The 144,179-nt window shown below is 39.5% G+C and overlaps 3 protein-coding genes across 4 annotated transcripts; 1 reads left to right on the forward strand and 2 right to left on the reverse strand.

The window, feature by feature from the left end:
• The first annotated feature begins 23,542 nt into the window (after nucleotides 1-23,542).
• TMEM252 (transmembrane protein 252) lies at nucleotides 23,543-25,272 on the forward strand. Its single transcript, XM_005155114.3, has 2 exons — nucleotides 23,543-23,820; nucleotides 24,870-25,272. The coding sequence occupies exons 1-2, from the start codon at nucleotides 23,543-23,545 to the stop codon at nucleotides 25,270-25,272; spliced, it is 681 nt and encodes a 226-aa protein (XP_005155171.3).
• Nucleotides 25,273-27,669: 2,397 nt separating this feature from the next.
• Nucleotides 27,670-92,408, reverse strand: PGM5 (phosphoglucomutase 5). The gene is made up of 11 exons (XM_031054368.2): nucleotides 92,121-92,408; nucleotides 84,927-85,089; nucleotides 82,532-82,678; nucleotides 79,925-80,050; nucleotides 78,363-78,553; nucleotides 77,315-77,469; nucleotides 54,285-54,400; nucleotides 46,399-46,534; nucleotides 45,290-45,473; nucleotides 38,585-38,719; nucleotides 27,670-30,060 (listed from the first exon to the last, which is right to left on the reverse strand). The coding sequence occupies exons 1-11, from the start codon at nucleotides 92,379-92,381 to the stop codon at nucleotides 29,971-29,973; spliced, it is 1,704 nt and encodes a 567-aa protein (XP_030910228.2). The 5' UTR covers nucleotides 92,382-92,408; the 3' UTR covers nucleotides 27,670-29,970.
• Nucleotides 92,409-106,840: 14,432 nt separating this feature from the next.
• On the reverse strand, nucleotides 106,841-131,701 carry ZNG1A (Zn regulated GTPase metalloprotein activator 1A). 2 transcript variants are annotated; one of them, XR_004081386.2, is made up of 15 exons: nucleotides 131,440-131,681; nucleotides 130,218-130,304; nucleotides 129,266-129,362; nucleotides 128,026-128,117; nucleotides 124,601-124,660; nucleotides 123,520-123,557; nucleotides 119,304-119,350; nucleotides 118,482-118,568; nucleotides 117,591-117,635; nucleotides 114,320-114,376; nucleotides 111,680-111,731; nucleotides 110,897-110,965; nucleotides 110,732-110,797; nucleotides 108,722-108,832; nucleotides 106,841-108,069 (listed from the first exon to the last, which is right to left on the reverse strand). XR_004081386.2 is itself a non-coding variant. In XM_031054451.2 (15 exons), exons 1-15 carry the CDS (start codon nucleotides 131,549-131,551, stop codon nucleotides 108,011-108,013), a joined length of 1,098 nt encoding a protein of 365 aa, XP_030910311.1. In that variant the 5' UTR covers nucleotides 131,552-131,701; the 3' UTR covers nucleotides 106,841-108,010. The 2 variants fall into 2 exon arrangements, 1 of the variants encoding a protein (XP_030910311.1); XM_031054451.2 differs by having other exon boundaries at nucleotides 108,722-108,851; nucleotides 131,440-131,701.
• Between the last annotated feature and the right edge of the window lie 12,478 nt (nucleotides 131,702-144,179).

Below are 144,179 nucleotides of genomic sequence, written 5' to 3' on the forward strand. Positions count from 1 at the left end.
CATGTGTGAGTTGGTCCACTTCCAGGGTTTCAGTGTCTGAATTAAAAAACAGAGCAGGAATGAGAAGAATAACAGCAAAATTAAATTTATACCATAAAATGAACTTCACAAAGTATCTGCATTTCATTGTTCTTTTAGACACTTGTCTTTTCTAAATCATGCTTTAGAAAGCAAGATCAACAAATCAACAAATATTGTCTCCTGAAACTGTACTTGTCTTACCAAAAGAAATACGCCATATTTGGCATGCAGAATATGCCAGTATGGCAATACAGAATACCTGTGATTTTCTCTTAAGCAGTATACTTTAAGCAAGGATCTCTAAGCACACGTTATGTCCCTGGTGTTTCTCACTTCTCTAACCAGCAGTGCAAGACTCCATCTTACCTGATGTCAGATGTACCATTAAGCCACTGAGGCAGCCCTTTTAAACATTCTGGTTTTCTGCCCTGTAGCCTTTTCTATCCAGACCCACGTGTTGTGCTCATTAGGGAGATTTCTAGTGGCATTCACCCCAAGCTTTTCTAAAGTCCTGCTACTTAGTGCCAAACACCTCTTCACTAGTTTGTTGGGTTTTTTTTTGTTATTCCTTTATTCTACTTACATTCACAACATCATTTTCTTTTTCACATTTGTCACACTTGCTGCAGCTGTAAGCCACCCTTCCCAGCAATCAGTCATAGGTGATTTATTTAATCTCCTCTGACAACTATTTCTTTTATTTTAATTAAAAATGTTAAAAAGTATTGCAAGCACTGATTTCAAATCATGATGCAGTTCTTGGAGCTGAGTTTCAAGCAGATTGGCTGCAGATTATGTACACACACTTACACTTGCATGGATAAAATCTGAGGAGTTCTGTGAAGGCTCGCTCTGTCCATCTCAGAAGTGAATAGGATATTTGGTATCAGAGAGCAATACATAAAACTTAGGGAAAAGCTAATGTGGATCAGACTTAGAAAGTTTAAAGCCATGGACTCTGGAATCTGCCCAGTAACAATACTGGCTGATGCTCAATAGAAAGGGAAAAGTCTTCTAAGTATCCAAGAAACTTTGGAGATATTAATTACATGTTGAAGTTAAGATACTAAGTCAATGCACCTATCCTGACCCCTTGTTTACATTGCTGCCTGTGCCTACCAAGTGACACAGATGTCTCTCATGCAGCAGCAATGGCTTTCCCAAGCCTCACCATTTCTCCATAAGGAGATGATACTCAATCACTTAGGCACGCATGGGTTGTCCCTGGATGTTAACAGGGGATGCCAACACCTTCACTTCTTTCACTTCTTACCTGCCTTGTCCTGGGGTGCTTGGTGCTGCTGTTACATAGCCTTGGGACAAGCCCTGCTCATCATAGAATCATAGAATAGTCAGGGTTAGAAAGGACCTTAAGATCATCTAGTTCCAACCCCCTGCCATGGGCAGGGACACCTCACACTAAACCATATCACCCAAGGCTTCATCCAACCTGGCCTTGAACACCACCAGGGATGGAGCACTCACAGCCTCCCTGGGCAACCCATTCCAGTACCTCACCACCCTTACAGGAAAGAATTTCTTCCTTATATCCAATCTAAACCTCTGCTGTTCAAATTTCAACTCGTTACCCGTTGTCCTATCACTACATGGACCTTTTCCTGTGTTCAGCTTAGAACAGATAAGCCTTCTTTGCATGAGCTCTGCACGCTGCTGCCTGTGTTGTAAATGCTGTGAGGATCAGATCCACCCGCTTTTTCATATTGCACCATCATGATTCCTTAAAGAAAGGTAAAAAAAAACCCCACCAGTATTGGGAGTGGCCACCATTTTCAAGAGATGAAAAGCTGACTAAACCACTTCTGGGACAGATCTGACCTGAAGACGTCCTGTTTGCATTCTCTGCGCCCTTTGCTGATCACACAAGTGGGTGAGCACTTTGAGAATCACCAGGTACAGGAGCCCTTGCCTCCTGCTCCCATTTGTGTGGAGCCTGGCTGGCTTCGTGGGCTAACACACTCATGGGAGACATGAGGAACAGCCACATTCCTACATCAGGGACTTCCTACCCTCACCTTCTGAATAATTAATTACATTTTCCTTTGTGAAGGACGTAGTGCCTTGGAATGATGGTAATACAAACCAATGCCCTCATTGGCACATGGTAGGAAATATTAAGTACCATCAAGCTTCTCAAAATGTAGCCCTTTCTTCTACTTTAGCTTCATCAAAAGCACAGGTGGGTATCAATAGTGCCCACTACACATCAGTGCAAGACAGACAATATAGTAGGTAACCTTTCACTTTCCAGTGTCACCACCTAATCATTGTAGTGCAAGTGTCCAGCTAAGTAACACACAGACATGCAGTGGGTCAGGGTTTTGTTTTGTTTTTTTCTTAAGGAATGCAGATATCTTGAGAAAGGTCAAACCAAGAATTAGTCAAAATTCAAAACACTGGTCTCAAAACCTGCAGAATTAAGTCATTTTGGGATTTGACCTCAGTTTGCACTTGAACTTTGTAACCTAAGCTCTGCAGGAGTTGAAATCTCTACTTCTTCTCTGGCTGTCTGTTATTACAGCAATTGGTCAAACACCAGAACAGGTTGCCTAAAGATGCTGTGAAATGTCCACCTGTGAGCAGGTCTGGAGCAATACACAAAGGTGCCTTGAGCAGGGGTTTGATCACAGACATCTGGTGTCCTCCATCCTGAACCTGCTGTGGCTGCAGCACCACCTTCTTGTTGCCCACATTGTTCCAGGGCATTTTTCTGACTTGATTCCAAAGCCACCTTCTGTAGTCTCCCCTGGCATGCATTACCTGTGCTTTGGTGTGATGTCCCATCAACATATGAGCAACCTCTTTGTGGTAAAGGGATGTCAGCAGCATCTGGAGATTGCAAGGCTTCTCTGTTGTCAGCTCCTTGGTCAACATCCATAGGACAAACTACAGGGCTGATGGGCAGGGGTAAGACCACACTCTATTTTGTTTGTTTGGTTGGTTGTTTTTTTTTTTTTAGTTTAGGAGTGGTTGTTTGTTTTTTAAGAAAAAAATGCTGTCTTTCTAACCAAATTTGTCAGCTACTAGATTCCAAGGAAGAAAAATACCATCTTCAAGCTGTAACAATGCAAGAGCTAAACTTGCTTCTTGCTGTCTTCGTAGTCATAGCTTCGTCTGCAGCTGAGGGCAGGGAGCTCCCCATCTCCATGGCTTTCTGGCTGTGTTTCTCCTTTTTTTACCCTTATTCAGTTTCAGGTGCTCCTGCATGCATATTGCTGAAACTGTTCAAGTTATGAAACATCACTTTCCTACCCAACCAATCTGACTTTTCCTCTTTCAAGACCTCCTTTAATAACATTCTCCACCATGACTCCCCCATTTTCACCCTAACCCTATTCCATGACCTATCTCAGCTCCTGTCTCCTAGAATACAGCTACATGCTGTGTTTTAACTCTGTAAAGCTCAAGGAACATTTCTTTTTAGCCTCACATGCCAGTATCTCTGGTTATTCCTATTGGTCTTTATTTTCCACAGCCTCCACTCCTTCCACAAAGCCACCATGGGAAGTGTAAATAGTGTTTGACCTGAAGTTGTGCCACCTAATCCTCTTCCAGAACTAATGTCTTCTGAACAGTGATCTTCAGGGGAAAAAAACATCACTTTACCATCTCCTGCATGCTTTGGACAGCTAAAACTCGTTGAGCAGATGTTTCAGTGAGCTGATGATGCTTAGGTCAGAAAACTGTAATTACATTCCAGCTTTATGAAACACGCATAGTAATTGACTGTGACAGCTCTTTGTGGATTAAAGTAATTGGGGCTTATCATGATGTTTGCTTAGTTTTTCTAACCATCAGTCAAGTCCTGGAAAAGAGGAAAAATCAGCTAGCTTTGAAATACCCAGTTCCTTTCCTCTGCAGGCTTTATTGAACTGTCATCATTGAAACTGCATTGCTTAGATCTGCTAAAATTTGACAAAAAGAAAAAAAAATGGACACCCAAACAATCAAATTTGCAAAGAAGCTTTAGCAGCTCCAGAACCATTTGTTGTTACTTAATTTAGTGGCAACAGAAATACCTGCAACCTCATTTTGTCCTAATGTGTATCAACTGCGTATCAGTAAGGCTTCTATGCATTATATGCTTCTTGCAATTATATAGTTTGCAATTGCTACTTCAGAAAACATATTCAGGTAGTCACAATATCGAGGCATTCTGAAGTGGCTTAAAAGGGCCAATACTTAAGTTACATTTTTATATACAATGAACTGTTAGGTTCAATAAGCCTGTGTGCTGCTCTAGCAATCCCTTCACCAACAACTAACTCTAACATGCAAGCCAGCTACTTATGAAATGGTAGCACTGATTATTTGGGCATATTCTTACAGTGATGAGCTGCAGTTTCAGTGTGATTCCAGACAAACCAGACTTAAGGTTTCCTTTTAATTTAGTTGTGTAACTTCAGTGACAATATTTGTCAGACACAAAATCAATTCCAGATTGGTTTATGACCCGAAATGTGTCATGGAGCCAAAATAAGGCTCCTGAGATGCTGAATGTGGCACCTCTGTTACAAAAAGGGCATAAAAGTGTATCTCATTACTGCAATCTGAGCAGTTATCTCAGTGGAAAGCTATCCAACCTCACAGTATTTTTCAAGCTAAATGAGAAAGTCATATGGTATAGAAAGGCACCAGTGATATCAGAGAGTATTGCTCAAAAATTCTTTAGTATAACCAGAAAAGGATGAATGAGGCTTTGAGAAACCTGGCCTAGTAGAAGGTGTCCCTGAGCACGGCAGGGGGGGTGGTAACCAGATGATCTTTAAGATCCCTTCCAACCCAAGCCATTCTATAACTCTGTGATAACCAGAGGTAGTAAACTCTGGCCTTTAATTTCTGTGGATCCCTTCCCATAAAGAAATGTTGGAAAGACAGAGGCATTTTTCCATATTGAGCACAATTGACCATAGGAGCACAAAATCTTAAATTTTGATTCAATCAGCCATATGTCCATACAGACCACAGAAAGGACTGGGGAATGCTTTCTTTTTAAGCTGTAAACCATCAACCCATATGTCTACTGACATTCTTTTGAATCCTTAGTCAAAGAGTATTACCACTGCATTTTCTGTGCCTCTCATTATGGATTACTCTTTGCACTCCAGAAGAACTGTAAGAAATGTGTATTAGGACTACACCATTCACCTACAAAGATCCTATATATAAATCACAGGTACTGAGGAAGATTTATTCCAGACTCCACAGTATAGCCTTGTGAACCCACAGGTAAGAGCCTTTATTTAGGGAGAAAGATGTCCCTTTTCACTCTGTCTGTGCCTTTAATTGTTGTTTCTAATATTTTCAGAAGTCAGAGTGATTACTGTCATTATGATAATAGGTTACTTCAATGTAACCACAGAAGTGTAAACACAGAATGTACTTATAAAGTACTGGGGAGGTGTCCAAATCAGTTCAAAGCAGGGCAACATTTGAATAACTTTATTCTGAACGCTTAGTACCTGACATTTTAAGTAGTCGTGGAAGAATTGTATGAGCAGGCTACTGCTGCCATTCAGTGGGAGTTGCTTATATAGCACTGAAATAGCATGTAGAAAAGGGTGCCAACACTGCCAGGTAGGAAGAATTCCTGTGAGAGAGATCTGTGTCTGTTTTAGAGCCTCAAAAAAGGTCTGAAAGAAAAAAACTTAACAACTAAGTAAGTGTATAATCAGAGTCTACTGCAAGCAAAGAGAGTCCTACCACCAAGAGATTTTCCATCTCCCAAGCTCTCCCTGACACAGGAAATGGGAGTTGTCTCACAAACCTGATTCTATTGAAAGCCGTGAGAGTGCATGGCTTTTTACTGATACAATAGTGAGGCTGCACCATTATGCAAACCTTTTTGTTTAAAATATTATGGTCCCAAGAAGATCCCACAGCAATGCAAAAGAACGGTGGATTTTTGTTCCTCTTATCCCTAGTAGGTCAGGCAATACTTATTTCCAAAAGACCACAGAAGTTGCTTGAACACTTAGAAAATGGTTTAGAAAAGTTTGTTTGTCCAGCCATGTAGCAGAACACCCATCATATGCCATAGGGATAGCAACCAGCTCATTCCAAACCCACTGCACTATGCAAATCTGCAGTAAAGAGACTACAAATCAAACCTTCAACAAAGCACACAGATCATTCTGCAAGAAGGACAGGAAGAACATACTTCTGAGACAGGGAAAGGTATTACTGCAGCTAACCAATTTGACCCCGCATTATTGCCAAATGACCCTCTTCCCAGGTTTGGCTTCAGTTGGAGCTAATGTTGGAGCAGATCGATGTATAAGGGGCAAAACCGATCTTAGAGCTGTTGTTTTATCAAGACAATCAAGATAACTGCAGATGACACAGGAAGGAAATGAGAAATGTTTCCTAATAAGCATATGCTCTATATTAAAACACAGTAAACCATTAAGTGGTGATACCTCACACTGGTGACTAATGTGCCTGCTCACTCATTCATTTGATTCAAGGAAGTCCATGGCCAGGAGCAGCCCTCTTTGATGGGAGAGACAGGATTTGACAGCTGGCTCTTTTCTTTCTCTTCTTTTAACTCATTTATGATTCTGTTATGCTACTGTGGAGTAATGGGAGAACCTGGAGACCACCACCAGCACGCCAAATCCTAACAGTTATGTTACAATATTAAAGAAGTTTTAGGGAAAAATGTAGCTGCTACTCCTGGGGTGGAATGCAGGTAACATGCACAGAATCTATGCTATGATAATTCCCCAGGCAACTCTGGGACCTTTGCATCTGCTGCGATAACCTGAATGGAGGGTGGAGTGAAGGCACTGCAGCCGGGCTCTGGGTTTCTCTCTGCAGGTGTGGGAACATGAAGACACCATCCATGTACTGATAAATCACCTTGCAACTGACAAACAAGGGAAGCAAGTGCTGTCTCCTCATCCCATCCCTCTGTCCTGCTCAGCAGTCAAAGCCACAGGTAGGCCAAAGACAGCTTGTTTATGGGCAGCAGTGTCTCATGCTTTTCTGATCCAACTAGAAGGCACACTGCTTTGTCCTGCTTTTGCTCTTGTAAAGCACACAGCTTGGTGTGCACCTTGAAATAGAAAAAAATCCCTAAATCACTTTGCACAAAGAATTCTCACCTTCTCAGTCTTCAGTGAAAGACAAACCTTAATCTTACAGATCAACATGTGCCGCATTGCCTTCATCACTGCAGTGTCATGAGCCTTGCATAGAATTGAGCCCTTCTCAGGCAAAAGTCTTTGAGAGGCAGGATGCTGTCATCCAGCCAGTTTGGGAGCTAAAATTCCTACTTTCCACACAAAGAACCTGCCTGCAATTCTGCCTTGTATCCACAGGTGTCAGTAAAAGACCGCCACTTCGGAGTTTTCTGCCCCCCCCCCCCCACCCCCCGCCCCCCACAAAAAATACCCCCAGACCATAGCGTTGGATCGAGACACGGAAGTTTAACACAGCTGAACTCCAGAGCTTCAGCCCATCACCTGGAAAGCACGAAATTGAAAAAAGGTTTTAAAAAAACCACAGTTTCTGGCAAGCTCAGGAAAGACAATTCCTGAAATGAGGGCAGATGAACAAACCAGCAGGGCAGGTCCCTTTCACAGCGATCTAAGCCTTTCCTTTGTGCAATGAAACCCTGCTTGACTTCTTTTTACTCCTCAGGCCAGACATCTCCAGCTTTCCCATCCTGTGAGTCCTGTCACAGGATAAATTCCCAGTGTATTGTCCCTTCCCTCCACTGGACGCTGCAAGCTCGACTTCCATCAGCACTAGATAACTTCTGCCTCATATTTGTTTTTCCACACCAAACCCATAAAGCTTCTACTCAATTAAAAAGATACAGAGTGCCTTCAGCAGCCCTTCTAATTAAGCCTGTCCAAACTGTTATTGCTACTCTGAGAGCTACTCAAAATGTGAGGGAGATGAGAGCTCCTGTATGAGGTGGGAAGCGCCTTAGATGTGGGTGTTTCACGCTTCCTGCTCGCAGCACACACTTGCCCCTTGGTGGCACCAAGACAAGACAGATCTTAAGGACGATTGTTTGCAGCAGAGAGTGGGTCATGCTTGCATCTGTCCTCAGGACATGCGGTTAGCTGGACTGCTGCTCTCTCCATGCGGTCTGCCTATGCATAATGTTGTGGCATTTGGATCTTTGTGATCTCCATCCAGGCAGGGCTCTCCTCTGGAAACAGATGCAGGATAAAGCATCCCCTCACAGGAATGACCTGGGGCCATTTGGAGATGCAGCTGTATCCTGATACACAACTCCTACACAGCAGCTACAGATGCAAAGCAACTCCCCCCTGCGAGGGATGAAAAGAGTCTTTCCCAAGGAGATCACTGCTCTTGTATCAGCCCAATTGTTTGAGCAAATGTCTACTGATTATTCATCTGTGCAAAAAAAAAAAAACCTCTTCTCAAACGGTGTGGATGCAGTTCTCATCACAGCTTCCCTGTGTAAAATCCTGTCTAACAGGGAACATGCTGTGGTGCTGAATCATCCTCCCTTGTCAGAACAGAGCCACAAATCAAGCTGGGAGGCAGCTCCGTGGCTGCTCCAGCCGTTTTACTGGTAAAGTTATGTGTCAGAGATGTTATGGCAGGAGATGTTACAGCTCCTCTTATGGTTTGGTTTGTCAGGTACAAGGAGACTCCACAGGCAACTGCACACAATGAAGAAGCACAAGGCAACAGTTTTATTGGCTGTCTGAGCCAAAACTATGCAGCTGTCGTATCAGAACTGGGACTTGAATCCTTGGCAGCCAAGCAACAAAACCTGGGGTGGGAGAAGCTTACAAGAGAGTGACAAGAAGACACTATTTGGGATCTCCTACCTCTGGGAGGAGTAAAAACCTTTACTAGTGTTGATGTGGGGCAGGGGGCATTGGAAAGTACAGTCAGTAACGCTTCTGCTGCAGATTGCCCTTGCAGCTGCTGTGCTTGCTGGTATCTGAGCAACTTATTACAAGCTTTAACTAAGTGATAAGTATTTAAGGAGTTATAACTGGATATTATTGTTGTTTTAGCAAGCTTTCTGTACAGCCAGTCTTGAAGCGAAAGCTACCCTGAGTTCTGCAGGAGCTGGTAAATACTGTGCAGCCTCACTTGTTGAAAGGATGACAGTGTTTTAATGTTTTACTTCAAGAGGTCTCTGAACTTAATCAGACAAGGTTTCTTTTGAAGTAAGGACTGCGTTAGAGTTTATGGGTTGTCTGTACACAGGAGAAAGAAATAGTGGAATAGCTGTCAGCTACTGCTTCCATTTGCAACCAGGAATATAAGCCACTCCCACAGCAGGCAAATGTCACCTCTGTGTAGACAGGAGGCATATGAGCAAAATAAATTAGTTTGTGAAAACATTGTATCATTTATTTTGCATTTATGTCTTGGAAAATTGTTAATACATGCATGTCAGCTGCATTCTACATATTATGTACATATGCTTTGGGTGCAAAAGAAACCAAGTTCAAGTAACCTTCTTCTGTGCTCAACTTCTGGTGCTTCTTTTTTTCCAAATGATATGTGTTTTTGAAGGCAATAGTTTTATTGATGTATGCCTGTGGATGGCTCTCAGAAGAGATCATACACAATGGGTTTGCACTGAGCTGCTGCACACCAGTGCTGATATGCATACTCAGAGATGAAAGCACAGAGATAAATTTGCTACAGTAGTACTGCTCAGATGCTTCCTTAAGCAGTCTTCTGTAAATGCAATAATGATTCTTACCCCCTCCTGGAAATATGCAAAGTGTCTGGCATTTGTGTAGCAGATGGAGGCTTTTTGTTATTTTTGAAAGCAATGGCAGTATATTTCAGAACTCTGAAAGCATAATACTTCATGGTACTGAAATAGGAAAGGGAACAATAAAAATTACTGTTGCCAGTTCATTAATGGAGATGTTTGTTCATAAGAACTCAAAAAAGTGTTGATCTCTTTTTTTCTGAAAGTGTTCTGTAGCTATACCAATGGACATAGGCTGAGATAGCTGATGGTTGGAGACTGGGGACACCTTATTGTGGCCTTTCAGTACTTAAAGGGGGCCTATGGGGACAAACTTTTTAGTGGGGCCTGTTGTAATAAGACAAGAGGTAATGGTTTTAAATTGAAGGAAGGTAGATTCAGACCAGATATAAAGATGAATTTTTTTACAGTGAGGGTGGTGAAAATCTGGAACAGATTGCCCAGATAGGTGGTGGATGCCCCATCTCTGGAGATATTTGAGGTCAGGCTGGACAGAGCTCTGAGAAACCTGATATAGTTAAAGATGTCCCTGGTTATTGCAGACAAATTGGACTTGATGGCCTTTAAATGTCCATTCCAACTCAAACTACTCTATGATTGACTGGTGCTGTGATTTCAAGATGTTGCAGCCTGCAGCACTCTATCCACTGCAGAAGGTTGTTGAGCAGTACAGTTTTGCTGGAGTTTGCTCCTCATCATGTGGCCAGCATACAGGGACACAAAATATGTATTGTGAAGTTAAAAGGGTTCTTAGTGTAATGATGGCTAAAACCGCTGTTATAGAAGCACATTTTCCTGGCTGCTGACACTACTGCTGATGCTGTGGTGAATAGTTTCATGCCCACACAGTCCACATCTTTCAGTCAATGGGCAAAGGCAGCTCCTGCACTACCACCTGGCCTCTCCATTTCACACTTCCCTTGAGATATAGTTTGTGATTCTTCACTGGCTGATTCTTCTGGTTCATGTAGTCCTTTTTTTTGGGAATACCTCAGAGTAATTTTCTTATTTAAAACAAATAGCTCACTATTGGGTACCCAGCCAAGCAGCATGGTTAAGTTGCATAACCCAGATCACAGGTTTCTCCAGAATCCTGTTTCAGAGTCAGTCTGTAAGAAGTAGGTGAGATACAAGCTGATGAGATTCAGCTGCAGCATTTGTTAGCTCAGGTCCCAAGGCTCTGCAGACACACAAGACAGAATAGAACTCTGCCATGCAGCCCAAAAGCTTGGACATGGACACACTTTGTAATAGTCATCTACTAAGATCTCTCAACCAACTATGTACAATTTACATGTTCCAGACATCATCTGCCTGATTATTATGAAATAAAGGGAAAACAAAATTCAGACCTTTTGTATCCTATACTTTTCCATTTTATTTTAATAGCACATAGAATTTCTCTTTTAGTCCTTTTCTTGGGACTTCTTTATTTCTTGCTCTATAAATTGTTCTTAAAGCTAACCATTTGTTTTCATCTTACTTCCTGCCTACCTGCTTGCTCTATGAGACTTAAGTATACATTCTCCTTCAAGCTAATGAACATGGATATATTTCTGGTGCAAATAACCCAGTACCATAGATTTAGTCTCAGGTTAAAGAAACTCTTCTTGGGCAGTAGAATATAACAGTGTCAGCTTTGCTTTCTGTGCATGGTATGTGCTTTTCTGCAATCACAATTAGAGGGTGGAAGAGAACTCCAATTTAGATAACCTGTATTTAGGACTATTGGTTATAAGCACAACTCTCACTGCTATCATTTTACTCTCAGTCATGTGGTAAATGCAGCTAAGTTCTTTTACCCTGTATTTGGTCTGTCATCTCTTCTGTTCAAGGATGTTTTTTCACCTCATGTTTGTACAGTGCCTCACATTGTTCATGTGAGGCCAGAGTTACCAGGTGGAAAATTGCATGGGGTGAAAAGGTGCCAGCACAGTATGGAAATAGGGGTTGAGAAATGAAGACTTCAGGTTAGTGGGAAAGATGTATAGATTGAAAATCTATTAGCAATTTTTTTTTTTGCTAAGAGTATTAACATCTTTTCAGGTTGCTAGCTAAAGGTGAGGACTAGGACTGTGAACTGAAACCCTTAAAACAGATATAAACTTCTGTTTATGGAACATTATGAAACAATTTAACTCTCAATTTATTTCACTCCCTGCAGGAGATAAAGCATTCCCATGTTGATGTTTTTGCAAAGCCATGGATTAAGGCACACTAAAACAATCTTTTTTTTTTTTTTTACCTGGAGCGTTCTATTTCTATCTTGGTAAGATTAATTAATTGAGAAATCTGTTAGGGGGGAGGGGCTTGTTTTACAAGACTGTATTCTCCATACAGATGGGTAATTAGACTACTAAATATGATGGTTTGCTTTTATGTCTTTACCAGTGCAAGATGACAGGGAAATATGCAGACGGAGCCTAACAGTTCAACATGTTTTGAGTTACACCAAAGGAAATAGTTCCCACAGTGAGATTATGAGTTGCTCAGTCCAAAGCTTGGCTTTGTTATTGCACAGTGGGCGAGGTGAGGGAAAATTATTAAAGTTGCATTACAGGCAAGTAACAACAAAAAATTTCATTATATCTCTTCTAGACTGAATCTCTCCCAGTGAAAAAGAACTGAATAGCAACAAATGTTCTTTAAACAGGGTATGTTTCATTCAGCAGTAATGTGTGAATGACAGGATATAGCAGAATTAAAACTGAGGTGTGAAAATGAAAACTTACTGGATCTGGGGACCCATGCTGAGTGTGTCTGTACTGGAACTGCTCCGTCCCTGTCACTTGGTTGATACATAACCAGCTTGGAGGAATACAGAAAAGTGAGAGGAAAGAGAACAAAGGAAGACCTACATGAGCACAAAGGAGAGGGAGGGAGGTAAGAGGCAAAATGAAGGGATGAGGGGCCTCAATCAGCAAAGCAGGTAAGGAGAAAAGCGTCTCATTCATGCCTCTGTCTCACAAAATATGTAGGAAACAGTCCCAACACATACAAGTAATACTTTTTTACAGAAGATCTTTACAGCCTTCAATGAAGCACACACTAACTGGCTTGCAATCTAGGGCCTTTTCCTTTGAGTTGGGGTGTCTGACATGCCTGCAGAGCAGTTTGAACTGGAGGTGTCAGAGAACCACTGGGTGGATGTACTTCGGTACAGACTGCATCAGTGAATTCCCGCAGGTTAGCTCAGGACACCTGGTATGTTTATCTTGCCAGCTCTGCACTTTTATTACTCACTAGAAATGTTGCCAAACCCAAGGCAATGTGCTGATACCACAGTTTTTCTTACTCTTAGTTAATATTGGACTTACAGGAACGAGTTATTATGATAATCATGAGCATTTTAAAGAGAGGGAGTTATTGGCAGCATGTAATACTGTATTTATGGTGAATTCCTTTCTCTTACTGATCTAGCTCACCTGCTCACTTCTGTGGCTTCTGGGATTTGCACTCGCAAAATTTTTTGAATACTTAGATTTCAAGGAGTTGCCTTACAAAGAGAAGCATCTAGAGAGACTCGTCTTAGTGCAAACATGAACTGTATTTCAAACCACGCTGAGTTCAAGGCTGGTTTTTAATAAAAGTAATATTGATGGATATCTCTGTGTGAAATACAAATTCACTTCTCTAAACAAGATAACAAGGTTTTATTGAGGGACAAAGTCAATAAAGCAAAAGCAAACAGCCCTGGGTGCATGACTGTAGCCAGAGGTGCAAATGATTAGTATTTGTTACAGGTTTATATACTTTCACAATTCCATTAGTCACATACATATTCATAATTCCTGCATATAGGCAGGGAACATTATAACTATGTCCAGTAATTTATTATCATAAGTCTCCTCCTCTTGGTGTCTGTGCACTGCTCTTCAATAATTGTGGGCAAGGGTCTTGAGGATGAAGTAATCAGTCTTCCTCATGTGAGTAGGGGTCTTCAAAATGAAGTAAGCAGTCTTCCTCGCAGTGTACTTTTCACCTTTGGCACAGTTGAACCCCCCAATAATCACACAACTCGCTAAAACCAGCTATATCTGTAATTATTCTGATAACTAGCAAAGATTAAAACAGTGTGACCTTCCTGCAAAGTTTATAGCAAGACGGGCAGACAAGGAGTATCCCAAGCTAGCAGATGTTTGGGAGGCTCTGTCTCTAAACTAACTGATAAGTAGATGGTGTGAAATAACTCATTCATGTTCAGTGTGGTCACTAAATCTTGTTATCTCACCACAGACTTACAACACAAACATTGTTCTTTAAAACTAAAGATACTTTAGAGGACCAGTGTGAAACAATTAACTCACATTTGGTGGGGTCCCTAAATACCACAGGCTGACAACATAAACATTTCTTCAAACTCTTTCTACAACCTAAGTTAAGCTAAAAAGTACTTTAACTATATTTTACAGGCACTAGCTTTTCTTCTATCAAGCATGCAAACCCCCCCTTCTTCTCTTTACAGATTCTTCTACTATGAGACTCCATTTTGCTCATCTTGTGTCTTTATTGAGCTTTGGTTTTGTTACTATAAACTTGTATAGTTATATCCACATAACCACACCTATGATATGCGAAAGCCAATACATTTATGTTTATCACACTCTGTGAGAATCAGAAGTTAATCTGTTTTCCTAACCAAATGAGCATGTAGCCTTTGTGAGATGACTTTGAGAATCCAAATCCAGCCCCTGTTCGGCAGATGTTCAAAAGTTACTCACTCATTAATCATCCCATATTTGAAGCACAACCCTCTCTGTAATTCTGTAGAGAGTAACAGAAACCAATGCGTTTTCTCCATGTTTAAAAAAGTAATTCAAAGATCTGTTTTTCAGCAAGTGGATTGTGATAATTTTGGAAGAACCACCTCTTAACTAGTCTTTCACAGATATTAGATGATCATTTTGAGAGACATACTACAATGTCTGAAGGCAAGGCAAATTGCAAAAGAAGGAGGTACTGAAAAATAAGTCAAGAACGGGATACTATATCAACTTTTGGCAATATTCAGGGTCAATGCTTAGTGATAAAAGGAAGCAGGATTTCCTTTTTCAGTAAAAAAGAAGAGGATCTGCAAGGTTCAGGAAAGTGGATTGCAAGGAGACAGGATGGAGTCAACTAGAAAAGCGGAAAAGAGTGAAAAATGTTGAAAAAAATACATGTATTGGATTCTCTCCCCTCTAAAATGTATCTATCTTTGTTAAGCAAATAACATAATATAAAGAAGAGATAGTCTGCAATGTTTCCAAAGCAAGGTGTCTTATAAATTAGCTGTTCAGCTTAAAAATAATAAACCTACTTGCACATACTGCTTAATAATAATGGAAAGGTTACACAATATATAGCAGCATGTTAAGGATTTGTTTAAATGATTCAGCTAATGAAGGTGGACAGCAGTGTTTTACATTATTTCATTTCAATGTTATGGAAAAATATTGCCAGCTACCTTTCTTCACCAATAATCATCAGTCCTCATTACAAAATTTTTATGCTAAAAAATAGTGTGCTGTTAAAGAAGAGCTTGCTGCTAGAAAGGAATATGAATTAATTACCTTTTTGTATCTCATGGTTGTCATGATAAATAATGGCAATTATGTTCAAAATATTAGCTATTAGGTTGCTGCTTTTTAGGTAATGCCAAGCGTAGGAAAAACTTAAATCAGAAAGCATCTATGGAAGTCACCTAATCCAGGCTTCTGCTCCAGGCAGGGCTAACTGTAAACCTAGGTCAAGTTGCCCAATTCTAAAAATCTGTAAAGTCTGGAACTGCACTGCTCCCAGCTTCCTTATTGCAGCTTTCACCTGTCTGCTTTTTTAACTGTTAGTGTTTTACTTCAGAGAAAATTCTGGCTTTCTCTTCCCAGTAAGCTCCCTCCCTGCTCCCCATGGAGCTGAGCAAGCACTTCTCCCCTAGCTTTTTCTCATACACCATGTGCTCCAGCTACAGCTATGTGAGTTCCTCTTACCTATGCTCATTCAACTTATTGACACCTGTTCTACAATGGAGAGCTAAAATTCAACACTTTATTGCTGTTAAACTTGAAACTTTGCTGGTTTCAAATGACAGTGCAGCAGCAATAAAGAAATTTGGCTTTTCGAAGGCCAACTGGAGCATAGGAGGTTCCACGTGAACATCAGGAAGAACTTCTTTACTGTGAGAGTGACAGAGCACTGGAACAGGTTGCCCAGGGAGGTTGTGGAGTCTCCTACATTGGAGATATTCAAGGCCCGCCTGGACAAGTTCCTGTGTGATGTACTCTAGGTTTCCCTGCTCTTGCAGGGGGGGTTGGACTAGATGATCTTTCAAGGTCCCTTCCAGCCCTTGGGATTCTGTGATTAGGGTAGTAAAGGATAATAAAGATAACTAGGATAATAAAGAAAACAGATGTCAGGACTGTGGAACATCCTGCTTACAAGATCTAGTGTGGATCAGGTGGATAGAAACAGGTATCAGTGATGGACATGCCTGCTTTCAGAGATTGTCTTCTGGGACAAGGGAGATGGGGAAGCAGCTTCTAACAAATTACAAATTACCTGGGAAAATGAAGCATTAGCCATCAAGCTAGTGTGAGGTGTTCTGCAGGTGCATGGCTGCAGGCTTACGTTTCTTCTTCCTCCAGAAAACAAATGATCAACAGCAGAAGTATATTAAATTGCTGACACAATGAATTGAAGACAAGGTTCACCTTAAACTTTGCAGGTAAAATATCTCTAATGCTTTCCTGCTTTGTAGGCAATATGCTAGGAAGGAAAGAGGAAGACAGACATTATTTCTCTCAAAGACAACAATGTTGTTTTAGTTAGAGTATGTTATATTGATTCACAAGACAATAAACTATCATTCAGGTGCATCTGTTAATAACAGTAAGTGAACTTTATAATTCTTACAGGGTTTATATCCTCCTTTTACTGAAGCCTGATTAAGTTAAGTGTCTCAGGAATACAAGACAAGGAAACTAGTCACTGTGGTGTGAACTCACTGGCATTTAGTTCGTTGCTATTAAGCTATTTTAATAGCTCTTATATTTTTTCCTACTGATTGTGAAGTGAACCAAGAATTCCCCTCTCCTAAGCCTGCTCCTTTCCAGGCTAAGTTTCTTCCTGGCTATTTTGAATATTTTTTTCATTGTGTTTCCATTAGTAATAATTTTATTAGTTCTTTTTCTTCTCCTCTTGGTGTTCACTTGTTGATGTGTTTGTAGACAATAACCATATTGCCTCTCAGCTTTCACTTTGCCAAGTACAACATGTCCAGCACTTTCAGTTGCTTCCTATACAAAAGGATCTTGTCTCACCTGTTTTCTTTATAATGCTTCTTTGCATCTGCTGCAGGCTCAATAGAACTTTGACCAGGGTAACATAAGTCATGCATGGTAGCATTGCTTTTGAGTAGGGATATCAATGCTTCTGCATTCCCGCAGAAGAGATCTTTCTTGATGCCTCCTACTGTCGTATCTGCCTCTATTACAATTGTGCTATCAAGCCATGAGTGTCATCAGCAGTACTGCAGATTTAATTTTTACCCCTCTTGTGAGGCCACCTGTCTGTGAAGTGTTTATCTTTTTCTGCATTGCTCTGTTGGTTCCTAGGAACTTGAGTCAGCCTGGTACAGCATACATTCCCTGCCTCTTATTCCCCCATTTTTTTTCCACTTTTCTGTTACCTTTATACTTTTTTTCATGTGCCTTCCCTTCCTTGGGTTTTCAATCAAAAGCAGTGGTTTTCTTAGCTTCTTTTTGAGTGTCATCATATCATTCACCAGCTCAGCAGCAAGTAACTTAAGGATCTATCCAAAACAAAAATCTATGTTACGCAGTATAGTCTCACTAATGTTGACTCTGCCTCCAGCATCACCACCAGCTCTATCTCTACTTAGGGTTTCTAGTTCCAACCCCATCAGCCGTACTGCTTAAAATCTTCCTAAACTTTATACCCCAAAGAATAAAGGTAGGTTTTCTACCTTTTCCCAGTGTGGCTATATATCCCAGCAAGAGGTAAGCAGAAGGGTGCTGGACCAGCAGCACAGCTTTTACCTCCTCTATAAAGCAGTTGGAGTTGTTGATGCATTTGGACCTCCATGATGTTGCATACCAGCTTGAATCTTAGGTATGTATAGATCAGTCTGTATAACTTCCTTGACTAGAAACAGTGTTCACTCTCCTCCACAGATGGAAGGGCTCAGCCAATGACTTCAAAAGAGGCCCACTCCTTTCCTGCAGATCATTGGTTACCATCCTAACCAATGTATCTTCTGAGGTGGCAAGTGCCCATTAGCCCTATGGGTAAGGCTGGTGAATACAAAGGAGGCAGAATTGGCATGTGCATTCTGTAGAGCATGACATGTTCCTATATCATATATGGGAGGGATCTTCAAATCATGACAAGCAATGCCAGTACAGCATTCTGTATCAGCGTGCAAGGAGAACAGAGATCCTCTCAGAGATGTGAAGTTAGTGAGCTTTTGCAACTGGATTGTCATCTGCTGGTGGTGCAATTCAGATTCTCAGTCCTACCATGTTTCTCTTTGAATCACCAGGGAGGTATCAGTATCCTGCACTCCATTTTCCCTAACAGCAGCCATGTAGACATAGGTCTCCTTGCTTCTTGCGTTAATGAGCAGTGTTGTATATATACTTCCTGCCAGTATCAGGTTTCTGAACTGAAAATTGAAGAGCACCAGGAGTCTGCTGGTGCTCTGCTGGTGTTCCTAGGTCTGCTCACCAAAATGCAGACCTTCATCTCTGACCTCCACCTTCTACTAGGAATTTCCGTATTATTCTGCCCTCTGGTTTTGTTTTTTTGAGTATGGCTGACCTCAGCCATAGCTGTTTGTTTGCACAAAACTGAAAAATTTACACAGTGAAACCTTTATACGCGCTAGTGACTATAGATTTCTTCCATGTGTTTCACCAGCTATTGCACAACTGTGCTAACTACTGCCTAGGCCACTGCACTGACCTATCTATTTTTTTATTTAATTTATTTTGATTTTGTATTTCCTTGTGACTTCCAAGCCCCTCATTTGCTTGGGCAAATCAGATATACTGTAAGAAGTGCTAAAAACCTGATTCTTCGGAAACCTGGCTGCATGAATGACAGACTGTTGAGGCTCCCTCGAGCCTTGCTTGGTCCAAATCAGAGGTGGGTAAACCATTGCAAACGAAAGCACATACCAAAGATTGCACTGCAGGTAATGGAAAAAAAAAATACAGATGTTTGTAATTTCTGACACCAGATTCACTCTTGAAAATAATTGCTAAAAGTTATGTCAAGGCTTTTTTACCTGGGACTATTTGTTGGTTTCATGTAAATCCGTGTTACAGGATATTTCCTTGAAACTATAGCAAAGCTTTAGCATCTTTCCTACTTAAAACTCTGAAAAGTTACACCTGTAACAATGAAACTCTATCATAGCAGCCTTCCAGTATCTGAAGGGGGCCTACAGGGATGCTGGTGAGGGACTGTTCATTAGGGACTATAGTGATAGGACAAGGGGTAATGGGTTGAAACATAAACAGCAGAGGTTTAGACTGGATATAAGGAAGAAATTCTTTAATGTTAGGGTGGTGAGGCACTGGAATAGGTTGCCCAGGGAGGTTGTGAATGCTCCATCCCTGGCAGTGTTCAAGACCAGGTTGGATGAAGCCTTGGGTGATATGGTTTAGTGTGAGGTGTCCCTGCCCATGGCAGGGGGGCTGGAACTAGATGATATTAAGGTCCTTTCCAACCCTAACTATTCTATGATTCTATGATCTGCTAGCATCCAATGTTTGATTGTAGAGCTTAGCCAACCTCCCTCCTGGAATGATGTAGGTCAAATAAGAAGAGTTTCAGGAAGTTAAATCTAGTTACATTATAATATTTAACCAAATTTGAAAGCAAATATGAACTCCTGCTTTAATATTAAACCTTCCAGTACCACCAAAGAACTAGCTGTAAGGTTTTTGTGCTTTGTTAGAACAAGAGCTATCAGCAGTTCCTTCAAAGTTCACTTTTAATTTGCTTTTGACAAAACTGATGAAGTCTTACAGCCATACCTGAAGACCTGACTTCTGCCAATGGTAAACAGGTATCAGTGCCAACAGGACTGCGCTTCAGTGCCTTCCTCAAAACTAAAGGTAGATCAAACAAGTGCCAAGCATAGTTCTCACCTTTGCTAGAGGGCAGCACAGTTCATATGGTGAATGCCATGTCATATGTTTGCATGCTTATCTGAGCCCTGTTTGGAAGTATGCATAGAAGCTATATGTCCTGCTTTGATTTCTTGCACAAAATAGTATTTTACCTGTAAGTTGATAGGAATGCATATGTTATTCATAACCCCTAGGTTCTTGGATATCATGTAAGATGTAATATTTTAAAAGGTGTGAGTTTAAGAGAAATATTGCATGCTTGTATTTTCACTGGTAGATGATTCCTGTATAAATTCTTGCAGACAGAATGATGTCTACTGGTATCTTTTTTGACACAGGAAGCTAGAATTCTCTTTTTGACAATAAGAAATTAGAACAGAAACCATCGCATCTGCTGAGAACCTGTCATCGTCATCTCAATATTATTTGTTAAAACTCACATTTCTCAGTGATTTTAAAGATGAGTATCTATATTTTCCTTATTGTAAGTATTAGTATTTATTGCTTATTTGTTCTACCCACTTCTGGGGTAGGCCATTCTCAACTAATTGGGGAAATTTCTCAGTAAAAATGCTATAGCTTGCTCTTTACAAACTATTTCAGCCCTCCTCCTTTTAAGTATTTATATAATAAACTGAACTGTTTTCTCTATACAGGTGAATCGTTCATTCACAAATAGCATCCAGACCTCATAACACTAAGGTGTCTCCAAAGACAAAGACTGTCCTTGGCTGTGCTCACACATCTAGATTTGCATAGATATCAGCCAATTCATAATCTGGGAACTAGCTTGTGAAATACAGTTTTGATGCTCACATTGCTTCTACTCTTATTCCCAAAGACTACAAAGCTCTCAAAACCATTGTGATTAATTCAGGTATGATACAGAGGAAAGACTATGTCCGCAGAGCTTAAAATCATTTTACATGCTCTCAAGTGCAAATTTTTAATGAGTGCTAGAATTGCTAAGGAGAGACCCATTGGTACAACTGCACTGAATTATTGAGAGGAATGTAAAATACCCTTTGAATCATTTAGGGTGCTAAATATAAGGAAGAGAAAATGAGGAGTGGTTTTCAGTTTATTAAAAAGAATACATTTCAGACTAGAGCAAAATATATGATCTTGACATTTCTGGTAAAATACGATCTTTTCGTGGCAGTGGCACAAGGGACGTGTAATATGATATCTTGTATCATGTGCTATAATATGATATGCAGCTGGTACTGCTATATCCCACATATTTCCATTAAAATATCTATTTTATCTATTTTTAAATTTTCTGAGTTTAATGTTTTAGATTTTATTAGCATTTTTAAAAATGTGGATTTGTTTGAAAAATTTCATTAAATTGTGTCTGATATCACTAATTTCTTTTTGAGTTTCATAACTTCAGCAACCAGTTCGTGAGAAAACTGCCTTACAGGTTTCAACAGGATACAGGACAAGCAATGACCTTTCCAAGTGACATACAAATTGCAAAACAGTCACTGTTGTCAAATCATCCAGTGGAACATCCATTAAATTAATTTTCAATCACACTTCCTAAGAAGTGCTTTTTGTGCGTCTGGACTGCTACCTCTTGACCTTGATCTGCAGCCAGTTCTACTCAGCAACCTTTACACCATGTTAGCTGTTCCCTTTTCCCACTTGACCCTCATTAGGAGCAACTTTCTTCCTGTTTTCTACGAGAAACTGGAAATCTGCTCATCCAGCCTGATGCAGTCCAAGACAAGTAAAACAGTCAAGCTGCAAAATGTTAGGGTAGTTGAAAAAGGCCAAGAACAACACTACAGAAAATCTTAGGCAATAGAAAATAGGAAAAATAGTGGAATACTGAAAATTAAACAGCATTATGGAACTATTTCAGCTCCTCGGCTTGTCTTCCTGTTTCTCAAATACATCCTACATGAGATTCAGTACTTGGAAATCAAGTGTTTTCTTCAAGGACAAGATACCCATAGCCTGCTGTCATAGACTCAACTGGCCTCTTGCAGAGAGCATTGATCTTCTGCAGTTTGCAAAAATAGGAAGATGTGCAAATGTGAGAAAATTGGCAGACATACAGCCTCCCCATAAAAGAAGGTCCTTTATTTCTTGTCCCACAGCACAAGGGACTAACACCTCATTCCCTGGCCACCCATCCATCCACAGCTGGGGTCACTGTTGAGCAGTCCCCAGTTCATGGCACATTGCAATTGCACTGCAAGACCAGTCCTGTGATGGGCTGATTCTGCCTTCACAATGCTGCGGAGTCAGCAGCTGCCACTGACAGGTCTTGCTTGCTTCTCTTGAATTTTGTAGAGCTTTGTAGAGGGAACTGTCTGGGATAGAAAATTAATTTGTTTTTCTGAAGCTGAAGTTTATCATACAAACCAGTTCTTCCCACCATGTGAGGTGTAGCCTCATTAACTTTTGATTCTTCTAAGAGTAATTTTATTTTTGTAACTTCTTCATTAGCATTTCCCCCTAATATTTCTTTTTATCTCTTTTCCTAGAATAGAAAGGGAATGTATCTGAATTCTTAAATGTTTTCACATAGCCATAATATAGCTTCCTGCCTAGCTTTTTCTGTGACAATTAACTTAGTCTACATCACCACAGACATGATGCTGTCATGTTCCAGCTATAAAATCAAAGCATGCAGATGAGTGAGTATGTATCAATAAACAGAAAACAGGAACAAAAATGTGTTTCCATTAAAACAATTATTTAAGTACTGTGTGGTAGCAGAAGGACAAGTACGACAGAAGATGTGAATGACAATAACTCCTTGAGCTTTGGATACCAGTCACAAATAACTTAGTATTTATGTGGGTGTGCAATCTGTATGATCTGAAACATCAAAAGTAAACCAGAAGTAAGAAAAACTGGAAACTGGGTATAGGTGTCCATGTGTAGCTTTGAGCACTGATCCTCAATACAAATTGCTGGAAGAGAGAAGAGAATGATGCTAAAGGAATTGGGGTACAATTGAACCTGCAGACAAGATGTCTTGTATGCCTATGACCTTTTTTGACATTATGCAATGCTGAATTCTCTCCTTTTTATTTAATAAAGTCATTGATTATATCACATTGTAAGGTAGAATTTATCCTTTTTCAAAGAACAACTAAAAGCATCAAGGCAGTTGAATAACGTGTTAAAGACAGATGGAGACCAAAATCCACTTCAGTGGATGAAAATGTGATTAAGAAAGAAGTATATTTTTCCTTCCAACTTTAAACAGGGAGTTATGAACACTGCTTTTGTTGCTGTGTTTTTTTGGAGAAAGGGGTTGTTCAAAACAAATATAGGTCTCATTCATAAACCAGCTAATTGTGTAAACCATTGCAAATTTTTACAGGCAATGAATGCAGCTGCTCTGTATGCACTCCAGAAATTTACAGAAACAAAGGGATGGTGCAAGATGTTTCTGTTTCCTTCCTTAAAGTAGGTTTAAGATTGCAAACTGATCTCAAAGAGCTTATGAGTACCTCAAAAAGTTAATGAGTATCTTAAAAGATACTTATGCTTCTCTTAATTGTCCAAAGGCCAGTTGATCCTGAAGCGTATAAAACACCAGTGCATGAAGATGAGAAGCACAGCTGAGAGAGCCAGCAAGCAAACAGCAGGCAGGAACCAAGTGCTGTGTCTGCTGGGAGAGATGCCAAAAGGTGCTTTTACCTTCATTCGTCTTTTAGTGCTCTTACTCGGTTTCTCCACTATGTGTCTGGGGGTCTTGTGCATTTCAACGAGTTCCTCTACCTGCAGATGTGGAAATAATGAGCTGGTGTTTTATTGCCTGTTGGCTTTGGGTTTTTTTCTCCTTGTGGCTGGCATTTTCTGGAGCACTTTCCACGAAGTCTTGAAATACAGGGGCCTCAGCAGCATCTTCATAGTAAATCCCAGCCTTAGAGAGCTACGTGTCAGCACCATAGACAGGTATGTGTTGCAAACTGCTCCTGCTGAACTGGGAGGAAGATACGCTGCTTTGTAAACATACTGTGAGGTGGAAGAAGCAACACAAGGTGTTTATTAAATAAAAAATAAATAGCAATTTTATCGTGTTTCTCTGGAGACAGCTATAGTCTGAAATTTGATTTACTAGAGAAAGCAGCAATGTGAACAAACAGCAATTTGTGCAAGCAAGACCTAAGGTAAGGTATTCTACAGGAAACTTAGCAGGTTGCAGTGTGGTCCAAAGGCATGCGTACAGGTAGCAGGTGCAGCTATGCTGACTTGATGGGGCTTCTGCAGGATCATCCTTAGCTCCATCTCAGCAGACAATCCCAGATGTGTTGCTGTGGGATAGGTGCTCATATTACTTATGAACAATGAGGTATGCAGGGAGTTTCAGCTCTCTACATGCTTTTTACCAAAGTGCTCCTGTGAAAGACTGATACCTTGAGAAAGAGTTTCTTAAACTGATTGGCACTTTAACACACTCACTGGATACATAATTTTTCCTGGACTGCTGTGGAATCTGCATCAGAAATACTGACAACGGGTGCTCTAAGGGCACTACAGAAACGACATACAGCAAATTTTGGTTAGATAAGCAGAAACATGCAAAATGAATTTTGAAACTGGAAAACCATGATTATTGTAACAATTGATAAATCACTAATTTAACCTACTTTGGACAATGATCTCTTTCTTCTTCAAATCCAACTTTTCTTGGCCACTTGTTGAAATACACACAAACATGAATGTTTGTATGCCATGGCTGGGAGCTCTTTGTGGGGAAGGGTTTTTTTTTTTTTAGAATTCTGTGGTTTAATAACACTTTTTGTAGAAAGACACAGGTAATTATCCCAACTATGCTGCTGTTTTATAGTGATTTATTCCATTTATCTAAACCTACTTAGGTTTTTATTTACAGTTTGAGACTCACTGAAACTCTGGAAAAATAACAGACAAAGCATCCAGCCTAGCTCTCTGAGATAAATCACATTTCACTATGTGTTTCTTTTTGGCTCGCTTTTTCTCAGGCCTGACTTCTATCCACCCTCCTATGAATACAGCACAGATCCTGAAAAACAGATGAGCCCATTGCCAGTTGCCTCTGCACTAAAACAGCGAGAAGTTTTCAGTATCCCTCCACCTCTGTATAGTGAAAGCAGTGAGGAGTTCATCAGTGAAACCAATGAGCAGGAACAGCCACCATCATATGAATTGCTTGTGCAGCAGCTACAGCAGCAGCAAACAGCTGACCAAAAGCAAAACCCTGAAGGGGAGTCAAATATCCATCCACAAAAGAAAACAGTCCAACAGGATGCAGACAGGCAGGGGACCTCAGAAAGAGCAACGCCTGTCAAAACACTTGAGATAGGCAGTGGTCAAAGTCCTGCAGCTGTGAAGCAAAGAAAACTGGAAGAAGAAATGTGTCAGTGATCCCTAAACAGTGCACCACGTAGGTTAAAATTGCGCAGGAAAGCCATTGACTATTTGTGTGTTTGAGTGGAGATGGAGGGGATATATATAAATGGGTTCAGTATTTCAAAACAGAATGAATCTCCATAGAGATAGAATTGATCAGGCTGTATCTTGTAACAGACAACATCACTGGCAATAGGAATTTCCTATTTTGCAAGATAAAAGCATCATGCTGTAATTAATCTTAAATGTCTTGTGCCTCAAATGGAGTTTTGCCTGAAAGTCTTTGTGGTTTTGTAACATTAGCTGACTTGGGAAACCTACTAACTCAGCTTTTCCTTGGAAATTGTAAATTATATTTTTTAACTGATTATTTTTGTATCATGTGCCTTCCAAATTACCTGTTTTATTTTGGAATAATAAAAACTGGTATTTTACCACTGAATTCATGAATAAATTTTGTATTTAAAATATGATGTGCTCACGATTCAGTATAAACACACAATACAACATACTTAGTATGTTTCCCGCCTACTAAAGAGACAACGCTTGTCATGCTCATAGCTCCTAGGAGGGAATTACCAATTGCAGGAGGAAAAGCCTTCTCTGAGTGCTCTAAGCTGCCTCTAAAAGCAGTTGTTTCCACTGCAGACTATTGGAGATTGTGGGAACTAGAAAAGGGCTCCTGTGTTCTGTTTCTGACACAAGTGGCACTCTGGCTAGGGAGCAAGTACTAGAAAGAGGACAGGCTTAGATTGAACCTTTTTCTGTTAGAGGTTTCCTTCCTTTCTTCAACAAAATCACTGAGGCAAATTTGCATCCAGTCCACTGGCACCTATAATTGCAAATGACAATAAAAATTTGATGGAGGTTCATTCAGATTTGGACCTACAACACTGGACTATAGGTGTTTTGTTTTTTCTTAGAACCCTATCATGGTTTGGGTTGGAAGGGACTTTTAAAGGTCATCTAGTCCAACCCCTCTGAAATGAGCAGGGACATCTTCAACTGGAGCAGGTTGCTCAGAGGCCTGTCCAGGCTGACCTTGAGTCTTTCCAGGAACAGAACGTATACAACCTCTCTGGGCAACCTGTTCCTGTCTTTGTTGCAGAATGAGTGAGACATAAAAATTACTGCGGTTTCCATATGCCCACATACACCAAGGCAACAACTTTAGCATTATGGCTACATATACATTCGAAATGTAAGCCATGATGGTGATATCGAATATTCTAAAATCATTCTTAGACTACGTTCCCTTCTCACCTTTACTTCCATTTCCCCTGTTTCCCTCTCTAAAACCCATTGTTGTGTTATTAGTATTCTTTTATCAAACCTATCTCTTTCCAGCTGATTCCAGCAATTTGCCCTCTCCTAATCCTCTTCACCACTCGCTACCTATTTCTCTGCCCTGGGTCAGACCTCTGCTAATGTACCTTGAGATAGTTCTCTGTCTCACTAGTCTTTGAATTCCTTTTTTATCTCTTCCTCCAGCATGCCGAAAGTGTATCTTTGTGTTGCTGGGTACAGAAAAAGCTGAGGTTTTGGGAAACAGAAATACTGTCCAAGTAAATGTTAGTGCAATCATAGAATCATAGAATAGTTAGGATTGGAAAGGACCTGAAGATCATCAAGTTCCAACCTCCCTGCCATGGGCAGGGACACCTCACACTAAACCATATCACCCAAGGCTTCATCCAACCTGGTCTTGAACACTGCCAGGGATGGAGCATTCACAACCTCCCTGGGCAACCCATTCCAGTGCCTCACCACCCTAACAGTAAAGAATTTCTTCCTTATATCAAGTCTAAACCTCTGCTGTTTAAGTTTCAACCCGTTACCCCTTGTCCTATCACTACAGTCCCTAATGAACAGTTCCTCCCCAGCATCCCTGTAGGCCCCCTTCAGATACTGGAAGGCTGCTATGAGGTCTCCACGCAGCCTTCTCTTCTCCAGGCTGAACAGCCCCAACTTTCTCAGCCTGTGAACCATGTAGCAATCTTGCAATTTCCAGACTTACATGAAACTACTAATCCAACAACAGCCACAGAAGGGTCTGGGTTTCTGTCATAACACCCAGATACTGTGATATTAATACAAACAGTATTAGTAATGGTTTTCGCTTTGCTAGATGTATCATCTGGTCTTAGGAGCCTTGTATCTTTGCATAAGCTTACCTATGTTGCTCTTTTCCAAGCATTCATTTCTCATGTTAATAAGTAAAAGACCTCAGGAAAAGCTGTACACTTTATGAGATTATGGCTACAGTCCTTCCCCAAATATACCAGATATAAAGATATACACTGTACTTCAGCCTTACAAAGTTTTATTTGTCTTCTTGTATAGAAAAGCAATCAACTGGTGCAAAATACCAGTCGTTACATATCATCAATATTCATTCATTAAAAAAGGGATGGTGAATGGATGTGGGGTTAGGCTAGTTCTGTTTGTAAGCTATTCAAAACTGCACACAAACAGCCATTTTTTACATTTCAGTGCAGAGGCACAACTATTGTTTCTGAAGCCCAGGACGAAGGTCAGTACTGAGATTCTAAAACATAACCTTTGTTCACAAAGACTGTCTTCATAAAAGCAAACTGCCATCTACTGCGGCTGGTGCTCTAGTGATTTTCTGATAAAAGCACCAATATGCTTCTTCACACTCTTGATTTATTCCTCACGATTCTCACCACTGCATCCTGAAAGACACCTGGTCTCAGTACCTTCCTTTTCAAAGTGCAAGTTGTAGTCCCAGAAGTTTGGCAAACTGGACACTTTCCGGTATAGCCAATTCATCATGTGATCAGAAATTATTTCATTGTCAGAGAATGTGTAAAAGATTTTAGGAGTTCTTGGGCTGCCTTTCAGAATGTTCTTTCCTGTGGCCCAGTAATTTGAACTAAGTGTCATAATCCAGGGTATGTTTGACCATGCCTGATCCAGTAATTAAGAGCTTACATTCCTGCCCCTAGAGGAGGTTGATCCATAAGAAAAAAGAAAGATTAGTTAAACAAGATTTCTATAAAGATGAATATTCTTACAGTCAAAAGTAGATGTCCAGATTGTGTGAGAATGGCCTGGAGGTCTCCACAAAAATCTTTATAAAAAAATAGCAACTTCAAGTCTCCTTTGTTTTATGTGACTACCAGGGGTAAGGTAGAATACTATGTGACAACATTAGTGCCGGATTTGTTTAGAGTCAATTAAGTACATAATGTAATTGTATTAAAGGCATTTTTATTAGGATGGTTGAAAGTGCAGAGTCTTGTCCACAATTATGTATTAAGACAGAAATACAGCATTACTCTTTATTGTGTAGTAAGTGCCATAGTAATTTTTTGACAGAAGTGTTGAATCAAAATATTCTCCTTTGCTGAAATATTATATAAATTGCACTAAACTTTGACAACCACAATGAATTGAAACACACTGCAAAGAGGCAAGCTGTACCTTGCCACCTTGATGAATGATACAAGTGACCACGCTGTTCCCAAGGAAGCAAAGTTTTCAAACAAGCCACATGCATAAAGTGTTTGTTTCCTTCTTCAGAGCACAGTATTGTAGCCAGAGCTGAAGTATCATTTCACAAGCAGAAAAATGCTGATGTCCATATCCCCAGTATCCCTCTCAGATCTATGCCAGGATGTCTATTCTCCCTTTGCACTCCCCAGATGTTTTTTTCATGATCCACTGTTAACGAAAAATCTAACACAAACTGTGTCCAGCTGATGAATCAGACAAGTATTTCTATTTAATTCATCAGCATTTGTTTTCATTTCCTCTTCACTACACAATTCACTTACCACTTTGAGGTAAGTGGAGCATAAGTATTCCAAAGACTTACAGAACTTTCATAATAACTCTTTCATGAAAAATTGCTGAACTTGCAGTGATTACCTCTCAAACACAGTAAGTACGAATACCATCTCCTGACACGGAGAATATGCAAAAGCCAGCCAGATTCCACACCCAACATATTGCTGGAAGGTCACAATCAGCTTCTATAGCACAAATGCCTTTCTTTGGAGAAAAAAAAACCACAGTCAAAATATCAGGAAAATCTAAATACATAAGTCACATTGATATGCTTTAAAAGCAGGGGTAAAAAAAAATATGGGATAACCCCTTCTTTGGGAGCCTGTGTAAGTGTGTATACAACACTGCTGCCAGCGTGCATGTGTGAGCAATAGGACAGACAGGAGAGGAAGAGTGGTGTCAGGTGCAGAAATACACCCTTTGCAAAGCATAGTATACAGCCCTTACACCTCCGACATGCTCTGTATACCTCTTTGTAAACCAGCAAGAAGATGACAAGGATCCCAAACAATATTTACCAAGCATGTCTTTGTTTTGCAACTTCTCCCCCCTCTTCCTAACTGAAATCTCCCCAACTTTTATCACAGCATTCAAAATCAAGCAGTTTTCCTTTTCTGTCACATTGCTGAGAACAGTTGAAGGTTAAGGCCTCTTTCTTCAGTTATATTGTTATCTGAAATTAAGATACTGCAGGTAAAACAAAATCAATACACTACTGTATTTGGAGATCAATGCAAATGAATATGCTCAATATTATACTGAATTTTAATTCCCTCCCTACCTCAATCCCCAAGAAAACTTATAATCATACAAGGCAAAAATGGCTAACATGTTTCAGCAAGATCCTGTCTCTTCCTTGCTGCTTCTTTTTTGGCCCTGGTTTAATAATCTTCTGTGGCTTCAGGTGATGACAGTGGGTCCCTTTCGCCCTGTCCTCTCATGAATCTGAGATATTTTCAGTGCGATTGCTATAAGAGGACTCAGCACAGCCTAAAGAAAACAAATACACTGAATTAGATAAAGCAAAAATATCAACAGACATATTTATAAATTCTCCTTTAATTGTAGTATTATAAATAATTTATAAATAATTTAGTAACAAGCAGCACTAACACAGCCAGAGTGTCTGTATTGTCATACAATGAGTATCATGTTGAGCATATGTTTTATGAAGTGTTATACTGAGCATACCTAAGCTATGCAGAAAAAACAGCAAATACACTACGTTGATAAATTCTCTGTGAAACAAGAACTGTGTAGCTCTTGTGAAATCTGCTGTACAAAGCAACCTAGAAATCAAAATAGTAGTATTATTTCTATTCTGATGAGTGGAAGTGATGTAGATGAGATTTTATTTTTTTTTTGAAGATTAGAGTCAGAAGGTAATGTAACAATTACTTTAACAGAAATCATAAAAGTGTGTGCTGAGTAATATTTGTAATTTTATTAAATAAGATAATACAATTATTAACAGCATGAACTCTCAAGTTTCAGGTTACAGACTTATTTACTGGCCATATGTATAAAACTGCCCAGATAGGAGAGACATTTAATGATCATGATAGTACATGAAAACCAAGTGAAATACATTCTTTCACATGTCAACTGAATCTTAATTAACTAAATGATATGCAAATATAGACAGGCAGAGCCGAGTTTTCAGTGAAAACCTTACTTTCAGAGAATCATGTATTGATCACTAAACTAGGTAATTCCCTCAAAGGTTTCCCACTGCTGCCTCTTTCAAATGAACTATACTCTGACTTTAAGCCCATCAGGTTTAAAAATAAAATCAAACAAACCAGTAATTCTGGAGAGCTTAAATTCACAGGAATCTTTTTTATAAGCTTAATATAATCAACACTAATTTAATCTGTTTTGGCCACCTAAGAGTATGAGGTGTTTGATTCATATATAAAAATGGTCAGACAGTTAAAACAAGAGTGAGGAGACTAACTGAGCAAGCAGAGTCAAGCAATAACACCATGAATGCCACTGGTGTCAAATGAGTTTATGATCAAACTTGCGTTATGCAAGTGTGAGCAGTCTGACATGCTATTTTGTTCAAAACCCTCCATATTTGCAGATATTTATCTACTGAATAATCACTGAAGCAGAATACAAGTCCATTAAAGTCAAACATGCTTAGAGAAGATTATTGTATGAAGCACAAATTCGCATCTGTGGGCAAATGCTGCAAAAGTAAATATTAAAATGTGCCAATTTAATATGTCTGGACCATATCACTTGTCCCCTCCAGCAAAATGTATTAAGGAGAACTGAAAGAAGACCAAAGCTTCTGAAGTCCCTCCAGCACTCCCATAAGAAACCTCTTCCTTATTCAATCTAAAAAATACAGGCAAATCTAAAAAGCCACCCTACTTGACCAGCTTTACTTGACCCTGCTTTCTTCAGCAACAAACGCACTCTAAAGAAAAAAAGTAGAAAAAAACCCAAAACCAAACAAAACTCTACACAACACTCTGAATATGACACAAAATCAAATGAGTTTATGTGACACCCATTTACATAAACAATTTAGCTGCTGATCTTTCACCAAGTCATTCCAATTACTACTAAATACTCTGCTGCTTACAATCGCACTTCTCAACAGAGAAGGTCCTGTTTTAGTTCTGTCTTCTCACACTTCAATTTATCTTTCATAATACACTTTCTTCCTCCCTCAAATGTAAGAAAAAAACCCAAAAGTGGATTCTCTTCAGAATGGCAAGAGCAGGTCAGAATAGCAAGGAACTAGAGCTGTGTATTCCTTTTAAAATCTCCTTTATCTCTGCAATGAATAGTTTACATTTGCAGAGCTTACATACAGCGTTTATAATATCACTGCAAAAGATAAATCCCAGCCAGCAATCATTTATAGTTAACATGACTCTAGAAAGATGTCCGAGGAACCCAGAAACAAGAGTTACATTAGTTTGTCCACCTGCCTATCTATATATAGCTACTGGCTAAGCTACAATTTCCATGTTAGTCTCTGCGTCTGCTTACAATGGCTCAGTGTTTATACTTTGATACATACACAATAACTGGCTGTATTAAGATTGGATACATAATCAATAGCTCTCTGTATTAGTGGATACATACACAGCATAGCACACAGCAACCAAGATACAATTTGGTTACATTAAGGGTATGAGAGCCTGGTCTCCAAAACTTGCTAGCAGTTCACTGTTGTGTCTTAACACATTCCAGTTTCCTGTCATCTTGCTTGCACTGCTACTTTAGCTTCTTTACTCGCAGCTTTCTTCATCCTCGGTTCATGTCAAGCTCCATGTAGGCACTTGCTGACATAGGATTGTGGCCTGCACTCTCCATAAACGCCATTTTCTAATGCTAAGACATCGGGATTGGGCACAATGTGCCCACTGCTTTGCAGCCAGTCCACAATGGTTCACACAGTTTCAAGCCTGGGTTGTGCAAGTCAAAATCAGGGATTATTCAGCCCTTCATAATTCGCATGCCCACGCTCCATCAGCCATTGTTCCACAGAAAGAGTTCTGTATCTTAAAGAGATCGTTAAGATTTAAAAATACTAGGTTTTGTATTCCAAAAAAACAGATGTCTTTAGAAAGGTTTGTGCTACAGCCACCCACTCTACAAGTTCTATGCAATGTGGATAGCCTTGGTTCATCATGGAACAAACTGGACGAGCTCTGTAACATCCACAGCACTGGTGGTTTTTATTATAATGAAGCAGCACATTCACCAAAGGGAACTGACCTCTCTGCTCCTGCCCACAGTCTGCCTGCTAGCTCAAATCATATTACAATAAAGGTCAAGAGGCCAGCTGTTGTGCACCTCACAACAGCGGAGGGCAAGCATGAGAGCTGAGAGGAGGAAAATGTAAACACTGTGCTGCACAGAAGCAACTGTTTTTGCAGCAGATTAGGTCTTTTCTAGTATACCCGATGAGCCTTAAGTGAACATTAGATTTAATTAATTCATTTCCTTGATTCATGAGGTATTTTATAATCACTGTCACATTAATTAATTTTTTGTACATTCCTTTCCAGTTCCAGATGATGTAAAATTTGTCCACTGTATGGCTTTTGGCAGAATCAGAAGCTAAATTACCTGAATCACACAAATACTCTATGTGTGTAACTTGAGTGTGATCAAACAGATGGAAATCTCCATATCCCACATCCCCCTCAAAGAAAATATTCTGAATTTTAATAATAAAGGCAAAAATGTATATGATTTCTCTGGACAGTACTGTACGTTTTAACAGTCAATCAGAGTCATGCTAAAAGACCCAACGATTAAAAGAGGTAATAATTCTCTAGCAAACTACACTTGTGCTTAGGGTTGCAAGAGTGTCATGGGAACCTTTAATTTTATCCCTAATAAAATTAGGGATAACATACTGCGTACAAGGACTTCTAGGTTACTGATTTCTGTAGTTTGCCCTGCTCTTGGACAAACTTCACATCATAAACAACTGCTCTATATAATCATTATATATATATACACACAATCATATATAAAGCATAATCACTTCATATACTGACTTGAGTATCAGTTTGGTTTTTCCTGTGTTACCTTCCATTAAAAGAATTTTCTCAAAAATTCAGTCTTTGATGACAGTCTTTTGATCAAGACACGTTTCATCCCAATTATTTTTCTTTTACTTGCCTTTTTGGAGGAAAATGCAAAGAAAAAAGTCTTGCTCCAAAACCTGGCTGCTGCTAATCTAATGATTCTGTAGCTAATTAGCACATATTTCACTATTTTTTTGGCAAAAGTAACTGCAGCATTTGTTATTTACTGCACCATGTTTAAAGAGTAACTGATACATTCTGCATAGGTCTGTGACAACACTTATTTACTGCTGTTGCAATTCACATGGTGAACAATAAAATACTGCAAACAGAGCTAGTTAATCCATATTCAGAACAATTCAGATTATTCACTACACTGTTCCCAGGGCAAACAACTCAAAACAACTTTACATAATGGATCATTTCTTTCTTGGTCTTTGTATATGAAACTTTCTATTTGAATCCTATATATCTCAGTAATATATCCAGGTGGCTAGACAAAGGACAAGAGGATATTAACCATGTGTTAGGATCTGCAAATAATGAATAATGAGTTGATCCATAAAATAAAGCTATAAATGAGCCTAAAGGTCAATAAACCCATTTTTTAATATTTCATGCACATTGAATATATCACTAGATTTTCCATCTGCATTAAACTTAGCACAGCTAATAACTCTCTTAAATTTAGAAAAATATAAATGCCAATGCATAAAGGTTCAAGGCTTCAGACAGAACTGTTGCTTATTATAATGAACTGAACTTCCTGAAATTGCTCTTTGTATGCCTATTTAACTAGTTAAACCCAAGAAATCATCTTTTTAAGGAAATCTTCCAGGTAGCTGGAAGTCAACTTTCTCAGTAATGGGCAGCAATGAGGGGCATGACCAGTGACAAGGAGCATCAACAGAGTGTTCTTCCATTCTAGGGAAACATTTTAGAGAAGCTTTGGACATTTGTTATGGTTTAAGCCCAGCCAGCAACACAGAACCATCCAGCCACTCGCTCACTCCGCCCCCTGCCCCCCCCCAACTTCCTCCCCCACTCCCGGAGGGATGGGGAGGAGAATCAAAAGAATGTAACTCATATGGGTTGAGATAAGAACAGTCCAGTAACTAAGTTATAACACAAACCACTACTGCTGCCACCAATAATAATAATGATAAGGGAAACAACAAGGGAAGAGAGCACAACTGTTCACCACCCTCCGACCAATACCCATCCTGACCCAAGCAGCAATCTAACCTTTCCAGGTAACTGCCCCCAGTTTATATACTGGGAATGATGTGCTGTGGTATGGAATATCACTTTGGCTAGTTTGGGTCAGGTGCCCTATCTGCTTCCTCCCTGCTTCCCCTCCTCCCTGGCAGAGCATGAGACTCAGAAAGTCCTTGGTCAGAGTAAACATTACTGAGCAACCACTAAAAACATCGGTGTTATCAGTGCTGTTCCCAGGCCTAAATTCAAAACCACAGCACTGCACCAGCTACTAAGAAGGAGAAAAATGACTGCTACTGCTGAACCCAGGACAACGTTGTTTTCGAGACTTTGTTTTAGAACTAGATTGCATCACCACTATAAATTACATAACTTTAAAATATTTACATGGGATTGGTTTTAATATACTTTGCCCAGAGCATGATGATTCCTTTTTTTTTTCTCTTGATTTTCACTCCTGTTGATACTGGCTTATAGGAAGAACTGTATTACTCCTGTAAAAAAGGTTGCCAGTCCTTATCTTTCAGGTGACTATGAAGCTGCTTTAGCCAATTTCCTTCAATGCTTCAATGGACTGTTCAACAGCCAGAAGCCTCTGCTATTCACATTTATCTGCGACCTCAGGCTTGTAATTATTAGCATATTTTACTACTTTACCTTGGACTCTTACTTTGTTAATCAAGAAGCTGGCTATGCTTAATTCTGGGTGGAAAGTATTAACAATTAATTGTATGAAAGATGTAACTAAAAGAAGATTTGAGTGACCTTTACAATCATTAATGGCTACTGTTTAGCCTACATATAAATAGGAACAAAAGGTCCCTATGAGCGTTGCTTTGCTCTGGTTACAAGAATGCTGTTATGGAACCTCTAATTTTTCTAGAGGAAAATAAACACTTAAAGGCAGTAAGGCCTGAAAATCAGCTCTTCCTGTGAGACTCGTAGAGAGTTACACAGTACTGAAGCACAACAAAGCATGAAGAGAGCTTTACTTGAAGACCACTCACGTGCATGGCTCCCTGGGGCCAAAATCAAAAGGCACAGGTCTGAGCAGCCACAGTCACATTTCAAAGTATGTTAGGCTTTCTGTTGGGTATTGAACCAAAGTTGGGCCAGCAGCTAGCACTGTCAGCTGAACCTGAGTGATATTGAGCATTGTTACAGATCTGTAAATTCTACATATAGGGTATATACTTTACATACCCTTTACATCAGTGTTCTTTGAGTAACTGGTCACTTAGGAATATGTTGGCTATGCCTCTATTACTGAAGGTAAATAGGGAACAAAGTACTTAAAACTTCAAATCTATCACAACTTGTCTAGATATATACATGTCAGTATGAATCTCAAAGCAAACTAAACAATAAAGGAATTACAATTATCAGGAAAACTATGCCACCCCTCCCCAGCAATGCTGTTTTCTGCTCTTTGCTATTCACTCTGTTCTACATATTCCACTGAAGATTACCAAATGCTTTCCTGACAAATTTTTAGTTACTTTTGTACTAACATGAGGATCTCCTGAAACCAGTTTTATGTACTCCCTTGAAATCCACCATCTGCCTGTTGGATACAATATCGTCTTGCAGATACTAATGCTCTCATGCTGTTGGCAAGGTAACCAGCCAGGGCAAGGAAAGAAGAGCAGTAGGAACTGTACAATGCTATACAACAAGAAACTAGAGAAAGAATTTACTGCACTAAATGAAATGAAACTGCTGTTTGTCATGTCTTTCCTGAGTCAGTCTGGATGTTAAAATATCTGCCTGCACTGCATAAATGCAGGAAAGTCCCTGCAACAAGTTTCAAGGCAATGAATGACATTTCTGCCCTTGGGATTATCTGCTCACTAGTGAATATCCTGGATAAACAGCCAAAAGTGTCATAATCTGACAGGCTCTATACATAAATAGAAAGAAACACCTAAACCCTTCCTGTCATTTTTCTGACCCTAGGAGTAAGAGACCAGATGACTATGAAAGCCCTGAGGACAGCAATAACCTCTACTGGCCCTGCCAAGTCTCCCATGAGAACTCCCCCTCACTGCACCCTGTCCATGGGTTCACACAGCCCATTTCAATCCATCCTAGGGGTGTTAGTCTCTCTCTGAGCTATTCCATAGGAATGTGTGTCTCCAGGCTCATCTCTGCCTCTGCTGCATGGATGAACCTCAGACCTGTGCTATAGCTAGCTTCTCTGCCTGAAGAACTGCTTGGTGCTCCTATCAGCTTTTCCAGCAGTCCCGTTTTTGCTGCTTCCCAGGCACACTCTGTGTTGCTGGTGATGTGACTAGACCTTCTAGTGGACTTTACACATATCTCTTAGAAAATCCATGTAGAACAGAGATGAAAAGCACATGCAGGATATTCCTCATTTTCTGAAGATAACTGTACTTCCTCGATCTAGCCTCTTTACAAGTGGAAAATTTATTGAGAACATTTGCTATTTTTCACTCATTAATATACAAAATGACACAAATGTTAAATCCTGCGCACTGATAGTAGCTTACTTTAGGAGATGTAGAAGCCTAAGCTCTGCCAGCATGTTACTTCTCTCACATTGTATACCTTGTAACAAGTAAAACAGAACAATCTGCTGATGCAAAAAGGATTCCATTTTAAAAGGCATGTTCTCATTTGTAATTAAAAAGTCAAAATCTAGCTAGATGAATGTTACAAGTATATGTTCTATTGTTTTCTATAATTTTTTGTTGGGATTTGTTAGGCAGGAGGAAACATGTTCAGATCACACTTTTTGTGTCAGATATCATGTTACTGTAAGTCCACTGTAAACCTCTAAAACGAATTCTTTGTCTCTTACCATGACTTGTTACCATTTCATCTATGCCTTGCCTGCATAGCAAGAAGAACCACATTTGAAATGCTCAATTTAACTGCAACTGATAAACAATTTGTGCTGTAATAAAATTTTACATAGCTGTGGTACACTGACCTTGGCTGCCCACCAGGTGCCCACCATGCTCCTGTATCACTTCCTCCATTGTTCACTGACTTTGGTGTTTGTTTCTCCCACATATTCTCACCCTGCCCTCCCTGCTACTGCTGCACAGTGGTTTTTACCCATCATTTGACAGCTTTTATGCATTTGCACCTCATATGAATAAGCAACTACATGGGACTTCAAACTACAGCAGTTTGATTTACTACAAGGTAACTGCTTATCCTCTCCCATGAAACATCCATAGTTCTTTCATTGTATATCACAGCATGAAGTTGGTTTACTAGGAAAAATCTGAGAGTTCAAAATGTGGTTTATATTATGAATTATTTTAGGCATCTGATGGATTACACTGCAACTTGCTCTCAACATTAACTCTTCTTACGAAAGGGTCTGGTTATGCTATGAGATAATTCTTTAGATAGCTGTAAGTCTTTCCCTTAATAAGGAATTCCTACATCATTTAGACTCTGCCAGCCGTATTTCTTAAGTGTACTTTCATCATGAGGTGTCCCTGGGGTGCAGTGATCCCCAGATAGCCTACTTGAAAAATGTTTTTTTATATTGTTCAATAATTCAGATTTGTTCTATAACACTTGCAAAATAATGAGTGAAAAACATGTACAGTCACATGATTAGGAAAATCATCCACAAACACAGCAAACAGGGGTCAAGGTGCTGAGTGTTCCTTCTGATTAAAGGAGAAAATCTGTAGCCACTGCTAATACAGAGGAAGTGCATTACTTATTTACTCATTATAATACTACTGCATTACCTGTGGTTCCTTATTGTGTTGACTAGGATCCTTTTCATAACTCTCTGCATAGATCCGGAGAGTAGCTCTCACATGGCTGGAAGCACTCATTCTGAAGATAAGCCTGGAAGCATCTGAAAAAATAATCCGCAGCCCCTATGGGAGAAGAAGAAGCAGTATATACATAAGGTGGCAGTACCTTTACAAATCACAGCTCACTATTTAAAATAAAGAATGAAAGGAGGAGTCATTTGGATACAATTCCTCTTTGTCTGTAACTTTGGACAACTCACTCATTATTCTTTTTCCCCCCTCTGAAGTCTAGAAATGATCTTGTGTATTTCCTCCTGCTCCTCATAACAAGAACTCTCTTACTGCTGTTTTTTGAGTTTTTTTTTTCTTCAGCTGCTTTATTCTTGTTCTGTATGGCAGAGCAAAAGATTAATGGCCTGAGAAACTCTTATAAGATCAGCAAGGCTTAGTGGACTAAAACATATCTACAGAATCTCAGAATCAAAAATCAGTTGTCAGTAGTGAATAGAAAAGATATGATCAGTTGCTACTGCTCAAAGACCATGCATCAATATCAGATTACAAAGAGTTTCAACAAGAGCTTGTAGTAACTTGGAAAAGTTAACATGAAGTGTTAATTAATTTCAAGTACACTAATTAATGCACGTTAACTGTGTGTAGAATAAAAAAAAAAATATTATTAACTGTGAATTTGCTCTTTGCTCCCCTTCTCTCCTCTTATTTTCTTTCCTCCTCCCCCCTTTTATACTGTATATATGAACACACTCTTCTACAGACCACAGACAATATACTTGGATCCACAGTCGACAGACTTTCTGTTCAGGAAGGCCATTAAGTTCAAAGAGCTATATTACACTGTTAAATAGTTGTAGTATTTCAATACAGTGCCAATTTGCACTAACACACAGCCTAGTTCTCTTTCTGTAAAAAGTACCCTTAGACTAAGTGCCACCTTTCATATGCCACTGAACTTTATTTCCCCTTTTAGACATGCTGCTGCTAAATGCCTAGCGCATACGCTGAAGTCCTTGCTACTTTTGTTTAAGGGACCATGAAAAAATGAGAGAAGAGGATTTAAAGAGAAGCTTTATTTTCTTCCATTTTTATCAGCAGCTGAATAAGACACTGCTGTTAGCAACAGAGTGCTCCAATATTCAAAGAAGTAGAAACCTCTGTTTCCTCTGCTATATGCCAAAACATCTCCAGCACCATGTAAAGCATTGTTTGCTTGGTAATCACAGAATCATAAAATAGTTTTGGTTGGAGGGGACCTTTAAAGGTTATCTATTGATGAAAAGGGACATCTTTCTTCAACCAGATCAGGCTGTTCAAAGCCCAGTCCAACCCAACCTTGAGTATTTCCATCTATGACCTCCCTGGACAACCTGTTCTAGTGTTTCACCACCCTACCTGTAAATAATTTCTTCCTTGTATCTAGTCAGAATCTACCCTCTTTTAGTTTAAAACCATAATCACTTGTCCTATCACAACAGACCTTACTACAAAATCTGTACTCATCTTTCTTATGAACCCCCCTTTAAGTATTGAAAGGCCACAATAAAGTCTCCCTGGAGTCCTCTCTTGAACGGGATGAACAGTAAAAACTCTCAACCTTTCCCCACAAGAGGTGCTTCAGCCCTCTGATGATTTTTGTGGGCCCCTTCTGCACCCACTCCAACAGGCCCATGTCTTTCCTGTGTAATGTCAATTAACACCAGGAAGTATAAATCAGGAAAATATCCCACATGGACGAAGGGTTGGATTAGATGGCCTAAGAGGTATTTTCCATCTGTAATTTTGGTGATATCATGAAACTATGTTAAGCTGCTAGTATAATTTTAACATGCATTTACAACATAGATAAATTTATCTAGTAGTCTCAACACATACAGCAAAAGTGACAAACAGAAGTAGTTTACATTCAGAAGACTGAGCTGTAGAGCCTGTTTTTCTAATATTTTCTATTAAACCAACTTTACAATGAGATGGTTCAACTGATGCTGAAGGAAGTTTTGCCACTGATTTCAATGGAATCAGGATTTCATCTTTGAGGCCTACAATTATATAGGCAGTTTGCTAAGATCTGATCCAGTGAGCAAGGGGTTGTCTACTGCTGACTGCTTATTACATTTTATGACAGTGAAATGGAAAAAGATAAACTGAAGAGTTCTGCGTTTCTGGGTACAGTTTGTTTCAAATGGCTGTCAAAACCAGGACCAGCAGATCAAAGTACAGAACATTAATGTCAGTCAGCTTTAAGACAGAAGTAAGGGAGTCTGCACAAAATAAAATCATGAACATCAGAGCATGTGAGTACACTTCCATTTAAAAGACTACACTTCCATTTAAAATGCTCCTGCCAGGCCTAGCAATTGCCACAATGACATGAATACCAAGACCACTTGAATACCCTTTCACATACTCCATTTTATCTGTCCGTAATAGCAATAAGACATTGTTACTTGGTTTAGCACACCTGAAGTCTCACCACCCATTAAATTACGGGCTTCAAAATAATAAGAATTTACAAACACTCACCATAACTTGTCACAAAATGCTTCATCAAACCACAAGAATCTGTAGCCAGTTCAATGTCACAGTTATTTTCACCTGGGATGTTTATGTAATGTATATGTACACATGACCAGCATTCAGACAGTTCACTCTACTATTTCTGACCTTATTATTTTATTCATTTTGCATTTCTCAGGGACATACGACTGACAGTACCTATTTTTACACATGCATGATGACAGTTAATGTTTGTCTCAGATTACAGTTCCTGACATACAGCTGAAAATACTCTGTAAAAGGGAATTACAGAGACACAGTGGCTGTACTCCTTAAAATATATAATAATATACTATATTAAAAAAAAATCATATGTGCCAGGAAGAAATCATACGCTAGGAAAACAATGGCCTTTAGAGCTGGACTGTGAAAGTCAACTTTTAAAGTCATGATATTTCACTTAGAAATTTACCTAATTTTTAAGACAGCATGCAGTAAAAAAGCTGACTTCCAACTCTTCCTTGGAAACAGTGATTTAAGCACTAGCAAAGCTTTTCACTCAGGAACACTAGAGAAAGTAGTAAGAGTTATTAAATTTTTATATTCCTCACTCTTTTCTGGAGACTATATCTAAAAACTGTGAGTTGCAAACATTTTTAAAATCAAAAACCTCAGCCAAAAAAAAACCACTGTCACCAAATAAATATGAGAAAGCACTGCCTGGAGAATAATCCACGATTCAGCATCTTGTACAAAGACTAAAGCAAACAGGTTTTGCCCGCTTGTTGCAAAAACTCTAACATACAGATGCTTCCCTTTTTAACACTTTTGAACTTTTGACATCATCAAGGTCAAAGCACACTGTCAAAATTTCAAGAAGCCCACTTACTGTTTGTCATAACAGTATTTTTTCACCTGACATAAGTTCCATTGATTTAAAGTCACATATTTGCTATTTGCTGTATCGAAGGTGTTAGCTCCATGTCACATGCAAAACAAGAGGAAAGAAAAGAAGAGCAAAGCACTGAAAAGCCCACCAGATAGAATAATTTCCAGTTTTAATAAAACAGGACACACTATTTGTCACTAACAAGAAAATTGTTTTCTTATGGGAACAGACTTTTTTTTTTTCCTGGAGGAAGCAAATCGAAAGGCTCAGTACAGCTCTGAACATCTGCAGGTATTTATTAGGGAGGGACTCTTCATTAGGGACTGTAGTGATAGGACAAGGAGTAACGGGTTAAAACTTAAACAGGGGAAGTTTAGATTGGATATAAGGAGGAAGTTCTTTACTGTAAGGGTGGTGAGGCACTGGAATGGGTTGCCCAGGGAAGCTGTGAATGTTTCATCCCTGAAGGTGCTCAAGGCCAGGTTGGACAGGGCTTTGGGTGACACGGTTTAGTGATTTAGTGGGAGGTATCCCTGCCCATGGAAGGGGTGTTGGAACTAGTGATCTTAAAGTCCTTTCCAACCCTAACTGTTCTATGTTTCTATGATTTTTGGCAAACTGGGCCTGCTAATGGGTAATCATGGGAACTCTGAACCAAAATTATGTTCCATGGTTAACCCACTGACTTTGAAGCTGATGTGATGAAGATGAGTTTCACTGGGATTTCTCTTTCACATTACAATTCAGTTAAACAACCTACTGATGTATCTATGAAGCACTCAGAAAACTAAACCTACTGCATATTGTACTGTATAGTACAATATGGTTTGGTTTCCAGTAGTTTGTTTTGGTTTATTTTTTAATTATCAATTTAATTATTAAATACATAATATTCAATTCTTATAATATGTTAGAATGAACAAGACCAAGAAGCAAACTTCAACAAAATACCTTAGGATTTTGAAAAACATTTTTGAAATATAATGCCAGGGAGCAACACCAGCAGAAAATCTAACCTAGCAGCAATATATGAGACACAGAGATGTATATATAAATTAGGAGCACATAAAATGGCTATACTTTCACCTCAAAATACTGCGATTATCACGATTTTTATTTGGTCCTCTATGGACTCTTGAAAGTCCCCCTAGGCATAGCAGGCCCCAGCCAATGCTCTGGCAGGAAATACTTTATTGCTAATACACAATTGGAATTTTCTAAACAGAAGAATTTTTGCCTTATCTCTGGAGATACTATCTGAAATAACTTTTTTCCAATGCCTGTTTCCTGACCATTGATCAAACTGAAATAAAAAAACCCCAGAAAACTAAGACCACATGCAGAGCCCTTTGCATCCCAAATCTATCAAAGGAATAAGAAAATATTAATTAACTTCTAATAAAAAAGCTCCAGAGATTTATTCTGTGAATCTCAGAATGTAAGAATGCTTCATTAAGGAGCTCAAAGTTAACCACTATAATGGTCAACTTGTACTTCTCATCCTTCCAATTCAAATTTCACACAAAAATGCAGCTGGTCCCATTCCTATCTTGGAGGATCCTCAGGAGCAGCACTGCCACATGCTCATGTGTGGAAAGGCTAGCACAATAGGGCTTCAAAAATGAATACAGTACTTCATGAAGAGCAGAACATTTAATTTAATTTTATGCCTTATTATTGCACTATGATAAACAATATTCATGGGTTTCAATACTCAGGATTAATTGGAAGCTACAGTCTGGGTGTATTGTTTGCTGCCTATTTTGTTGTTGTTGTGTCTGTTTTCTGAACCTGATGGTTGATTTTCATGTAGCCAGCTTCTCATTCATGACATACAGTGCAGCTACATTGAATATAAATCTCTCTCCCCACTACCTGCTGGGGAGAAAAAACTTGAACAGGTTCCTAAAACATAGCTGGAAAATGTACACGAAGCTCATGACAGTTAGAAAGAGGCATCTCCATTTAAATAAAGAGCAAGCTAGATGAGGAAAATGGCAGCAATGAACTGTTGTTTCATTTGCATGGATCAATGTCCTCTCTTATTTTATTGTGTGTAGAGAATCCTACTAAGGCTGTAGATACATGGAGCTAGGAATGTGTGCTGCTGAAAGACAAACTGGTTGAACTGTACTCAATAAATACGTGCTTGCCCTATGAAAAGACATGGTTTCTGGTTTTATGGGCTCACTTTCAGAGTTGACCTGGAAACAGGCCAAATCATGTTTCTCTGTGTTAAGCGGTGATATGATTAGCAATTATATTCCAATTTAGGGCAAGGGCTTTGGACGAAAATTAAGGAAGGAAAAATGCACTGAAAATTCACAAGCTGTTTTATAAAAGAGCCACAAGTCTTCCGTGCCTGTAATTTTCCAGCGGGCTTGGATATGACAATATCCTCCTATTTTGTTTCAGCACTAATATGGACTAAGAGAGTGGTTCAGTGGCAGAGGGGCTGCTTATATTTTCTGGATGCAATGATGAATGGAAAATATAAAGACTCTGACCAGAATGGCATGACAGTAGTTTTAATGTCTTGTAATATCACTTGCTAAGGTCTGGTCAGGTCAAGTAATTCACAAACCAGAGAAACTAGGACAATAAAAATAAACATCACAAAATCAGAACACGATGAGTTTTAGCTCTTACTAAAGATGTTTGGATATATTTATACGTAGCAAAAAAAAATACATAGTTTTGAGTACATTGTGAATTTCAGAACACTGAAGGCTCAGTCTGAACTGCAGTTCTTGATAGCTGACTCATCATGGACATAGCCCAGAAGGAACAATTGGAAGGAAGAATTGATCATTTGGACTAGGAAGTCAAATGTGCCCACATATGGTACAATCTACTAAAGCCTTCTGCATGCTATTGGCTGCAACAGACATCGTGCCTTAAATATCCTGTAGGTCACCAACAGCGAGAAGAGATTTCTTCTCTAGCAAGAAGAGATTTCAAACAGAAAATAGAAGACCATCTTTCTACATGACATATTGCATTGTTCACAGGAAAGGGAACCCTCCATATATGTACACTGATGTCAACAGGGAGTCCATCCTTTTCTATACCGTGTGTGGCACTACTGCCTCCAGTTATGCACAGCAAGTGTGAACTAAACCAGAGGTGAATTATCATACCTAGACTGAGTTAATCTTAAGTAGGAAACATGGTATTTATCAAAGCAAAGGAAACATCATCCTATAAATATGAGGCTTGTCAGCTGAATGTTAGAAACAACACTTGCAGAAAATGACAGAAAAAACTTTGCTACTCCATCAGTACAGCCATACCTGTCTTTTGGTCACAGTGCCATCCACAGGATCTACGTACTCAAAGCTGTCCGTTCTTTCCACACTGTAGATATTGTTACCCACAGCAAACTGCTGATGTCTGAATGATTTGTCAGTGATTAAAGTTTCCAGGTCTCTCATTATGAAATATGCTGTTCTGGGTTCCAGTGCTTCATAATCAAACCTTGCACGTAAGTAAAAAAAGTAGAAGCAAGAAGTAAGTCCCCTACAGCTGAGAAAAATGAGAACTCAATATACTCACAAACAGCAATCTACTGCTTCAAAAATCACATGTGGGCCATTGAAGTACCGACTGCAAATTAAACAAGCAACACATGCACGTCCTGTGCAATCTGACCATCATGCATGTGTACCACAGTTCTACACTGGGCACCTGACTCTGAATCAACAGAAATTTAGAAAATCCACAGTTTCTAAAGCAGCATAGAAAATGGCTTTGATACACAAGAAGCTCTCTGAGATTAAGGACACAGTTTGTACAGTACTCAACAGCCAAAGAAAGTGAAGAAAACTTTATTACAAGCTTGAGGAACAGCTGTGTCAAAAAGACCTTACAGATATGTAAACTCCTCTGGATTACGTCTATTCTGAGAGAAAGGGAGATGCATAAGATATAAATGACAGTTAGATTCACCCTTTTGAGAACTTAAAAATGAGTAAATATTCAGATCTTTGAAGGAGTTCTTCATAGGCATATTTCCAGTTCTCACTAAACCACTGTCACGCAGAAGCACATACAGAAACAAATGCAGAATTAAATCTTCCTGAGATTTTGATTTTTTTTCAATGCCATGTAACAAACTATGTCTACAGATTCCACAAGTAAATAAAATCTTTTTGCCATTTGATATCAGAAAATCCTATTACTCATATAGTAAGGGTGATGTGTATGTAAGTGAATAACTTCTGCTCATACTTACTCATCAGAAAAAAACTGCCTAGAGTGGTAATCTGTGTCAGATTTTCATTCTGTGCATACCACAAACACACACCTAAATGCAGCTAACCACACCTTAACAAGTCACAGTTGTAGCAGAATTGTCCTATCAGGTGTGTAAGTTCCTGTGCCTTTTCCTCACTTTGCTCACCTGCAGTAGTAGTGTCGGCCGAATTTTGCCCAGTGATCCCTGACAATCTCCTCCACACTCTGCTTTCGAGCTGCTAGGATTGAAAGCCAAACTAGCACAGCCCATAGTCCATCTTTCTCTCGAAGGTGATCAGACCCTAAAGATACATACATAGAGTGTGTTATTTGGTATCACTGCAAATCAGAAAACAAGGTAAGGGAAAAAGTCTCATTTAACTTTTTATGTCACGTAATAATAATCAGTACTGCAGTATCAACAACTCTGATACCTTCCAGATGGAAAATCAGAACTAATGTTTGAAATGTAATTCATTTATATATCACAAAGTCCATGCTCCTGAAGTTAAATAAAAAATGAACAAGTGCTTGAATAAAATGGCATTAGTAGGAAAACATTTTCAGTCATGATTCCCACTCACTGACATACAGTGTGTTTTCACACCTCTAGTATTGTTTCCCAGAACTGGGCTAGATATGAAAATCCCCAGCCATGAACCAGAATGTTCTGAATTATGTGAGTCAAGTTCAACAGCATCTTCCTATCTCTGCAGATGTTCATCTGTCAAGATGCACAGAAAGAATTTTCCCATTTCCTTAAAAGTGAACATTTCCAGAATGTTGATGATCTCCCACCAGAAGAAAAAACAAGATCCTGAAAAAGGGTTTTGGGAGTGGGGGGGGAAGTAACAGACACATGAACAAATCCTCAACACAAAACACACACAATAAAACCCCAAAACCCCCCAACACCCTCCCCAAAACAAACAAAAAGCTGTGTGAAAAACTGTCAACAAAAAATTAAAGACATATAAGGAAAACTGCAAGGTATGCAGAGAGCCACAGTGACTCCTAAGGTTCAGTCTTGATGTCCACCCTCCAGTCACTGCTGCTGCCTTGGACTTAGCAGTCCCTCTTCTTGGAGGGACTTTCTGACACTTTTTATATGCCTTGATCTCTAAGCTTTCTGCAACAAGGGCAGTCTCCTTCTACAACAGCTACAGCTGTGGGCTGGTCTGCGAGGGGCTGCTGTAGGAAGAGCAACAGCTCATTCTGTTCCCAGCTCCAGAGCTCTGGGCACTGTAAAGGCATGGGGTGCCAACTAATCAGAGGAAAAAGGGCAGTGTTATTTATGAGCTCTCATAGCTTTCTTAATAGCTTCAGATAAGGAAGGAAAACAAATGTCCCTCCACAGGAAGTCAAGTCCTTTGAACAATCAGGTCTTCACCTTTTCTACTCCTTCATTGTGATAGCATGTTAAATGAACTGAAGGATGTCTTTTACAAAAACATCAGCAGTATGTCCTACGGATAATAAAGTCAGCTTACTCATAGGCAAAGCAGACAGCATGGTCACAGTAATTTTTACTGTAGCCAAGATTCTGCTCCCAGATAATGGTGCAGGCTTCTGCCACTGTTGCCAAAAGAGAGACTTAGAATAGAGCTGTCCCTTCCAACCAGCGTCCATCGTTCCTCTAGTAGCAGCAGGGAAAGTCCCCAGGTCACCACAGCATCTGTGGAGCCCCTGGGACTGGTAGCACTGGGTCCAGCAGCCAAGCCCACCCCACTACTCCAGCCAGGAGCAGGGCAGCTGGGGCTCCAAAAGGCAGCCCCAGCACTGGGCACTGGGCACCTCCCTGGGGACGGGGATGGGAAGAGGCCAGGCCAGGATGTGTGACCATGGGTAGGCCTGTCTTGGGGGGCTGCTGGCCAGGCAGGACGAGGGTATGGGCAGATGGAGACTGGCCTTGCTGCAGCATCAATGTGGCAGGGGCTGACCCCCGGGGTCCTGAGCAGGCTGCAGGAGCCCCTGGGGCTGGGCAGGAGCCTGGTAGAAGCATGCTCGCTTATAAGGACTCCACCATGGCTGCTCCTCGCCTTCCTAAACCAGCCTGCTTCTTCTTCCAGCCATTCACCCTTAACACTGGAAATTTCAGCTTCACCTAAAGAGTCATCTCTGTGGCTGACATTACCAGCAATGTAAACAGCCTAAGTGTCTCCACAGACACCAGCAAGAATTAAAGACATGGTATTGAGCTAAACACCTCAGCAATTTGTGCCAGTGTAAAATGATTGTTTATTCTCCTGTTGTGTGACACTCCGCAGAACTGCAGACCAACAAATTATGAAGTGAAAGGCACAACATTCATTCAGCAAAATGGTCTATACATCACGACAACTGTATGATGGTCTGAACTGGACAGCAAAGAAGAGATGTGTTTTAACAAATACTTTGAGTATGTTTCATTGAACCAAAGTGGTGCAGCAAAACATGGATGAAAGATTTTTTGTAAAGCTTTCTGTTGTGCACTGAGCCTTGTTCCAGCATGGCTTAAGCCCATAAACCTATATGAAGAGGGATAACTGCATACACGTAACATTCTTCTGATCCATTTAGCAGCTTTGGCGTGTGCTGTGTCCTTCAGGAGGACATATAGATTGCTGCTTCTCTGGAAAGAGAAAGCATTGGAAGAAACCAATCCAGAGGCAAAAATCTGTGCAGAAAAGCTGGAAACAACACCACTGTTCCAGAATCAAAAATCAAAGATTAAAACCACTAGCCTGATGTGAGTATAGAACAATAATCATGTGTGCCCAAGAAGTGTCTCAGTTTCTTAGGAGGAGGAAAATTGACAACTGGGATTTCTCAGGAATTGTTTATTCACCCTCTTCTATTCCACCAGCACACTGGTCAACTGGATTACTGCATGCACATATGTTGTTCTGTTTATTGCCCGTCTTTCTTTTGGAAAATCAAAGTCTGTAACTGCAACTCTGCTAGTCAGCTCTTGTTTTCACCTCATGTCTGTAGGTGTCTTTGCCCTCTCTCACACTTACTTCTAATGCCCAGCTCACAAAGAAGGGGAGGAACTCATTTTGCAGCATCACTTACACTACAACCATTCTGCTTTACTTTATAGATCACAGAATCATAGAATGGTCTGGGTTGGAAGGACCTTAAAGATCATCCAGTTCCAACCCCCCTGCCATGGGCAGGGTTGTCTTTCACTAGACCAGGTTGCTCAAAGCCCAGCCTGGCCTTGAACACTGCCAGATATGGGGCAGCCACAGCTCCTCTGGGCAGCCTGTGCCACCGCCTCACCACCCTCACAGAAAAGAATTTTTCCCTAATGTCCAGTCTAAATCTCTCCTCTTTCAGTTTAAAGCCATTCCCCCTTGTCCTGTCACTACACATCTTTGTAAAAAGTCCCTCTCCAGACTTCTTATAGGCCTGCCTTAGGTATTGGAAGACTGTTAGAAGGTAACCCTAAAGCCTTCTTGTCTCCATGCTGAACAGGCCCAGCTCTCTCAGCCTATCTCCATAGCAGAGGTGATCCAGCACTTAGATCATATTTGTGCCCTCCTCTGGACTTATTCAAGCACATTCATGTCCCTCTTGTGTTGGGGCCCCAGAGCTGGATGCAGCACAGTGGGTGGGGTCTCACAAGAGCAGAGTAGAGGGGCAGGGTCACCTCCCTCGACCTGCTGGTCATGCTCCTTTTGATGCAGCCCAGCACACGGTTGGTTTCTGAGCTCTAAGTGCACACTGCTGGGTCATGCTGAGCTTCTCATCAACCAACACCCCCAAAGTCTTTCTCTTGAGGGCTGCTTTCTCCCAGCTGATCCAGCATCTAAGTAAAGTCTTTCAAGGCAGTAGCCTGAGGAACAAAGTAAGATCATGCAAAGAATGTTCTTATTATGGTTTTTATGATACTGGAAAGATGTTGGACATGCATGCTGGTTTTTATATGTCTAACTTCTGTATCTGGTATTTCCAATCCTGATAGAGACAGTGAGCCCTAAGCGTCATATGCACGAAGAAAATGTAATTGCTTTTACCTAAATTAGTCATCTCTGTCTAGCATATTGCATTTTGTAAGTGTGATTTTAAAATAAAAACCTCACTGAAAAGAAGAAATAGACTCATGGTAAATCATTTTGTTTGCACACAATTTGAGTCTTACAAAATTATTATCCAGCAATCTAAAACTTGATGATACTTTAGGCAAATGGAGATTTACAGGCATTCTGCTCTGTCCTTTTATTCAAATTAATGAGATTATTTTAATTTGTGTTACTGCAATAGATAGCAGCAAACAGCTCTTTTAAGGCTTTCGCTCATTTCAGCAGCACATTTTTGTATTCTCCACTGGTCCTTCTTCCACATAATCTTGCAGGAGAAGGCATCTGATGTTAATAGAATTAGGAAATTTGAAGATGAAGCATGCAAATTATGAAATATGTAGCAATTACTGAAGTGGCTTAAACTGCAGAAAGATAAATCAGACACACAACTATCCTGATCCTGATTAATAGTTTGCTGATGAAATTTAGAAACTAACTGCTGTTGCTGATGCCCTTCCCTGAACTGTGTTCTGGACATCAGTCATAGAATCAGAAAGCTACTAACCTCATCTGACAAGCTCCCCACACTGCTACAAAAATGGAAGAAGTTTTTAAAGTATTGGTTGAGCTCCAAGATCAGCTGCCAGAAAACAAGTCTGGGAAACACAGCCGTACGGGATGTTTTCAAAATCTTCTGTCCTTTTATAGCAGAAAATCTGATTTATTTACTTGCTAGAGCAAAATCCTTATGCTACAAAACCAAGGCTCTGTATTATTTGGAAATTCCAGCTAGCCTGGATTACCTGGGTACACAGGCAATTGGTCTGCAGTGCTGTTTTGTTAGTTTGACGATAGACTGTGGATCAGTAAAGCTCCCTTCTCTTGCACAGAACAGCAAGTTTCCAACTCTGATCAGCTATATAGTACATTTATTTAAATATTCCATGCTGAAATATAAAGAATTGCCAAGTTTCAGTTTCCTAAATAGATATTATTAAGGTTAAAGCTGTAAAATTGATTCAAATGCCCAATACTGGCAGAAACTTGTGAGGTGTCACACAGCTGAGGACACTACTATAAGATTTGCAATAAGGTAAATATTTATTGCTAAAACCAGCTCACATTGCTAAAGTATCAGTCATCTACAGACCAGACTGGATTTTTCAAATAAACCTGCTGGTATATGAGATATTTTCAAACTGCTGCATTGAATTGAAAGATGATAAGGAAACTAAGGCAGGAAGACAAACAAACTTTAGGCATCATAATGGTTGCATAACTGCCCTGTAGGCACTGCATGATTCTACACAGCAACTACACATGCACTGAGGACACAGTTTAAACAAGGGCTCAAGTTGTCTGGATGCTATGGTATTGCATCTTGAGGGCTCAGATTAGCCTTTAAATGGCACTAGTTTAAACGGGAGGTCAGGAGGCTTTCTGCACTTAAGTGTGTGCGATAAAGCTCATCTGACCAGAAAGTACCAGGATGCACAGGTCAGGTATTGGTGTAGAGCTGCTCTCCATGCTGGCCAGCAATATGTTGTTCAAGCACTTTTAGCATTTATTAGGACTCTAGAGAATTAGAGAACCAGATTAAGACAGAAACACAGAGATCACTAAGAATGCAGAGACTTCTCTGAGGTCAGGAGACCTCAATTGGAAGAGAGGCTATAGTACAAAATGCAATTGTTTTAGGGCCCTACAGAAGGACACAAGCAAAGGAAAGAAGTCATGAACAGAGAGAAATTAGAGAAATTATCTTACCTACCTAGAAAAACAGATAAACTCCAGAGGCCTTTGCTTGACCTTTATGAGACACTTGTCCCTCTTTTCCAACTTCAGCAATCACCTGATCAATACTCAGGGTAATGAAGTTAGGCCAACACAGACAGCAATGCTCTCAGTGTTTCAGTAGATCAGTCCCTGAAACCACCTCTCTTGATTCCTGATCTGCAGGTCTAAAGTTCACCAATGCTTGGGACAACCTGCTTAGCAAGACCTGAATATGCCTTTTCGCCGTGCATGGGAATTTGTGCATGTGAAATTTGATATTTGGCTTTTTTAATAACTGGACCATAAAGTTTTAATAGCAAGTCTCCTCAAAAGAGACAAGGCTTCTATTAAGCAGCCAAAGATTACTCCCTTCTCCCTGAGACAGAAAGCACCTGGAAGAGTTGTACTCATATCACCAGAGCAATATGGGCTAGGAGCCTTACTTGTTTCTTCCCAAGCAGAAACAGGCCTGAGGCACTGGCAAATAGAGGCCACCCCTCCTCACTTTATATACCTCAACAGATAAAACTGCATGCAGCAGGTGATGATGCACTCTGTGGGCTAAGGTGCCCAGATGTACTTCAGCTGATGGGAACTCACCATCGATCTTTTACAAGGTCCTCCCAGGCAAAACCCACACTTCCCTTTCTTCAGCGTGACAATAAAGGCAGGAGATTTTTTCCAAATAATTTGGGAGCTAATGAGATCATACTGATGTCTCAAGACCACACAAGTTTCATGGAAATATCTGCATTTAGATGAGCAGGAGGAGCTTCAATATTTAGAGGGAAGGGTTACGGAACTGGCCTGGTGAAAAAGCAGCAAAAAGCCATTAGAGCTGGAAACTCCCTGTTCCAGACCTCTTACTGGCAAATGGAGATGTTGTCTAACAACACTTCACAATAAATGTCAGGGCATTCTGAAAGGTACAAGATGTTCCTGTCCCTCTCTCCAAGTTACAACTCCTTCAATAACCTTGCAGACCACCCTTTGAAAATACATATTTAAGATACACATTCAAGGCAATACAAACCTGTGCCCGTCATAATTAAACCAAGTCATGCTAATCATGGGACACTGGTCCCCATTCACAACAAAGAGAAAATAAACTTTCATTATTAATTTAAATTCTCTTATCCTATACAGATAGATATCTGAAGAAACCTAACAGAATTTTGTTTCTTCCTTCATAGTCCATGCAGATACTTACAGGTAATGACAGGCTAACAAATAAAGTGGCATGTCTATGGCTTAAAGATATCCCCATCTTAAAATAAACAGTATTCTGTTCTAATTTATCTCAACCAACAAACTTAATACTAGACTTAACTCAACCAAAGCAAAACGAAATTTTGTTATATGATGTTATATGATAACTTCTTTTCTATGAAAAGCTGTAGCCAAAGAACTCTACACCAAAATAAAGAATTCCATGGAACTCACACTAAAATACAGACTAAACTATTAACCAGATAGACGTTTAAGTTATTCTGATATGTGCTAATTCAAAAATACTTGTAATATAATCCTACTAAGAAATACAAAGAAGAACTAATTTCTGTGCCAAAATGCAGGAAGTAAAAAAAACCACTGAAATTTATTTAGTTTTTCTCATGAAGCAAGACCACACTTGTGCAGATAAATAGACTACATACTTCAATTGTTTGCTCTAATGGTTCCTGCCAGTACTGAATTCATGAGAGCTCAGATACGTCTTTCATTCTGCATTCTATTGTTTGACTGGTTCTTGGGACAGGCAAGCAAAAAATGCATAGGGAAAACACAGATGCTGACATGTAATTGAATTTCTTATAATGATTATTTTATCTGAGTTTGATTAGACATATCATTAGACATACCAATCCTCATACTTCGTACACTGCACCTCCTGAGGAAAAACCATGTGGTTTTTCCATACAGGCAAAATCCCTCCAAATGCAGTTGCAGACTGTGAAGAGACTATTACAGTGGAACTAGTGAGACCTTTCTGGATTATGTTCAAAGCAAAAGAGAGTGCCAGGCACCTCCAAAAACTGTCTGTACAGTGACAGGATTGCCTATGGCTTCTGAATGTTCATCCTCCACATTTTTCATATCTCAAGGTACTGGACCACACCTGCAAGATTGTCAAGGTGTGAACAGCTAACAATTTACTGTTCCAGCACAAGGCAGTTACTTTGCTGATTCTTTTGGCTTTGACTTGAGCACCCGGGAAAATTAAAACTTGGCATTAAAAGTCTGTGGAAGTTTTTGATCATTCATTCCTCACCAGTGCCAAAGCTTTCCTCTCCACAAAGCGAGCAACGTCCAGAGTCCATGAGATTGGAAAAATATCTCCATCCTGTTGGTGTCTCATACACAGGAACCTTCATTACTTTTGCCACTCTGGAAAACATACAACAAAACATCACATGATTAAGATAATGCTGTTTTTAAAATATGACCTGAGAGCAGTTGAGGAATATTTGAGGTCTTGCTGCATCTCCTTACAGCTGGGCTAGAAATAAAATAAACAAAAATAAAAAACCAAAACAGAACAGGTCAACAGCACCTGATCCTCGTCTCAGCACCTGACTTCAACAGGAACCCAGGTAGTTTATATACTAGCTAGTATTTTGGAAAAGTCAGCTCAATAGGCTTTACCAGTATCCTTCTCTTCTTACTGAGCAAGAAACAGCTCTATCTAGAGATACACAGTTCTGTTATACTAATATTCTAGTGACAGTTAAAGGATCATGTTGAAATACCTTTACAAATTACAGGGTGGCCAACACTGATATGCTTGCAAGGCACTTTTGCTTATGTTCACATGTTCAAAGGCAAGACAAGACAGGAATGTTTCCAAGATGTGACATCTCCTCTAAAATAGCTTTCCCTGGTCACAACCTGTGTCTGGACTTATTTTTCCTGTTTCCTCTGACGCACCTAGAAAACATGCCTCCACTAGCTGGTTGACCTGTCAGTATTTGCAAGAAGCAAAATAAACTGCTGTATAAGCCAGATGTTCTTTTTCTTTCCCAAGTTATGAACTGGTAATTATGCCTGTTATACACCATAGTGTAAAAATCCTTTCTTTTACTAAAAACTGGGAAAGAAGACAGAGAAAATCCTCGAAGGAACCCACTACTGAGTTGGGTTTTACAGAGAAGAAATACTACCATTCTTCTTGTTTCTAATTCTACTTGCTTCTTTTCATTGTGTGCCTAGGAATTTTGGAGCCAGCTGATTATTTTTAATATGAAAAATAAGACTTGAGATACAGTCCAGCAATATGACTGAGTAAAAAGACGTTATAATCTACCTAGGACTGCTGCAACAATCACAACTAGTAAACATTTCTTAAATTTCACCTCTACAGAAGAATACCTGATGTGAGATGATTTACGTAATTTTAACTGCAGCCAAGACCAGGCAAAGCAGACCAATTAATGTGGGATTCAACATGTTTAGCACAAACAACCTAGAAGTTACATGTTAATGTGAAACCAGTCACCTTACTGATTAGTAGACAGACATCTGTTTTCAGATGGTCCACCCCTCTGTCTTAAAAGGTGCATAAGGCAGAGGGGACAAACTGTCCAAGTATACACATACCAAACCTTTCGAAATCTGGTACATAAATGAACTTCCCTATGAAATCTTCAAATTGTTAATCAGCATTGACATTAAGTCTCCAAATCCCCTATTTTTTATGTAATAATTTTTCATTGCTTTATAAGTCTCTTATTCAGGCTAGGTCTTAATTTTTGTACTTATATATTACATCTAAAAAGAGTGGGATGTAAATGACAAAGTAAAAATTGCTGATAGCTATTTTTAAAATGCTAAAGACATACGTTGAGAAAAAAAAATATCAAAATGTTTAATCCTGAACTTTGTTTTCATGTCTCTAGTTTAGAGGTAGAGGCAAGTGTATACCTCTTAGTGTTAGCTAGCAGTAGCTATATTCCTGGCCCTTACAAATGTTGCTGCATAAGGGAGGTTATGCAGTGCACAGCTGAACAGGTTTCTACCTGGCTCTGCAAAAGTGAAGAACATGAAAGGATTTAATCTCTGTGTGACAGTAACTACAGGCTGGGTACACAACCCTACTGCCAAAAAGTAGACAACAACCAGAAAAACAATGGCTAACATGCTGGGAGAGCAAAACCAATTCTCTTGATATAGCCTAACAACACAGCAGGAATATATCTGCTTGCAGAAATGTTCCTATATCCTGGTACTGGTTTTGGAGAAGGAAATCCTTTCCCTTTCACTTTCCTGTATTTCTCTGATCTGGGGACAAACAACCTTGTAGAGATCTACTGTGACCAGCACCAAATGCTTTCAGGGTCTGTAATGGTTTCCAAAGATTTCTATGCACTAGTCTAGCACTAGATACTAGATATAAATATAGGTATTAATTCAGTTGGCACTGGGCCTACTTTAAACTAAGCCTTTCAAACAAACAAATGTAGACATATATACAACGTTTATAGTGAAATATGACAGATTGTTCCTTGCAATTTTTTCTTGCTTTGTTCTTGATTCTTAAGACTTTAACAAGAGTAAATAGGAGAAAACTGAAAACTAATCATACTCCATTTTAATTGCCATTTTACTGAAATAAAGAATCATCACTGGAAGTCTCAATAAATTCACAATGTGCATTTCATCAGCCTATAGACATTTAAGGCAAATGATTACCCCCAGAAACATGACAGGGGTTCCCACAAGAAGGCGCCTTCTCTTTGAGAAAAAATTCTCAAAGCTGCAGGATAAGAGAGATATTGTGCTGCAACAGATCAAAGAAATAACAATGCAAACTACGGGAAAATACCTTCAGAGGAAGGAAACTAATAATCTGTAACTGGCAAATTACTAGGTCTTCAAAGCCAGGGAAAACAGAAATTAAATGCAGGAAGGGGGAGGGACTTTCAATGTTTCTACATTTACGTCTTTCTAAACAACAGGTTTTTAGTAAAAAACAACCTCCCAAACTTCATTTATGAAACTTTTTTTTTTCAATTTACATTCACTAATCTGCTTTCTTGTAGATAAAATGACAAAATCAGAGCTTTCAGCCACTGCTACACCAAGTAGCCAGATTTAAAAAAAATCTGAGACAAAAGGGTAGCATTCCTCATGGACCAAAATTTGGAAATCAGTTTCTATGTACCACTGAGGATTTCCAGCACTACCCAATGCAGCATTTGACTTTGTGACAAGCTTGAAAGTTGCTAAGGAAATATTTTATTTTGCTAGGCAACTAAATCAGGGTTTCTGGAACTTGTAATTCTGCCAGAACAATTGCTTGGTGGGTCACAGTAAAGGTTATTATCCCTAACAAATCACAGATTCATTAATTACAATCTATGATGGGTTTAGCAATATATCTTCACAGGACAGTTCAAACAAGTCTATATATATACAGCTCTTTAAGTTTCTTTTCTCTCTGTATGTTTACACTGGTGTTCCTACATTTGGAGCAGTAAAAATGAAAAACAGTTACCATAAAGATTGTGTTATCTATATGAGACCATTTGGTCAGACAGGATACTACTTCTCTCAGAAAGTGAGTTTTGGAACTGGTGCTGCAAACATTTTGTATCTTGTAGAGGTCTCATCAAAGTAAATTTTATATGTCCTATATGTATATATTTATATATATTTATGTTTTTATATGTGTGTGTATTTACATATATGCAAAAACCACATCATCAAGACACTGATGCGGCAGTGTTCCTGTCAGGGCAACACCTCAGTCTCTGAGTTCTCTAGGTGGAAGTATTAGCTGTCAGTAGGCCCAACTTGGTGAATGGAACATAATTCCAGGGCAATTCACAGTAAAAATTGGAAAGAAAAAAAAAAAAGCCATATGATACTTTCATTTTGCTAGTCTGTTTGACGTAAAGGCATTCTATTTATGTTTAACCACATAGTTGATATACCAGTGTTTATATGTTCCCTGAGTATGAACTACATAGAAGGAATACAACAAAACCATGGACATTCTGGTTCTTGTCACCTCAGACATTTAATGGGATTGACTTCAAATAGTATTCTCGCTTGCCTTCTTTCAGCATAACTTCTCACTACATCAATGAGATTACACAATGAAGTTTCTTCTGTCTGTGTGTAGCACTAATAAGCTCTTGCTAGACTGGGAAATGGAGTATTTACGCTTGGACCTAAACTAAAGAACAATCGCCTGAGTTATTCTGTCCATACCAGAGCTAAGAGTATTTCTGCTCCCAGTATGCCAAAATACCAGTTTAGGAGAAAAAAAAGAAAAAAATCAAAGAGGAGTGGACTGTACTTTTTGCAATTACACACATTAGTTAAAACTATATATTGTAAATCTAAAAAAAGCCAGAGCAGCTCTTTTTAAATGGGGAGATATTACTGAGTCACAATAAGAAGATAAATTCTTGTAATGTTATATACTTAAGTTTACTCTCCTACTGTACAATTTCACTTGTGTTTTTATTTTGAAGAGCTAATCCCACACTACCTGTACTGACCAACCAATTTTTATTAAAACACAACAACACACACAATGCAACCATGACAAGCAGTTTGAGCTATCTCTTAACTAGAAAGCATAATTATTGGAATATTTAATACCAACACAGAATTGTTAAGCCAGTTCTTGAAATCTGTAAGTCTTACCAAAGCATGAGCTGGCCAGTTCATAACAAAGGTAAGAATGGACATAATAAAAATCTTCCCTGTGAAGATTAGGATTTTTGAAAATTTCCTGCCAGAGAAAAAAAATTATCAGCTAATTCTAAAATTGATCCTGAAAGCTTTAAGAGACTAATGTGGAAAACTTACCTGTTCTGCACCAGGCAACTGTACTACTACTAAGTACAGCTACACATCTGAATGTCACAAATCTTCTTCCTTATACTTCATAGACATATGCATGTCACCTAACTAAGAAACAAGAGGATACAGCACCCTTAATAGCCCAGATGATTTTCCTTGAAATTACAGTAAAATATTATCCCACTTAAACTGTGTATAAAAGATAACTTTCCACTGGGGAAAAAAATCAGAATGTTCTTTTATTTTAAAAAGGTTAAAGGAATATTCTATTGTAGCTTTCTTTCAGTTTTCAGAGGAGACAACATACTGTTTTTCATAGATGGGATAATAAAGCAAAGTGGTCCTTGAAGGTGTCTCCAGGTCAACGTAGTTTTGCACTAGCAAAACATCACTCACTTCAGCTGAATTATCCTGACTTACATTTATGAAAGAGGGAAGCTTGCTCCAACTTCATCTCTACAATGCCACAAAATGTCCTGATGAATACACATCATTCAGATGTAACAAATGGCCTGTGGCAAGCTGACTTTCTTGTGCCTAGGGAAACTTTTATAACTTCTGAGCATAGACCAGTCAATCAAGCAGCATTACCCAGACACAGTCATGACGCCTGTTTGCCACAAAGATAAAGGTCACAGTACTGGGGGAAAGACTTTCTTTGATAGGTCTCATGAACTGTTGTAAATGATTGGCTGGAATTTTGCACTGTAGGTAAAATGCTGGCTAAGGTCAACTGCAGCATCACGTTCAGCCTGGAGTCTTAAGCTGGAGGAAGAAAGAGGTACTAACAAAACAATCACTAAGAAGTGGCTATTGCATGTCCCTGTCGCCAATCTTCTGCCACTTGTAGATGTCAGTTGCATGTGTGAAAGATGCACAGGCACCTGAGTGAGCCCACTTCAAAACACAGCATAGTGTTCCAATATACACTTTTTTTAAACAATCCTGCTCCTCTCTGTGGAGCCAATGCTGAGGTAGACAAGGTGCTGTAATGCAGACCACAGGGAGCCTGATTCTGCAAAAGGATAAGCACTCTCAGACCCGAACAAACAGGAACTGAAGCAATCTGTGGGACAGACATGTGGGCCACTGAAGGACTTGTGTGTGGTACCAACATTTCACAAGAGATCAACCTGAACTTTCAGAGTTGTTAGCTATGGAAGAAAAGAGGTTTCACACTGGGTCTCCACTTAAAAAGGTGCATAAGGCCTCTGAAGGGATATAACACTCTGAACACTTCTGAGATCAAAATAACTGATTTATGTTTGCCTACATCCATTTTCCACCCCTTTATTAGAAATCTTGCTTTTGCCATTCCCTAACCATATTGTACAGTCTTTGCCTTGATAGACTTTACTTCAGCATACCTGCAACCAGTTCTAAGATTCCATGGGTTCATTCTTTTGAAGTAGCAAGATGAGATCTAGGATTGAACTCCTATCATGATTCTACAATTTCTTTTCCATCCAATAATTTACAGTTGTCTCATTCCCTCTATACCAATCAAATTTATTTGCAAAGAAATTATTTTTAAAACTTTGTTGAAAATTTAGACACAATATTCATTGTCTTTTAAGTCATGAAGTTCCTATTCCATTCCCACTGTATGATATTTCCACTTGTTCTTGCTGTGGTCTCTTCCTGTTGATGTTGAAGACATCTTTGCTTCTCCATTTCTCAAGTTTGGAAGTCTAATTCAGATTACCTTTGGACAGTTCGCTCTTCATTTTTACTGTTTCTCAAGTTGCAGGAGCCATGAACTAAATGATTTTAACTTTTTTCTTCAGTCCCACCTGTAAATCTCTCCTATTTAACTATGCAGCTCCAACAACCTGTGAGAAATTCACAGCAGTAGCAATGATAGCACCAGCACAGGCACCATTCTGTGAAATGGATGTTCTGCTCCTGGATGTTTTCACTCTCTCTGCACCACCTTCCCTTAAAAGGTTTCAACTGCATATTGTGCAAGCAGCAGAACTAAAACAAGAGTCACCCCCCTTATATGGTCAAGTATTAACAGTGTTACTTCTTCCCAGTCTTCAATTTATTAAGCAAAAAGCAGTGGAATGCTAAGGCCTCATACACAACACAGATAACTAGGACATATCACTAAGATAAGATGTAAACTGCCATGGCTGGCAGACAGGCTATCAGGAACATGAGGCACAAAAAAAGAACAGTAGGCAAGATCCTTGTCTTTCTGTTTTCTAGTATGCTACATCTCACTGAGAAATACCATAGTAACAGAAATCAATACACAAAAAGCATCTGAAGACACTTTAAGTTGCAAAGGACCTAAAACTAAAAAAAAAATTTATTTTTTTATTTTCCCTATATATATATATATCTCCTTATATATCTCCTTATATATAAACTCCCCAGTTTTTAACTCTAAAATCCTTCTGCAAGTGGATTAAAAGTACAATGAATCAAGGTCTGCTGTTTTTGTCTTGAAAACTGTTAACTTCAGGTGGATCTTTTTTGTTTGACTATAGTTCTGAGGACAGTTACGGGTTCTAATAATTGCAGAAATTATCTCCTGGTTCAGTTCTAATCAGGGCAACTTTAATTCCCATTCAATCAGTGGAGCCTCCTCTGCATTAATGCTACGTAACTGTGGTGCTTAAGTAACTGTTCGATCTCTTCTGCCTCTCAGTCTCACATCAGCCTTTCCCCATGTTTGACAGATTTCAACAGCAAAACTTGAAAATTACCCCAGCAGAAAATTAAGGTCCCATAAACACAACCTACCTTGCTCATGCCTTGCAACACTCAGCAACCATACATACTAGAAACTTATGTGAGCTTCACAGAACACATTAATGTTCAGAATAACCACAATACTCCAAGGACATGAACTGTTGTGTGGAAGATCAGCGCCTGGCCTTTAACTTTCTAAACCAAACTTAGTATCTCCCTTTGGGTCATTCAAGTTCACTGAACTTTTTCTGTCTCCTGGTGGAGCAGGCTCCAAAAGGCTATACAATCACTAGGATGGCACAAACACCAGGGAACTCAAACACGCACAAACTGGGGCCCTGCAGTTATTTATACTCCTCGCTGCCACCTATAGGTCATGGTGTGAACACACAGTTCAGTCCTTCAGACCGTTAAGTTTTCCGTCACACAGACTCTGTAATACATCAGTCAAACGTTACCAGCACCATACCAAAAAGACAGTAGCTTTTGAAGTACTTGAGACACTTTACAAAATAATGGTAAGGTAATTTCTGACCTAGTCCCAACAGGCAACTTTCTGATTCAGTCCCAAGGGGTAAAAAAGTAAATTCACATGCCTAACTTCATTGCCAGCCACAGAGCCATGGGAGCACTACAGAACTGAAATGCACTTGTAACTAGGCCAAGAGCTGCTCGTTCTGCTTCAGAGAAAGGGCTGCAGAATGCCTCTGCCTCTTTGTTGCTCTTCAGGGAGTGAGTGGTCAAAGTAAAAATAGCCAGCACAGCTCCTTGCTGTCTTTGCCTTCAAAACTAATGTGATAATCCTGCCCACTATTGGAAGGAGGTGCAAAGATACTTTTTATGGATACTGTGCTTTAGCCTAGTCTCTTAATTTGCTGTGGAGTGAACTGCCACTGAGGCAGAATTCACCAGCTAACAGTGACAGTAAATGCACATTTAACAAATACACCAAGTGGACGGCAGTGCGAAGCTGGAATTCTTCATGTGAAGAATTCTTCAGGTGCTGCAAGTAAGTTACCATTATAGTGATCAAGATATAAAATTACTGCTAATGTTAAAACTATCAATACCATGAAAGTTACACATGCATTATCACAGTCAGATTGTTACCATCCCCAGTCTGAAGCATTAAAGAAGTTAAATTACTTTTAGGAATTTGCACTGGAAGAGACCTCATATACATGCTTAGGTTTTAAGGCCTTGACTACAGCTTTGGCTTGTAAATTCCTGTCTGAATTCTGGATGATAACACAGAGTCCTAGCAATGAGATTCCATGGGAGAAAAAAGCTCTCTGAAGAGCTAAGTGCTTAATTCAATTTAACTGAAGTTTGTGCACATGGAAACTAAGAATTTTCTTTCTTTTCAAGGAAATACAGTACTAAAGAATTCCTGCCATGAAAAACTGGACTTCATCAGAAGCTTCTGCTTCAGGCAGGAAACCAGCCATTGAGCTTACAACATCTGGTTCTGCTCAGCCAGACTATCATGATATGGACAGTGTTGTCAGCATGAAAAGCACTGTAGCTCAGACTATAAAACACAAAATCCTTTGCAGTCACCACAAAAGAAAAGAAAATCCCCTCTGTGAGCTTTTAAAAAGCCTCAGCACTTTGATAGAGTTTAGCATAGAGCAGATGTTCAGAAAAGAATCGGAAATGGGCACAACAGCTAGAAGCTAGACTTTTGCACAATAATAAAGTAATTAAATTGAAGAAACACTGACTTGGTGTTTGCTGTGAGTACGGGTATTAAAAAGTGCTGTCTTACATTGTTTCCAGTGTAGGAATTCACCTGTAATAAAGTACATCAAGTAGCTCAAGAGAAATGTAATTCTTCCCATCTTTTTTATAAATTAAGTTAATCATTATGAGAAACCTTTAATTCCATAAGAAACACTGTGCTTTTATTACTGGCAGAGGAACCAGGTCTTACATGAATTCACTACTAACAGCTATAAATTATTCTCAGCTCTTTCTACTAGGAATTAGTTGCATGCAAAATTCTGTTTCCAAACTATTAATAATTTTACCCTTTTGAACTCCTCATATGGCCATAACATCCTTTTTTTTTTCCTCTCCCATTGAATGATACAAATCAGAATTAATTCACTGTTTAAAACTAACCTAGATTGACAAACTGAATGCTTGTATCTGGACTGAGTTTGCAAAGAGGAAGGTTTTATTCTAAGTACAGTATTTATACTAGTGTCCTTTTTCTGCTGTGTGTGAGGAAAAACACAGACATGATGGGATAAAAAGAAACAGTAAGAGACCAGGAACAAGTCTGCAGGACTTCTCAGGTACAGCTGCACAAAATTTGTAGCCCAAAGTTTTGTGTGAGGAGAGGACTAGAGTTAAGTCCTGCTGGATGCTCACCAACCCTCGGAGGCTCTGAAGGTGCGAATGACAGTAAAGCATACATCAATACTGTGCAACTGAGCATGGTTCAGGCATCTACAGCCTCACAGCAAAGAAGCTATCTGTTAAGCAGGAAGCAGTCTGGTCCCATCAGGATGGCACTGTGCTCCCTGTAGCTTATCTCCTTCACAAGCCAGGTTTGATGCTTTGCCAACACACAGGCAATGGGACTGTAGATAATATCTCTGCACTGCTGTGCATTGCACGATGTAGACATGTGGGCTTACCCATACTTCTATGAAAAACACTGTACTGAGTGAAATAGGCATGGTTCAGGCTTTACTGTGTTATTGCACTGTATTTTCCTTAGCTGGAGCAGTGTTCAGAATGTTCACAAGCTTTATACAATTTCAAACTACAGCACTGTCTGTGGACATGCAAACCAGTCTTCTGAGTTGTGTTCTTCCTACCTCTTCCATTTCCATGTCTTCTTATGCCTTTTCAGCCTGCTCTAGCATGCCACCCGCACTGAGATTTATGAAGAGAAGCAACCTAGAAGGTTCATGCTAAGGGATTGTGACTCAGTCACAGTACAACTTCAATTTCTCCTTTACAGGACAAGTGTTTCATACTCCCTTCATACAAGAGATCACTGCCAAAAAGTAATGAGGATAGTACATAATAAAATGGGCAAAAGAGAAAACATCAAAGTCATGGGAAAACATGGAAAAAATGTGCTAAATTTCTTTTTCCTACATTCAACATTTTTTAATAAACTTTTACAAAGGCTTTCATATTTTCAGTCAAATCTCTGGGGTTCTCATGAGCCCAGAAGTTAAGTGTGCTTGAGTTTTTTGCTGGCCTTGTGCCAAGAAGCAAAACTCAACTATTTTGTTCTATTGTATTAAGCACCCCCATTATAAAGCAAGACTGGTTATGTGTACTCTAAGACCCATTTCTAAGAAATCTGCTAACAAATCTAGTACCTTCAGAGCAGAAATAGTGCCCTTAGGAAGAGACAGAAAATGATGCCAAGGTGGATAGGTCTGTGTAAATAAAGATAAGATGAAAGGTTTATTGTTTCAAAGGGAGGGAAGAAGTAATTTCAATGTGCAAAAATTGGTATGTTCATACTTCTGATTGTAGTTCCTCCTCATTGTGTACATCCATCTAGAAAGCCAGGATGCTGAGGACACACAGCATAAGGAAGCTCAATGATTCTTTAGTGAACTGATTAAATGTTTGTGCTGAGACTATAGATAGCATGTATTCCTCCTGCCTAGCTCTTGCAGACACCTCATTTGCCTTTAACCAGAAGTACCAGTAGGAAAATTCTGTCCCTTCTATGACTTTATTTAACCTTGTACTCAAGGCTCATCAAATAGATTGGCCAGGTATCAGTCAAATCAACAAACTGTAGCTGAGATGGACTCCAAAGCTTGTGGGAGTGAAGCCAGTTTGTCAGATCTACACGGGAGAAGAAAACCTAGAATGAACAGTTACTGAATGTTAGAAAGTTCTTTTTCTTTTCTGATTCTCTGCCCATACGTATTCATGTCACTTATGGTGACTTCCCAGCTATCTCTCAAGTCACACAGCGATGTTTAAAAGATCCTAAAGATAGCTGGTTGAGGAAGGAGCACGTAAAACAGCTCTCCTTAAATTGGGACATGAGCAACAGGCAGGAGGAAATCAGTAGACACTTTGCCCATTTTATCTCAGGTATGGAAATACATTCAGGCATGCTAAAGCATTGTCAAGACTTTCATCCATTCATTAGTAACAAATTTTAATGTGCTAAATTATCTGTTTGAAGAATTTCCAAAAAGATACTGACAGGCTTTCCACAACTCTTTCTAGTGAAACAAAGAATGTACATCTGGTACAAATAACAAAGTGCTCTGAAAACATATGACATGTGGAGCTTGATTCATTCTGCATTTGATGGCGTCTATAATGATTAAAAAGCAAGGGTCTGATGGGTTAGTTTAAACTGTAGTTACATACTATTACAATAAACTTAGCAGGACATTCTACAAATACTTCGTTCTAGTGAGGTACAAGAATCTAAATTCACTCTGTGATTATGCAGGCTCAGTGATATGCACCACAAAAAGAATTTTTGCAAAGCAGCAAAAAAAAAAAAAAAAATGGATAGAGAGCATGCAGCTCACAGATTGGTGGTAATAATGTCAGTAAAAATCTGTAATTGGTAAAACCAACATGCATCAGGCCCATTATGCATTTCTAAATGATGGGAGAAGGAGCAAAACAAACCATGCTTGTACAGAGTTTTGACAAAAAGAAGCTAAGAGAGCTTTAGGTGTACCTGATGGCGAAATTATTCATTTGAACAAAAGTAAGTAATCTTACAGATCTATCAGCTCACAGCAGCACTCCTTGAGAACACAGAGGTTCATGATCTCAGACCACAATTTCTTATGTTTCTGAAGAGCTATCTCAGAAAGATTTGGGTAACTAGGAGGGGTGTAGAATTAGCTGTTGATTCTGGAAGATTCAAGAACCAAGAGCTGGTTGGACTACTGCTGAAGGCTAACAACCAATGCTCTCTGGCCCACGAAGGAGCTCTCCTTATTATCACATCGTGCCCAGACTTCCCTGAGAAATCAATCTTCTCAGGGGTAGAAGTATACCAAGAAAAATATGACACTGGATGACTGCAGAGGTCAAACAATCCAGCAGACTACCCCAGCACTGAGCCATCAGCCAGTCAGGAGCAGCTGCTAAAGAACTTAATTCTGCCATTTACAAATAGATCTATGACTAAGCTAATTTTCTAACAACCTAAGCATTCAGTGTACAGAGACATTTTCAATACTTCTCTGAAATCAAAGAAATACTCTGCAGGCCAGTCAAACCACCTGTAATGCCTGCACAGTGATGTTAAGTTAAGGAAGCTCCTTAGCATACTACAGGAGAATCAGAATGCTGTGAGTCTACCCATCAGAAGAACAGTGAGAGTTACTGTGGAAAAAGAGATAGGGAGTGGCACCTTCAGCATGACACCTGAAAGTTCTTCCATATTGTTCTGTCAGTCTCAAGCAGGGGAAAAGCAAATTCTGCCACAGTACTGTGGTGTTTAGATGTAGAAAATAGCCAAATGTATCATTCCTCTTTCATTTTTCCTAGATGGAAAGTACATGGTAAAAATTAAAGGAGAAAATTCAAAAGCCTGAACAAGGAGCAAACAACAGTCACGGCACTGAAAATCCCTTAAACAATACGAATTACACTGACTATGGATATCTTTTAACCTATATTACCTATAATGATTAGTTATGTTTATCATATTTATATAAAAGGACATACTCATGTATGGCATTGCTGAACCTTGATAGTTAGTGATGGAAATGATACACAGAGCACAGGTTTCCCTGGTATTGTAGTAGTCCCACACATATCACACCTGAGATCTGTACTACCAAATGAAAACACAAAAAATAACAATCCTTTAAGGAAGTTTACAGGCTGTGGCTTAGTCCACACTGTAACATTTTGGCAACCTCATTAGGTTATTTTAGTAGTACACTTGAACAGCAAAACCCTAATGAATTTCAAGAACAGCAAAGCCCATACTTCTCAGAAACTCAAATGAGTGATAAAACCATGAAAATTCTCACAGGTCTCCCAACCAAATCAGCTAGGATGAAAAAATACTTCTGCATTACAGTCACAAGGTATATACATGGGAAATTACTGTTCTTTTAAATATAAATAATACAGACACATCCTGTATGTATCATACATGATCATGAAAATGCCACCACTGCCTTTTGAACTGTGCATTTCCAGGAACTCAAACTCACATGTTTGAAAGTTTCTAACAAGAAATCTTACAGTAACTGATGTGTTTTCAACTGTTTCTCTTGGTTACAAATGTATTGGAAAGCTTGCACAAGATGCAGCCTGTGTTAACTCTTTCTCATTATGGGATTGTTTTCTTCAGTGTGTGGGATGCTAACGGGTGTACTTACCATGATGTTCCACACCAAATGCTGTTCTCTTGTTGCTTTAGTCAGCAGTTTTGAGATTTAAATCCAAAAGGCATAACTTCGCACTCGCTTTTGTAAATGTTTCAAAAGTCAGCTCTCAAAGGAAGTATAACCTTCAGGACAGAGTCCCTCTGACTCCTTGCCTTATGAGAACTTCATTGTCCCTCCACACATGCTCTAATAGAATGACTAGAAGCAGCTGTTAACATATAAAATATCTAGATATGGCTGTGCTAAAAGCAAGAGACAAAAGCTGCTTTGCTAAAGAACTAATAAACACAAGTGTTTTTATGAGTATACAATGAGGGAGAGATGTGTTTTGGCAGCAACATACCCCAAAAGAATTTTGTCTTTCACATAATAAAACCAGTTGGCACAATGCTCGGAGTCTTTGTGAGGTGAAATTCGAATCACAGGATACCTCAAGTTGGAAGGGACCCATAACAATCATCGCGTCCCACTCTCTGCTCCCTGCAGGACAACCTAAAACTAAACCATATGACTAAGAACATCACCCAGGCGGTCCTTGAATCCTGATGGGAAGCCATGACCACTTCCCTGGGGAGCCTGTCACAGTGACAGGTTACACACACATGTACTTTAGATCCACACAGAACCTGAGGTTTGACTGCAGCGTTCATAGCACTAACAAAGAAAAGTCCAACCATATGGCAAGCATGTGTCCATACTCTCCAGATGTACTGCAGTAATCCCCAAGGTTATTCATGCCCTTCCTGCCTAAGACATGAGAATCACTTTTCATTACTATTTCAGTATTCAGACGCCTATAGAGTAAGTTAACTCCTCCTTGACAGTAAAGGACAAAGGGAATGGATGGCAATACAGTATGCTGACTTCTAGCATTTTCAGTGAACTTTTGTGTAACAAATGTAATTCCTTTAAAGATTCCAAGCTTATTTTAGCCTCAAAATTCTGCCATGACCCAGTAGCAGAAAGATGATGCCTTGTCCTAGGAAAGATACTGTCCACTTCATTCTATGACTGCAGCTGACTGTATAAGGCAGCTGTATAAGGAGTGTCTGTCCCACTCCCAAGAGTATGGTCTGTGACTTGTTAAGCTGTCCAAGCAAAGGCAGGGGTTTTGGTATATACATCCAGAAAAACAGCTGTCACTGCTATGCTGTAGTATGCCGTGTTAACAGCCTGCCTTGTTTCTGGCTTCCTGAGTAATGCACGTGTGAGGACAACCTTTTTAATGCATGGAAAGAACAGAAACAAACAAAAAGACTCAGATTGTTTAAAGCAAGCCTATCCCTGGAAGAGGAAATTCACCCACCAATAGAAGACACAATTGAGCACAAAATGACACAAACTAATTTCAGTAGCAGGCTTTGTCCCATTAAGGATTTAGAAAAAAACCTTTCTATTTAGTGCAACAATGGAATGTCAGAAGGGTCTGTAACATGTTCCTCTGTAACTATGAGGAAAGAAAACAAAGCTTGAACCAGGAACTACCAACACTCAAAGCTTCCACACCTCCCCACCCTCAAACAGGGACATTTTCTGATCTAGCCCCAAGTCTTGCATGATCAGTGCTGCTCACAAAACATGAGTTTTCCAGAAGTAAAAATGGTCTGTGAAGGCAAGAGGGAGTAAGTTCTTTTATTCTGCAGAAAATATCAGAAAGATGCAATTATACCAAAAAATAGAAGGGATGTCATAAATGGAGAAAAGGGAAAGGTATTATCCTTACATCCTTCTACAGCAACTTACTGAAGTGATGAGCCCGAGTAATGTCATCACTAATGACTGACAAGACCTGTGGTCTGTTACAGGAAATTGAATAATTCCATGAACTAACCACAAGGAAAAGACCCTCCATTAATTCAGGAGTACAGGTGGCCCATAATCATTAGCCCTTTTAGGCTTACTACAATGAGGTCAGCTGGTTCTGAAGGTACTGTGCCTATGCTCATTGACAAAGATGCAAAACAGATATGAATATAACCACAACATGTGGTACAAAACTGTATTGACTGTGATTCACACTGGTGAATCAAGTGTTCATCAAGAGTTTCTGTACATCAGCTTAATGTTAATCATGGTGACCACAGAACTGCAAGAGTACAGGCAGTATTAATCTTGGTAGCACAAAGACTTCCCAGCAAAGGTCTCTTTGTGGGGACACAGCATTATAAAACAATTCAGATTGAATGTGACCATGGCAGGTCTCTAGTCCAAGCTCCTCATAAGAGTCAGCTATGAGGTAAGTCAAAGTTGCTTATGACTTTGTCCAGCTGGACACTGAACAATTTCCTTGCTTCAAGTTATTAACATTGTCTCTCGTCCTTCCACCGTGTATATCTGTGAAGTCCATCCAGCTGGCCAGGTTCCCCTGACTGCCAGCTTTGCCCTCCAGCGTATCAGCTAGTACTCCTCCCAGTTTGACGGGGTGTCATCTGCAAACTTAGAGTGCCCTTCACCCCCTCCTCTAGACCACTGATGAAGATGTTAAACTGAACAGGTCACAGAACAGACCCCTTCAATACCCCAATTTTTACCAGCTCATTAATCAACAGCCCTTGAGCATGATCACCAAAATAGATTTTTACCTATCTAGCTGTCCAGTAATCTAAATCATTAAATCCTGTGTTGGATACAAGAATAAAGTGGGACACAGTATCAAAACCTTTGCTAAAATGGCAGTAGAAAACATCTGCTGCCCTAACCTTATCGATAATTGTTTTATCACCCAGGCAATCAGGTTGGTTAGACATGATTTATTCTGGAGGCTCCCTAACAATGCAATTTAGATTCAGATTTTCTTCCTTACACTAGTTCTGCTTTTTCTCTTTTGCAAACTGTTCTGTGGATTCTGGAGAGTGAGAACTGGCAAGTTCTCTGTGTGGTTGTGATATTTGGCTGGGGAGGGTAAAGGAGAAAGCAGCTTTGCAACTTTATGATATGTTCATAGAAACAGAGAAAATGACTGCAACTTCAAGTAAGATCAGCTCTCAAACATCTTCAAACAATGTGATCCTGGCTCTGTCAGAGGCTTACAGAGATTCAAACACCCAGAATTTCCTGTCTTCCTAATCTGTAACCAATCACAGTAACAGCAAAGATTATCTGCTAATACACATAAGAAGTAGAATTTTAAACACATCATTTTGAAATTCTGTGCCATAAGTTTTCTTTGAAATCAGTGGGAAGCCTTCTTCAGGAGGGTCACCCATTTAAATAAAATCCTGTGATGGAAGAGGTTGCTTTTAGGCTGATACAAGCATGTTCAGACACACTAATCCATGAGGGAATCCTCAGATTGATTGAATTAAAATGCTTTTTGGCTTTTTTTTTCAGGACATTCTAGGAACTCCTGTTGTTTATTCATAGCTGTACACTTTTTGAGACATAAGACAGATACAACACTAAGAAAACTGGACTTTCTGTTACCAAACATCTATTGCATAGTGCAAGGCCTGCTCAGGATGTTTTGAAAAAAGTTTATTTTTCTCAGGTATTTTTTCATGTTTGGCATAGTAAGCCTGGACAATAGTCTGTTTGTTTATGAGAACTATGATTAAACATAGAATCATAGAATCATAGAATAGTTAGGGTTGGAAAGGACCCTAAGGTCATCTAGTTCCAACCACCCTGCCATGGGCAGGGACACCTCACACAAGAGCTATCAAGTTTACAGGATATATTTATGTCCCATGAAGCACCACCATCTTGCTCTCTAACTTTGACAGATAAACTGACCTCACCTACAGCCAAAAGTTAAGCTAGAAACAGAGCACCGCATAGTTTTCAACTAATCTTTTCTTTCGAATGAAGAGAGCTTTCAATACACCTCTCTGTAAAAAAATGCTCTTCTTCATTAGATATACAGGTACACGGTGGACATACATGGCTATATTTAATATTGCAATGTTATCTTTAAATTGCAAATCCTGACCAAATTTCCCATTGCAGTTCCCAAAAACCTTATATTATGCTTCAGACATCTTAAATGACACTAACGAAGGTTTTATGCAGTTGTCCTTCTGCAGCATTCCAGAACACCACTTGTCCTTCAGGCTCCATCTAATTTAAAAACTGCTTGTATGTGACAGGGACTCAGTTTGACAGAGGTGTCTTAAAAAATTCACAGCAAGCCTATTCCAGATAAGAGAAAGTGAGACTGATTTATCTTACTGAAGAAAGATAAAAACACTGAGGTCACAACTGGCATAACTTGAACAAATCACAGACACAGAGTGAATGAAGTATCCTCCATGTACAAAGATGTATTTATAACTTCGAGAAGTTTTTATGTTGGAAAAATTCCTTAATTTGCTTCTCTAGTTCTTCCAGGTGGGAGTGAGAGACTGACCCAAGCTGAGGATGAAGAAAGGACCTCTTCTGGACAATCTCTACTAATCAGCCAGCTCTTTATTTCCTATTTCTTACAGTGAAGTAAAAACTGGAGCAGTGTTGCTCCTCTCTAAGCAGTAAGAGAGAGCAACCCATCTACTAATAATGAGTAAGCACAACTGTATCCTTTGCCTTTGCCATAACTGGGCAAACTTTGTTAGGTACCTTGGAAAAAAATAATTGAAGAAGACAGTTACTTGAATTAATATTTTTCAGCCTGTCTTTGTGACATTCATTGATTCTTATAATATTTGAGGCTCCTGTATTAATGAAACAAGCATACAGAGGCACATAGAAAGTAAAGAAGGAGCAGGCAGTAGGAAGGGACAGGAAGCTGAAGAGGAGGCAAAAGGAAGGAACTGGGAGAGGGCAATGGTGAAACAGCAGAAAATGGGAAGCAAAAGAAGAGGAGGAGGCAACAGGAAGGAAAAGGAAGGAGGAGGAGAAGACAGCAAGAGAAGCCAACAGGAGGCATCTGGAGGCAAGAGGAAGAGGAAGAAGAGTCTGAAGGAGGAGGAACTGGATCAGTAAGAGATTCAAAGAGAGGAAGAGTAGGAAGAACACAGGAAGGTGACAGATGAAAATAATCAAGATGAACAAAATCAGGAGGAAGTGTTTAGCAAAAGGATAGAATAAATAAAAGCTGGAAGATAAACAGGAGAAAAAAGGGGAAAAGAAGTAGAAGGAACAGGTGGAAGAAGAACAGGAAGACTAGGAGAAGTAGTTGTACTCGATGATCTCAGGGGTCTTTTCCAACTTAAATGATTCTATGGTTCTATAATTTAAGCAAAGCTTCTTGCTGTGCTTGAAACAAAACAGACACCAGTATAACTAGCACTATGATTTTAACAGTTTCTTGCTCTGAGGTTCAGCCTCTTTCCTGCACCCAGGGCAGCTTGTTTAGAGCTCATCACATCTCTGGCCTTCTGCATGAAGACATTTCTTTAAATAAGTCAGAAGAGTCACTGCCCCTGGAGTCTTCCCTAAAACCTGAGTCTAGCTGACCGTATAGTAAATGGACAATCAGAGACAGAACACTGATGTGTTGAAGTTGCATGAAAAGATGGGCTACCAGACGTAAACTGGCAGGGTGCTGCAGGGTAAGGTGTTTAGATTTTTCTCAAGATGAGTATAATCAAAGCACCTACATGCTGTTGGAATGACCTGGCCACAGAAACAAGATACCAGATAACACTAGACATCTTGGTGTTCTCTCAACAACTCTCTTCCCATACAAACTTGACTACTATTTTCCACACCCACCCAGCTTCATAATTCCTACAGAAATAAATTCTACTCACCCTTGTGATTCTCATTTTGTAGACCATTAGCTAACATCACAGTATTTCATTTCCTTTCCTGTTATGCAGACATCAGATAAATCAGAATACAATGATACAAAAAAAAAGAATAGTGTGTTGAATGGGTACATAGCTTCACATTCCCCTAAAGAAAAAGAACACCAACTTAAGAGTACATATCACTAAAGAATTGAAATCTGGAGACATATTGCCACGATCCTGTTGATGTTGGAGTGTATTAAAGCAGATGTTTCCTGTCAAGCGTTACCTCTCCCTGCAGTACATACTAGTATATTCCACAAGCCACTTCAAGCAAACACATGTGAATGTTTTTTTTTGCCTGTAATTCGCTTGTAATCCACTGCTCTGTTTGTTAGTGCTGTATTCCTAAGCAACATTTAGAGTTCTATGGATTACTGTTTCCCCTTGTATAAGTTCAGCAATGCTCTTTGAAGAGCTATTAAACAACACATCATCATGCACTCAAAGGAAAAAGCATAAGATTTTTAAAATTCTTCCTCTCAAGTACTATGTATGAGTTTATTCATACAGCTAAGGAGAAGCTCTAGTTCAATGATTCAGGCTAAATTGTGGCCACACAATACAGACGGACTATAAGAAGAGGTATTTTTCATTTGCTCTCTAACACAGACTTCAGGAGAGGGGCCCATGACCTCTGGAGACATTAGTCTTCAGGAAGACCAATGAGTAGAACCTAAGTTTCTTTTCCTAGACACTATTTTTGCTATCCTACTGCACCTCCTATTACAAATGTTGACGTGCCTTTTTCAGTCATCTTTACTTTAACATGATTTCTCTAGTTCTAGTGTTGAACAACAAAATACAGAAATAAGGAATATTGTCACTCAACAGCACCTGGGTCAGGGCAATCCCAAGCACAGCTACAGGCTGTGAGGAGAATGGGTTGAGAGCAGCGCTGAGAAGCACTTTGGGAGTGTTGGTTGACGGAAAGCTCAACATGACCCAGCAGTGTGTGCTCACAACCCAGAAAACAACTGTATGCCAGGCTCCATCAGAAGGAGCGTGACCAGCAGGTTGAGGGTGGGGATCCTATGCCTCTACTCTCCCCTGGGGAGACCCCACCTGCAGTTCTGCATCCAGCTATGGCACCTTCAACATGAGAGGGACATGGACCTCTTCAAGTGATTCCAGAGCAAGCCATGAAGATGATCAGATTGCTGGAGCACCTCTGCTTTGGAGACAGGCTGAGAGAGTTGGGCCTGTTCAGCATGGAGAAGAGAAGGCTCAGGGGAGGCCTTACAGCAGCTTCCTGGTACCTAAAGGGGCCTACAAAAAATCTAGAGAACCATAGAATGGTTTGAGTTGTAAAGGATCTTAAGATCATCTAGTTCCAACCCACCTGCCATGGGCAGGGACACCTCACACTAAACCATATCACCCAGGGCTCTGTCCAACCTGATCTTGAACACTGCCAGGAATGGAGCATTCACAAACTCCCTGGGCAACCCATTCCACTGCCTCACCATCCTCACAGTAAAGAACATCTTTATATCCAATCTAAACTTCCCCTGTTTAAGTTTGAACCCTTTACCCCTTGTCCTATCACTACAGTCCCTAATGAAGAGTCCCTCCGCAGCATCCTTGTAGGCCCCCTTCAGATACTGGAAGGCTGCTATGAGGTCTCCACGCAGCCTCTAACTTTTTTATGTATGCAGTGACAGGACAAGGGGGAGTGGCTTTAACTGAAAAATGGTAGATTTAGATTAGATATAAGGAAAAAATTCTTCATTGAGAGGGTGCTGAGGTGCTGGTACAGGTTGCCCAGAGAAGCGGTGGCTGCCCCATTCCTGGCAGTGTTCCAGGCCAGGTTAGATGGGGTTTTTAGCAACCTGGTATAGTGGAAGGTGTCCCTGCCCATGGCAGGGGGTTGGAACAAGATGATCTCTAAGGTCCTTCCCAACCCAAACCATTCTATTATTCATGATTAAAAGTGACTTGCTTCTACTAACTGATTTCAGAACTCAGATGGGCTCTTCAATGAGTGAGTTCATCACTGGCACTTATAAATTAAGCAATTATGTGATTTTGGCCACAAAAGCCTGAAAATTGCTAGACAATATCACGGCATTTTTACAGAAAAGCATAATTCAGGTATTTTTGACTGCTGTATATGTAAATGAGTCACAAAAGTGACCAACTTTGAAAACACATGACTTTTAAATCTTCAGGGGAAAAAAATACAACTATGAAATAGAAGAAAAAAAAATTTCAAGTGTCCTGGATACAGTCTGCAAAGTTCATAATAATAAATATTTGTAAGAATGGCTTGGAAAATATTTATATCCTTCCATCATTATCAATCGCTCAGTTTTATTTAATAATCAGACTTAGCTCCACAGAACTAAATAAGGCAGTCATTACCATGAGGTGATCTGTGCTTCAGAAGGTCAAGCAAACATTGTCAAGAACATAATTCAAATAGTCACAGTGTTATTGAAAAACATTCATACATTCAGAAATACTTACTGAACTTTAAGAAAAAAAGACAGGCAAATATATTTAATGCCATGGTTTCTTCAAGTCATACAGGAATGCAGATATCCTAGGGTTTATATCCAAACAGTAGCCTCTATTTTTTTACACAGTATTTCAATATAATGGTAACTCTCACTTAAACAATGAGATTTTTGTATCTCTGAACAGAATAAATAAATTACTGGAAACCCTGGCCTAATCTTAAACTAGACCATCTACCTCCAAGTAAGTAATAGTTCTCTGAAGACTCTGTCAAGTATTAAAGGAAGCTGCTACCTCTGCATTTAGTAACTTTCAGAAATTTCCTAATTAGGGAAGCACCCCAATACCTTTGGTTTTCTAAGAGCAATCATCCTTTTCATACAAGCTGCATTTCGCTTTGAAATTACTGTTTCCTGATTAAACACATTTAACAGGGCAATAGGTCATTCTTGTATTAATTAAGCTGTGCAAGCAGATCAACACTTGGATACAACTGACGCAGTGAATATTCTTCCACACAGAATATGTACAACAATAATACTCAGCTTAATCCTCTTATGCCAGCCTTTAGAGGAAATGGAGGCCTGGATGAGACTTGTTCAAAATTCATCTGCTAAGATTAAATCTTTCAAGAGCAGATTGGACTTGTCAGAAATAGCTTTAGGCATTCATTTAACCTGCCCTGAAACTGGGAATGGATTTTATGACTGTCTGCAGTCTCCTGTGGGACATTTTGTATCATAATAGATGACATATTTCAATGGTTTAAAATAAGGGGTTGGGGGGGAGGAGAGAAGTTTGGTTGTTTTTGTTTTGCTGTTGGCTTGTTTGGTTTTTTTAAAGCTTGTTTAGTACTGAATTAGTACTTTATCTGTTTAAAACTTCCGTGAATTTCAAGAGCTGCTACATCAGGCTGTAAACAATTCTTTACCAAGAAAAAGTGTAAAGTTATTTGGAAAAGGAATTTCAAGTCAAGTACTTGAAAGCTTAGAAAGATTTATCCTATTTATTTCTTTTCCAGGCTGTACAAACTTATTTTCATCTAACTAAAGGCTGGTAAAATTATTTTAGGTAAGACCAAAATATGGTCAGAACTTGTTAAAACAATAAAACACATAAAGACAGTGAAAATTAGAAGCTCTTATCAAAAGACTTCACAATTTTGGAACTGCTACCTAGTACAAAACAGAGAGATATCTAATATAATGACCAAAGTGATACAAATAAGTGTTTCATCTTACTTGTCCAGGGCTGTGCTGGTAGGCATGCTCCTGCCAAATCCTCGGACACCCATATGACAAAAGTATGGAATGCAAGACAGATGGGCAGCAATTATTGCCAATGAATCTGACGCATTAACAAAGAAACCATTTTGGCCAAGGATCATGTAGCGGTCCTGGAGAAGAAAACAAATTCAAATAAGCATCTTAAATTCCATGTTTTGGAGAGTGGTAATTTCTTTTATTAGATCCACTGTAGGCAGGGGAATAAAGAACAGTCTTTGGGTTACTCGCATCCCTCTTCAAGCAGGTTAATTTACTGGCATCATCCTGGCAGGTTTATAATCTTACTGTCATACCACCACTCCCTCCAGCCTTGCAAATCAAAGCTCCAGATCAGTCCCTAGCTTCAGCCTCCTACATGACACTTCAGTACGTCTATTCCTGCCAAGGAATGCTTATGTAGGAGAATATTTTTGCCAATGACATGCCCTATATAGGGAGTAGGAGGGTGTTTTGTGTTTACTGACAACAGAAAACACTTCTGTTCTTCAGAACCTTTTCATCTTTCTCCCACCCTGCCAGGACAAAAAGTTATTTCTGTAACACTTTGCTATTTATAATGCTAATAATACAACATAAAAAACCTCTAAACCAAATAGTGATTATGATTCAGTGCTTTATTTAGCTAAAAAATCCCTCAATTTATAATGTTAACCAAAAAGAACTTAGTTATTACTTACTGCGACAAGTCCATATTACGTTTATATCCTGTCTCTTCCTAACCAGGAAATAAGTGTTACAACAGTACAAGATAAAACCAGCCTAATATTTAAAGAATTATCATTTGTCATTCAAATTCTGCTTGATTTGCAGTCATCTGCAGAGACAAATTACAACATATGTGTCTGATTTATGGGTTGCAAATGCTATCATCTGTACCTGAAAGTAATACCATTTTCAGCTTCAAGGGCTTACCAAAAAGAAAATAAATTATACCTATATGTCCCACATCTGACCCCAGACAAAACAGCTATGGTGAAACTTCCAGACAGCTCAAAATACTTACTCCATCAGCATCAAAAGCCGCTCCAAATCCATACTCGCCACCTCTCATAGCCTCTAGCAAGGCAGTTGCATATGTTAAATTGGGATCAGGAGGCTGTCCACCAAAGTCCTCCAGAGGAATACAGTTTATGGCAGAATTTGCAGGGGCTCCCAATTCATCACACAGGATTCTTCTCACATAAGGTCCCATAACTGTAAAATCAGAAATCTGCCATGCAGTCACAAAAGCATATGCTTGACACTCAAATTTTTCACAGCACCATTGAGACTTGATACAAAACATACTTGGAGCAATTCTATACATCTGTCCTAGCAACAAAACACAAACTACCATTTCACAGAGGAGTGGACTGTGTGATTGTCCCCCCAGTAAACACCAGCTGGCAATTCAGCATTGAAAAACCAGTTCCCTACTAGTGGAAGTGCAAAAGTAACCACTGCATGGTGAAAGATGCAAGTTTTATTCACCCATTACTAAATAAAGAAGTTATCATACACATAGAGGGTTTTTCTTACTAGAATAAAAATAAGATGCTATTCTATGTGCCTTGGAATGCAAACAACAGTTTAACATATAATAGCAAGGAAAGTAAACAGTAAGGAAATACAAATGGGAAATACACTTACCTCAACATTCGAATTCATGTTAAAATTGCAACAGGTTTGTCCACCAAAGAATTTCACCACATTTTAGTTACTACCATGTAGATAATAAATAAAAACTTCCTCAAGCCTAACTTCAAAATAACTTCTCTATTTTATTAAAGATATGGGCAACCAAGACCCCAGCTCATGCTGTTATATAGCATAACTAGTATTTGCATTTGGTGGCCGAAGGGACTGTTAACAACTGATTGAGTTCTCTGCATCCCTGAGGCAGGTGTGAACAGGTCATTCAGAGGAAAAAAGAATCACACACTGGTGTTCTCTCTTTCTCCTACCTTACTCCAAAATTTTGCTAACTGAAGCAACTATAATGTGAGGTAAAAATATACAAGAAACATGTTCAAGAAAATGTAGGTGCTAATTCTGTAAAATTACAGTAAAAAATAATTCAGGTTCTTACCAAAAGTACACTCTTGACAGAACACTCTTTTTCTATGTCAGTGTTAAACTATCAACACCCACAGGCATAAAAGCATATTCCAGAGATGCAGAGCTAAAACCCACTTTGGAAGACAGTTTGTCCACATACATGTGGTCCTCTTTAGTGTTCACTACATCTCATCCAGAAAGCCTTCAGATGTGATGACACAACAAAGGACAAGCCCCATCTGTCTTTGATAGATTGCTCCAGTGGTTATCCACTTGTTACCCATAGGCCTTCATTTCTTTACCAAGAAAGATATACCTTTTTGCCTAATAAGGGACCTAACCAGTTGTTAAGTTTGCTCTTGTTACTAGCATGTGTTCAAATCCTTTCTTATTACTGTTAACCTTACTAAAAACTCTGACTTTAATACCCTGTACTTTTATTGGGCAACTATAGTGGTGTACAGTATTTATTAGGAAGCTATTGCAGTGTACCTATAATTTTGTCCTGATAACAGCTTAACTTCATACCTCCATTCATGGCATCAATCCTTATTTTGATCTGGTTGGGTCCAGTCAGCAAATTTCTGATAGCATTGAAGTCAAAGATATTTCGAAGGAGATTGAGGTAGATATCCACAGAATCCACAATTTCCACTAGAAAAATTAGATAGGAAAAAATCAGTACAGTTTGCACATGGGAAAATACCTCTCAGCACACTTCTACCAGCCACACAACTCAATTGAAATTGAAGCACATGACCTTCACATAACATGGAGCCCAGAGAGGCAAAGTCAAAGACTTTTACTGGTTTCAGTGTAACTATCATCAAACTTTAAGCCTTGCAAAGATCAACAGTTTTGCCTGCTAAAGGAATGCAGTGCTAGCGTAAGTTGACACTTCCTGTTTCACTGAAAACATTCATGAGAATACAATATATCAAAGTAAATTCTATTTGTCATTCATTAAGTTACTGAACATCTTTTCAAGCTAAAAAAAATGTATTCTCGAAGGATGAAAGATGTCTATGCAAAGTTGAAGCCATATGTTCTATTCTTGCACCTGACAGCAGTATGTATCTGCACCAATCCATCAGGAAAAAACTATTCTTAACAGTGCTGGCAGCAGGAATATCTGTCTCCAGTTTGCTGTCAATCTACCATTATACTTCTGCATTATATATGTCATTGATTTAGAAAAGTTAGGCTTAGATACAACATCTGGTTTTTGCTAAGTTCTTGATAATTTGAATTTTAAATTCATAGAAGCAGAGAGCTACAATCTTTTCAGTTCTCTTGAATGTAAAACCTTATATTAAAATGCAAGTAAGTCTGTCATAATGTTACAAATAATTGTTACAAGCCATGCTCCTCAGTCACCTTGGAATGTATTACTTTTCCTGACTAAATTAAAAAGCATATGTTATACAAATGTCTTTTTATCTGGTTAAACGAGTATCTTTGAAATACTACAGTTACAAGTTAAGTTGTAACTTAGAACTATCCATCAGTTTGCTCAGAAACACTGACCTCATGCTAATGCTCTTCTTCAGGATAACATGAAAATGACACAGGCATTTTTTGAGCCTGAGAAGAACACTTAGAATAGATCACAATGATACACTTGACTGGACAAACAAACAAACAAAAAAATGGTTCTCAAGGCTAAAAAGCAACCTGCAAAACCTATTTGGAAATCAGTTGATTCTATGGTATATGCTGGAAGTGCCAAGGATTCTCTAAAATTACACTACTATATGTCTTCTGAGCCTTGCTCCCAATGATGTTTAAGTAGGCTATGAGCTTTGCACATACAAACAAATTCCTCAACTTCAGTGAAGCTGCTCATACACGTTAAGATAAACTGCATGTAGGATTAAAGTCTGAAACTTATTTTAGGTCCTGCCATACCCAACTCATTCACTCTCAGTTGTTTCAATACCTCTGTAGGCTTGATTTGTGCAACTCAAAAATTGATTGTTAGTTCATACAGCTGAAAAAGTAGAAGTTTTAAATACATCAGAATTATTTTCATTCTTTCTGCACTTCCATTCTGCATTCAGCCCTGTATAAAGTACTTATAAGCCAATTACATTGCTTCAGTAGGGATCTCTGGCAGCTCTACTGTGCTAGGATGACGTATTCTGGGAAGAGATGATTGGGAAATGATTTTTCCTTGAAAAACATTCACACAAACTGCAATTGTTTTAAATCTGTTTTCACACTACCTTTAAGGCAGAGGTTGTACTGCAATTTCATTTAGAAAAATATAATTTGCAGAGATTGAAAAGTTGAAAAAGCAAAACTTTAAACTGTGGCAATCATAGTTTCAGAGTGGGGTTGGAGCTGTATTTTCTTTCCTTTTTGTTTGCCCAAAAAGCCAATCATGTTATTTGCAATAACAATAATAATTGGGAAAAAAATCATAATTTAAGGGGTCTTTAATCAAGAATGTTATTTATTAGAATGTACTTCATCTCAAAATATAAAGTTTTGGTGGAAAACAAATGAGCCTTAATTCCAGGATATCAGGAATGAGGAAGAATTCTTGAGACCACATGGAGTTTTATAGTATGTGAAATACTGTCTGGACCCCTTCCTTTGCTTTTGACTCCTTCAGGAAAAAATTTCTGTGTTAGCTCATTTCAGCCCAAGTATAGGCATAAAAGTTTTCACATCTTTAAAATGAAACATGTGTTTAAGCACTCCCTTTACACTTGGAGTCATTAGATGTCCATTGCCTTACACGTCCCACAGCTTTTCAGAAAGTGTGAGCAAAGAATGAATAAACTGAGACTCTCGCAAACACTTCTGTCAATTAGACTTCGATGTGCAAACCACTCCTAGTTGAAAAATGTTTGTTTGGTGTTTAACTACTAGCAAGCCTAAGCACGAATATTTGGCAAAAATGAACAGCGAAAGAATGGTGGGAACTGGCCAAATGATGAGGACTCACGCATTTATAAGTCTGTAACTCAGCTTCTTTATGTGCAAAACAAATGCAACACTTACCTATGTGCCTAATATTTTGATAACTTGTAGTAAGGCATCTTGAAGAAGTTATGTTTAAATAATTACCCATTATCATTTTGCATCAGAATCAATGGATATAACATGCATAAAAGCACGTGTTGATACCTCGGAAAGGTTTGAATTTGTTCTCCAGATCAAATTCTTGTCTTCCTAGGCGTGATAAATCAACTCTGAGATCAGGACAAATGGCATATTCCTCCAAGGTTTTGCTGATTTGGTAGATTTTATCTGAAACTATATCTGGAGCAGGTCCTGTAAAAGAAACAAAAATGTGGTGGGTCATTTTTATTAAATGAAGGTTCCCTACACAAAAAGTGAGTGCTATAATAAATGTATTTTCCAAATGGTTTAATTTCAAAATGGTTTTCCAAATGTATTTCAGAAATATATTCTGAAACGTATTTCAGGAATAAACCCAAACAAAGAACTATGGTAAATAAGGTCTATTCTTTCAGTGTAACACAGGTTTAAAACATTTGTTAGAAAAATGTAACATGGAAATACAGTGTGTTAGTTGGAACATTTTGATTCAGAAAGAGTAACTATCCAGAGCAGGGCAGTGAGGGAACCAAAAATCCCACAGCCATTCTTCTTTGGGTCTACTGCTCAAAGACTACCATTTTTTATTCTACATGGAATCTCAACATACATATTAAAGGAAAGCCTGTCCTCAGCAGCTGTTTCTGGTGTTTCACAGGACATCCTGCAAATGCCAAATGCACACTTGTGAAGGTGAGACAGGTTTGTGTTTCATGTTATTTCATTAGATGTAATTATCACTTTTAAAAGTCTTAGCATTTTGACAGTGGTGTCTATTGCAGCTTTCCTCCAATGACTTAATGAAATATGTCTTTACATTTTACATATTCTCTCCCCTATTCCAAAGCCTCTGTCTGTCTTTCCAATGTCAACTTCCCACTCCTCTATAGTGCTACTATAATCAATGCAGTTTTGCTATGTGTATTAGTGTGTTCCCTCTCAGATACATTGTGCCAGATGGTCCACAGCTCACTCAACTATTCATTTGGCTTAGAAAACGACTTCTTACTCTTCTAACCCAAACCCATGAAAGTGGTGGATTTCATTAGTTTCAGATCATTCTTGATGGATGGATGTACTCTCTACTAATATTGCCAGCTAAAGAGATCCCACAGTGTTGCTCCGCATTGTCTCCTACATCTATAGAAACAAATAGCTTCTGCCTGGACTAGATCTGCAAAATAGACTGAGCACAGCAAAAAAGCCCTCCCTAGGAGCTTGTCATGATGCCTAACCATTCTCTCAAAAACCTTGCCTAATAATGAACTTTCATTTTCTCAGCTGCAACTTAAACCAACTACTTTTCATTACATCCCTCCTGACTGTCATACATAACTGAATGTTGTAAGTTGTGCTTGAGGAGTGTTTCATATTTAAAGCTTACTAGCCTGTTTGAATTTTCTTTAAAAAAGTAAAGCACACTAAAAAGAATGCCCCACCAACTGTTAACCATTAATCAAACAGATTCTAGGTGTATATGGTATTTTAAAGTTTATAGAGTGTTAATGCATCTAACAGTTTGGCTCTGGTATGACAGTGCTGTGACCCTGGCTTTCCTACTGTCTGACCTTACAGAGTCCCTTTAATCTCTCTGGGATTCAAGCCTATTCAGTTTATAAAATCACACTGTTTTAACCATGCATGTTTTTCAGTTAAACAAGGAACACAAGAGAGCATCCCCTTCTCAAGTTCTCCCACCTTCAAAATGGGGAAGGAAGCATTATTTTAGACACAGTTTTAAGTTTTTTCAGATGGAAACCACTCTACATGTATGAGGCACACAAGATGTTTTATGGGTGTACACAGATCTTTAACATAAAACATGCTTAATGTATAACATACCTACATGTGTTAGTTTCCCAGTTTTGGAAAACAAGACATTAGCTATATATAAAAATCCTGCTATTCAACAGTGGAATTACAATGGCTAAAATGGAACAACCTTCTCTCTCAATAAGAGCAGCTATTTCCTGGGTAAACATGCTTTCTTCCATACAAGACAATGAGTTACACTGCTTACAGCACTTCTGAAATCACAAGCTTTAAAGTAAATGCCAACAAAAGCAACACAGAAGTATGAGCAAAATAGAGCTCCCTCAGAGGCATCTTTATAAAAGGATCAGACTGTTACAATGACCTGGCACACTACAAGAAATGCTATAAAAATGGGATGGTGAACTTCTTGTTTATAGCAATCTTACAACTACCACAAGGATTTCAATGAATATTGAATTCTTATTGTACAGACCCATGTAAAAAAATACACTCATATTACTGAAAAAAAAATAATAAAAATTTATATGCATACGTTCATCATTGTTTTACCAGAACAAATGAAAAACACAGTTGAAATCAGCAGTTATCCTTGTCAGCGTATTTTCACCTGTCCTCATTTAAACCACAACATCATCATACCAAGATTCAATGTTACAATGTGCTACTAAAAACTAAACAATCCTACCTCCATTGGCAACCTCAAACTTGACTCCAAACTCTCCTCCGGGTCCCCCAGGACTGTGGCTAGCTGTTAAAATAATTCCACCAGCTGCTTTGATCTTTCGGATGATACATGAAACAGCAGGTGTGGATAAGATACCATTCTGTCCAATAACCAATCTCCCGATCTAGGTAGAAAAGGAAGTCAAAGTACTGTGAATGGTACTAGACTTTCGAAAACCTAGTAAGTAAACACAGACACATACATACATAGGTATACATGAATAGGATAGAAATTGTAAAGTCCTAGTATGGAAGTTATTCTTTTGCAGAGAAATACACATACACGAGTTGTTTGCATGCTAATCTGGAGCACCAACAAAAAAGTATTGTATCCTGGCACATTTAATTCCAGTGGACTGTGACTTGTATAGTCACATTAAATAGCATAGTACAGTTTACTAGTATAGTATATATATAGTATAGTGTATATATATTATAGTATACTAGTGTAGTATATATACTAGCATATAGTAAAGCAAGAGCACAGCCATGGCAGTGATTTGCAAAGCTCTCAGGCATAGCACTGGGCTATGATCTTGCTATGAAACCCTTTCACATATCCTCACAAAACAGCAAATCCCCTCGCACACCAATATAGTTTAGACCTGACTGTGTGGATACAGTTTGCAGGGCTTTAACTAGCATAAAAGAGAACACCAAACAAACTGCCTTTCATGGAGCAGCCTTTCAGTCCAGTCATAAATTTCACTACATACTAGAGCCTGTAGTCTCTGTAAGTCACATCTCTATTACTAAGACATCCTTGGATCTCCTTCCCTAAGGAAAGTACTGCTCCTTCTTCAGCCATCCCTGACTGCTTGGCTACTCCAGATGAAAAGGGGGTGTTTCCCAGGTCATAGCTGAGCAGGGAAGTTCCCACCATTCTTAAAGGGAACAAATGTTTTCAGGTGACATTTTTAAACACTGACTCAATGTGTTTGGCATTATGCTGCAAGGTTCCAATTTCAAAACCTTGCCTTCATCCTCTACACAGATACTACAGTTTCAACTCAACATAAATAATCTAGGAGCCAGCCAGAAGTGTATTTACAAAGAAATACAGAAGAGTTCCAGGTCCTGGCGTGCAGGCAGATACAGGAAAAAAAAAAAAGAGGGGAGAAGTGGAAGTTGGTGTCATGGATCAGAACTGAGGCAGCTGCATATGGAGCTTAAAAGGATACTGACAAAATTGGGGGGGAGGGGGATTTATATCCTCACTTAAAAAAAATGACAAAAAACACACACACACTATTAAGCAATAGTTTAGGGTCCTGGTGCAGAATACAGAATCCTTCTCACTCATCTGAAAGCAGACTGGGAATTCAACCTCAGATTTCCTCATCTAGTTTGAGAAGGATTTGATAGATCTACTATGTGTGTGGCAAAGCAACCGTTCAGGAGGTGTTGCTACCTGCCAGCTTTCTATAAAAAGGTGTTTCTTCATACATAGATTAACTTCTTCTGGGTACAGTTACTTAAAAGTTTTAAATAATTTCAGAAAAGCGAAGGATTAATAGATAATTCATTTAGCCTGGTTTTGAAAACTATTTTAATTAAAAAAATATAGTTCTACATTGAAATTATCAATTTCTAAAGCAAGCACAAGTTACTTTCTTGCTAACCCTCACAAAGCACAAACTAAGGTTAGACATTTCTCTTCCACTCAGAATTACAAGATCTGCTTTTCTGCTTTCAAATTAAAAATGATGTGCAGAACAATATACTCCATTAGCTGAGATTTCTACCTCAAGATCTGATGATAGGATGAGTGTTTGTCCACCTTGTTCGCTTTTCACAGCTTTTGCAGATAATTTTGAAGCCTATGTATTACTAGAAACCAGGAAAGCTATCAAAATTGGAAGTACAGTTCATTGAAAATCTTCCAAAGTTCATTTGACTTGCCCTTGTTACTAATGGGAAAACATTATGTTTCACTGTCTTTTTTTTTCTCCCAGATTAGAGCAATTCCTAAAGAAATGAAAGAAAATGAAAGGAGAAGAAGAAAAAAAAAGTTAAGAAACAAATGATTTTGTTCTATTATAATGAAAACATTTTCCAGGGAAAACAATATCCTTTTCAGGAGAGAAAAAGGTAAACCAGCAAAATCCACATTTTCTGTTTCACAAAATCCACATGTGTCTGTTTCAACATATTCTTTTAAAGCAGTGCTTCCACTGACATGGTCGGTCACTTGGTGTGAGTGGAGCATATGTACAGTTAACACATATACCACACAGCTGAACCTGATTTCTGCTCAAATCAGTGATATTTAACAATTCTGTTTCCTGTTCATACCATGGCTCATAAGACTGTTGTACATAAGCTATGATTTATCCAGTATAGCCAATTGTTCTGAAGCACTAGAAAAAACAGAATGTTGGGAAATTGACTTTTAACAAACTTTCTTTCAGCCTTTACAACAGTATTCATGTACCTTTATTATGGAAAGAAAAGCATGATGAAAATAACTACTGAAAATATGTGTTTTGAATATTGTCTCTCCCTTTTTTAAACTATGAAGCATGTAGAAAGCTAGCACAGTGACTCAATCTTCCAAATACAGCTGTCAGAAATGGGTGCCAGCTCTTAAAACAGTATTGTATATGGGTAAGCAAAAGGAAGATGACAGAAATTACATTTTGCAAAATGCTTCAAATATACACCACTGAATCTGTCTGGAAGTACTCAAGTATAAACACCTTATACTTGCATACAGGCTTATCATGAGTGCATGTTCTTTGTACTTCTTAATCTAAACTAGTGAGGTTTGCCCCCATGAACACCTAAGTGTTCTTTTAAAGCAAGACTACTTGCATTATTCAGAATGCACAAATTACCTGGCACTGCCTATTCACCACATTTTCTTTTTTTCCTGTTCAACATGTGTTGCACAAACCAGTCTCCCACTTTTTTCAATGAAAGTATTAATATGAACAGGAGTAACCTGCTTGCCTTCTGCATTTTACACAAGGCTATTGTTTCTATACTACTTATACTAATTTCCATACTATCGCAATAGTGCAATATTTAGACTATTAAGGATGCTGAAAGTGAAATTACATGGATGATACACATGCAGTGACCACTGCAAAGAGCTTGACCCTTCAGTGCTTTTACAGAACTCCCTGAGGACTTTGCAGACCATAGAAATGTACACGTGTTACCCATCTTTCTCTGCTCTCTTTATTTCAGTGGCAAGAATGCACAACCTCATCCTCTCTTGGCCCAGAAGCTGTTCATTTTGTCTCTGAACCAAATAATAAACTGACATTTAATTAATTGTAAGTAAGCAACACTCAGATTTACAGGCTTCTAGCAATCTGGGCTAAAACAGTAATGAAATCCTGTCCATGCACTGTCTCACAATTAAAGTTCCAGTAATACCCTTCTGAAAATCTTGGACAGTTTCATAGCATGGTAAGATTATCTTTGGAATTCAAAAACTTGCATGGCTAAGAGATCACAGGCATGTAACATCTCTTCTAATACTGTGCCCCTACGCCATGCTCTATTTTATCACTCTGCTTTTAGCAGCTACAAGCAGAAACAAAGACTATGATCCCCAGCAAACTGTTACAGCTGGAGGAATAGTCACCCTCACTGGTGCTTTACAAGGACATTTTTATGCAATATTACCACTTGCAGCTGCGCATTTTCAGATGATTCAGTTGATTATCATGGAGTCACTTAATGCTTTTTTAAATTATTTTCCCCAGTAATCTCTCACATGCCTCAGTCAATTAAACTTGAAAGAACGTGAAGCAAGCAGATTATATCCTGGACAGCACAGGGCTCTGCCTTCCCATCTTTTGCTGTTGTAACCCAAAACTGACTGAGTGCCACACTCAATGTAGAAGTAAACAGATGTATCATACAGGTCCAGATAAGGAGGGCAAGATTTGCATGGAAGAACATGGAAATAAAACTGACATGGTATTATAAAGAAGACAACTGGAAAACTCTGCCATCTCAGGCTTTTACAGCATTACTAGCGATACTCCGTGATCTCTCTAGTACGTTGCTATGACTTTCAATATTCGGAATATGATCAGCATCTTCCCATCCATCACTGACACATAAACACAGCAGCTTCTCATTTAAACCTATCCTAAACTTTGTATCAAAGAATGAGACACCACATCCAGTTGATGGGTCTAATAGAATACTTGCATTTAATTTGTAGCAAAACTGTGTTATAAACATGGAACATTTTACCCAATTTTTCCAGACATTAAGGTCACACTACTCAGTACAAGACTCAGGTGAAAATAGAAACACAGCCTCAGATACCTTCCTAACACCCCACTTTGCCAAACTGCTTGTTGCAACCAGGAATAGTACAGGACCTCTGTCTGTCTTTCCTCATGCTCCCACATCCTCTTGTGACAGGCAATCACTTACCCAAATGTGCTTGCTACAGCCCCAGTGGTGTGACCCATTGGAAGGTGACCCTGGTTAGTCACCTCCAGCTCTGAACAGTATGATGTGGTGGGGCATGTGCTGGTTATGGTTGCTCATCATGGATCAACTCTTAGCTGCTGCCATCAGAAGAAGCCAATACAGGCTATAGCTGTGGGGTGTGTACCTGCAACCCCAAACTGGAGAGCACAAGCCTGAAGGACTGAAGATGAGAAGAAGGCAGGCCAAGCACTGGCAGCTGACTGGGCAGGGGGCCTCATCTCATTCCTTGTACCGGGGCCTATGCCAACTGTGCTAGGCTGTTAACACAGGGGGAATGTGGGGTGAGTCACCAAATTAGAACAAGGGGAACCTAGCAACTCTAAAGGGCAATACATTTACAGTTGATAATAGAAAATCCCTTTTATTTTTGTACTCAGCAGGCACAATTAACCATAACACTTGGTATGTGTTTTCCAGGAAGGAGATTCAAGTTCAATTTATCAGCACTATGTGGCTATCCTGCTTCTGGCACTCTGGGGTGGCTAAAGGTTTTGAATGCAGCTTCAAAGCTTCCACACATTTCACTTGATCCTGCCTACACCAGCTCACTTCTTTCCTTGTGATACTGGCTATATGTCTTCTAATAACATTAACCTCAACCAAATGGAGAGATCTTTGCCCTCAGTAGTATTTCTCTCCTTTCCCTCCACTTCCATAGCACAGCACTAAACAATGCCTTCACGCAGGTTTAGGTATTTTCCCAGCAAGTGTATTTTAACAGCCAAAGAATAAAACATACAAACAGTATTCACTAAGTAAACATGAGGCTTATGCATTTACAGTGTGCTTGATTGAAAGAGGGTTGAGAGTGGGCACGGTAAGGATGGTAAGAGGGGATGGATCACTAGCATAGGGAAGTGGGAAGCAGTGTCAACAGCAACCCACCAGCTGGCCTGCTGAAATTGTGAGCACTGTGACATTCGTAAGAGTATTATGCTTGAATTCAGATATTTGTGGGAACTGTGAGCAGAAAAGCTTGGGCCACAGCTTCAGAAAACACTAAAAAGAAACCATGTTTCCAAGAAATTTGCAGTGACTTAAGAAAGGGGAAGCACCGACAGCACTACTACAGATCTGCTAAGACCTGAAACAGAGCAAAATAGGGAACAGAACAAGCAGCAGTAAGGAGGCAAGGTAACAGGAGAAAGTAATCAGAAAGGAGTCCGGAATAAAACATAACCTGACTGACAAGTCCCTGGTCTCCTAAACAATAAGTCCCTGGTCTCCTAAACACTAAACTTCTTGTCCTCTCCAGCACCTCAGTCCTTGTGTCACCTTGTGGCTGTAACCTACTTCATAGCTCCTACTGGTGTGCAAGGGCAGGCAAGGACCTCAGCCTCAGCAGGGCAGCTCTTGATGCAGGGCCTCGCTTTAGCTGTTGCTGCACTTTATCCCGCCTGGTCAACAGGTACAATTCCACCAGCTCGACTGAGCTACACAGGCGAAGGGGGTAGGGAGCAGCACTTCTCCAGACCCACCCCACCTCCCTCACAACACCCCTCACACCAGCTGGGTCCCCCTGTTTTGCACTCGCTCCCTGCATGCTCGCTCCCCACTGCTGTGGACAAACCACCACCAGGCTGCCCTGGCCAGTGTCCCCACCTTCACCAGTGTGCCCCCCAACAGCCCTCCTCGCACCTAAGGCCACGTAAGCCCCGGATTATACCAACCCCCCATGTGAGCAGCAAGTTTGCAAAAGCTACCCAGTACGTAATACAGCCAGCCTCTCTGAAATCTCACCCAGTGTTTGCTGGATTGTACCAGTGAAAATGTGCTTTAGAAATAAATTCAAAATACTCATTATTTATATAAGGCTGGCTCATCCTTACAGCCTGTAGGGGACAATAAAAAAGCAGGCAAAATTTAGACACATACAGAGATTCATTTCAAAGTCGAAAGATTTCCTGATTATAAAACAGGCCTGCATTTAAAGAATGAAGTTTTTCAAAACAAGAAAAAGTAAATTCACTACCAAAATAAATATATATATATGTGTGTGTATATGTATGTATGTATGTATCACTTTTGTCACCAGATCTGAAGAATCAGTTTAGCCATCACGAGACACAGCAGCTTCAACTCTGCTTTTAAGGAGAAAAAGTTTGCATCATTTGGCATTTCCAGCTTTCTGTGTATATACACACTGATACCTGAACGTGCATGCATTTACCAGAAGACATCCCTTTTCTCCCTGAGCTCTTTCCTATTTTCAATACTGCACAAGAAAAGCCGTTTGATCACAGAGGCATTTGCAACGGTTTTCTTCCTGCAGTTCATAATTTATTCTTAAGATGCAGCCAAAATGTTGATTTCCTCTTGTTTCAATAATACCGTTTTCCCTGAACACTTTTAAAAGATCCCGAGCAGTAGATATTTACATCTGATTCCTTTGCTTCCTGCATTTTTAATTCTGCTACATTTGCTCCTACACAGCCAACCGTGTTTTCAACTCCCGCTCCTGCCTCAGTCTAAACCAGCAGCCTGCCGGGGTGATGCACACAGACACACCGGGAGCGCACACCCCCGAAAGTGGCATCGGTCTGATCTGTGCATTCAGCGCTGCTCGGGTTATAACATTAAAACCTCCTGTCCCGTTCCCGCTGGGCGGCTCCGCGCTTCGCCACCGAGAGCAGGAGCCGGTGCGGGCAGGACAGGAGCCCCGAGGGGACGGAGGGAGTGCGAGCGGACAGCTTACCCCGTTGGCCGCGGCCATTTGGACGACGATCTCGATGGCCGTCTTGCTGAAGTACCTGCCGTCGCTGCCCACCACCATGGTGCAGCCCTGGCGGTCGCGGAGGTCGACGGAGGAGAGGAGGCTCTGCACGAAGTTGGGTAGGTAGTTGCGCTGGCTCTCGAAGAGCGCCGTGGGCCGCCGCAGCCCCCCGCCGCCCGTGGGCCGCTGGTCCTCGTAGGGCGCCGTCTGCACGGTGAGCACGGGGATGGGTGTCCGCTCCATGGCGGCGCTGCACCCGCCCGCTGTGGCCCCGCTGGGCAGCGGCAGCCCCTCACGCACGCTGCGGGGAGCGGACAGGAGTGTCCCGGCGCGGGGCCGGGCTCGCTGCCGGAGGCGGGCCCGCCACCGGCCCCCGGCGCCGCGGGGGAGCCGGGTGGGTGCGGGGTGTTCACCGCCCCTGCACCGCCCCGCGGGGCCCCCGCCGGCGCCTCGCCGCCCGCGAGAAGGGCCGGGTCTTGCCAGCCCGCTGCCAGCGGCGAGCGGCGGCCCCGGACAAAAATAACCCTGGAAAGCGACGCCGGGAATCGCGGTCCCCTGCCAGGGGTGTAACCGGAGGCAGGCAGGCAGGCAGGGCGAGCCGGCGCGGCACACTTGCTCGGCGGGATCACGGTCTGTCAGCGCCGCGCCAGACCCCACCGACCCCCGCCGGGCTCGGCAGCAGCACGGAGCACCCCACCGCCTCTCCCCGCGGTAGCATCTCCCGGGTGAAGGCAGGGGCAGCGCCTGCTGCAGCGGGCAGCCCGTCAGGCCCCAGGCTGGGCAGGACAGGGGCTGGTACTGTCCCGTGTGAGAGCCCACAACAGGCAACAAAAGAACGAACAAGCTCTTCCACTACTAAATCTCATGCAAGGGGAATCGATTTTTTATTTTCTTTCTTATTTTTTTACTATACTGCTCTAAAGCGAGTTTTTTGTGTAGTTAGCGAACTTAAGGGTGGGTTTGCTTTTTTGTATCAGGAGCCAAGTACTACAGCAAGGGTCTGGCCCGGTCATGCTGGTTTCTAACCAGGCTTCCTCCCATTAAGGCTGAGTAACCCTTTGAAGGTGTTTTTCCCTTTGTAAAACTGTAAGGTATTTCGTATGGATGCAGTGAGGCCAAGTTCATTGACGTTTGTATTCACTCTGCTTAGATTAAATGCAGAGGTGGTGGCACTGGCAATTGTGAGGATGCCTGACATTTTCCAGTATAAAGGTTGTGTTTACAGATGCTTGTGGCTGTCAAATATCAGCTGAAATTTTCCACCCAAATGCTTGTTTCACACTGGGTGCACACAACAGTATTTTCTACCAGGACAACGCTGTTGACTGGAGAGATGGAAAAAGTAGTAATGTAACCTAGACATCATTACAGTGCTTAAGAAACCCCCGGTGTTGACCTGCACCTGAGCAGACAGAAACAGTTTTGTAAGGCACTCTTCAAGTCTCTATGAAGGAGTCTGCTCATGAACTGCTCAGCAGCATGACAGAGTGCCATGGCTCAACAAGATGACACATCAGCTGTGTAACAGTAGGTGACCAGGCAAACATGGGGTGAAATGCCTTTGTTTGTTTCATAGACTAAGAGTTCATTAAGAGCCAGTGAGAGTCACCTGATGAATGGTAACCAGAGGAACTCAGTCATGGTTTTGAGCCCTGTCTCTACAGACTGTTTAGTGGCTTGTAGGCAGACAGAGTAACATGACTGTTAGCTGCTCACACATACCTTTGCAGTGACCCCTGCCTTTGCAGTAGTACGCTATACATGCTGTGGTAGGCAAGGCCCAACGGTTTAATCTAAATAGACTAATCCACTGAAGCCAATACAGGAATTCTGTATACTTTGTATACTGCCATATACTCTGACAAGAGGGCCAGAGCAAATACGGCAAATCAGTAATCTCAGCTTTCTCTTTTGTTAGACATCCTAGTTTGTAGCCACATTTGTGGCTTCCTGCACTGATTCAGAATGCTTTTTAAATAGCAAAAAGAAAATTCTGCAGTATGCAAATGCCAATTCTCGCATCCGTAATGTAAACGAAGCGCAACTACAGATGAGGTTGTTACGCCTTAAATAGTTTTGGGCACTGTCAGTAATGAAGCCACAACATATAGTCTGCATTAGTGAGAGTTGAAATAGAATCAGATAACTGTTCTCTACCACAGCAAGTACTTAACAAGGAAACAGAAACAAAGGTCAAAAGCATTAGGGAAGAGCAGATGGTAAGTTCCAAATGCCAAATAAAGGAAAACATCATGACCAAACTAAGAAACAAAGTAAGGGTATTCAAAATAGAGAACTGGACAGGGGAAAATGTATTCAGCATTTGGAAGAAAATACTAACTTTGAATCAGCTTTAAAAACTCTGCAAATGCTGACATTCCCAAAATGCACATTCAAGAGGGACAAGCAGCAGCAATTTTCCAGAAGTATTTGTCTTCACCTGTATCATTTACATAAACAGTGCTGAAGAATTAAAAAAAAGAGTTTCACTGTCTGTTTGAGCATCACCTTGACTGACCCTACCAGGAATGTGATGGGTTGTAAAGAGCACTGTACATTTTTTAGTTCACTCTAGACTCTGTTTGACATAAATCCAAGCAAAAGTTTATGCAGTCCCTGTTTTCCTCTAATACATTGGAAAACTCATTTTCCCAAAGCCATCCAATTTCATGAGAAGCTCAAGTTTTGTTACAAATTAAAAATAAAACAACCCAAAAAAGACCAGCCTTCACAGTAGCAGTGCAAAGCATGAAAAAGTTAATGTAGGGAGCCTGAACATCTTGTACTTTTTTAAATAAATGCTTCAGTTTCCTAGTACCTGGATTAGCATTATGTTGATACAGGTATACATGCGGAAGGTTTTCAAACTCTGTTTTATAGCAATGCAAGTCCCAAAGACAGTTCTGCTCTCAGCAGGTCTCTTTGGAAAGTAGAGGTCTCTGCAAATGGCCAATATTGTAGTACATTAAGTGATTACTGCTACCTATCTCTGACAAAGGAATAACTATCAATATGGGATGATATTAAAAGCCTGGAATGCCTTCTTGGAATGCAATAGCTAAATATATTTGTAGTATTACCATAGTGTGTTGTGAGACAGTTTTTGAAAGGTTGTTGAAAAAAAAACAACTAAATGGAGTGGCAGGATACATGTTAAATTTGTTCCATTGCCAAGTAAAGCAATTAGCTGTCTGCCAATTTTGCAAGCTGTGCTTGTCATACACTATCTAGGTCAGGAAAGTTTTCAAACCTTACTTTGATTCTTCAAGCTTTTTAATTCCTGCGCCTTAAGGTGTTTACCACAATTTGTCTCATGCAATTGACTGAAGCAATATTAATTACATTAAGAGCTATAAATTTTTGTGTTTCCTCAGCACTTTTTTTTTACCAGCATTGTACTGGTGCCTTTCTATGTCCCTTTCAGTCATTTTTTTCATACTCTGAGCTGGGCACTGGATTGTTGTCTGTGTTGGCTCAAAGGAAAGAAATTAGTCCCACAGCAACAGAGCCCTTCTGTAGCTAGTTACACTAATTCAGTTGACCTGGTGACCAGAAGTGTCCCATCTGCAAGTTGCAGGAACTAGTAAATGAATCTTCTAAAAGGTAGATTATAGAAGTCCATCCCAGTTCTGATTTAATGCTCATATGCAAGAAATTGCTGTAGACCTGAAACTTACTTTCTGTTAAGGAAAAATCTTTTCTATTGTCTTGCAAACATTGCAGCAGAACTATACCAGCACCATTACCTAAGCAAGTATTGCTCCTTCACTATTGCACTACCAAGTTCACCATTCAGCACTAGTATAAAACCCTAATTTTAGACAGAAATGCATTTTTACAGTTGTTTCATACAATATGTTTGTGATAGAAATATGGATACTCAGAATTAATTCAGCCATTCCCTGTGGTGCCATACTTTGCAGTTCAAACTCTCATTCTGCCACTGAACTGCATTTTCCAATTACTCTTGTAATTACTCTTCCAGTTACTACTTGTAGTGCAGTTATTGGTTGAAGAACAGCATACCAGTAGTGTTATTATGAGGAATGTTTACCTCAGCTGTTGAAAAAAAGAGTTTTTCAAACAAGTTCTAAAACACAATGTTGGCCTGTCAAAAACACTTAAATAAAATGGCTAATTATTAATATTAATTAATATTAATTAATTAAAGTGCTTGAGGTATTTCCTACTTGTGAATATTTTATTTGACTTGCAATGACTTTGTTTCAAAATGTAAATTTCTTTGGAGTTAAAAATGTTGAAAAGAGAAAATAAAATTGAACATTTTTTCACCATTTTGACTGACTTGAGCTGTCTTGTCTTTCAGTTCACAAATGAAAGATTTTCTATGTAAGCCTTGCTATAATATTTAGAAAAGGGAGAGAAAGTGTGTTTTACACGCTTATAGAAGCATTAATTTGCTTGCAGCAGAGCTTTATTGAGAAGTAGTGTTTGTGACCTGGTGGATACCACAATTCAGTTAGGTTCTCAAAATTAATCCTCAGAAAATATTATATGTCACTACAGGTGTATGTCTCTAATTACTGTGAAACAGGGCAATTGTTCTAAGGAACATTTTCCTGCAAATTTACATGCAAATTGATTTACAAAGCCCAAACAGGAAAAATTCCCTGAAAACATAATTCTCATGCTTGAGAACTGATTTACTGTTGTGTCAGCAGCTCATGATGTGTAAGCTGGGTCTGACTGACAAAATTGCCTGTTACAACCCACAAATAAGGAAGAAACAAGGAAGGAAGGGACTGAGGAAGAGAGGAAGGAAGTTTGACAGTCTTTAAACTAACAGAGAAAGCAACCTTTTTAAAAAGAGCATTCCCCAGGATGCCCACAGACACAGCTGTGGCAAGTTTATTTATACAGTTCTGTGCATAGCAGGGGAAATCAAGATAAATATCCATCTCAAAACTCTAACCATGTATCTACTCAGATTAGTGCTTTGAATAGCTTAGAATTAATAGCAGTTTTTTATTTTCCAGCGTTACTCGCAGACCAGTCCCATTGTTCTTGTTTTCAACATGTAATTCCATACAAATACTCGGGCAAGTGCATTGAACGGCCGAGAGGTGTTAGCAAGGGTATGAGCAACAGGTCCCTCATGTGGTGGCTCTTGCCAGCGTGGGAAAGAAGCAGAATCTGAACATGGACACAAGCGTCTTTGTCCCCTCTCTAGTCCCATCACATTTAGTCCAGCAGCTCCATTGCTGGTTTAGCCTCTGCTGCCAGCACTGGAATGAACAGGGGAAGCAGCTGACACTTTAATTCTCCTATCGCCTTAACAGCAGCTTGGAATGTGACTCACCAGCACTGGAGAGGAAACAAAATGCAATTCCTAGGAGTCTAAGTCAGCCTTCTCTCCAGTCCTGAAGGGGGATATTGCAATGTTTCTCCTCTGAATATGTTGCCTCACTACCAAGAGCATCATCCTACTTATTCACACAGCTTTCTTGGACCTGTCACCTGTTATGCACTCCTTGTAGATTAAGCGAAATAATACCAGCTGTTTAAAGTCTTACTCCACATACAAGGTTTGTTAAAAGGCCATGTAGATTGAAACAGGCACTGCTGTGCAGCAGCTTTTGCTGGATGTCTGAAATCCAGAGTACAGTGGATATGCTTCTGCAAGAATTACAGCTTCTCATTAGGCAGGCTGTCTAGACTAGCACAGGGGGAACACAGGGTGTAGTAAATGCTGCATTGATAAAAATGCCTTAAGTAGTACATTATTTGAGTTCTTGTCAGTATTGTTCAGTAACCTTTGTTAAACAGCTGCTAGATTCAATCATTGAAATCAGCTGTAAAATTTGTACAGTTCTTTGGACAGCAATATTAGGAGTTAGGACATCTGCAGGGGGCATCTTCTGGTAAGGAAGTCTGCATTTTTCACTTGAGTTCATGTTGGGATTTATATACAGATGTGATTTCTTATTTTTTTTCTGAGTGGGAACTAAAAATAAATTGATACCAGAAAGTTCAGGGTAGAACAATGAAACCCAGCACATGCAATGTTTGTTGCTGCCATTTAATTAAGTACAGATGGGGAAGTAACATGATTCAAGGGTAGAAAAGAGCTATGATGGGAGTGAAAGGGAAAGGCTAGGGTCAGGAAAGAGCTACAGAGTTCTCTTTCATGGGAGGATAGGGCAGTCGGAGAGGGCCCTCTGCAGTACAATTCCCTCCTACTACCCCATAAATATGCTTCAACATAGTTAATGCCCAGAATGAATGAAGCAGAGATGCAATCCCAAAAAACCAAAGATGTCTGACATGTATCCCATGTGAATTCTCCACAAAATCCAGAAATATACTTAACCCATCTAAAATACTGACATTATCAAATAATAACATTTTGTAATTAGCTACTTAAATTCCTGCTCAGGAAGGGCAGATCCTCTGAGTCCTACACAAACTCCATGTGGAAGTGCTGAACATAGAAGGATGCTTCACATCCTTAGTTTTGCCCACTGTCAAGAGCTCCATCCTTTTTTCTAACTGCAAATAAGTAATTTAATTTATCTTACTATACGTAAAATGAAGTGTGCAGTCACCACAGTCTTGCTAGACTGTGTGATGGAGATAGATACCTCCTGTTCAATAAGCTGTTTGTACTGCTAAGTAAGCACTGTGTCATCAAGGCCTGATTTAGCAGGAACTTACTCCATATACACTGTGGGAGCCTTACTTCCATTTATGGCTATTTACCAGTTATGTCACTGGTTAAGAGTGGAAGCTTTATCCATGTTATTGACATGGTGGCATGTAATACACAGGAATAAAATACAAACCAGTCCTACTTCCACAGACCTGCAAATTGCAGGTCTGATTTTCAGAGGTGCTAGAAATAGGTACTAGTACTGCACCCAATGAGAGTGACATAAAACTAGGCCCTCTGGGCTGTAATGCTCAAGTGGCATCATGTTCTGTAAACATGGAAAAATATGCCTGTTAACAGATACTGGCAAATGAGTGGCCTTTTCCATGTGGTCACCCACTAGTTCACTGCAGAACCCTGGCATAAAAATTACCTCGTGGTCTAAAGTCCACTCCTTACAGGCTAGAACATTCTCTATGTATGTTCATGCTTTCCAGTGGTGGAATTACCAAGTAAAACGAAAATCTCAGCTGAGGCTTGATGGTTTGATCCTGGGAGCTTGGCAGTGATAATACAGAAGTAATACACTCTCAAATGTCCTCTGGCTATCTATCTGCCTGACCCAGTGATGCTAGGTAGTGAAAGTAACAGAAAATGCTGGGCTTCTTGTCATACCAACAGATTGGTACATGAAGCAGAGACTGAATTTATAGTGCAGATCTACTGACCATGCACTTAAAAAGTCTGGGATTTTTTAATATTAAGTCAAAACACATACAAAGTTTAAAAACAGATCAGGAAATGTTCCCCTGATGCCCCTTCTGGTAGTAAATGTATCTGAATGAAGATCCACACTCAACATAATGATTGTTTGGTACAGGGATTCCTTGTCTTATAGATACTGGCTTCTACAACAATATATCATGGTGGAAAAAGCAAAATGTCATCACCCCTGCTTTGAGTCACAGTGTCTCTGACAAGCATCCAAGACAAAACTATTCAGGAATACAATAGAATGGAAGAAGGCAGTGGCATGAAAAAAACAGGTCCTTCAAGGGGGGTGCGGGGGGGTGGGGAAGATGAGGGCAAAGGTGGGAGAATTTTAATAGCAGTTTTCCTTCTGAGTTTTTAGGGAAATCACAATATATTTAAGCCTATCAGTTCACTGAAAAAGTTCACTGGCCTTTTAGACCTAGGGATTAAAAAGCCCTGTTTTTAGAAGGGGTCCCACACAGGATTCCAGTGATTCCTTTTTAAGTGTCAATATCATGGTTTTGATCATTTTGCGTAACTGCTTAAAGATTTCCTGTGTTAGTTTTTTGCACCCATTGAAAAACGCATTGTTAACTTCACACTTCTCTGCCTGCTGTTTCTGGCCCTGCCATTTGAGGGAATACTACTGGGCAAAGCACTTGGGATTTTTCTTTCTTTAAGAGTACCCCTCTCATCTCAAGGGTCAATCAATTTTTCAGCACACATACTCCAAATTCTAGCTGAAATTTTGAATTTTCCAGGAAACTCATTTTATCTTTCGACTATAGCTGAGGAAAAGAAATAAAATTCTTACAGAAATACACTGTGTCTGCTAACAGCATATCCACGTTCAAGTGGCTCCGATTGTTTCTTCGGCCATCACTGAGGTCAGATGATAGACAGCAAAGCGGTATTTTAAACTGATACAAGGAATCCAGGAAAAAAAGCACACTGACTTTAACATTCAGGAAAACATCACACAAAATGAGTCAAAGGCGTAATTTCAGGGAGTCTCCAACCATCTGTGCGTGAGCCCCGATTTGCTGCAGGTGCCACCCACAGTGCGGAAAGCGGTCGAGCAGCGCCTCCTGCTGCTCCGTGTCTAGTCTGTATTAAAGTCAGGTCTTCGAGCTTCCAGCCGCAGAACGCTGATTTATTTTTCCCTTCTGTGACCTGCCAGATCCTCTGGCTCATCTCTGAGAATCATGCTCTCGGTTCTCACGACCTGCAAGCCAGGAAAGGTGCTTAATTAGGGATATCCGCCTGCATGTATGTCTGTGGGCACTTGTAAGTTAGACAAACCTGCCTTTCAGCTTCAGTGTGCCTTCTGCTCGCAGTGTTGCCTGACCTTCCTCTCTGGCCTGAGGTAAATCCAGGGTAATTTCAGAATTTCCTCCTTAGATCCTGTGAAGGTGTAAGTGGAACAGAGATTCGATGCACTCTGGAAAACCAGTGTAGCTGTACTTGGCAGTTGCCATAGAAAATAATCTAAAATGAAGTATCAATTGCAGGTGTTAAGTAGGGCATTTCCTCTGAGTAGAGCAACTCAGAGACACTGAGTTAATGGATCTTTTTATACCTCCAGACCTTGGTTGAGGTCTTTGCTTTAAAAAATTACTCTGTCATGGAACTGGCTTGAAAAACTGGGTTTTTAACACCACAATGCCTGTGGAGAAGTAACAGGCAACATTTCTTTACTCCACAATTACAAGTTCCTTATCAGAGACAGCTCCCCTTGCACAGAAGCAGAGGGCTGTTTCTACCTACCACTTTTACTGAGGATGCTGGTTTGACTTGATGTTGTTGGTCTTACACCTGTCAGGTTTTACTTTGAATCAGTTTTTGTCTGTCATGCTATTTCTCTTCCAGCCTCTCCTGCAGCTACATGATTAACCAGCAAACACCCTATCAAAGTGGTGGGTTCGTGATGTTTCTGAACCTCGATTTTTAGCTTTTCTCCAGTGTGGAAGCTAAGCCTGCCTTAACACTTAAGTAATTCGTCTGAGGTGATCTTGGTTCTAAGCTTACAAGCTTGTCTTTCAGTTCTCCTAAGACCACAGTCAACTGGAAAGGGATGGAAGCATACTTGGAAAACACATGAAAATGTAATTTTCTCCTTTTTAATGCACATTGTTATAACACAGATGATAGTTAAAATGGGGTTCACAGAAACTTGGAAGTGTGTCTTTGTGGATCCCACACAACTTCTTTTTAGTGTCAGAATTCTCTTAGGTTTAAAAGAGGAAAGCATACAGCAGGAAAAAAATCCGACTATGATTTTAGACTGAACCACAGAAAAAGAATATAGGCTTTTTAGTATTCATAAATCCTCTCCTTTCCTACCTAGAAAAGAGCATAAAAACATGATCAGATATAGAACTGCCTAGGAGAAAACGAAAACCGCATGGTTGCATAGCTAACGGTTGCTAAAATAAATGTTACCACTAGATGACAGCAAATACTCGGTTTTGTGACGTTCGCTCTCCAATGAGAGGCTCAATTATCAAAAAAACAGATGCAGGCAAAGAAATCACGCGTTAAAGACCGAGCTGGGATAAACCTCCAGCCGGAGACAAAATCTGCTGCTCCTCTGGAGACAACAGCAGAGCTCCTCATGGAGTAAAATTCAGTTACTGGGTTGTAAATTCTTTGTTGCAGCCTAAGCAGCATGCTGCTTTATAGTCCTGACATGGAAGAGCTGTCCTTTGGGGTTATCAGGCTTGCTGATGTTCTTGTTTGCAAACCAGAGCTCCAGAAACTGACAGGTTTGATTTTTACTCATCTTCCTTGAGTTCATCTGAGGCAGATGCTGATACCATAGGGGTGTTTTCAGGAAAAAGTAGCAGAATTTTTATAAAGAAGCAAAACAAATGTTACAATTGAGAAATTTTGTTTATTCAGTCTATTATTTATGAGCAACCTGATGCAGTCGAATATGTGCTCAGTGCAGGGGGGCCGGGGGTAAGAGTGGGAGGAGGGCGGCTATAGGTGACCTTTAAAGGTCCCTTCCAACCCGAAGTATGATTCTATAATTCCATGATTCTGTAACTGGTTTCCTGGAAAATACAGTTTTAATGTCATGTCAACATGGCCTTTGTTTCAATAAACTCCAACACACTGATGGGTAAGGAAGGGCTTCTTGTGAGCTAGACAACAGTTCTGGCAACAAGAAGAACCAGACACAAAGACACAGCCTTCTCTACTTGCCTTCTGCAAAAAAGGAGATGATGTCCCTAGCAGAGGGAAGCCAGCCTATAAGGCAATTTATAAACTGTGAAAGTTCATTCTGAGGAAAGCAGAGCAAATTAACCCAAGCAAGTCTGCCCCACACTTGCATTTTTGAAGAATAGTTTCCTAATAAAACTTAAGTAAAAATGGCTATTTTTAAAGTCTTTAAACTCAGATTCCACCCCCCTCCCCAAAGTCTGCTGTCATATATGAAGCTAGCCATACATCAGCCCTGTTAACTAATCAGACTGACAACATGTAAAATAAGGAACTTATGCATATTAACATGTAGGCAATTTTAAAAAGTATTGTATAATATATGTGACTTTCCTGGAAAATATCATAAAGGAAAACACAGAAACGTGTAAGTGAAATGAAGTTTGAACCCTCAAGAACTTGTGAAGGAGAAAAAAAAAAAAGAAATATCTGCTGTATAACAGCCTATAGTTTAAAAATAATTTAATAATAACATATTATTTTTAATAATAGTATATAATAATATTTAATAAATAATCGTTTACAAAACTACTGGTTATCAGGGTTGATATAAAAACACTGGCCTTTCCACTGCCTCTGTTGCATCATAGGTACAGTCAGCACAAAAAACTGAAGTACTTTTCTGTGTATGGGAGTGCCAGTTATAAAACACATGCTCCTGATACAAGAGCAAGACAAATCAAAGTTTGCTCTTACCCATGGTGCAATATAATACACCTTTATCTGCCTGTCCCAATGTGTTAAACATAGCCCAACCATTGCCTTTACCATGTTAGCTAAACGGGAAGAATCTACCATCCTCCCACTTCAATACACAGCTGACATATTAATTAAAGGTCCAAATAAGGAAGCATATACATTTACAAATCCTAGATACCAGGAATCTTTTCTCGTTTTTTACCCTTAAACCCAGTTTTATCCAGGTCTGCATTGTTTTAATTCACCATGAGTCAACTGTTTACAGCAGTGGGATCCCAGTGCTAAGCCTGTGCCCCATCTCTTATCACCCCACACCTGTACTCCTTTACACCACCTTGATGTCTCCACTTTTCAAGGCCACATATGCTGTATCAAGCATCTCCATGCTGAATCATTTCATTAGAGCCATAAATACCTCATTCTGCACAGAATGATGGCTTGTTGCTGCTAGCTCTAAAAAACTATGGTAGTAACATACAAGGATAAAAAAGTAAAACAAATTAGCAATAGACACCTGACTGGTTAGAGAAATAACACAAACTAAGGATCAGCCAGACCAGGCATGTCAAACCTCAGCCCTGAGGCCCTGCACGCTCAGTACAAAACTGCCCATGGCAGTGCATATGCCATACTGCAGGGTGACATGGATAGACACGAGACTTGGATGTCTTGGGCATAATGCAAGCCCATGTTATGGCTGACCTACTTACTGCCTTTGATGTGAGCAGCATCCTGCACTTTGCTGCGGTGAAATGAGGGTCACGCAGTGGCCCCGAGCTGCATTTAACCACTTCAGCTCCAGGGCTCCAGGGAGTTCCGGGCTTTCCTCAGCTTTAACAGGAATTTGTAGTCCTATTGACATGAAGCCCTTGTATAGGACTTTGCATGGGGTTTGCCACTGGTTTAGTTGGCATATGACTCCCCATGGTGTGATCCCCAATGGGAGGCGAGTCTAGAATTCCTCCCACTGTTGTTCCCTTTCCACCACAAGTGGCAAATCCATGCACTCCATCCCAGTCACACCAGGCTTGTACTCCTTTAAACTACAATCTGTTGACAGAGGGTATTTTCTTGGGGTGCAGAAGAAGCAGCAGACTGGCATCCAGGTAGCCCCTTCCTACCCATCCTGACCCCAACTATTTCAGCTGAACTGCCAATCATCTGATATCACCTTCCTCCAAAATATTCCTCCCCCACCTTTCCTTCCTGTGGACATGTACACATCCTATGGATATGTTCCTATATTGCCTGTAGCACAAATCCTCCCCACGTTTTCACCCATACAGCTGCACTGTAGGTTTTTGTGCTGCCTCAGGGATAATGTTTCATCAGCTAAAATCACCAGCAATGGGTAAAGAGCTTGAATCCCCTCTGAGCAACAGCCCCAGCACAGCACCCCTGCCCATGCTGCCAGCAGCACTTTGCCACAGGGAGCCTACTGAGGATTTACACCCAGGAATAATAGAGCAATCCTGTTTATTTTGCCCTTCCAGTTGCCATCATCTCAGCTGATACCCAGTACTGTAAAGGGGGTAGAGAGGACAGGCCCTGTAGACTGGCAAGTAAAAATTCCATCTTCTAAAGCACTGGATGTTTTACAGTAGTCTTGTTCCCAATTCCATACCATGTTTTTCTTCAGCAAATCACACTCACAGGAATATGAACACCCGGTACACGACTCTAAACCCCACAGAACACATGCGAAGTCCACACCACCTTTTTTTTTCTTATCAGAAAGAGTCAGAATGTGTTGTGTACCTGCTGTAATAGCTCCTGGCAGTTTTCCACCCTCCTGTCCATCAAGTACCTGAAAACAGTTTGGCAAACAGAATGGAAGACGACAAGGCAAAGGAGATACCCTGAGAGCCAGCAAGGACAGAAATACTTACACTCTGTCTCTGGGGTCCCTGGAAATACACGGTTTATAGGAGACAACAGCTGTGCACACCGACTGAAGCTTCTCCAATGCTGCTGCTGCCAGCAGTGCAGGGGAGTCCTACAGAGGAAGTATAATAGCAACAGGAGCTAAATAGACCATGCCCAGCTGCAGGTGCCCCATTACAGTAACAAAGAAACTCCAGTCTACCAGCAGTTCTCACGGGAATTTTGGAGTATGTGGTTGGTGAGAAAATATAACAAATAAGCACCTAACCTATAACAACAAATATTTAGCCATCTATGGCTTGCTGCCCCATGACTCATGGCTGAAGTTCTTATTAAATCTCTGAACCTCTTTTGCAAATAGAAAATGAATGATCAGTTGGGCCCTTCAGACACTAATGTTTCTAAACAGTTCTTCAATTATGAGGCATTTATAAGATAGAAGGTATTTGATTGCTTTCTCTAAGACAAATAGAAATATAAGCAGCAACAAATGAAAAGGTATTATCTGCAATTTCGCATTTACATAACATTTGTAACTCAATCCCTAACACGGAAGACAATTACTTGACTAATTTTCATGCAGGACTAAATGTCATTTACGCAATCCAAAACATGTATCATTAGAACATGTATTAGTTTTCAAAAAATGAAGAGATGCAATTGCTAAGGGAAACAGTTACAACATCACTCAACAATACACCCATCATAATCAAATGCCACGTCCTGGCAGTGAAAGATTAGCAATGTCTCCTCCCTCTCCTCTTTGGAAACAAACTCCAAACTCATTTATGATAGCAGGCGCAAAACCAATTTTCTTAGGACTACTGCTAAGGGAATGGCCTCCTTTGCCTCTTTTTTTTTTCAGTCTGATGCACCTCTTTTACTAAAGCAAATGTCAGGTATGTGACAATGTAACTCTAGTACTGAAACAAATTCCTACTTATCCAGACACAGCAGCATCCATGTGGCACTGTAGCTAAAAGTCCATTCTTAAAATCTGCTGCATGCCCTAGAATTGTTTTGATATATTTTTTATTCCATCTGATGCGTTTACATTCACTCACTTTGCATTAACTCAGCTGTAGTCACCAAATCTCTCTAAAGCTTAGAGGTGAATAGTGGCTATCAGAGAAGGTACAGGGCAGGAAGCTCAGCTCTAAACTGTAGAAGTAATTAGAAGAGAGAAGAAGCTTAAATTTTCAGAACAGCACCCAGAAGCAGTGTCAGAGAACCCCATTAACAAATCACACAGGGCAACCTATACAACACAGTGAGAATGTAGTGCTGCCAGGCCCCAAAATCCAGAACTGGCAAGCTCATGGCCTAGAAGATCTATGAGTTCAGCTACATCTTTCAACACTTGGCTATGGGAGTGAACACTTCACTCACAGCTATTATAAAGATAGTATATAATCCATGTTGTCCCCGGTATTAAGAATTTTTAGTTTCATTTATACAACAGATTTAGTATCTCTGCTGGTTCAGCAGTATCCGAGATGGATGTACACATTCAAAAAAAAAAATCAGAAAATAAGTCAAAAGAGATGGAAGACAGTTTAATAGTAAACTAAACACTTTTTACTGTGATTACATCACTTGCAATAATCACTCTTGCTTCATTTCCAGCAGCAAGAGAGTTAGCTGGAAGAAGGCACTAGGCTTCAAACATGTTTACCATATTCTTATGTAACACTTGATGCACAGCACAGTCAACAACCTTTTCCCTATTTGCATTTCTGCACAGGTACATGATGTTACTGATATAACTTGGGGATTGAACTAATGACCTTTGAAGGTTACTTCCAACTCAAGTATTCTGTGATTCTATGACTCCATGAGCTTTTAAGCCAGATCCAAAATGCTGAATTTTTTGTGTTTGATCATAGACTCTAAGAGGGCCTACAGCAGATCACCTGAGATTCTTAGAAGGACTTAAGGTTTCAACTGTTATGTAAACTGAAAGAGGAAAAAGAAACTCCTATATTGCATTTCATTCGGTCTTTTCATCATAAAAAGCTTGCAGGGTTAAGTACACACACTTCATCTTTTTTGTAGTTTGATGTCAACCATTTCCTTGTTTCTCTCTCACTGCGACAGTTCTGGGTTCAGCTGTAACATTTTTCTCCTTTCCAGTAGCTGGTGTAGTGCTGAGTTTCAGTTTTCATCTGAGAACAGTGTTGATAACACATTGATGTTTTAGCTGTTGCTCAGTAATGCTTAACCCTGATCTTACCTGAGACTTTTCAGTCCCCCATGCTCTGCCAGTGAGAAGGGGCATGAGAAGCCCGGAAGGAGCAGAGACATGAGACCTGACCTAAACTAGCCAAAGGGGTATCACAGCATGTCATACCACAGCACATCATTCCCAATATATAAACTGTGGGGAGTCACTCGGAAGATCAGATTGCTGCTGGAGTTGAGCTGGGTATTGGTTGGTGGATGGTAAACAGTTGTATTGTGCATCACTTGCGTTTACTGTTGGTTGCTTTTTTTTCCCCTTTTTAGTTTTATATTTTATCCCCTTGTGATTTCCCTCATCATTTTTACTAGCAGTAGTGGTTTTGTATTATACTTTAGATTCTGTTCTTATCCCAAATCGTGGGGTTTATATTCTTTCAATTCTCCTCCCCATCCCACCCGGAGCAGGGGAGAGAAGAGGGGGAGAGCGAATGGTTGCAGGGTGCTGAATTACTCGCTGGGCTTAAACCATGACAGTGGCTATGAAAACTTCTTTGATTGCTTCCTTATCCAAGTTTCTGCCTGTAAAGAGAAATAAATTAGTTAACTTTATTTTACAATGTATTAAAAAATGCATGCAAGTAGCAATCTGCCAGTCTTCTCAGCAAACAAAATATTTATTATTCCAATTACTGAGAACAGCAGTATTAAAATTAAGCTGCAGGTAATGAGGTAACTTTAGCTTTTATAGGCAACAACACACTTCAAATTGTCCAAGTAAGGCAAAAGAGGAAAAACTGGAGTTTTCTTGTCATAAAAACACTTTGCAAAGCAAAGAGTAGTAAGCAGGAAACAGAAATGTACAGCCTTGGCATTACAAGCTTCACAGAAAAAGAACCCATATATTTTACACATTTTAATGGCTATGATCACCTTCCTTACAGCCACTGAATACTCAATCAAACATTCAAACCATTCCCATCACCAAATATATGATTATGGATTTTTATTTTAATGTCACCAAAAGGAATGCTGTAGATTCCTCTCAGCTACAATATAAAACAGCAGGAGGTCTTGATGGATAAAACTCTGACTGGAGGTTGTACTGAACATACGCACTGCTATTATTCTGGTCAGTTTAGGTCAGTTACTTTTCACTGAACAAGTCACAGGACTGCCTTCTGAAAGAACAGCTTCTTAAAGTCAAATGAAGAGATATGTAATTTCTTCCTACCTATTAGGACCAGTCTATTTGTTTTCTTTTCACCATCTTCCCAGGGTACTGCAGTCTCTTCTAGATCATAGAGCTCGTGGACACCTTGGACTATCACCTTATGAGATTTGCCTTGAATAGATACCAGTCCCTTATCAGAAAAATAATTGTTAGGATAGATAAATAAACCTTTAAAACTAAATATTTAAGAGGGTAAAAAATGCCCAGCTTTGAAACTAGGCCAAGCAGGGAAAACTATTTCTGGCAACTATGCACCAGTTAGCCAAAATAACCATGTAGTATGATCATGTCTAGCTATAACATCCATTCTGACATCTCCTTATTTTGTTAAAGACTAATCATTACTCTTTGCCATACTCTGCCTCCTGTTCCTTGTTTGGTCAGTACCTGCATTTCTGAGCAAAAATAAAATGTCATCAGCTACTGTGCCACTTGGAATATATATGTATATATACATATATATATGGTGTTTGACATATGAGTACCTGAAAGACTGACTGCAAAAAAAAGATATGTAAAATGAGCAATAATGTCTGACTTCAGATTATTCTGAATAAGCTGTCATAATCAGCACATTCACTATACTGAATCAGAATCCCTGAATATTTGAGAATGAACAAACATTTGTAAAGTAAACCAACTAGCAACAGAATTAGAAAGGCATACTGTCAGAGTCAGCTCATTACCCCAAATACCAAAAGCTGTATTAAAAAAGTTTTCATCACTTCAGGTACAACTTCATAAAATATTTTAGCGGAACACATTCTATAAAATGTATCTCATATGCTTATAAAATTTAAAAAAAAAAGAAAAAAGAAAAAATACTTACAAATATTTCATAAGAAAAGGTCTGCATTTGACATATTAGTTGAAATTTTCTATTACCACCAAAAGGATTATGACTGCCAGTAAGATAAAAATACAAAAGCAACAAACTTTGGAACCTACTCATAATTATGTGTGGTTCGTTTGTTTTAGCACATTTGTATGTGACTGAGAGCAAGCACACTTATTATTACAGGCCTCAGATCTCCTAAAGAATGACTGTGATTCCAATGCTCAATAAAATAATAAAAAATGTTACTATGCATAGCAGTACTGTTTTCAGATGGCTTAAGTCCATCAGTGGCTATTTCCTTCTATTTGTGTCAGGAAAGGGAAGACAAGGATATTCCCATTTTGTTAATGAAAAAGCAAGAATACAGTCTTTCTTGCAATGATATTAAAATAATTATGTCACTATCCATGATGCACAAGTGTTCTCAGAAAACAAACCAGAGTGTATTTTCTTGTATTCTTGTATTACAGCCTACTAAATGACAAACTCAATTCTTATTTCTTAATGATTTACTTGGCTACTTGGTGTAAGGAAAACAAAAAAACCCGAATTGTCACCCGTACTCCTCTCAAAACCATGCAACTGAAAAACATTTGAAGCACCCATGAAGTGGAATACTTACAGGCTGCACCTTTAGAACTACAGGCTGACAATACTTTGAATTACAATACTTGAATTACAAGAAGTTTTAAGTGTAGACTGCAAGTAGTACTGCACTGCTATGTTATGCCAAATTCAACTTCTGCATATTATGCCAACAACGACAAAATATATGGCATCCAATCTACATTATCTAATCCCTAGATAAAGAGGCATTTATGTGAGATGGATGGAACCTTTCAAAGCAATGGAATTGGAAACAGAAAACTGTTTTAACTATGTCCAGATTATTACCTCTGCCACTGATGTTTAGGACTGTGTATCTTCCCTTTCAATTCTAAACAAGACCAATGTTTGCTTCTCTGTCAGCTATCTCCTTTTGAGTTGTTCCACCAGCCAGCAGATAACTAACTCTTTCTACATGGAACAACAACAAACTACCATTCTCCATTTTATCTGCTCTACTACAAAGATCCAGGAATGCCTTTGATAAGTCTGTAACTGACAACACACCACAGTTTTTTAGGTGTAACAGCGATAAAGCATAAAGAAATTGTCCATTTCTGACTAACCTTCAGTCTTATGATGTCCATGGTGTGCCCAGTCTTATCTTTCATATTCTTCTCCCACAGAAGATTCTATGAAAAGGAAAAATGTTTTCATAAACAGAATGGCATGGGATGATTTTTTATAAACAGCCACAATGATTTCTCCATTAACAGTGATGCACTACTTACCTGAATGAAGAGGTTTAAGTTTTCTTCTTTTATATTTCCTGGAACTTCAAATGTCACTGTAATTATACCCTGCAAATGGAAAGGCCCAGTTATTATTAACAACTTGGATACATATTTCATTACATTAATTACATTTCCTAACTTGGCCTAATAAAAAAGCAACTATACACCCATGTGAAATTAAAAAAAAAAAAAAACAAAAAAAAAAACCACAAAAACCCCAAAACAATCCACTTCCATCTTGCCCCAAATTGCTATATTATGTAATACTATCTGGTTCTGTTTGGGTGTGCACTCAAGAGGCATACACACTGCTTTGCATGATTTAATGCCATTAGCTTTTACCATGTAATTCTCTGCTGTAGCTGATGTTCTCAAAGAAAGCTTAAGAATTTTAATTCTGATAAGCTATTAAGTTCAGTCTTTCAAATATGTTTAAGAATTTTATTTTCTTGGGATACTGATCCACAATTTCTGATCTTCATCACAATTCCAACGTAGAAAATAATCAACATCTTTTTTACTATCCATACTTGCCTATCATGCAAATTTTTTTATAAATAGAATATGTAGGAATAGATTTCAAAAACAAAGAAGCAAACAAATCTACAACAAAGCGCATTCCTATGTGTGTTCTATATAACCTTCCAAAGATCTTAAAACACATTACTTCCTAACTGAAATCTTCTGAAAAGGTAACATGATTTGCATGCACTGCTTGCCATTACCTGTATTTGGAACAAGGCTGTTACAAAAAGATGAAGCAGTATTTTTGCTAATTACCTTGTCTAGATGTGCATGTGCTGTCTTAAGATGCTCCAGCTTTTTCTGCAAACTGAAAAGAAGTTAAATGTCGTGTTTGAGTGGGATAGACAAAATGTCATTTCAATATTCAAACACTCTGCAGTATTGAGAAGCTAAACTAAAATAGCAAAGCTAGACGGCACACTCAGAATAAGCCTCAACTGTTAATTCAATTCTAATCTCAAAATAGAGATGTTTAGCTATATTGGTTTGATCTAGTTAATCATTTGTGTTAGATTTTTTTTTTAATACTATTAGATTTAGTAACAACTTGCAGTATCTTTGGGATTTTAAATATTTACACTTCCAGAAATAGAACAGCCTTGATATCTCTTTGTATAAGAACAACAGACAAACTACATTGTGAAAGCAAGAATTTGTCAACTTATTAGGTGTCCATTAAAAAAAACCCACAAAAAAAAGAACCAACTCTAGGAAAATTATCTGAAAAGAAGAAAAAAAATGTCAAAGCTGTAGCAGTAAGTGGAATCCTATATATCAGCTTCCATTTCAACTCTTGCCATACAGCTCATTCCTACTATGCAGTGTGCCTGCTAATTTAAAACTGGTCCTCTTTACTTCATAAAGGAACTTGGGGACTTTTTTGTAAACTAAGATCCAGGGCCTTACAGTATCATTTTGTGTAACAACATAAAAAGTTACTGCAACTTTAGATTGCACAAACACATCTATCTTTAAGCAAGACAGTACAAGATTTCTTCAAATACTGTTTTCTGCACCGGAGAATATTTCTCTCTTATGTCTAATATGCAGAAGAAAGAATACCCCAGCAGAAGTCACTATGGTGCTGTCAGAAAAGATTGCCCATAAAAATCTCTTCCTACTTTGATGACTGTAAATTTTAAGAAGCTTTCAGTGATGGTGGAAAAGGTAATGACTGTTACTGAAGTAACATTTTATACTTCTACTTCTTGCAAGTTCTTTGCTTTTTTTGCCTTCTTCCCATACTGCTTTCCACAGAACCCAGAATTCTTGATGTGCGTTTCTACCTAGGTTCTACCTGGTTCTACCAGTACAGTCACATCAATAGGATGTTGTATCTGTTAAGCTGATAGAAATCCTTACTGTAATATGCAGTTAAAAGGGCAATTTTATAGTGTACTAGCGTATTATTTGTGCTGAAATGGTGCTGGATTCAAAAGAGTTTTTCTGCTGCATTTGACTGGGCAGAAAACACCTTTAATATTTTAGATAGAGATTTCTGTATATGAACTAATACCAGGGTAAACAATTTAACTGTAGAGAGGTCCAATAATAACAAAAGAAATGGTACTTCACTTAAACAGTCCACAACCTTCTTGGTGCTCTTAGAATCTGCCTTTAAATGCTGCATTGTTTTAATACCAAATATTGAGAACCTCTAAAGGAACTATGAGTGGGGTAAGTGAGAAGAATAGACTGAGAAAAGCAGGAAAGGTGGGTTTTTTTGGTTAGCTCTTTAAGGACTTTCTGCGATTTGCACAGCATAGCACTTCCTAGTAAACCTTGCAGAATGCCATCTAGTATTACAGCTAATCACATCTAACTGTGAATTGCCATTATCAAGAATGATCCTCTTCTGGTTCACATCTTCTTAAGGCTTTCTCTGTGTTGTGTGGCTCCAGGATGAGTCAGTTTAGCTGGCTGATCCACCATAAGAAGTCAGAATGTTTATGATCTGGTTTATGACCTAACAGTTATCTACTGTCCATGAAGAATGCATTGGCCTTCCTCATCCCTTAACTTTCTTCAAACAATACTTTTCACAAATCATTCAAAACCCAGTGCCAGCAAACAGAAAGTGCAACAGAGAGCATGGACAGTACTGCACCACTTCATTGGGAAATCTCATGAAGCATCCCATCTACTAGAGGTTACTAGCTGGCACCTTCTCCAATTTCTTCCTTCTGTGAATAAGGAAATGGCTACATTCGTTCACCTGAAGTGAACAGTGTGCATCCAGGAAGAAAACCAAAGCTGATACTGCCCCCAGTTGCATATTCCCTCCTTTATTGATTTCTCCAGCAATCTTTGCTCTCTTTGCTGAACAACTTCAGCACACAAAGTAAACAGAAAGCCCTTCTCCCCTCGCCTCCAATTTTACTTTTACACGCTCTAGCATGCTGAAGCACACACTGAGCATTAAAAAAAGAAACAAGAACGTAGAACACAGTAACTAGAATTTGTTCTGGCTTTGTCTGCTGTTGAATCTCAGTCCCTCACTTTTTTCTCTAAAAACTAAGGAGGCCTCAAGTCCATCATGACACAAAGTGAGAAAATTTTTAAGCACTTCAAGAGAAACAGTGGAGGGCGTACAAACCTACTCTAATGCTAGTATCAAAGCAAAACTTCAACTGGGGAAAAAGCCAACCACCCATGCACACTCTGGCTCATCTAACTTTACAAGGTCAAAAAACCTTTTTGCACACGAGTGGGAAAAAAACTCAGTCTCAGATTACCACTTATAAAGGGAGAATTTTAAACAAGTGAGAAAACTAGCATTTCTAAAGAAACCCACATGGAAATTTGAGCCAGGATTTGAGTGTCTATTTCATGCATGTATTTATACAACCGACATTATTTCTAACAAAGGACAGCACAGTGAAATTATTACCATACCTTACTCCAGATAAACTGTCAAAAGCATGCAGGTCCAAGACATTGGAGAGATCAACTCTAAACAGAAGAAAGCAAGCAAGATTTGTATTTTTGCTACATTTAAATATTATGTATAGTTAAATAATTATTTTTAAAATTATTTACTGAAGCTTATTATTATTTTTCCTGTCTATCATACCAACGTGTTGTGGTTTAAACCAAGTCCACACAGCTCGTTACTCACTACCCCCCTTGCTCCCCCAACTACCAGAGAGTTAGGAAGGAGAATCCAAAGAATGTAGCCCCCACGGATTGAGATAAGCACAGTTTAATAACTAAGGCACAACACAAACCACTACTGCCATTACTTACTACAATAATAATGATAAAGCCAGTAACAAGTGAAGAGAATACAACACCTCACCAGCCACCAACCCATAACTCACCTCACCCTGCCCGACTGAGCATGGACCAATACCTCCTCCATCCACCCCCGAGCTCCAGCCCTTCCGGGTATGATGTGCTATGGTATGGAATACCTCTTTGGCTAGCCTGGGTCAGGTGTCCTGCCTCTCCTTCCTCCTAGCTTCCCCTCCTCCCTGGCAGAGCATGAGGCTCAGAAAAGGCCTTGGACAAACCAAACATTTGAGCAGTATCTCAAAACATACTTGCTATCAGCAACCGTTCTCAGCCCGAAAGTCAAAACACAGCACTGCACCAACTACCAAGAAGGAGAAAAATGACTGCTACTGCTCAAACCAGGACACAACGCCATCAATCCTTAGACTTATTTTTGAATGTTAGTGGATGCTATCGTATCCTCCGAGGAAATGGCACTGTTTATTTACACAGTAATATATAAGCACAGAAACATTATTCTTAAAAATATAGTAAAAACCAAGGTATTTCCAAGGAAGATGATAAAATCGCTCATAATGGATGCCTGAATAACCGATTTTCCCTAATGGGAAAAGGAACCCTGAAGTTCTTCCCAGCAACTATTCTGCATCCTTAATACAGACCCTCTCAAAACACAAACTCCTGGAATATATGCAGTTTATACTGACATGCTATTAGCATACAAAACTGAAATACGCTATAAAGAAATTACTACTATTAAGAATTTCAACTCTAAATGTTACAATGGTATCTCTGCAACTCCATCCCATTACAGTATTTGTTTTGTCTTTCAATCATTAAGGCTGCACTCTAAGTACATACATTAGATGCAAAAATTCCACACTGTACAGATTCCACAAAAACTGTAGATAACAGTAGTCTCAAAAATAAGATAGACAAATTTTGATACTGTAAAATTAGCCCTGAGTAAATATCCAAGATTTACCATAAGAACAAATTCCTGGTTAAATTTAACCTGGAGTCCTCGAGCATTCTCACCTCTCTTTACAGACAGAGAAAAATGCCAGTAAGCATTATTCTAATACAACAACTTTAGGAAATACTAACCTAGTAATACTAAATTTATGTAAGAGGACAAATTAATAGAAGTCTAAATTTTGCAGCATAATATAGAGCTATTATTTACACATTAAAACTCCTTACATGAAAAAAACTGGTGAACATTAAAACCTTGGTTTCAAGTAGTGCTCACAAGTTTATCCACACCTGCTGTTTTGAACACAAGTCCCAAATGACAATAAATATATTAAAGAAAATTACTTTTTATGTAAGAGACACATGATGACTTATGACAAATTCTTTACTGAGGATCTCTAGAAGAACAATAAATGAATGTGAAACACTTCTCAGCAGCAGAATTTATGGTTTATAATATTGTTCATTCTCCAACAGTTTGCAAGTTAACAAGAATGCACTGTGAAGTTGCCAAACCTACTCAAACATTTCACATGGCTCCTTGAAGAAAGTAATGAAAACAGAATGAGAACAATCCTTATAAACTAACAGGATAATCACTAAAGAGAATGATTTTCATAGTGCATCTTTTCAACAAAATAACATAAACATTCCAGTGATCAGAATAAGTTGAAGCCAATAGAAATGTTAACAAGATTAATATTTTTGGTAATGTACACTGAGCTGATTTTTAGACTGAAGGCAAATAAAACATCTGTCTTCAAAACCCTGGATTACCAAAGAAAATACATATTCTACTTGCTCATCCTATCTAATCAGACAACAACAGAGCAAATATTTTCTTCTACCCTTTCCAAATGCATTTAAAAAGGCAAGTGTATTTTACTAAGATTATGTCTACTATTTTCCTTTCAAAACAGCTTAAAGCAGGAACTTGTATTATATGAAAGTTTATGCTAATATAGTCAAATATTTTATCTATAATAGTATGCAAATCAGCCCCAGCAATCTGAAAGACACACCGCTCTCCTAATGTGCCTGGGAATACCCTATTTAATTTTTTGTTAAGTAAAAAGTCTGATTCAGAGTTTCAATGAAAAATAGCAAAACAAACACAATTACTTTTACTTCTTACAAACTTGTGTGCACTCCTTTCAAGGTAATTTTGTAGTAACAATTTATTTGCAGGAGCCCCTGTAAGTGAAAAAAACTGTCCAACTGACACAACAGAAAGAAAACTTTATAGTGTGTGTGGTCAGTGATTAGCTCAGAGACAACTTAGCTTTGCAAGCTGCTCTTTCATTACAAGATCTTATTAACAAGTTGCAAGAAACTTTGAATTTCTACTTTTACCACTCCCTTAAAAATCTACTACATTTCAGAAAAATGTGTAAGTAAATTAATCTTCATCTGTATTAGCATTTTTCAGGAACATTCCAAATGCTATTACTCCAAAAATGGCAACATAGCTAATATATAACTTTAATAACTGAAAGCCTTATTCATAAAAAAACTTAGAATAAAATGCACGGTTGGGGGACAGGAATAAAGCCCAAGCTTTCGTAAAATCCACTTCTCATGTAATTAAAAAATACAGAAATGTTTACAGTTACATTGCAAAGTCAAATAAAATCCACTAATGATTAGCTCTGTAAACTAAGCTACACATTAGTAGTGATCTTTCTTTAAATAGTTATACACTGAAGTGTACAATAGAGCAGAGAAAAATACAGAAGAATTTTTGAAGAGTAGCACAGTAAAATACAATAGCAGAGAAAAATACAAAAGAAAAATACATTTTTACTTCTTAAAAAATCCTTTATCTAGATGCTTATTTGTAAAATAAATATTAAATATTTCTAATGTAACAGTTTTCCGAAAACTGATCTGATAGTATAATTAAATCTGTCACAGAAGAAGCAGGATTTAGTACCTAGTAATAGTGGCCATTTAATACCTTGATCTTTGTGTCTGTAGAATTTTACCAAGTCCATTTATTGACCTAAAATAAAATAGAGAAACCTTTGGATGAAAATGCACCTATAATACATTGTTTCAACAAATTAACCATGGAAAGTAGCATGAGAAATAGCACCACCACAATAATAACACTCTTGTAAGCAACTTGTTAAACAAACCAACAAACATCCAAAACTACTTTGGTTTTGAGACTTTTTCATGTCCTAAGTAAAGGCTGGGTCACTTTAGAAGTTATGACAAAATAATACTGGAGTGAACAGCGTTTTCCTCTTCAAGACTTCTCATGATACACTCTGATGGGTCTAGGCATTTTACTTCTAGAATTCAAACTATCAGTGAAGTTGTAATGTATGTTAAAGTGTTAATACTCTATTTTGGTTATCATGGTATCAACAGAAAAAGATAGCATATGTCTTTGATCCCTAATTTAATTCACACCATTGGTTTTTCTGTACCCATGACAATTTTTTTGGGACCTCCTCCATATACCTTTGCATTTCCTAGTGAAGTCTTTATCTGCTAGAACATTTTTATTTTTGACCTGATGCTATCTGAAAAATAAGAACAGCTGCCCATAAATGTAAAAGTGTGAGCACTTAATACAAAGGCCTGTCCTTAGTAACATCAAATCTTAGCTAGACAGCTAAGGCAGCTAGACAGCTTAGACAGACAACCTGACAAGATTATGTGCGCAAAGAAAAGTACTGAAATGCCTTTAGAAAGTGACAGACACTTGTCCCTTCTGAACTACCAATATGTGTCAGTTGTGAGACCTAATTCTGTATTAACAGCAATAAAGAAGCAACTATGTTTAAATAAAAATAATCTTTGAACCAGTAAAGTGTTAGTCATGCCAAAAGCTTCATACCTGACACATGTTCTGACTTTATTCAGCTCTTCTTCTGAAACCAAATCTGTTTTATTGATGATTATAAGATCAGCTAATGCAACCTGCCTATGCATTAAGGAATAAAAAAAAAATGAAAAAAGACAACATGAACAAATAAATACTTTTTCTGTAAGGCAGAAACACCATCTCTCTCACAGCACCTCCCAAAAAAATAATATGAGTATTGTCAGCACAGAAAGGCGAGTATTAATCCAACTAGCATATCATGGGAGTGTGAATGAAGTACTGCTGGCTTCTCCTTAAAGTGCTCTTCTATGCCAGAAGAGAAATCTGCTAACTTACTTGCTAGTTTTGCGGGTTGTTTTTTAAAATGTGATCTAATCCAAAATTCTTGATGATTTATGAACTTCACAAACCCCTATTTCACTTGTGTGTAGTCTTTGTAAAGTCATACTTGAAGTCTCTTTGCTTCATGAAGACTTCTATTATTACAATTATCCTTAATCATTGTGGCTCCATATCTAGCAAAAAAATATTCCTCCAGCTCCAGTTCTACTTCGAGCACCTGACAGATTCTAGCATGCATTTCTTTCTTTCCCCCAACACAGATGGTTGCCCTTCACTTACATAAAATCCTATCCCTCTGAAAGTATATATTAGATAAGCCAAATCTTGGAAAAAAAGACCAAACGGAGTCTATTTTCTACCTCATTACACCAATCTACCTTGGTTTAAAGCAAAGGAGGAGAAAAATACCTTATAAAAGAAGCCATTTATAATGGACTTCTATACAGTGCAGTTCCTACCAGTGATATTTAAAATTAATTTATACATCCATACCGAGATGCTTCACTGACAAGGCCTTCTGGCTTTTCCTCAGTCAAGTGCTAAGCAAAAAGAAAATATTTGGCTTAATCATATTCAAATGACATTTAAATTAATTTCTAATTAAAGGAAGTCAGTTTCAGCTCAGGTGGCATCTAGAATTTTTCTGTAAAATGACGGCAGAAAAGCACATTTATACATTCACCATTACAAAGGCTTATAATCTCTTTTATGAAAACTCTTCTAATGAATTTTATTATTACAATGCTAAAGAGTTGGAACACTGTATTATATTCACAGAATCATAGAATATTTAGGGTTGGAAAGGACCTTAAGATCATCTAGTTCCAACCCCCTGCCATGAGCAGGGACAAATCACACTAAACCATATCACCCCAAGGCTCTGCCCAACCCAGCCTTGAACAGTGCCAGGGATGGAGCATTCACAACTTCCCTGGGCAACCCATTCCAGTGCCTCACCACCCTAACAGTAAAGAATTTCTTCCTTATATCCAATCTAAACTTCCTCTGTTTAAGTTTCAACCCATTACCCCTTGTCCTATCACTACAGTCCCTAATGAAGAGTCCATCCCCAGCATCCCTGTAGGCCCCCTTCAGATACTGGAAGGCTGCTATGAGGTCTCCACGCAGCCTTCTCTTCTCCAGGCTGAACAGCCCCAACTTTCTCACCCTATCTTCATACAGGAGGTGCTCCAGTCCCCTGATCATCCTCGTGGTCCTCCTCTGGAATTGTTCTAACAGTTCCATGTCCTTTTTATGCTGAGGACACCAGAACTGCACACAATACTGCAAGTGAGGTCTCACGAGAGCAGAGTAGAGGGGCAGGATCATCTTCTTTGACTTCCTGGTCACACACCTTTTGATGCAACCCAGGATACGGTTGGCCTTCTGGGCTGTGAGTGCACACTGCAGCCGGCTCATGTTCATTTTCTCATTGACCAACACCCCCAAGTCCTTCTCCACAGGGCTGCTCTGAATCTCTTCTCTGCCCCTGTAGCTGTGCCGGGGATTGCTCTGACCCAGGTGTAGGACCTTGCACTTGGCATGGTTAAACTTCATGATGTTGGCATCAGCCCACCTCACAAGCGTGTCAAGGTCCCTCTGGATGGCATTCCTTCTCTCCAGCGTATCAACCAAATCACACAGCTTGGTGTCATCGGCAAACTTGCTGAGGGTGCACCCAATCCCACTGTCCATGTCACCAACAAAGATGTTGAACAAGACCGGTCCCAACACCAGTACCTGAGGGACACCAAGCTACAGGCCTAGAGAACAGTGGCTGGAAAGCTGCTCATGAAAAAGGACCTGGGGGTGCTGATTGACGAAGCTGAACATGAACCAGCTTGTGCCCAGGCAGCCAAGAAGCTCATGGGGGACCATACTGGTCTCTAACTACCTGAAAGGAGGTTGTAGTGAGGTGGGGGTTGATCTCTTCTTCCACGAACCAAGTGATAAGACAAGAGGTAGTGGCCTCAAGCTGCACTAGGGGAGGCTTAGACTGGATATAAGGAAAAACTTCTTTATTGAAGGGGTGCTCAGGCATTGGAACAGGCTGCCCAGGGAAGCTGCGAAATCACCGTCCCTGGAAGTGTTCAAAAACCATGTAGATCAGTCCCTCACTGATATGGTTTAGTGATGATCTTGGCAGACCTGTGGTAATGGTTGGATTTGATGATCTTGATGGTCTTTTCCAACCCAGCTGATTCTATGATTCTGTGAGTTATTTCCTGCCTACTCTGCCGTGGAGGCAGCAATGTCCAGGAGAGCAATATCTCAAGCACCTGGCAGGAAGTAAAAGTTTAAATTGATGCTTTAGTGTTAGTAAGAGCTCACAACTTACACCTTACACCTCTGGGAAGCTCAGTCCTGTGCATTTCTTCATGAGCTCTAAACATACCAAGAATGTTGTTCTGAAATTTAGTTTTAAAGTCAGAGGAATACCAAATGAAAGTGAAATTGTCAAGGGAGGTATTTAAATTTAAAAAGAAACTAGAAAACTATTTTTTCCTCAAGTGGAATTATCAGGCATCTAACATTATTTGACTGGAAAAAAACAAACTGATTATTGCATAGTGTCAGTCTGTCACCTTAAAAGGAAAAAAAAAAAAAAAAGGAAAAAAGAAAACCCCTGAAGTATTTCCTGATTGTGCACAACCTAAGCACAGCATAACAACAGGATAACTTGGAGGGAACCTCTCCTTTGACTTTTTGTTTGTAATCCTCTGTGCATTGATTCTATTGAATTAGATGTTGTCAGATTCGTTGCTTTGTCCAAATATCAAATCTGGGACGCAGAGAACTGGCACTTCAACTGTTTGCCCTTAATTTAAAAAAATAATAATAAAAAAAAAAAATCAAATGAGTGTTTCAGATTTCTGGGTGACAAATCCACCAGTGACAACCCATGATACCAATTATCACTTCAGTTTCTATTGGCTGACTGGTCACAGGGTACTACTTGTCAGCTTTCCTTGTAATGGGTTGGTTAATTGAACCATGACACCCTCAAACTGCTGCCTGTTATCTCAATCTCCTTACCTGTATGACTTCTAAATTCTTTGAATGACAAGCAGCTTCTGAGGTCAAGCTTTGTAACCAGAGGAATTGCATAGGTTATCAACTCCTTTATACAAAGCAAAAGTCATTTACTTGGCAGAAAACTTTGGAATTTTCTACTGCTCTGAACAGATGTCTGTGTTCTACTGATTTAATAAGTATTTTCATTAATCTGTCAAAAGTAACAACAGATAGAAATGCTGAATGTTTCAAAACATTTTTGTGCTGTTTCTGACACAGTACTTGAAAGTTTAAACACGAATTTTTTAACATTAATAATTTAGTGATACTGTGTGGAACATGATTTTATTTGCTTCAAACCAGTAAATCAGCACTGCATGGAGAGAAAAATAAACAGAACATTTCTGCAAGTAATACAACACATCCAAAGTAGTATGAAGGCACCCAGCTAGAAAGGGGACTGACTTCAGACTTGCTGTGGTTTCTTGTGAAAGTTCAACTGATTTAAAAGTTGGCTCCTGCTTAAAACACAAATCAGCTCTCATCCCTCACCCACATTTTCTAACAACTCCTCCACAGAAGTCTATGCAAAACATGATGGCTTAACTTGACAAACTGGCTTGCTATGAGGTTACATTAGCTCTATCCAGGTGCAACACAAAATGGTGAGGGGACAGGACTGCCCCGTTTCAGTAAATCAACTGTTAAGATTATCTCAACTGAAACAAGAAATCCAAACAGTCCACACACACACACAAAAAAAAAATTATAAAGGAGGGATCACTTCCATATCTTTTAACCATTATTCCTCAGTTCTCTCAAATTTTTACAGACATTACAGAGACATTAAAAACAATTCCACAGTATGATGGCATTTTTTACCCTGGGGATTTTTTACCCCTGCTTCTGGTCACTTTTATTTTGAATTCTGCAAAATCAGTACCTAACTGAAGTAGTCAGTCACTTCCTAAGTTAATTAAGTTGCAAATAATTATATTTATTACTACCTAGTACAAAAAACAAACAAAACAAAAAAAACCCCCACAGTTGAAATATGATTTAATCACCGTTTCTGCTATCCTAACAGCCTGCTCAATTGGTATGCTTTTATTGTTTTTACATTACATTTCATGCAGATTAGTCTAATACCTGCTCTGTCTGCTTCCATGTAATTAAGTAATTCTCTAACCTGAAATGATTATCTAGACATTTGCTTTTCTCATCTCTCCTCACCACAAATGCCACTTGCCATTAATTAGCTTTCCCAATTTGAGCCCTAACGCATCAGTATCAGAGGCCCGTTCTTCAGGTCTCTTTTCAAGTAACTTAGGCCAATGACACTCTGTAAGACACATTTATCCACTGTTTTTACAGTAATCCACATACCTATTTAGAATATAACCAAGATTTCTAAGTGAAGTCATGGAACTAGAAGGAATCAAGTATCTAGCATCCTGAGAACTCTTAGTAGACAGGATGCTGTGTTGGTAAGAATCTGAATTCCTATGTGTATTGATACTTCCTTATTCCTATTCAAAATATAGCACTAATGTACCACAGCAACTGAAATACAACCTCACCCATTGTAAGAATTAAAGCTATTATAAAACATTGTAATTCATACGAATGAACATTATGCAATAGCTTTTCTAATGTTGCAGTTTTAAACCATATAAAAAAACCAGTAGTTTACCTGCAATCCATGCTTTGCATCAACGACCGACACAATACCTAAAAGAGAACACTAAATGTAACAGAAATGTCTGAAGAATTTAACAATTTAACAATTTATAAACTTCCTGTACAACTATGAAAATGAAAATATCACATTTACAACTTGTTATAATACTTTCAATGCTACCAGTATATCTGAGCATTAGACTTGTTACCTAATTATTTTCTTACTTGTAATTCATATTTGTGGTAAAAAAAAAAAAGTCTAACACCAGGTGAGAGAAATTCTTACACAGTAGATACCTCTCCCTTTCTTTCACAACAGCAAATGGGCAAATTTTACAGGTTATGGAAAAAAATTACAGGGACTGACTGAGGTATGCAGCTATTCTCATTGTAAGTCACCAGGAATCTGCAGAATTTCTCTGGAGGAAAATTAGGAAGCAGTTTCCTATTCAACTGTTTGCTTGGCTAGATGTGTATTTTACAGACTAATCAAAGTGTTAGCAAGGTACTTTTTTAAGCCAAAAAGCAAGATGATTTTGCTTACATAAAATTAAAAAATCCAATTCAACAAGCTCTTTAACTACATTTAGTGATGATTTATATTAGTGAACTCAGATTTTTATTGGAACACAGCAAATTCTAGAGCTAACTGAGTACAACAAAGAAAGCAGAAAACAAAAGGCAGGAGACCAGATGATGATAACAGGTTAAGAGTTAAAAAAAAATAAATTAGGAAACATTACATCGGAAAAATAAGAGCTTTAATATTACTTCTAAATAATGTTTTATAACATCTAATGATGGGCTCCATCCCCCCTTTACAATCACAAGATTGTTCCTGTACCTGACCCTTTAGCAAAGCATTACACAACTTTTGTTTTATTTAGTAAACTGAAATAGCTCACCATTGTCAGTAGATAAATAAGCACCAGAATCAGTAAGTGAATCCCTGTGGTCAAATTTTGGGATTTGAGAACCAAAATAATTTTCTGACATTTCAAACATTTTCTTTAACCTTGCCTTAAATTATTAAAATACATTACATTAAATCTAGATACAGAATGCCAGTATGTTAGAAAATTTGCATTTCTTACCATCAAGATAGATATCACTTCCCAGCTCAGAATCAACCCAGAACATGGAGGCCACAGCTCCTATGAAGGGCAGTAAATTTAGTTGCAAAATTTACACTTTCCAGTAAACTACTGATATGCAGACAATTTCATTTAAAAAATTCTTTGTAGTGCTGTACTTGAAACTCCTCTCTTCCAAACTTAGAATTCACCATAGACTTCAAATACCCACCACACATTTGACCTAAAACAATAGCTACCAAACACTGTGCTTGTGCGTACATCATCAGCTAGGACTACAAAAAGCTTTTATAATCTCACAAATCCAGATGCAATTTAAGTTGGCTAAACTACCTTTACTCAGTAGTATCAGCTAAATGTGATTACTATACTCCAAGGCTCACTCTTTCTAAAAGGTTCTGTACTCCACCCTTCACCTTTAGGCTAGTTTCTAGGTCATGGCACACATACAGGGGAAAAAAAAAACCCAAACAAAACAGTTAAAGAAAAATAGAACTAGGACATTTGAGAAATCTGCTCCCTCCTAGGGACCCCTTCTTCTTCACTGGCTTCTATAACCTCTTTCATAGAGCTCCTTACATCTTAAATCAACAAGATAAAAAAAAAAAGTAGCTTCTGGCTTTAGATAATCTAAAGATAGACTGAGTTAAGAAATGTCTAACGCATATTCAATTTGCAAATAGATACTGCACTGAAAGGGGAATTTATGAACGTAAATCATGCCTGATCAGTCTGGAAAGGCTGTATCTGGCTTTCTGTGGAAAAAAAAAAGAAAAAAGATAAATTACTGTATTTGTGGACAAGGGTAAAGCACTGTAAGCTGTTTACATCACCTCCAGCAAATTTTTCAACATTGCCTTCAAAGACATTCTAATAGCCAAGCTGGGACATTATCAATCTAAATGAAAAGACAAGTAGGTAAAACTGGTGGATAATTAAGCTCTAAACGTTGCAGTTAACAGGTCATACCCTAACTGGAAGAAAGTAGTAAGTCAGGTTCTATTCTGGGAGGGACCTGTCCTGTTTAATATCCACCAGGAACTCAAGAAGGAATGGAAGACATGCTTGTCAAGACTGCAGAGACTATGAGATTTGGAAAGGAACAGCTAACATATCTAAGGGCAGAGCTAGCTTTCAGAGGGATGTGGCCAGACAGGAGGGAATGGCCAAGAAGAAACGGGTGAAATTCAGCAAGAAAAAACACTGAGTAACACACTTAGGAACGAAGAGCCCTGGGCAACGACACAGGCTAGGGACAGACTGCCTGGGGAGCAGGTCTACAGAGAATGTCCCAGGCATCCTGGTAGGCAGGAAGCCAAGCAAGCAGTGTACCTGGAGATCAAAAAGGCCAAAACCACCCCCAACTGCTGGAACAATAGTATGGCTGAGGCAGGTTATTTTCCTCTATTTAACACTTTCAAGTCCATATTCTGGCTAGCACTTCCAGCACATGGATCTCCCGTATATACAGGAAGTGTACTATCATGAAGACAATAGAGGCCAGAGCATAAGCCCTACATGGAGAGGTGAGGGACCTGCATTTGTTCAGCCTGGGAGACAGGAAAGTGCCTGTAGAACCTAACAGCAACCTCGCTGGTACCTACAGGTGAGTCACTGAGAAGACTGATACAGACTGTGGGAGAAGGATGGGAGACAACTGTAGTAAGCTGAACTAAGCAAGGTCCAGACAACATTTATCAGAAAAATGTTTTTTCACCATGAAAAGGCAGGCACAGAACAGGTTGCCTGGAAAGGTTGTGTCAAATTTACCCTCAGATGACGGAGATATATGACCTGATATACCAAAGGGTTTGGTCTTGTCTTATAGCTGATCCTGTTTTGGACAAGAAGTTGGACTGAGGACCTCCTAACATACCTTCCAAACTGAATTATTCTTTATAATTCTAGTATTTATTACATGCTAGGCCTCATTATCCACTGAATTTCCATCCAGATTAGATCCTTCTGGAATAATGAAACATACTATTCTCTCATCTTTGTACAGTAATCTGTAATTCTGTGAGGATGTAAAACAGAACGTTACTAAACTGCCAAGTCTTGAGCAAAAAGAATCAACAAGTAGTTGGACAACTTGCACCATATTCTATCAAGGATTCTGAATCTGTGACTTAAATACCTGTGTACTACACATGGACTAGGAGTAAGCTACTCCTGTTTTTTTATAAAATGGCCCTGTAAAATAGATTCTACCAAGTGTGGAATGTGCTGTATATTTATTAAGAAAAAAAATAATTTAAAATCATAATTATGAAAAAAAAAATTAACATAGACCAGTGCCATAATACGAAGGACAGGAGTAGCTGACAGCAGCAACAGCACTTTTTTTTTTCTTTAATTATCGAACCTTTGTTAGTGGCAGGCTGTCAGTAACTAAGTGAATAAGCACATTAGCAGAAAAAAAAACAACAAAAAACCTCAATAACTAACCTTATTCTAACACCTACAACTGTCCACCTGAAATGACAATATGTAGTCCATATGTAGGCCTCCAAACATCACTCTGCATCAACACCAAAAGCCTGTCAGTTGTTCACAGTGCTTACTCATGCATGATATAGCAAAGGCCACAACATCTAATGGTTTTCTGGTGTCTACTGATTTTTTTTCCCAAAACCTTAATAGTTTTCCAATTTGACTCACACAGAATTTGTGCGTAACAGAGGCCAAATCAATGTCCTTTCCTTCAAAGGAAATTACTTTACCATGACAACTATTTAGCTTTGAACTGGAAAACATCAGTCTCCTAAATGGGAAACAATTGCATTTCTGATAAGAATTTCCTTCACTCCGATCAACAACACATTTTTAATTGATGGTTCAGTGAAAATTGTGTTAGATAGCTATTACTAACATGAGCTCAAGTTTAAACACCTTTTTATAATAAATATCACTAAAGAGCACACAATAAATTTTTAAGATTGATTATTGTTCTCTACCTACCAGAAGCATGTATGAGTCTGTTTTGGAGCATATATTATCACTTCACAAAATATAAGTTCTATCACAATCAGTGTAACAATAGTTATAATTGAGAACAAACAATGTAGAACAGCAAAAGCCTTCTGAAAACCACTAGTTCCAGTGTGCTTCTCTTCTCCAAGCCCAATTTCTTTTCTTTATAGAAATAAATTTTAACTGGATTTCTGTTAAGCTTTAGAGTCAATCTGGAGTAAGTTGAAAAAAAACAACCAACCAAACCAAAACAACCAACTAAACAACCCCACCCAAATCCCTGCTTCTGCACCTATCTAATTCAGTTTTTAGTCTATGTAGCAATTAAAGTATACACCTGACAACTCACTACTTTAGATTACATCTTGGACAGTGGACTGACTGGTGAGCAAACAAGCACCTCATAAAAACAGAATAATTATCACAGTTATGAAAACTGTAATGTGAACTACCTGGATCTGCCAAACCAGTTGTCTCTAACAATATATAGTCAAATTTTCCTCTCCTTTGCATCAGGTTCTCAATCGCCTTCACACCAGTGTCCCTGAAAGAAGAAACAAACCTGAGAACAGAGAAAACAAGCTAAAACATGTATAAACATTTATCTTCTGACACAGAACACAGTGTCATTACCATCAAAGCAAAGGCCTGAGTCAGGGTTAATAGTCTACAATGAAAACTCAGTCATCCAGTTGCTGCTCTAATATTAGGCAAACTGTACTTTCCCATTTCATTTTGGTCTGAAAGCAGTACTCGCTTATTCCCAAGAGGAATAATAAAGGCGATTTAAATGAAGATCTGTTTTCAAACACTGAAAACCCTGTAACTGGCAGTAGGGCAGTGTAAATACATGCCTACTTGGTTTGGCATGAAAGGGGCTGGAGAATTGAACCATGTTCTCTTGCCTTTCCACCTCACCTACAGCAAAATTAAGATGAGTTATTTACTAAATCTCAGCCAATGAAGTCAGCCTGAAGCAGAAATGTATGATATTTTATATAAGACACCAATGTATATAAAACATAGAAGCAGTGGCGGCATTCCTTGCATCCCAACAGAATACAGTGCAACAGGGTCTTCTGTTTTCCATTTACTACTCCAACTTCAGGCATAGAATCAGTTCTTCCAAATTTTCAGGACTAACAGGCCATCATCTTCGCTACAAATTTAACACAAACAACCTAGCATTCGAGCAAAAAGGGTCAAAACATGGCGAAGGAACAAATACATTCCTGCATTTTAACATGACATCTAACAATAATTTTAACATGATGGCATCTAACAATTAGGAATTCTGTATTTCATTAGGTTACCAAAAGGTTTTCTCTCCACCCTGAGGTGTATTCACGTATTAACCTAAATACAAATAGAGAAACAGATTATTTAACAAGGAAATTCCTATATCTTTAGCTCTCTGTATAAAAGCATGTAATACAGAAGAGGCAGAGCTCCTTACGTACCATACCCCAGTGGTGCATAAGTTGGTATTTGGATTATTTTCCCGAAAGACACTAAGTCCAAGCCCAGTGAGGCAACAAAATGAAGTAAATTTCTATCTTTCAAAGTCCAATTCTTGTTTTATCCAACAAGGAAATCTCGGTCAGTACTACCACCAGTTTAAGGAACCAAATTCTCAATGTCTTGTCCTTCCCCCAGCTCTCCCAAAACCCACTCTAAGAATGTGTTCCTTACTTTACTGAACAACACAGGCAGCCATTTCTGAGCTCCAGCCATTCTTCATAGAGTTCTCCCCCTTGACTGACTGCCAGGGATTTCTCCAAGGCACTTCCTGGAAATATAAGTAGTACTACAATATTAATCTACAAATCTGCATGATGACACCTGGAAAAGAGATGAAAGCTTTGAGTTGGCATACATTTTCACTCTTTATTATATATTTTTCTTCTGAGACCATGTTTCTGGCATGTTCTTCAGAAATAAGTATTTTCCATTTTATGAGAAATTTAAAAGCCAAAGTCAAGTTGGTTCTACAAAGACAAAAACCCAGAGGATGAAAGTACAGAGTAAGTGCCATAAACTTTGCTGACAGAGTGGGAAGTCAGCCTTCACCTCCATATCAAATAAAGGTTCTCTCTTATTTCTCATTTTAGACTCCATGATCAGGAAAGCAGTACACATCTTTGTTGACAAAAACAAACAAACAAACCACCACCAACTAGGTGCAAACTAAGCAATGCTAATATGAAATCACAGCTGTAACAGTCAAAAATCCCAAGAAGGAAAGCAGAAAAGTTCAAAGAACCAGACACCAAGCACACACCTCCCCATTTTCTTGATGATAATTTGTCATCTGCAAGTGACTGACAGGCAGGGAAAGAAAATATTATCCACCAACACATTTTGATTTTCATGTGCTTAAACTAAGCAGGACAAATGGAGGTACAGCACTTCCAAAAGGGTGATATGTTCATTACCTTGGCTCCAAGGGACTCGATTTATGTAAGAAACAGATTAATGCACAGTACTATTTTATGAATACTACCCAAAAGACTTTTTGCCCTTCTTAAGACTATGACATAAAGCAGTAATTTCAGTAACAGATTTAAAACTACAGTGTTTTCAATTTTCAGAATTTGTATTTGTCATTTTACGGCTAAAACAATGTTTCTGCAGATTTACATACCTTCTCCAAACTCATTCAGAATAACTGCTATTCTTTTATCATGCTGTTCTGTAAGTATATAATTTAGAAGAGTTGTTTTCCCAGCTCCTAGAACACAGATCATATTTCTATTAAAATGTTTTAAAAAAATCGCAGATCTTCAAATAAAAGGCAAACACTGTTATGCAACCTCAGACAAATCTCTCCTCTCCTGAAATATGAGTTTTCATTACTGTAGCCTGCATTCTATTACAATACTGTAAAAAATAATTTGGAAGGATATTTAACCCCATGCAACTATCAGGATATTAAATATCAGCCTTAAGAGGCCGGGTGGTTTCCCATTCACTGTCAGTGCTTGACCTACTTACAGGTCCTCCATCAGCTGGGCAGTCTTTTCTGAGAAAACTCATTTTTTATGTTTCTGTTAAACAAAGGTGCACTTATTCTTCCCCCTACCACAGCCTTTTCCAACCAGCACTTTTGTCAATGGTAATCAATGACGTGCTACTGACTGCCATTACATGAGGCATTGTTAACCAAGGTGTTCACACCTGTGTAACACCGCATTACTAACAGTTTCACCCTCTATATACACAAGATCAGAAGTAGGGGAATTTGGTAAAGCAACCCTCCTTCCCTGCCCTCGGGCTGTTCTGAGTATGATGCAATGGAAAGTTACAACTTCTGGAACAACTTGCTGGTGATCCTAAATTGAACCTTACCCTCACCATCCACACCTATATTTGAAGCTCTCAAAATCGTGTTGGTTTAAGTGAGGGAAGCCAAACCTCACATTTCTACGACTGCAGTTCAGTTCGCATTTAACTCGGGCAAATACTGTAAATGCACTCTGTTAAATACACTAACGTTAAGGGGAAAAACGCGGTTTGTCAAATAAAACCGTAACAAAACTGGAGCTGGTACTGCTGCTCGAAATAGCTGTGAAAGCATGGCCGGAGCTGCACTTGGCAGAAGCTGCATAAGGACAGAGCGCTTTTACTACCCGAGCAGCGTCAATGACCGCTTTGTACACAGCACCAGGGGCACGCTCCGCTACCCAGCCGGCGGGCACGGGGGCAGCTGCCGGACCTGCCAAGCACTCTCGCCTCCGGAGCCCCCACTGCCCAGCCCCCTAATCGGGTCTCCCGACCGCCACGGGCCGCCTGTTCAGCTCCTCCCGGCACCGGGAGGCGCGGCGCGGCACGCAGCCGGCGGGCAGGGACTCGGGGCAGCTTCTCACCCAGATACCCAGTGATGATGGTCACGGGGATCTTCCTGGTGCGGCTGGACTCGATCTCCCCCTCGCCGCCGGCGTCTATCGGGACCAGGTCGGGGCAGTCTTCGTCCTCCATGAAAGAGCGGGTTCTGCAGCTCTGCCTGGCAAGGGCCGAGGGACAGCCGCAGTCCTCTACCGCCTGCAGCAGGCGCCGCTGCCACTTCCCTAGGCCCCTCCGGCCTGAGCACGCACAGCTCACGCACACCTTCCCGACGTCATGCACCGCACGTCAGACGGCACGGAATGGCGGCAGCGCCGCCTCGCGCTGGCACAAGACATGCAAGTGACCCACAGCGTCTCCTTTCAGCGCATGCGCTGTGGGCTTCTTCGGAGAGTCGCGTTGGGCTGTGCAGCCGGGCGGGGGCAGCGGTGAGCTGTGAGTCTGCTGCTGGCAGCCGGGCTGCATGAGGTCTGTTGTTGTGATGGCGGCGGCGGTACAGGTCCTCCGGTTCGGGAACTTTGCCCCCATGGGGAACACTGGGCATGTCCCCGGTGTGGTCGGTAACCCCCGTGCGAGGTGGATGTGCTTTCTTCTATCAGTAGTCAAATAAAGTTAAGCTACCAATTGAATGCTAGCTTTCTCTGTTTCCCGTTAGATGCCGTGAGGAGGCACGTACGCGTGTTAACACCTATCTGTGATTAAACAGTCTTGTCAAATTCCTACTTTTTCTGGAGCTAAGCTTAGCAAATTGGTACTATGTTTTCCATTTCTTCATATTAAAATGTGTAAATATAATGGTATTGGAGGAGGCATGGAGAAGGGGTTTGCCTGATGCATACTTACATGCACTCCTCTAAACTCAGGTGTGGTCCTCTGCACTCAGAATAAGGTCCAGTAACACTGGTTTGAGTATAGGCAGATGAATTGTGTTTGCCTTGGCTTGTTTGTATGTTTATTGGATTGTATGTCCCTAAATATACTTAGTAGATATCCTTGGATTTTCATGTGCAGGTGCAGGTTAAAACATGCCTTTAATACTAATGATATTCCACTTTAAATAGTTTGCATTTACTTTAGTCATTCTGATTAAAACAAGCATATAAAAGTCTGGTCTAAAAATAACTTAGTCCATTAATTCAGCTTGTCCTTGGACATAAAACTCTATTCCACAGAAATACCTATAGCTATTGTCCAGACAATAAGTTCAGAAGCAAATGGTTAAAATCTTGACTTGTGAGAGAAATGCCTTTTTTTGTTTGTTTGTTTTGGTTGTAGTTAAAATAGCTCATGTTGTCCTACACTGTAAATCTGCCATCTCAGTGGCACAAATACAAAACTCTGGAGTTTAGCAAGGTTACAGGCTTGGGTATTTTCAGTAAATAAAGGCAGCTGTCAAGAATCAGTTGTGGAATTTCTGTTCCCTTATCTGTGGAACGCAGTAAGTGTTCTCCATTCATTATAGGTAGTAGGTACATAGTTTGTTGATTTGCAGAGTTTTAGGATCAATATGTCTCTTCTTGTGCTCTTGTTTCAACTACTCAGTTCATACCCTTGTAAAACACATCCTGCTTTAACTTAAAAACTTGATCAGGCTCTTTTTTAAGGCATGTCTCTTAGAACTGTGACCAATGGTATAAGTTTTTGCTGTCCTGAATCTGCTCAACTTTACACAGTTCTGTTATTAAAAGATTAAGAAAAATATTAAGCTTTTTACTGCAAAAAAAAATCCCTTATTTGTGGTGTAAAGGAAGAAAAAAAATGAGAAGGGTGTTGGGAACAGGAGCTTGGCATCACAGAGCATGTAAGAGGCTGTAAGTTGTCTTTCAAAAATTAGAGGATTTGTAAGAGTGACATTTCAGTTACATGTCAGTGAGACATCTAGTATTGGGGAAGAAAAAGGTAATGAAATCAGTGCCTTGGTTCTTATAAGTTGTTCTGCTTTTCACCAGTTCACATGACACTGCTCATTATTTTTCTTTTGAACAAAATTACCTAAAATAAATACTGGGGTTTATGGATTTCCTTTTGGTTTCTTGAAAGTTTATATTCAAACATTAGAATTCTGCTGTATTAACTGTCTCTGTGTTTCTACTGCCCCATGTAGTAAAGCCTACTTTGTAAAGATAAATGCAAAACCTGCATATTTTATTGTGGTGGCAGCTAAAATGAGCATAGCAAGCCTAGATCCAGGTGGCAGTCTTATTCTGAGGTATTTGAGATCAGACATACAACATCAGAAAACAGTAAATTGTTGATGTGTACCAGGAAGTCATACTTAATTAATCATTTAGGTGGCAGCAATTGAAATAAACTAGTCCCTTCCTAAATACTGAAGATCTTGGCACAAGCAATACCATTTGTTTCAGGCCACTTTGGATGATGGACAAAAGTGTTTAAGACTATTTGAGAAGAATTGGGGAAGAAGACAGCGTGAAAACAAGGAAGAAGTTGCATTGAAGAGCCTTGCAGCTTACTGATTCCTGATTCGGTAGCAAAGGGAGCATGATCTGATTGAAACAACAGGAAAAGAATATCGTTGGCATTTTAATGTTATGAGGAGTATAACAGTCTTAAAGCATCATGTCTGCCAGAGAAGTAGCCATGATGCTTTACTGCTGTACCTGTTGCTGTATGTACAATGTAATTCAGCATCACAGAGTAAGGAGTTGCTGCAAATTGACACAGTGATGCCAGAAGTTTTGAATGATACTTGACATGAGAAACAGCATGGAAACAAATTAAGTTCAATTTCATGATCAGCTCTGTAGCTGTTCAGCTGGCATCTGTATATCTCACAATACAAGCTGGTAAGCAGAGACATAACTTCAGTGTGTTCTGCATACTCTCCTGGGTACAGTTACTTCTTTCTTGCCTGTTACCTGTGTTTAACTGTTTCTGTATTAAACTGTCTCTATTTTCCTGTCTTGGATTGACAGCTCCTTCTGACAACTGGGCTTTATTTTTCTTTGAAGAATGCAGATTACTCACATGTCATAGAAGGAAGATCTTGCTTCAACCAGTGCACCTGCTTTTTATCACTGCTGCTTGCTATGACTTACCTGCTCTATATGCTGTTATGATGTGAAAATTGGTGAACCTGAGTATAGTAGAATAAAGGAGAGGCTTAAAGTCAGGATATAAGTATCAACAGACATCATCCAGCAAGTTGCCTAATTGTATGTAAGATCATGACAGTAAGAGGGAAGAAAATCAGTGGTCTCTGCTTAAGTTCTGATTACTGTGAAGGTGAGCAAAGAAACATTTCTCTGAGAAACTCTGTGGATGAGCTGACCAGTAACATCTTTGTTTCTGCAGAATAATTTGCACAGACAAATGGGAAAAGAAGATATGCTTTCACATAGCATAGCTTTTTTTTTTTCCTTTAGTCAACTGCTACAACAAAAAACAGAGGATGCAAAGTGATCTTAAGTTCCTCCTCACCTGTTTCACTGACACAGAAATGAAACTTAGACCTAGGAGTGACTTTTTTAATGTATTTTTTGTAAGGAAGGTTCAGTATTTTGTTGCCATATTTAATATATCAGAAGGAGGAATGGAAAATTACACTTAATTTTCATGAGATTTAGCCTTCTAAATTTTATGTAACATTTTTTGTTTAAAACAGTCTTGAATAAATCACTTGGATTTTATTGGATACAGACAAGATCTATGCCAGGGAGAGTATTGGACTTGGTGCATGTCAGCTTCCTCTAAGGAAAGAGTGTCTAGCTGCACTGATTACATGGTACTCCTGTAGCCAGCGATGTTGTAGGAAGGTGGAATATGAGCAAACATTAACAGGCATTGTGTGTTTGCTGGCTCGTACTGAGATCCTCATCATTGGTATGAACCTCCACGTATTATTATGACGTAATCAGATAACAGTTATATGCCGCTGATGTGTTTTGCCAAGGAGGCAAATCAACCATTATAAGAGATACTGAGAAAACTCCTGTGAACTTAACCTCAGTTGGTGGTCCAGCATGAGGTACATCCTCTACAAAGAAGAAGGTGACACCTAAAGTTTCGTTAAGGCTTTGTTGTCCGTGACTATCCTGGGGTACAAGGTTGTGTTTAATGATGGCCATGATGCTGTAATATGCTGTCATGCAATAGCATTCTTTGCAGGGATACCACTGCCAGTGAAGAAGTGATTGCTAATTTACTCTTTTAAGAAAAAATATATTGGGAATGTGTGCCTTAACAAAAGAAAAATCCCATGGTAAGTGGCATGTAGACATGCTGATTATTGTCTCCTCCAGCATTTCACTAATCCCTGCTTGTAAACACCTTTAAAACCATATGCACCAGTAGCTCTTCTGCCAATGTGTTCATACCCAGCCTGTGCTGTTTCTAGAACTGCTCAGCAGCTCCTCAGCCTGCCCAGTGACAGCAACCAAAGATGGACCCACCACCTCCCACTTAGGTGGCAGGAGGAAGACAGAAGCATGGTGAGAACATTGGAAGCCCAAGAGGAATTAGAGGGAAGTGTGGCTTTATGACTGATTCTAGGGCTGCAGTTAACAATTAGGACGACTGTTTGGGATGTGTTTTTGTGTGCAACAGGAGGATGGAGAGGAGGAAATGATGAATATAAATATGCTTTCTGCTGTATTGTATACAAGACCCACCAACAGTTGCTGCCACCCAAGCAAGCTAGGTTTGGAAAACCTTGGTCTGCTCTGAATTACATTGTTTTCTTCACTTCTGATTTTGTACTGCCTTCACTGGCACCTGGTTTGGTATCATTGTTTTTAATCTTGTGACTGGAAAGATCTTTTTCTAAAGGCATGATTAGATTTCATGACCTTGTATATAATGGCTTTGTTTGTTGCAGGAATTCAAATTTAGGGTTATAAACAATAAATATATCTTATCTGGTAGTACTCCAGTGAGTTAAAACCATGTAGACTCTCTTGGGTTTTTTTTTTCTTAATTTCCCCCCAAAAGGGCAATAGAGTTGCTGACACAATAGGTGAAAAAGAGTATTTGATGAATTTTGCTGTTCATGTACTGAAGTAGACTGCTGATAACTAAGTTGATAGAAAAAGATGAAAACTTAAAATGATCTGTTTGGTCTGGACCTGATGAATATACTAGCAGTTTTGGAAATCTTACTTTTGTGTGTTTCCTCAGGCATTTTCTTTCCTGCATGTGACAGAATATTTTTTGAGTTATTCCTTTGTCCTTACTTGTATGGACAAGGAATGTATAAAGAATGCATGAAACTATGAAATAAATGTGTCATTGGTAAATGGGTATGTGTGTGTAAGTTGGGATTTACATTACTGCTACCTTGATTTGTGTGGCCAGGTTTGGCAATCAAGGAAGGTCCTACTTGATACCACATGAGCTGTTAAGAGGAAGCCTGGACTCTTTATAGCTTCAGTGAAAAATGAGGTACTGAGCAGTTCTTCATCTTTTAAACAAACCAACACCCCAAACCCAAGTAACCAGAAACTTCAGCAAAGGAAGAATGTCCAGTTCCTTTTGTTAGACCTGCCATGAAGAGAAAGACATGTGTGAAACCTAACACCCAAACCATTGTCTTACTGTACAGAATGGTTAATGAAGCTTCCTGCTTTGTTTTTTCATTGCTTACATTTCTCCTCCATAGCTTGTAAGTTGCTACCAACAGAGGCACAGCACTTCATGGAAGTTTCTGAAATCAAACAATGAAAGGGATAGTTATGGCTCTCAAAAACAGTATTGTGAGAAACAGAAGAGACCAGACCTCCTGCCATGGATGAGCAGCTCTTCCAGTGACAGGTTATCTACAATGCAGAGTTAAACTACCAGAAAGCGATTTCATGTGGCAGTACCTACTGTACTAGTGGAGAGCTGCAGAGCATTTTTTTTCCTCCCATTGCCTTTCTTTCATACAGGAGATAAAATGAAATGGAACTAAGAGACAAGAATGAAAACACGACAATCTAAACTGAGTTGCCTCTGCTACCCCAGAATTCACCTGCAGAAGCCATATTTGGCTTCTGTCTCTTCCCCTTTCAGATGAAGTCTGAGCTTTGCTTAACTGCAGAAGCAGTGAAATCCACACCAAGGCTGAGAGAGACCTACCAGCCAGGAAACATCACTTTGTAACACAAACCACAGAACCCTTAATGGAAAAGGCCTTTTTAAAAGGTTGGGCTGTAAGTGCAGGTGAAGACAACTACAGTTGGGCCTGCTTAGTGCTAAGCTGAGCTGATTCCTGGTGTTGGTGTGAGCTTTCCTTACACATTCCAAATAGTTTTGGGGTAAGAGAAACCTGTATCCTGGGTGCACATGTGTATTGGCAAAATATCACCCCAGGTGAGGAGCTGACATTTATTTATGCCTGATACCTTGTTGCTTCTACCTGCCTGAACAGCTCCACCTGTGTGCTAGAGGGCCGAAGAAAGGACCTGGGCTGCTTCCTCCGCTGGTCGGCCCTGCCCTGCCCGGGGGCTGCGCCTGCCCCGAAGGGGAAGACCAGACTGGGTCGGCGCTGCCCGAGGGCGGTGTGGGACCTGTCTGAGGCCCAGTCGCGCCCACTGCTTCCCGGCTTGGCTCTCCAGAGCTGCCCTCGGCCCGGGCGGGAGTGGTGGAGGGTGTGACAGCCGCAGCGCGCTTTCCAAAAGGAAAAGGGTTGGGGCGATGCGCAAGGATTTCCGCCGCTGTGCACGTTCACAGGTACAAAGCTCTTTCCCTCCTCCTTCCTCGCTGCGCTTGCTGAAACGCTTGCCTTACCTGCTGCTTCCCTTCAAAATACCCACCGAGGGTTCGGGGTCGCCTGTGTTAAGATGGGGAGGGGGGGGGAAGTTCCTGCCTTGTGCCCCGGTGCTCCGCGGCGGGCAGCCTGCAGGGGTCACCGGGGCAAGACGCTGGTACCAGGACCCAGCGGGGCAGGCAGTGGCAGGGCTGAGACGCCAGCTGTGCAGAGGGGCAGATCCCTCCTCCCACTCCGGCCGATTTCGGTGAGGAAGGTGAAATGCGGAAGCTGTCAGCCAGAACTGTCAGCAGAACGTTGGGGGTTAGCCCGGACCATGCAGTTAACAAAAATAAACAGATGAAATAAAGTCGCCCTTCGTGCGTGCAGCCGCCGTCCGTCCTCGTCGGCAGCCGGCACCCACGGCTGCTCTCCCGCATGGCGACTTTACCCGTGGCGGACAGGAGGGCGTTCGCCCTGAAAATCAACAGGTAAGGAAGGGGCTTTCTTCCTACCTCGCAACTACCCCTCGCCAGCTTCATCCTGAGACATGGCCAAGGCAGGCAATCGGGCTGCGGGAGTGTCGGCTTCTGTCCGGGACACCTGCTCCCGATAACCGGGCGGACGGGCACCTCGGAGCGGGCACACCGGTTCCGCCCGGCTGCTCCCGGAGCCGCAAGCGGCGACCCCCGGCGCGTCCCGCCGGTCCGCAGCCGTCCACAGAGGTACCTCTCCAGGGTGCGCTTCTGCAGCACAGTTTACGCTCACGAAACGTATATAGACGAGGCCAGCTCTGGGTTCACGTCCTCTGGCAGGGAGGAAAAGTCCAGTCTCACCCCAGCAGTTCTCTTTCCATGTCTGCTCTCTCCGAACAACCTGGAGGCAAGCGGAGAGTTGGGGCTTCTGCTCCGCACGAACAGTCAAAACGATCTGGTGCCTGAATGAGCACTCCTAGGAAATGAGTGGTTTATGTAGTGCATCGATACTGCAGTGACATACATGCCTGGGTTTTGCTTTTTTTTTTCTTCCCCCCTTTTCACCTATGAAAAGAAAATACCCTCCTGATGATAGAAAATAAATTTATCTCTCCCCTTCCCCCCTGAAACTAAATAAATTCGAGTTCAGTGGTTGGAACACCATATTCCTGCTGCTGAGCCTGCTATTTGCTGGGCTTTGGTGTCTTTCCCAGGAAAGTGCTGACTCTCAGCCGGTCAGTGCTCTGTGGTGGCAGTAAAAAAAAAACAGTTATTTTTATATTGTTAAAGGAAAACACAGGCCTCCTTTTCAAGAGTTTTGTCATCTGGGACAAAAAAAAATGTGTTTCCAGGGTGTTGCTGTAAGTACAAGGTAACTGAGTTTGCTGACACATAGAAGAACAAATAGCATAATGGTAATATAAACTGAGGGTAAGTCTGTGTGCCAGAAAGAAAAGTATGCAGAGAAACTCCACCTCCTCAGCAATTTATTGGAAGACATGGGGTTTGTAGTTACAGAGGATAAAATTAGCTCTGCTCTGATGTGTCTTTCCCATGGCAGAATGCGCATCAATGTACCTTTATGTGTCCTTTGGGAATTAATTACAAATATATGGTAGCATATTCACTAGAGTAAAACATCATATTGAGAAGCCATCAGACGAGCAGTTCACTACAGGGTCCTGCCACTATTCCAGATCATTCGGAACCTTGCTTGAATAAAGAGCATAACTGGCTGTTATTTACAGGCTTGGGTTATTTTCTTTCTTCCTATTTTTAGGATCAGTCTTTTGGCAGCTTTTCCCAGCTATGGTGATGGTCACTGTTCATCTGCATGACTAGAGCCTTGCAAAGTAGTGGAGTCATAACAATTAATCTGGGTTCATTTCGCAAGGGCTCACACAAGTTTTTCTAGTAAAAAAAAATTGAAATTAGACCAAAGTTATAATGTTTTAGATTTCTTTTGACTCAGTAGTGAAATTCTCAGTACCTGTGGTACTAAATAAAGTGTTCAAATATGTTATTTGCCATATTCTGAATATGATTTCAGTTTAAGAATCTGCTTATTTATTTTGCAAGTAAAAATACTATCTTCTGCACAGTATGGTAGAAATTACATGTATTTGCAAGGAGAAGATTATGTTGCCCTTTCTTCAAAAGGCACAGATCATGTTTACATGACTTGGATGCAGTTTGCTTTACTGACAGTAGAATGATATACCTTCATGAACAAACCTTTTAATGTGGTGGTTTGCAGTTTTTTTGGAAGTAATTTTCAAAGTAAGGTAATAGGTCAGTGTGTTAACTTTCTTACCTATGCACAAAAGGCTTATTTACAGATGTAAAATTTTGTTCCTCTTTCTTCAGAGTTCATGAATTTACTTATTAAAAATGCAGCTTTTAGGGAAAGTTTGATGTTCCTGGCAAGGCATTTACAGGAGCTATTACTGTATATTGCTACTAATCCTGTATAATTACTCTTCATTCACTACAGATTTGCATTTGAGCTCTTCTGTTCCTCACTCTTTCTCTCACCAGTGACTTGGCTAAGCTATATACTGATTTTATGAGTACCACCAGAACATTAGGGTCTGTATTGCTTCATCAGTATGACAGCATCAGCTGCTTCCCTGCAAGCTATGTAAGGTGTACCTTAGTGTATCTGGTGAAGAATGAACTATGCTGAACACTGTTCTGTAGAAAAATAGCAATTATATGATTCAAAATGTTGTGTAAATGGTCTCACCATAATTTAAAGTTAGTGTCAATTATTGATCATAAGCACTGGAGCTGCAGGTGCTTCTGGAACAGCTGTTATATGACAAGCATCACATTTGTTTAAAACAAGGTCAAACTTAAAAATCAGGCTTTCAACTGCCTTCAAACTTGTAAGCTGCATACGCAACCTGCCCACATAACCCTGTCTTCCTATCACTTCATTATTCCTTCCACCCATCTGGTGTCTGTTGCCCCAACCTGTTGCTTCCTGCCTTTTGTAATCCTGCAGAGACTTGCACATATGTTTTTAATGCATCTGTGAGAGTAGTTCCTTCTGTTTTAATGGGATAACTTATATGTGCAACAGTGTTCATCTCATATCTAGAAGTGAAGGAGCCCCTGTGTTAGCTTAGTGCCCCTTATGCTAGGTAGCATTCCTACCACTATTACCCAGAGATAAGTTGCAGAAAATTTTGCAGGAACTCAAAGAACATCCTCTTCAAATAACAATTTTATTTTTTTTTATTATGTGATAAATAAAATTCCAGTCCAACTTTATGTGTTCTTCAGAATGAATCCTAAAGTACCACTTGAAAGTAAGTGACTTAAAACTTGCAACTGTCTTTCCAAATCACTTCCTGCACTGAACAAGGGAAGGGGAAGAAAACCCCCACTAATGTGCAACAGTAAGAGACTTTTATGGTGCTTTTCAAGCTGGTTAGGTGTCTGTGGTGTTTAGAAGCCAGAATGGGACATGAAAAAGCAAATAATCTTTGTTGAGTCAAGTATGAGATAGTGTGTAAATGTTGTACTTTCCAGTCATAGTATTTATACCCAGAAACCAAGAAAATTGAAAAATAATTTTGTAAACTGATGAAAAAAAAACAGCTCATCATTGCTAAAAGTGTGGGCTCTAACATGCACCAGCTGAGCAGTGTATGTCTGAGAGACCACAAAAGCTTAATTTTAATCAGTTTGCCTCAGCAGTGTGTTAAGATAAACACAGCATTACAGAAGAGATTTTCTACTTTTATTGCTTTTATTTGGGTAGTGTTGTTTACTATTTTATCTTCCACATCGATCTTGCAGTAGCAGTTACTTGTTTTGACTTCAGATGAAGAAAGCTGGGCTTTAGGTACCTACCTGGAACTCTGGCCACCAGTGCTATACATCCAAAACATTTCAACACATACATTGCAAAACAGAAAACTATCAAGAGCAGCAATACAGCTCTCTAGCAAATTAGTTAGCTTTCAGTCATGCGACTCATGCAATTAAAAACCCTTCCAGTAGACATACTCCTCAGGTGTCTCTACAGACAACCGATGTCTGTACTTTACAAGTGTTATGAAACAAATTCTTAGCATTTACTGCTATAATTGCATTTCCTTGTCCCTGAAATTGTCCAGTTGCCAAACAAAATTTTGTTTTCCTGTTCTAGTTTTAACAAGTGTACTTAAAGATAGTTTACATGCATAGATTCTTATTAAAAGAAACCCAAACAACTGCCATTACCAATATTAAAGCAAACAATTAGCTTTAAATTTAAGCTAAGATTTATTTTCAAAGCAATGGTTTCAAATTTTTAAAAGCCTAAGTTAAAAGTCAAACCCCTACCTAATTCTCAAATTGTACCATCAATTCTACTTTACATCAATGATAACAGTTAATTTAAATTATTTCTGCCTGAAATAAAGAGGTCAGCTTAGCTCTTACATTGTATGAAGTCTCAGTTCTGAAGGTTCATGAGAAATTACCCTAAATTGCAAAGGCTGTTGCAGAGGGGTCAGGTACAGTGCAAAATGGTTTCAGTGGCAGAACAAGCCACTTCCTATGTACCCTGATAACGGATTTCTGTTCAGTGCTTACAGGACTGATGCCAGCATTTTTTGATTTAATTTTAATAAAACCCTTGTTATATGGATATAATGAAATGGTAATTACTTTTAAAAAGCATTGTCCAGACTTGTGTATAGGCCAAGCTATTTCTTTTAATAATTTTTTATTTTTAAACTTAGAATTTATTAAATCAGCAGCAGGGAGAAGCTCTGTCCTTTGTATGTGCAATGTATGTAGTAAGTATAATAATCTAGCACATTTTTAAAAAAGGTGTGGTAAATTTTCATAGTCAGTTTCTTACATAGAATCATTAAATATTTAGGGTTGGAAAAGACCTTAAGATCATCTAGTTTCACCCCCCTACCATGAGGAGGGTTACATAAAGTAATACATTTTAAAAACCTAAATAAAACTACCAGTATTCTAATAGCAAAGACATTTTCCATGTGTTTGCTGCATACCTAAAAAGCGCATTCATACTTTATCAACTTTTGAAAGCTGCTTCTTATCAAGTATGACATTGAGCCATAGCCATATAATATGTGATGTCAGGACAGTGGTAGTATTAAAAATCCTGTGTTTGTTTTTACTGAGTCAACCTAATTCAAGAGAGAGAGGAGAACACGCTTGATGAAGGAGTTGAATCCTGCTTCACTCTAATGAGTTACACCCAGGGAATCTGTCTAAGTGGGGATAATTCAAGTTAGTTTTTGTAGATTTATATTCAAGACAGTTTTTTCAAGCAATCAAATAATAACCCATTTGAATTAATCTAAAATCCATACCCTAAGTGCACAGTGCACTATGGCTTTTAAGAAAGGTTAAAAAATTCCAATTTGACGTTGCTGTGGGAAAAGACTAATTACATACTATATGTGTGAAATAGTCATGGGTTTGTGTTTAGTACTGAGAATATTAAACACTAATCAAAGGTTAAAGATAAAAAAGTAGGATGTATGCTTCATATGTTATGTATAAAAATATGTTAGAAACACTTTATAGTAAATGGTCAGTTTACTTAAGTCTTCCATAAAATAAATGAGAAGTTAATTTTTTTAATCCTTTGGAGAAAATTACTTGGAGTTGCACGTGCAGGGAATATAAAGACCAGGTTTGTATCTTAAAACCATAGAAAGGCTTGAGTTTGAAATTACCTTCAACAGTCACATAGTCAAACCCTCCTGCCATGGGCAGGAATATCTTCCACTAGACCAGGTTGCTTAAAGGCCCATCCAGCCTGGCCTTGAATACTGCCAGGAACAGGGCAGCCACAGCTCCTTGTCACCCAGTTCCAGTGCTTCATCACCCTCATCATAGAAAATATTTTCCTTATATCTAGTCTCAGTCTATCCTCTTCTAGTTTAAAACCATTGTACCTTGTCCTATTACTACAGGCCCTACTAAAAAGTCTCTCTCCATCTTTCTTATAATCCCCCTTTCAGCACTGAAAGGTTACAAGAAGTCTCCCAGGGGCCTTCTCTTCCCCAGGCTGAACAATCCCAGCTCTTTCAGCCTTTCTCCATAGACTGGAGGTGTTCCAGTCCTC

Source organism: Melopsittacus undulatus, chromosome Z, assembly GCF_012275295.1.
Source record: "Melopsittacus undulatus isolate bMelUnd1 chromosome Z, bMelUnd1.mat.Z, whole genome shotgun sequence".
In the NCBI taxonomy this organism is placed as follows: Eukaryota; Metazoa; Chordata; class Aves; order Psittaciformes; family Psittaculidae; genus Melopsittacus; species Melopsittacus undulatus.

Excerpts from the sequence above, each read along its gene's own strand:
- PGM5 (XM_031054368.2), bottom strand. The coding sequence starts at position 92,381 with ATGGAGCGGACACCCATCCCCGTGCTCACCGTGCAGACGGCGCCCTAC. Across the intron at positions 85,090-92,120 it reads AAATGGCCGCGGCCAACGGG|ATCGGGAGATTGGTTATTGG; the intron begins GTAAGCTGTCCG and ends TTTTCTACCTAG. Across the intron at positions 80,051-82,531 it reads CAAATTCAAACCTTTCCGAG|TGGAAATTGTGGATTCTGTG; the intron begins GTATCAACACGT and ends TAATTTTTCTAG.
- ZNG1A (XM_031054451.2), bottom strand. The coding sequence starts at position 131,551 with ATGGAGGACGAAGACTGCCCCGACCTGGTCCCGATAGACGCCGGCGGC. Across the intron at positions 124,661-128,025 it reads AACTGGTTTGGCAGATCCAG|GAGCTGTGGCCTCCATGTTC; the intron begins GTAGTTCACATT and ends TGCCCTTCATAG. Across the intron at positions 108,070-108,721 it reads AAATAGACTGGTCCTAATAG|GCAGAAACTTGGATAAGGAA; the intron begins GTAGGAAGAAAT and ends TTCTCTTTACAG.
- TMEM252 (XM_005155114.3), top strand. The coding sequence starts at position 23,543 with ATGCCAAAAGGTGCTTTTACCTTCATTCGTCTTTTAGTGCTCTTACTC. Across the intron at positions 23,821-24,869 it reads CGTGTCAGCACCATAGACAG|GCCTGACTTCTATCCACCCT; the intron begins GTATGTGTTGCA and ends GCTTTTTCTCAG.